Source organism: Lycorma delicatula, chromosome 5 (assembly GCF_047948215.1).
Source record: "Lycorma delicatula isolate Av1 chromosome 5, ASM4794821v1, whole genome shotgun sequence".
Taxonomy (NCBI): Eukaryota; Metazoa; Arthropoda; class Insecta; order Hemiptera; family Fulgoridae; genus Lycorma; species Lycorma delicatula.
Genome location: NC_134459.1, coordinates 179,242,207 through 179,386,385, shown reverse-complemented (window position 1 = coordinate 179,386,385; position 144,179 = coordinate 179,242,207). Strand labels below are relative to the sequence as shown.

The 144,179-nt window shown below is 31.2% G+C and overlaps 2 protein-coding genes across 5 annotated transcripts; both read right to left on the bottom strand.

Moving 5' to 3' along the window:
* Positions 1 to 18,578: 18,578 nt before the first annotated feature.
* spas (spastin) lies at positions 18,579 to 61,410 on the bottom strand. 2 transcript variants are annotated; one of them, XM_075367653.1, is made up of 8 exons: positions 60,715 to 61,410; positions 58,907 to 59,077; positions 57,408 to 57,568; positions 53,845 to 54,009; positions 43,723 to 43,980; positions 41,508 to 41,698; positions 35,030 to 35,223; positions 18,579 to 20,265 (listed from the first exon to the last, which is right to left on the bottom strand). In XM_075367653.1, the coding sequence occupies exons 1-8, from the start codon at positions 61,163 to 61,165 to the stop codon at positions 20,189 to 20,191; spliced, it is 1,668 nt and encodes a 555-aa protein (XP_075223768.1). In that variant the 5' UTR covers positions 61,166 to 61,410; the 3' UTR covers positions 18,579 to 20,188. The 2 variants fall into 2 exon arrangements, with proteins under 2 accessions (XP_075223768.1, XP_075223767.1); XM_075367652.1 differs by lacking the exon at positions 18,579 to 20,265 and adding an exon at positions 21,737 to 26,736.
* Positions 61,411 to 66,059: 4,649 nt separating this feature from the next.
* LOC142324601 (uncharacterized) lies at positions 66,060 to 140,686 on the bottom strand. 3 transcript variants are annotated; one of them, XM_075365445.1, is made up of 13 exons: positions 140,535 to 140,686; positions 132,571 to 132,677; positions 121,237 to 121,375; positions 111,306 to 111,435; positions 105,914 to 106,098; positions 102,161 to 102,268; positions 95,656 to 95,771; positions 92,712 to 92,871; positions 86,496 to 86,726; positions 80,179 to 80,387; positions 76,693 to 76,859; positions 72,000 to 72,144; positions 66,060 to 66,924 (listed from the first exon to the last, which is right to left on the bottom strand). In XM_075365445.1, the coding sequence occupies exons 1-13, from the start codon at positions 140,544 to 140,546 to the stop codon at positions 66,810 to 66,812; spliced, it is 1,824 nt and encodes a 607-aa protein (XP_075221560.1). In that variant the 5' UTR covers positions 140,547 to 140,686; the 3' UTR covers positions 66,060 to 66,809. The 3 variants fall into 3 exon arrangements, with proteins under 3 accessions (XP_075221560.1, XP_075221561.1, XP_075221559.1); XM_075365446.1 differs by lacking the exon at positions 140,535 to 140,686 and adding an exon at positions 139,709 to 139,829 and having other exon boundaries at positions 76,690 to 76,859; XM_075365444.1 differs by having other exon boundaries at positions 66,061 to 66,924; positions 76,690 to 76,859.
* Between the last annotated feature and the right edge of the window lie 3,493 nt (positions 140,687 to 144,179).

The window sequence follows — 144,179 nt, the reverse complement described above, 5'->3', positions numbered from 1 at the left end:
GCCATTTTTGAAATGTCTGTCGACTCGTCCAGTTGTATTGCAAACTTTGAGCTGTCTTTAAGCCTCATAAGAAGCTGTTGAAATTGATCATTGCTAATGTCTGAAATTCTTTTGGACACAGTGTCATTTGATAATGGAATTTTACTAATTTCAGCAGCATACTGTTTTCCATGAACAATTTCAGACATTCTTATAGCTGCAGGTAGTAAAAGTTGCTCTCCAATAGTAAAAGGCTTTTTCGTTTTTGCTATCAAATACGAAACTTCATACGATGCCAATAGATATTTATCATTCAAAGTAACATACTTCTCCAAAGTGTTCTTTTCTTTATTTGATGTTTGCAAAAGACGCTCAAAATATTCTATTGGCTTTTTTGATAACGTTGCATGTTTAGTATTCAAATGTCGTTGCAGTTTTGACGGTTTCATGCTTTCTGCAGCCAAAACTTTGCAAATTAAGCACACTGGTTGTTCTTCATTGTTGTGAGAAGAGCATGTGAAGCCATACTGCAAATATGATTCGTCATATTTTCTTTTTTTTGTTTTGCTAGAAGTCGGATTTGAAGCACTGCAACTTGGTTGTGACGGCGTGGCAGACTTATTAGTTGGAATTTTAATTAGCCATTTATCCATGATGGTTAAATAATAATAAATAATTAAACAAAATGTAGTTGAACTTTAACGTAATAATTAAAAACACCAACTGAAAATTACACAGTAAATACACACATGTCACTACGAAGACAAAGCTGAGTCCAAACTGAAGTACAGACAGAAAAATAACTACACTCGAATCTTTACCAGTGCAATGACAACAAATTACGATCAGATCAACCCCGACGCATGGCGTGTTCAAAGTGTGTAGCGCACAAAGGCACCGTATCACAAAGTCGCCGAAAAAGAAGCTTTCATTTAATTTTTTTTATTATTCTTTTATAAAAATAATATGCCGATTCGCCTAGCCTAGCTTGATTATGCTTCCGTATTGTATGTGTAAGGCGACGCGGCGTCTGGGTACTTATAATCACTAAGTTATCTTGCAAACACTTACGCCGGCGGCCAGACATCAATGTCGAACGTTCAGTTGAAAATCGAGGAGCGCGTTGTATTTATTATTTTAAATGCTACTTCCATATTTTCATTTATAGGCCCTACATAACAGTTTTGCATTGCCACTTTTTTCAAAAAATAGTTATAATAAAACTACAATAGTATTTTGTATGATTTTTATTTGTATTTATATTTGTACGTAGTGTGTATACTAATTTTAAAATTTTATTTATAATGATTGAAAAGTATCAGATCTTTGCGACTCCCTTTCAGTAGTCTCGCGACCCCCCTGGGGGTCGCGACCCACAGTTTAAGAAGCCCTGGCATAGAGAGTGTGCTGCATCATGTAGATTGGCTTGTTCTAGGGTAAATATTTTTTATTGAATAGTACGGTTGGGCTTGTTTATTACTGTAGGTTCTTACTACAGTAGTAAGCGCATCATACAATGACCAGTTAGAATTTTCGCAATTATTTTCTCTGGAATTCTAAATATTTAAAAAGTTTTCACCTTTTTTAGAAAGACTTTTTTATTGGAGTTTTATTTTTTGTTTTCAAAAATACATTAATAGAATTGATTTACTTTTAAGCTTTTTTGCTCTACTTTCTGCTTAAATGGCTTAAAATTATTTGAAAATATATTATCTCTTCCAAAATTCCTTTTCTCTGTTCTGTCAACAGTTGTTTATTTTTTAAATTATTCCCAGATTGTTTTATGAATGACAAATATTTTAAAAATCATCAGTAATTACTAAACTTTATCAATATTTTAAAAGATTTTTTCCCCAAATTATTAATTCTAATTTTCTACTTTTATTTTAGTTATTTCTTTTTGTCAAATTAATAATACTTCTATTAGAAGAAATTTTCCATAAAAAAAACTCTTTGATACTGAGGACAGCATTTGTCTTTCACCCAGAAAATTTTGTGTTTGAATACTAATCGAGCTTGGCTTTTTGCAAATGGAAAAATCAGCTATTATTACAGGAAACTAGGGTTCAATTTCGACCTTAAATGAATAAATAATACAACTATTGCACAAATGCTATCTAAAGTTATCATTCATTTTAACATGTTTTCAGATTAAAAATACATACCATGAAGCCTTAATGCTGTATGTTCTGCACATTACTGAAAATACAGAAGTTTTGATGACCATGTGATCTACATCCAAGCTTGTATGGATATGCAGTTACTGGGCATCCATTCCTCACAAGAATGTTAGGAATATAATAATAATAGATCAGCCAGATCCATATGATTCTTATTTTTAGGGTTATGATCTGCATAAAACTTTTTAAACATTATTTTATTGATTGATGAACAGTATCAATTGAAGAGTTATACGGAGAAAATGAATTAGCACAGTGCAGGTGAGGAAGCCAATTTGTATATTATACAAATTGGTATGTAATATTTACAAAAAAGGAGAAGTTCTGATAGACTCAAAAAGAGGGTTATTGTCAAGATACCAAAGAAAGAAGGGGCAGAAAAATGTGAAGAATACAGAACAATTAGCTTAACTACTCGTGCATCAAAAATCTTAACTAGAATTCTATACAGGAGAATGGAAGAAGCGTTAGGAGACCATTTTGATTTCAGGAAAAGTATAAGGACAAGGGAAGCAATTTTAGCGCTCAGATTAATAGTAGAAGGAAGATTAAAGAAAAACAAACTAGCATACATGACGTTTATAAAATTAGAAAAGGCATTTGATAATTACGTAGATTGGAATAAAATGTTCCGCATTTGAAAGTCTAGGATTCAAGTATAGAGATAGAAGAACAATTGCTAACATTCGCAGGATCCAAACTGCAACAATAGTAGTTTAAGAGCATAGGAAAAAAGCGGTAATAAAAAAAAAACTCCAACAAGGATGTTCCCTATCTCCATTACTTTTTAATCTTTACATAGAACTAGCAGTTAATGATTTTAAAGAACTATTTAGATCCGGAGTAACAGTACAAGGTGAAAAGATAAAGATGCTACAATTTGCTGATAATAAAGTAACTCTAGGCGAGAGTAAAAAAGATTTAGAACCAATGAATGGCATGGATGAACTACCGTGTGAAAATAAACAAGAATAAAACAAAACTAATGAAACATAGTATAAATAAAGTAGATAGACCGCTGAATATAAAGATAGGACGAGAAAAGACTATGGAGGTAGAAGAATTTTGTTATTTGGGAAGTAGGATTACTAAAAATGGACAAAGCAAGGAGCGATATAAAATGCCGAATAGCAAAGGTGAAAAGCTTTCTGTCAAAAATATAATTTGCTTACATAAAAAATTAATTTAACCATCAGGAAAGCATTTTTGAAAGTATATGTTTGGAGCACAGCTTTATGTGGAAGTGAAACTTGGACAATCAGAGTATCTGAGAAGAAAAGATTAGAAGCTTTTGAAATGCGGTGCTACAGGAGAATTTTAAAATTCAGGTGGGTGGATAAAGTGACAAATGAAGAAGTATTGTGACAAATTGATGAAGAAAGAGGAATTTGGAAAAATATAGTTAAATGAAGAGAGATCTATAGGCCACATCTTATGGCATCCTGGAATAGTTGCTTTGATATTGGTGGGCAGGTAGAAGGGAAAAATTGTGAAGGCAGGCAACATTTGGAATATCTAAAACAAACTCATAGGGATGTAGGGGGTATACTGAAATGAAATGTCTGGCACTAGATAGGGAATCTTGGAGAGCTGCATCAAAACAAAAAAGAAAACCAGTATCAATCTAGATCTATGATTGACAAACTATAATGAATAAATAAAAATATTTTTAGTTTCTTATGGTAACAATTTCTAAATTATACATTACAATAAAAAATCCCTGCGAATCACTTTATTATATATCATTCACTTTGATATTAACAATTCTTAATGAATGGACATAAAAAGAAGACATATGCAATAAATAAGAAAACCGAGAAGAAATGGCAACATTATTTTCCAATACAGTACATTCCTTGCTAATTTCTGCTTTGATGAAGAAACTTCTTTTCAAGATTCAAGGATTCTTCTTGAAAAGATTTGTTTGTCTGTTAAAGCTTTCCGTCAAACATAAACATGTTATGGGCTGAGCAGTTGCTTATATCGTACTTCAATCATTAAATAAAATAAAATTTCTTTACATTAAATAACAAAAATTATTTTATTTGATTTAAGTAAAGAGAACATCTACAAAAACTTAACTGTAACAAAAACAGTAATTAATACTTCAAAATACAATAAAAATCTTATTAAAAAAATGACTAGAAAATAACAAAAATAACTTTACTACTATAATTAATATGTTATATTTTTCAATTAAAAATAATTAAGCTAGCATGCAACAACTAAGAATCTATAAAATAGCCTTTTGATAAAAAAAACTGTATTGTTTATCAACTAATATAGGCACAAAGCACGTGTCTGATATCAAAAAAATTACAGGTGTGTCTTACTGAGAACGATGCATTACTAGTGGCATTGTTATTTGGGAGGCAGAATTACTAAAGGTGGACGAAGCAGGAGCGATAGATATAAAATGCCAAATAGCACAGGCATTAATCATCTTCCTAATGGTGATTGCTTGCCATTAGGAAGATGATTAACAATAATAGAAAATGGCTCAGATTGACAATACAACAGCAGTCGCTCTGAGTAAAACACATCTGCAGGAATCCATTTTTATAGAATAACTAATATTTTTTGTTAATGAAAGTATAGAATAAAAATTAAACAAAAAAAATCATCTCGTAAAAGAATTATGGGAAATGAGATTCTGTTTGCAAGTCTTTCAGTAATTAGGCATGGCAATTATTTATAAAAAAACTTAAAAATAACTAATACAATTATTTTCTATAATAAATTTGATAATTGTTTTGTGAAGTCAGCAACTATTTCGAATAAACAATAGAACAATTATACAGAATTACATTTTCACTGAATATTATTGAGTAAAACAAAAAATCCCACCATTTAATCATCATCATAAAACAAATGAAAATTAGGGAAGAAACTTTTTTTTATTTAACATTTTTGAATATTTTATTACAAATACCATAGCTTTTTATATAATATTACTGAAAATGATGAATTCACAATTTTATTTTACATATAATTTTATTGATACAAGTAGTCTTAAACCTTTCAAGAAAGGATGATTCCTCCCAATTAACCAGAATTAGTTACTTTTTGAAAACAATTTTTTCAAGAAAGCAGCAGAAATTGATATTGTCACCATTATATTTACAATCTATTACAAAAATTATGATCAGGCAATGCGGGGAGTTCTTAGATTTACTGAAGCAAGGAGATCAGATTGCAATGTTGTTTATCGATGCCCTTTTAAAGGATGGTAGGTCCTTCCTTTAAATCAAGAATGGCAGCTTACAACTTGGCCCCATATCCAAGTAAACTACATTTAAATCTTTTTGAGTGCTTCAAGTAGCTTATTTGTATACTTGTAGTCGTGCAGTGGTTAACTGGCAAGCATTCCACTCTCATAATCAAGAGGTCTCAGTTTTGAGCCTGTGTTGATGTTTTTTTTTAATGTTTATGGTTTTTATTACTATTTACTAATGCAGATGATTTTTTATAATATAGTATTTATAAGAATCTACAATAAACTATATAAATTTCACGTTTGCTGATTATTGTTATTTGAAGATAACAACTATTAACCTTAAAGATGTTAATAGCATCACACATCGTTACATTTAATTTTATAAATTCCACACATATTGTTTGTTTATTTTATTACTAATACTTCATTTTTTAAATATTTTATGTGGTTATTAGTTTTGTATGCTGGTTTAAATATTTCTTTATTATAAGTAAAGATATTTTTGAAGTTATACTTCTTTTGGCACGTTAGGAGAAACTGTTCAGAGTGTATTTTCAGGAAGTTGTGTGTGCTGATGTAACACACCATAAAGACTTGTGCAGGCCCAAGTGGATCAGTTTGCACCCATGTGCGTGTAGTGTCCAATTTCAGTCATTCACTGCAATTAAGTGATTAGCACGTGTTGTAAACATAACAGATATTGAGTCGTAATAAATATATATTTATATACACGAATTTCTGAAGACGAATATTTTTAACTGTGAATATTGTTCATATTCATAAAACTTTATTTATATTGCAGCGTATATTTATTTTATTTTTTTTTGCGAAAATTATTTTTTATGACAGAAAATAGCACACATCAGATAAATTCTTAATTTTGAATAAATAATTTTAAATTTACCAAAATTTTTGATAAAATACACTATTATAAAATAAAACTATTTGTATCATATTTTTCTTATCATAAGTCGCTGAAAATCCTCGTGTCTATTCAATCATCCGAAGAATTAATGGAACTAAACTAATTGAAATATATTCTATGAACTTTGTTTTATACGACAACAAATACTTTTTTAAACTGTAAAAAATAAATATTATTTAATTTAATTTGTTATTTATTCAAAATTTTATTTGTGATATTTAATGTCGTCTATTGATCGTTTGACTCTGTTCAAATTAGTTTGATAAGTAAAGATATGATACTACTTTAATAATATTTATAAAAAAACAACTATCAAAGCACAATAAGCAAATAACTGTCTTACAAATACATAATAAGATATAAAAGAGTGAAAAGTTTGTGTATAAATATATAAAGTATTTATACACTAATAATAACAACATTACTAAAACTTACAATAAAAAATAATAAACCAGCCCACAAACCTAATAATCACATAATAAAATGTTTCAAAAACAATAAAATTAATAATCTGTGTGGAAATTAGGTTCATCTAACACGGCACAGCATTTAATAAACATTCTATTTCTGATATTGACATAAATTTAGAAATTAATAAAAATGACATAAAATTAAATATATTAGAAAAATGTTATATGTATGTAAATGCAAACAAAATCTCAACTTGATAAACCATCAGACAGCGTGTGAGCGAGATGGTCTCATAAAAACTGCAACAGATAGCAGCACTAGTTTAAATTAATACAAAATTCTCATTATTTTTATTTTTAAACTTTTATTATGCAATAACGGAATTATTTCCATCGTGACTGAGGGTGCAGGATCCTGCAAAAGTACTTTCAAAATTAAGGTAAGATATGTATTTTTTCAATATTTTGTATTATGTGGTTTATTTAATTGAATATATATATATATTAATTTATTTAGATTAAATTTTTTATAATCCATTTTTTCTTTCTTTTTCCTCTGTACGTTAAATAACTATAGATAATATAATATTTTTTCAGCCTCCGCAAAGTACAGAATTAGAAAACACTCTACCTTTACTTTTTCATGTTCAAAACATTTTTGGGCCTAAGCCCATCTTCAGTGATGTTTTTTTTAATAATTATTATTTTATACATTTACACAATAAATTATAGCTTTTTAGTTTATTGATAAAAAAATTTTTAATTCAGAACAAATATTTATTCAGTCAAGAGAATGAAAAAGTATTACGCTAACTCTTAATTTATCAATATCTTATATCTTTATATGCCAACTTAAATAATTTTAATAAGAATGTCACCATCAAATTCTGTTTGCAGATTTATATGGCTGAATGAATTTAGATTTAAATTTTTCTAACATTTCTAATTTTTTATTACTATTTTCACGTTCAATATTTAGAAAAACCAATTTTTTATTTTTAAATGATCTAAAGTGTTAATTAATCATTAAATCTTTCATTAAGGGATCTATTCGTTTTACCAATATATATTTATTTTGCAATTGCTGCAACACCGAAAGATTCATATTTATTTTTTACTTTTTTATCATTATAATTTTAAATGTTTTATTATATGATTATCAGGTTTATATTCTTTATTATATGCGTCAATCAAGTTTTCTATAATTTTAATTGTATTAGCTATAAGAATATTTTATATAAATATTTTCACTATTTTTATTTATGGGTATTAATGTAGTAATGTTTGTGTTATTGAAAAATTCTGGATTATATTTTTTAATATATTATCATTCAATGACATACGATATCCATTTTTTATAGCTATATTTTTTAAATTAGTTTTTTCATTATACAATTCCTGTTTATCGTTTATACATTTTATTGCTGTATTTATCATGATTTTAAAAATATTTAAGTTTTAAATTTTTTTATCAATAAATAATTTTTACAAAATAAAAAAGTAAAAAGCTATAAATGTTTTTATTTATTTATCTGGCAACTGCTTTTAGGCATTAATGTATGCAAACATGCTCTCTGAATGTTGTTCTTTTAATCTGAATCTAACATATTTAACTTTGTGATTAGTACATTAAATTTAGCTTTCACCATTCACAATTTACCTTACTTTATACTATTAATTTCTAGACCCCCTCTATGAATCATGAGACCTTGCCATTGGTGAGGGGGCTTGAGTGCTCAGGGATACAGAGTAGCTGGACCGAAGGTGCAACCATATCGGAGAGGTATCTGTTGAGAGCCAGACTAAGGAATGATTCCTGAAAGAGGGCAGCAGCTCTTTCAGTAGTTAGGGGCGTGAGTCACAATGACTTAAACGGCCATATCAACATCACTCAGTCCTCTGAGTACTGCGCAGCTGAAAGCAATGGAAAACTACAGCTGTTTTTTTTTTCCAAGAAAATGTGGCTCTCTGCATTTTCACACAACAATAATGGCCTCCATTATTGTTGTGTGAAAATGCAGATCTCCGGGTGGGGACTACTAAGGAAGGGGTCACCAGAAAACTAAAAAATAACATTCTACGAGTCGGAGCGTGGAATGTTAGAAGCTTGAAAAAGGTTGGTAGGCTAGAAAATTTAAAAAGGGAAATGGGTAGGATGAAGGTGGATATAGTAGGAATTAGTGAGGTTCGGTGGGAAGAGGAAGGCGACATTTGGACAGGTAATTTTAGAGTAATTAACTCAGCGTCAAATAACGGGCAGGCAGGAGTAGGTTTCATGATGAACAAGAAGATAGGGAGGAGAGTGGAGTATTTCAAGACGCATAGCGATAGAATCATTGTAATAAGGATAAAATCAAAACCTAAACCGACAACAATTGTTAACGTATGCCTACAAGCGCCCATGATGATGATGAGGTAGAGTGTGTATACGAAGATACGAAGAGATTTATAAAGCAATTAAACACGTAAAAGGAGATGAAAATTTAATAATAGTTGGAGATTGAAATGCAAGCATTGGAAAAGGCAAGGAAGGAAATATAGTGGGTGAATACGGGCGGGGCAAAGGGAATGAAAGAGGGGACCGACTTATAGAGTTTTGCACGAAGTATAATTTAGTAATTACCAACACCCAATTTAAAAATCATAATAGAAGAATATACACTTGGAAAAAGCCAGGTGATACTGCAAGGTATCAGATAGATTATATCAAAGATTTAGAAAAGGTTAAGCAAAGATTTAGAAATCAACTCGTTGACTGCAAAACTTACCCTGGAGCAAACATTGATAGCGACCATAATTTGGTGATAATAAAATGTAGATTGGGGTTTAAAAACATAAAGAAAAGGTGTCAGATGAATCGGTGGAATTTAGAGAAGCTTGAGGAAGAGGAGGTAAAGAAGATTTTTGAGGAGGACATCGCAAGAGGTCTGAGTAAAAAAGATAAGTTAGTAAATGTAGAAGAAGAATGGGAGAATGTTAAAAAGGAAATTCTTAAATCAGCAGAAGCAAACTTAGGCGGAATAAAGAGAACTGGTAGAAAACCTTGGGTTTCAGACTATATATTGCAGCTGATGGATGAACGTAGAAAATATAAGAATGCTAGTGATGAAGAAAGTAAAAGGATCTATCGGCAATTAAGAAATGCTATAAACAGGAAGTGCAAACTGGCGAAAGAAGAATGGATTAAAGAAAAGTGTTCAGAAGCGGAAAGAGAAATGAACATTGGTAAAATAGACGGAGCATACAGGAAAGTTAAGGAAAATTTTGGGGTACATAAATTAAAATCTAATAATGTGTTAAACAAAGATGGTACACCAATATATAATAGGAAAGGTAAAGTCGATAGATGGGTGGAATATATTGAAGAGTAATACGGAGGAAATGAATTAGAATATGGTGTTATAGAGGAAGAAGAGGAAGTTGAGGAGGATGAAATGGGAGAAACAATACTGCGATCTGAATTTAAGAGAGCATTAAAAGATTTAACTGGCAGAAAGGCTCCTGGAATAGACGGAATACCTGTAGAATTACTGCGCTGTGCAGGTGAGGAAGCGATTGATAGATTATACAAACTGGTGTGTAATATTTATGAAAAAGGGGAATTTCCGTCAGACTTCAAAAAAAGTGTTATAGTAATAATACCAAAGAAAGCAGGGGCCAATAAATGTGAAGAATACAGAACAATTAGTTTAACTAGTCGTGCATCAAAAATCTTAACTAGAATTCTATACAGAAGAATTGAGAGGAGAGTGGAGGAAGTGTTAGGAGAAGACCAATTTGGTTTCAGGAAAAGTATAGGGACAAGGGAAGCAATATTAGGCCTCAGATTAATAGTAGAAGGAAGATTAAAGAAAAACAAACTGACATACTTGGCGTTTATAGACCTAGAAAAGGCATTCCATAACGTAGACTGGAATAAAATGTTCAGCATTTTAAAAAAATTAGGGTTCAAATGCAGAGATAGAAGAACAATTGCTAACATGTACAGGAACCAAACAGCAACAGTAACAATTGAAGAACATAAGAAAGAAGCCGTAATAAGAAAGGGAGTCCGACAAGGATGTTCCCTATCTCCGTTACTTTTTAATCTTTACATGGATCTAGAAGTTAATGATGTTAAAGAACAATTTAGATTCGGAGTAACAGTACAAGGTGAAAAGATAAAGATGCTACGATTTGCCGATGATATAGTAATTCTAGCCGAGAGTAAAAAGGATTTAGAAGAAACAATGAATGGCATAGATGAAGTCCTACGCAAGAACTATCGCGTGAAAATAAACAAGAACAAAACAAAAGTAATGAAATGTAGTAGAAATAACAAAGATGGACCACTGAATGTGAAAATAGGAGGAGAAAAAATTATGGAGGTAGAAGAATTTTGTTATTTGGGAGGTAGAATTACTAAAGATGGACGAAGCAGGAGCGATATAAAATGCCGAATAGCACAAGCGAAACCAGCTTTCAGTCAGAAATATAATTTGTTTACATCAAAAATTAATTTAAATATCAGGAAAAGATTTTTGAAAGTGTATGTTTGGAGTGTCGCTTTATATGGAAGTGAAACTTGGACAATCGGAGTATCTGAGAAGAAAAGATTAGAAGCTTTTGAAATGCGGTGCTATAGGAGAATGTTAAAAATCAGATGGGTGGATAAAGTGACAAATGAAGAGGTATTGCGGCAAATAGATTAAGAAAGAAGCATTTGGAAAAATATAGTTAAAAGAAGAGACAGACTTATAGGCCACATACTAAGGCATCCTGGAATAGTCGCTTTAATATTGAAAGGACAGGTAGAAGGGAAAAATTGTGTATGCAGGCCACGTTTGGAATATGTAAAACAAATTGTTAGGGATGGATGTAGAGGGTATACTGAAATGAAACTACTAGCACTAGATAGGGAATCTTGTAGAGCTACATCAAACCAGTCAAATGACTGAAGACAAAAAAAAAAAATTTCTAGAATTTCTACTTCCTGATATGTTTATTGGACGCTACCCTCAAATTACCAACTCTTATTAATTCACTTTTATTTCTATAATAATTATTATTTTTCAGTAGTAGTATTATTATTATTACTAATAATATTTATTAATTTCCGAATTATTTTTTATTACTATTTTTAATTAGGAATAATATTTATTTTAACAGTTCTTGTGATGAAGTTCTTATTAAGGTTACAAATGATTTTCCATGATTCTTCTTACAAAAAGTATAAGCAGTTCCTTTTAATATCCATGAAGTAACATGCCTGACCATTCAGATTTAATGCCTAAAATCTATAATTATGGACATATCTGAATAAAATATTTTGTAGATGTATGATGGAAAATAACTCTGATTGTTTACAAAGCAGCTTTCTTTAACCAATTCAACATTTTATGCAATATGAATGTAATTATTATACTATTTGTGCTACCATATATATATAAAACTATTACATTAATAAATCTGCACTAATTCTTTAAAAAATCAATTATTTCTAAAAAAAATAACAATATTCTTATTTATTAAACAAAATTAAAATGTTTTCATATAACTTATACTTTAGCATATAAGAAACGTTCTTATTACATTTCTGTCGTATTTTTTACTTTCTGACCTATTTCTAAGGCCTTCCCACCAATTTTATTAAAATAGAATTAACCAGTTTTCTTTTCTATAACAATATTACTCTGCTAATGAGTTTTGAAATAATACTATGTAAAAGAAAAATAATTTTAAAAACTTGAATTTCTCCACCTTTAATATATATATAAATATGTGTCCAAATAATTTTTAATGTCTTCTAAATTATTTATTTTATATTTATTTAATATCTTCACATGTTTAATTTACTATTATTTTTATATATTAATACATATTTTAACCAGTTGTAGTTATCTTATTTTATAATTATGTATTTTATGATGCTGCTCTAGTTAAGGTTTTACCATGGTTTTTTTTACCGTCTGGTAAATGCCGGTGTAATTCTTTTTTTTATGAAGAGCACACCTTTCCTAATTAATAATATTAATTATATATTGTATTAATTAGAATAACATAATTATTTATTTTATAAATAAATTATAATTACTGCAAGGGGAGCATCGCTTTGATTATTAAATGTAATTCCTTAAAACGACCTTAATCAGTCACTAATAATGAGAAAATCTGAGAGAAGTTGAAAGAAAAACAAATTTTTATATTAATTTCATAATTTCTATAAAAATTAAAGTAAATTTTATTTAATGAAAAAAATATATATACTTATAAAACATGTAACCAGATAGTTATGAGGCTAAAATCTAACTGTTAAAAGAAAACAATTCTCATGGTTTACAAGAGCATTAACTATCAGTAATTGTAAACAATTGAGTAAACAATAGTTAATACATAACAAACAACACAAATAGAAGTTAATAAAATATCCATTAATTATAACAAATTAAAAAGGAAACTTCAACAAGATTTTTTTTTTTTTTAAGAAAATTAGTATAAAATAAATGTTCTTATACAATGATATTTTATAAAAATATTACAAAAACATATCAAATATAAAGAGTATTATATTAAAAAAAATAATAAACCCGCTTTGTAAAAAAATTATTTTGGTCAGTCATTTTATTATTTTAATTAAACGCATCACTAACATAAATGCCAAACTTCTTTAAATTTAACTTCCTTCATTCCAATATACTCTTAAAAGCATTACAAAAATGTTTTACACAGATAAAATAATAATCTAAAATTGAAACTGACAACAATAGCAAAGAAAAAATCAAGTTTAGTCTATTGATAATGCAGAATCATGTATGCAAATGGCATGATGTTGTATTATTTATAAAATAATACTATGACATACACAATAATAAATATAAATAAATAGTACATGACAAAAGCAAACTGTGTTCCAAAATTAAATGAAATTGTGCATATATATATAAATCGCATATTGTAAAAGTACAGAATCTATACAAGCTGGAAACAGACTATCTAACTTTGCCACCAAGAATACACAAGTACTTTATCATTTCCTTTAAAAAAAGATTTTTACAATGGTACCTTCATATCCGTAAAATAATTCATAGATATACATAAAAAAATCTAGGAAAATTAACTTTGTCAGAAGATGGAAGCAGGCTCAACAGTTTGAAATTTGTTTAAAATCTTTTCAAAACATTTGCATGAGCTCTTACACTGTCAGTTGGCATTTTTCATTTTTATTTTTTCACAATTAAAACTTGCATAATAAAAATATTTTATATAAAATATTAGGGACAATTACTTCCCCTTCATGAAAATGATTTAAAAAATTTTGAACGTTGTACCAATATAAGTACTGCACTAATTTAATGATCATATTTTCTACTAAACACATTGTATAGCGGTTTATAAATCAAAATTAATTTTTTTTAATATTTATAAATACATATAATCTGCTGTTTTTACATGTCAAATTCATTCACTAAACATTGGACATCAGTCACTACATTTGCCATTTTCAGTAAAATGAATTTACAGCATCAATGGAAAAATGTCTGTGAAAAGGGAAGCCAGTGGTGGCTAAAATTTTACAACAGCTTTGTTTGATATTCTAATGTAAACCTTTAAACGCATTTGCAATACTCATTTAATTTTGTTTAATATGGATAAACATTCAAGAATTTTCATAAAACTAAACATGAAAAATTTTTTTCTATTATAAATACTTTAATGTTCTTTTCTATGAATTAATGTAACAAATTCGCAATTCAGTTATATTTGTTTTGTTTGAAGTTGTATATTAAGGAAGTTTATTACCCATGAATTTAATGTTAATTCGTTGTTAGCTTTATGTGAACCAAGTAAGGATGACCCACAAGTAACTAATTTAATGAGAACATTTTCATTACACACACACACTCTTTTTCATTAAAATAACTGTTTCTTTAAATATTTTATGATGTGGTTATTAAATTTACATTTATGTTTAAATTTATTTTAGATTTTTTGGGTATTTTCTATATTATTGATAATGTACAGCGTTTCAGTATATTATGTAATTTTTTCCTTTTCATGTTACTATTTAACAAGAAAGTTACAATAAAAATATCCGAAATAAATTTGAAATTAAGAAAGCATTCAAAACTACTTTAAAAAAAAATTACTTACAAACTATACTAGATGGCCATTTTGATTGTTATGCTATCATAATCTGTAGTTGCTGAGGAATTAGAATGTGAAAGATAAATAAATGAAAAAAGAAAATTAACAAATAAACAATTATGAAATGCTACAAAAGAAGTATTTCGGTCAACTGCTGACCAAATAAGTAAAAATAATGTTTTTATTGAGCAACCAAATGAAATTTCTATCCACATTTTTGATTTTAATTTTTTTTGTTAACATTTTATTCCATAAAAACTCTTGGAAATGTTATTTATTTCTTAATTAATTTTTTCATTTATTTGTTTTTATTATTTTACACCTCAGTACCTACTGATGTTTAATAATTGAAATAATCATATAGATTTAGATTTTAAATAAGGATTTTTTAAATCTTGCTTTTTGTTTTCAAAATATTCTTTATTTACTTGATAAAATTTCTGTTGTAACCATCTTCTGTTTAATCAGATTCATTCCTATATTTTTGTTTGTTATAGACTACTCAGTTGTAGAAAAAACAAAACGATGGTATTCATATCTTTTTATGTTATTAATTGCATATTTGTTTTGAATTTTTATGAATTGAATTGAATTTGTTGTTGATGCTCTAGAAACTAAACATTCAATTCCATTTTTATTATTTATGTCGATGCTTATATTGAAAAATTAATTTAAAAAAAACAATCCGTATGTCCAAAATGCATAAACCTTTACATTTTTATTACAAGAATTTATTATTATTAAGTGTTCATTACTAACCCACCTGACCTGGTTAGTCTAATGGTTAAACTCATCACTGCAATACCAGCTGATTTTTGAAGAGTTCTAAGGTTTGAGTCATTGTAGAGGTAGTTCCTTTTACATGGATTTGAATGCTATACCTGTGGATATTGATGTTCTTTGGTGGTCGGGTTTCATTAACCACCTGTCTCAGGAGTAGTCAACCTGAGTATGATCCAGACTGCATGTTTATCGGTACATTTACACTTACACTGAAGCTCAATCAGGCCTGGCAAGCCGATAGTGATAAGTGCATTTACCTATACGCATACACACACACCCAGACCCGGAAGTAGCTGGAAAACTGGTTGGGGAAAACAATTATTTATTATTTATTGATGAAATATACATAAGTGAAAATATTATCCATATAATTTACCCCAAGTAGTATTTAATGTGTGTGGAGATATCATACATTATTTTACTTTAGAAAACTTTTCATTAAATTTTTTGATAAGTTTGCAGATAACGGAAACCTATATCACAATCCAATGTTTGTGTGTAATATTTCTTTTAAATTTTTAAATAATCTGTTAGGATGTGTTCCTTTTAATGACTAGTCTTGCCTATGAAGTCAGATTATTCATAATTTGCTGTTGATTGTTCTTCAATTTACTTTTTTGTTACTTCTTTGGTTTTGTATATAAGAAAAACCAACAGATCACAGAAGTCAGATTTTTAGGACCTTATGGAGGGAAAATTTAAAAATAATACCAACATTCTCAAAAATCACAGACCACCTGAATAAAAACAGTAATGTAATGTAATCTTGAATTATTAGAAATTATGAACAATAATATGAAACTGGAATATTAGAAAAATATTATTATTTTATTATGCATTCTGAAAAACAAGAAAGCAATAATTAAAGCGATTATAATAATTAAACAATAAAAATGGCTATCTAGTTTAAAACTAATTTATTTTCTTGTAAATATTTTTGGGTACTTTTTTAATTTCCAATTTATTTAAATAAATTCTATTTATCATAACCCTTTTTCAGTAAACAAAAACAAGATCGATATGATAGCTGTAAGGTAAAAAGTATTACAGATGTATTACAAAATTTAAATAAAACATCAAATGAAAGGAATAAGATTATAACCCTCAGTGGCTTTGCTTTTCGTAGTTTCAAAGATATCTTTCCGATGATGGATGCTACTGCTCTAAATATATTTTACTTATAATGTTAAATACTATGTTGATGACAAATTAATTTATTACAGTCCCTCTTAAATTTCCTTTTCTGCAGAATCAAAAATTCTATAATTTAATAACAAAGATGACACGCAATGATTAGCGATTAAATTTAACAGTTGTATAAAAGTTAGAAATTATGTTTCAAGTAATGAAAATATACAGAAATACAATAAAAAGAACCAACACAACTTTGCACTTCCAGGTAAGGCCAAAAAATAAATAACTTTCTGTTCAGAAATGTGAAAATATAGAAATTTACGCGCTCACTACATTATTACAAAATATAGGGATTGACACAGTAATCAAACGGAGGAATAACTGCGCACAAAGTATAATTACAACATTCTTCCAATAAATCATAAAAAAGGCTAATAATTTTTTTTTTGTTAATTTTATGTTTACAGTTTATTTACAATCAAGTTTATTTTATTATTTGAGTATTTGTTTTGTTTAAAAGTAAGTTTTAAAATTTTATTTTAAATTTAAAAAAAAATTATTCTAAATCTTGTTAAAAATAATACAGAATACTGTATTCTACTAATATTTTGAGTGAATGGACAATAATTTTATTTATACTTCACTACAACACAGTTTCTAATGTTTTAAAAAAATCTTCATTTCATTTATGTTTTGTTTGCATAATACCCAATAATAATTGTTATTCAGTAAACACACCTGCTCTCTAAATCAAAAGAAAATAATGATTTTAATTCAATTATTTATGCTGTAATAGTAGAAGTAAAGAATACACATTTGATGTTTATCCTCAGAATAAGAAATAAGAATAGTAGAACTGTGAAGAACAAGCTTACTATTTGAGAAAGGGAACTAGCTAATTTTTATTTTATGTTCTTCAAGTTTTTAATTTACAAATGTAAAAATGAAAAATGCCAAATGATGTTCTGCAAGAACATTTATGGAAATATAAGCTGTATGAAATTATCTTGGGACTGAATTCTGTACTCTAGTGAATTAGTAATATAAAATATAAATATCTGAATTAGTACAGAGATGTTAATTATGACTTACAATCAAATTTAATGAAAAAATATAAATACCATATATAAACAATCATGTTACGTTCATTAGTAAATATTTTATTAATTATGACTTAAAAATAATAAATGATGTAAAATGTAACTGCAAAAGTGCTTGTAAAATAATTATATTTCGTGGTTTATACAAACATAAAATATAAAGCGATACAACAAAGTTAAATGTCTGACAAATTAAATATATGCATATTTATCAAAGTATAATTTTATATATATTATAATAATAATAGAAGTATATAAGAATGTATTTTATAAACTAATAGATGACAAAATATGATATACACAAGAATAAATAGCTTACAAATAAATTTATTTTGATTGTACATAGCCACAATAAATCAAGTAAGTGCATATAAAATATTCTTAAAAATATTTATTTAATAAGCTCAGTAATAACGACTTCAAATATTGTTTCCATTGTGATCCCTGTACCGATATTTTAAATCAAAATTAATTATCATCAGCTGACAAAAATCACTTATTTTATATGTTCAAATACAAAATAATGATTGATAATATTCACAATTATTTGACATTTTGTCATTTTCTAATAATAATAATAATTCGAATTTGGGTAGGGCTTTAGTTAGAAAAACAAATACAAATAAATTACTAAACACATAGAAATATGCTTACACCAGACCTTTTCAATGTTTTAATTAGGACTCTCATAAACATTAGTGAAGTGTCTCTCTCTCTCTCTCACTCTCTGTGTGTGCGTGCACGCATGTGTGTTTTATTTAATAATTGTTTTTGACAAATGTAATGAATTTTAAACTTTGTATATGAGTGGATATATCGTTTCTGTAAGGGGATTTGCAAAGGTTGATTCTGATTTTTGTGAAATTCTGGGATATGTTTCTGAATCTTAGGTGAATGCATTTATGTCCAATACGGTAAGTATTCATATTTCTGAAAGCAATATTTATAGGCAATTTCATGTAATTGTTTCTTTTATCACTAAGTGTGATAATATATAAAATTAAGTCAAGATAAGTCACTGGCCTACGTAGTGTGAGTGGTAGCTTCTCAGCCTTTCATCTGGAGGTCCCAGGTTCGATTCCTGGTCAAGCAGGCATTTTTACATGCTACAAAAATTGTCATTCATCTCATCATCATAAATAAAGTCAAAATAAGGTGTCCTGCATTTATATTTGCGGTTAGTCGTACTGATAATGAAATTGGTCGAATGATGTTTCCTGTAGTTTCAATTAGGATTTTACAGCTAATTTTTAAACAAATGTATAAAACAAACTTTATGAAATCAGAAAACATATTAACAAAAATAATACATTAAATAAACAAATACAACAAAAAACGATTGTTATTTAACCATTTAAAAATAGATGTCACGATCAGTAACGTTGTTTATCAGTGCAGCGTTGATGAATAAATTCCTAAAAAAATATTCTGAAAGCATATTTCCACAAAAGTAGAAAACAGGTTGTATTAATTGTACATGTTTTTCTTTTAACCAAACTCCAACACAATTCTAAATGAATTATTTTTAATTCTACTTTAAAATTAACAACTCCTTCATACAGACAAGATTAATATATTTATATTAACAGAAACGTTTTCTAATACATTTTACAATTTCATTAAAAAGAAGTCTGTCCCATTTATTCTTAAATACTGGATTGCAGTCTTTTAATATTGGATGTTTATTCACATCACCAAAATTAATTATATTACCACAGATTACTAACAGATAATGAAACTGGCCAAACAGTAAAATTTTTTTACTGTAAAATAAGACAGAGTCTTATTTTGGTAAAGGCATTTTCTGGTCAGGAGTCTTGTAAAAGAAGTTTAGTATAATGGATAAATTCAAACCCAAAGTCAAAGAGGTTAAGAAAGTTTTTAAATTCACAACAAATTTCTTGGTGACTCAGACAAAATTATATTATACAATTAGTAATTATGAATATTAATATAATTTGCAACCGTACAAATTAATGAACATACTTAATCAAAATCAACAGGTTCTTTAAAAAAGCACCGATCTCTGTGGCAGAGTGGTGACGTCTCAGCCTTTCATCTGGAGGTCCTAGGTTCAAATCCAGGTCAGGCATGGCATTTTTCATATGCTACAAATTTCCATTCTCATAGGACAAAATGACCAAAACAGTTAAACTTCATCATCTCAACAAAAAAAAAGCGGCGTGTCCTAAAAAGAAATGAAGCACATATTTTTTACCAGACTACTTCCCTATGTGTTCACCTAATTTTGTAAGCATTAACAGTAATATTATTTCTAAGTATAAGGTACAAAATAAGATTTACCCGATTAAATGTAAGTTTAAAGGTTACTTGACTCATCCTATGTTTCTAAGTTTCATAAACGACCAGATATAATACAATGAGATTTTACTCCAACCAAACCATAGTTTTGCTAAAAATAACAGACAAAAGTGAATTACATTTGTGACACAAGTAAAAAATAAAAATCCATAATACAGTGGATTTGTTTCAACTAAACTGTTGAGCGATCTCATACTTAAAAACACATATTTTCAAGTTTGAAATAATGCTTTTAGTTTTCTCAAACTAAATTACACTGATATAAGGCAATCAGAGGATGGACCGATTCAATTATGGTACATTGAATTGAAAATTTTACTGTAATTTCTGTTATACTTATTTTCAAACTTTAATAATTTGTTACAGATTTAGCTTTAAAAAAACAATAAATTATACTGATTATTACATTGTAAACGGACCAGCTATTTTAACCGAAACATTTATCGAGTCAATTCTTTAATAGCAGTGATATATTACATTTATAATTCATGAAAGAAAAGTAGGTATTCTGAAGTTCAACGAAATATATAAAAATTTGTGACAATACAAAAGCAAAAATACTTTTTTATTATTATTATTATTATTATATTATAAACTGAAAAAGAAGAGTACAATAACAGCAAATCTGAATACAGCCAACTGTAGTGAGTTGAGACCGTAGAAAGGTCATTTTTATAATCTATTGTCTAAAAAAAATGAAAAAGATGAATTTTACTTTATTTTTATATAAATAGCTGTTTTCTTGAATTATTCATAATTAAAAAGGAAAAATAATTAAGAAAAATTCTCATACAGAATAAGGTGGTTCAATTTTATTTTATTTTTTGTTAATTAAATTTAAAAAGATACAATCTAATTTACTTTTAAAATATAATCAAAAGGAATAACAGAAAATAATAAGATATTTAGAAATATAAAATAAAGAAATAAATTGAAGTAATAAAAACAGCCTAATAAATGCACTGTTTGATGGGACAAACCTATAACACTGCAACCATGAATCGCCTGAATTATTGGCAACAGACAACGATGGGCATCTCCATCCATTGAATCGATTAGGAAACAAATAGGCGATGCTCACCACTGTATTTATCTTGGTAAAATGCATCAATCATCTTGCTGTATGGCAGAACAATTGAATAATGTTGACTTTATTTTTAATATAATAAATGCTTCGGTCAAAACAGCTGTGTATGTCGATGATGTTAAATCCATTATATTATAATATACAAATTTAAACAATTCAATATAATTCAATTCCATATATCGCTAAATAAAATTAAAAATATTTAACACAATTGATAACAACAGCTGTTAAATGTTATGATGTGACAGTATAGGTATTAAATACATGAGCACACGTTAACATTATATAACAGGCAAGGAATTAATTCACAAAACAAATCAACTTCATATAAAAATACATTTACTGTTTAAGCATACAATACTTAATAAAAAAAAAGAATAATAATAATAAACATCAGCATTAAAAATAACACTATTTTAGAAATAGTGTCTGATTAATTAATGATATCTGCAAATTTACATACTGAAAGATAAAAACAAAGCTCTATTAGCAATCACATTTTTGTATTTCATAATAAATTTCAAATAGAATTTTAACGGTGGTAAAACATAAAACAAATGAATGCTCACTCATTAATTTACACCAGTAACATGTTAATAAATGTTAAACTGAAATAACAAATATACTGACATTCCTATGAAAATTTGGTTAACATTAACAAGAGATAATATGATCAGATGTAAACTGATTTTATAATATGAATTAATATTTGTTTAAAACAGTAAAAACAATAAAAAAAATAACAACAACAAAGCTTATTCTAAATAAAGAATTTATAAGACTGAAATTACTGAGAAACTACAATGTGATTTCAGTTAAAGTTAAAATTGTACATAGTCATCCAAATAATCTTGACTTTGTTAAATGAATTTACAAATAAAATATTCCTAGAACAGTAGTATATATTATTATATAGATGCGCAACATTTTAAATAAACACTTTTTATTTTACCATTTCATCAAAGGATGTAATGATAAAGTCAACCGGTTGTTGATGCTATGTTCTTCTACCTCTTTTGACTGAGGTCAGTACAACAAAAATAATTATAAAAATGTATCCTCAATTACAAACAGTCTAATGAAGTATTACCAGAAAACTTTAACGGTCAATTAAACAATAGAATGCTTCATTTCATTAATTAACATAATAAAGTAAATTTATAAAATGTTAAAAAGAGATTGCCAAAATAATGATGTTCATGTAAAAATTTGGTTAACAATAAGAAATATTATAATCAGATGGAAAAATTGAAACTTTGTAATTTTTAATCTCTAGATAATTATTGAAATTTTTTTCATTAAGTGTATCGTGAGAGGGGGTTTACCAAATACTTAACCTATGCTTAGCCATTGGAGAAGAAAGAGCAGTCTGAGTTGATATTCACAGGCAGCCTCCTACCAAATACATAGAAGCATTGATTCTTCAGGTTCTGGGATCATTAGTATGAAGGACCAAGCAGAATCAAATCTTCAGCCACAAAAAAAATAATGAGGAGAAACGGATCAAGGATAAGGAAATAGGATAGAAAGCGAAAAGAGCAATCTATCCATCAGGGTAAGTAATGATGTTAATTATCTGCACGAATAAAAAATTCAAAATTATTATGATTATCAGAAAGTAAAACTATATCATATATATGCAAAATTTAAAATTTATACATTTAGTTGCAGATAATTATTTTTGAAGGTTTCACTTAAGAAAAATTGAAAATGTTGTACTGCAAGTATCTAATATCTGTTGTAAACAAAAGTACTTGTTTGTAAAAACTGTAAGCAAATAGTCTAGGAGAGTACAATGTCTAAAAAGTATAATGAAGTTAATACTGATGATGAAATTGAAAAATGTAAATAAACTATTTAAAAAATAACTAACAATATATAAAAACCCAAGTTCATTGTAACAGTTAGTATCAGAAAAGGTAAAATACATAATTTATAGTCTAATCGGTTATATGACCACAACTTCCAGCTCACACATTTTTCAATCTACTTACTTCACATCATGTTATCTTATAATTTACTTTTAATAGCACTGTAAAAATTGTTATACGTTCTAAGAAATATTGTAGCCATCACTCTGACATCATTGCCCCCAATCCCCTTCCAATATTAATTATGTAGCGTTAAAGCACACAGTACTGCAAACCATTTCAAAACTTAACAGAATTTCATTATGCTACAACATGAAATTAATGGGAAAGTAGATGTAGTGTTTTGTTTTTTTTCAGTACACAATGTACTTTATGCTACATCATAATTAGATGAACATCAGTCACAAAATGGTGAAGACATTAATGACAAGCAAAATCATTGGTGTTAAAGCAGGTAATGTCAGTAGACAAGAGATTATCTAAATTCTACAATAAGAAAGCATCCAAACAAACAGAAACCAGTGGATTCCTATTTGTGCAAATTTTTTGGCAACAGAAGTAAAATGGGCAAGATCTATTTCGGCAAAATTCTGCTGAATATTACTATTTGGCCAACAGAATAACCGATATAATTTCTAACTACACTGGTTTTCCAATAAATAATAAATTAAAATTTTTGTCCACTTTCTTAATAATTTTCATATATTATTTATATTACTCTCCCTCTATGAATCATAAGACCTTGCTGATGGTGAGGGAGCTTGAGTGCTCAGTGATACAGAGTAGCTGGACCGAAGGTGCAACCATATCGGAGAGATATCTGTTGAGAGCAAGACTAAGGAGTGATTCCTGAAAGAGGGCAGCAGCTCTTTTAGTAGTTATTAAGGATGTAGGTCAGGATGACTTAAACGGCCGTATCAACATCACTCAATCATGTGAGTACTGCGCAGCTGAAAGCAATGTAAAATTACAACTGCTTTTTTTCCAAGAAAATGTAACTCTGCATTTTCATATAACAAAGATGGAGGCGCCTTCCTTGGTAAAATACTCTGGAGGTAAACTAGTCCTCCGTTCCGATCTCCAGGTGGAGACTACTAAGGAAGAGGTTACCAGAAAATTAAAAAATAATATTCTACAATTCGGAGCGTGGAATGTTAGAAGTCTGAAAAGGTTGGTAGGTTAGACAATTTAAAGAGGGGAATGGACAGGATAAATGTAGATGTAGTAGGAATTAGCGAGCTTCGGTGGGAAGAGGAATACAACTTTTGGTCAAATGATTTTAGAATAATTAACTCAGCTTCAAATAATGGGCAGGCAGGAGTAGGTTTCATAATGAACAACAAGATAGGGAAGAGAGTAGAGTATTTCAAAATGCATAGCGATAGAATCATTGTAATAAGGATAAAATCAAAACCTAAACCAACAATTGTTAACATCATATGCCTACAAGCACCCATGATGATGATGAGGTAGTGTGTATACAAAGAAATTGACGAAGCAATTAAACACATAAAAGGGGATGAAAATTTAATAATAGTTGGAGATTGGAATGCAAGCATTGGAAAAGGCAAGGAAGGAAATATAGCGGGTGAATAAAGGTTGGGCAAAAGGAATGAAAGAGGGGACTGACTTATAGAATTTAGCATGAAGTTTAATTTAGTAACAGCCAACACCCAGTTTAAAAATCGTAATAGAAGAACATACACGTGGAAAAAGCCAGGTGATACTGCAAGGTATCAGATAGATTATATCATAGTTAAGCAAAGATTTAGAAATCAACTCGTCAACTGCAAAGCTTACCCTGAAGCAGACATTGACAGTGACCATAATTTAGTGATAATGAAATGTAGATATTGGGGTTTAAAATCCTGAAGAAAAGGTGATGAATCGGTGAAATTTAAAGAAGCTTGAGGAAGAGGAGGTAAAGAAGATTTTTTTGAGAACATCGCAAGAGGTTTGAGTAAAAAAGATGGTAGAAAATGTAAAAGAATGGGAAAATGCTAAAAAGGAAATTCTTAAATCAGCAGAAGCAAACTTAGGTGGAACAAAGAGAACTGGTAGAAAACCTTAGATTTCAGACAACATATTGCAGCTGATGGATAAACTTAGAAAATATATGAATGCTAGTGATGAAGAAAGTAAAAGGAACTATTGACAATTAAGAAATACTATAAACAGGAAGTGCAAACTAGCGAAAGAAGAGTGGATTAAAGAAAAGTGTTCAGAAGTGGAAAGAGAAATGAACATTGGTAAAATAGACGGAGCATACAGGAAAGTTAAGGAAAATTTTGGGGTACATAAATTAAAATCTAATAATGTGTTAAACAAAGATGGTACACCAATATATAATACGAAAGGTAAAGTCGATAGATGGGTGGAATATATTGAAGAGTTATACGGAGGAAATGAATTAGAAAATAGTGTTATAGAGGAAGAAGAGAAGTTGAGGAGGATGAAATGGGAGAAACAATACTGAGATTTGAATTTAAGAGAGCATTAAAAGATTTTAATGGCAGAAAGGCTCCTGGAATAGACGGAATACCTGCAGAATTACTGCGCGCTGCAGGTGAGGAAGCGATTGAGAGATTATACAAACTGGTGTGTAATATTTATGAAAAAGGGGAATTTCCATCAGACTTCAAAAAATTAATAAAATTAATAATTTTTAATTAAAATATGTCTTGATATTATATTTAATTCTATCCAATCAAGAGGAAAATAAACTAAAATAAATTACATTTAAGTTAATATATATATATATATATACTGCGGGACATTTCTCAGAATATAAATATAGCAAGTTACAAATTACTAGACAAGACTACCTACTTATGCATTGTAATCCTCCTTCATACATTAACTAATTGCAATTGTGTTGATGTTAACAATCATGAAACAAATTTTAAAATATACAGAATAATATGAACAAGTTTTTTTATGATTTTAAATCGACTGTTTTGTTTTACCATCTTTTTTATCTCTTACAAACATTTCAACATTAATAATTTGCTTAACTAGTAATCTTACTGTAATAAATCAACAGAACACAGAGTAACACAGCAGTATTAATTTTTAGATTACTACAATATTTCATCATCAACTTGCACACACCAATTGATCAGACTGTATACTCACATTTAAATTATTAATATTCAATACATCACCAAAAGATAAACCGATTAAAAATCATTTTGAAACATTAAAAAAGGACTGAATTACATCGATTAAATAAAGAATGTTCTACTCGATAAAGTTTTTAATCTATGTCATAAAAGCAAATTGTTTTAATTAAATTTTTAAATATTTATACCGTAAAAAGTTTTTGTTTAAAATAAAACTAACCAAAAATTATGTAATTATCCAAAACGTAAAAGGAAAAGTTATATAACAATTAAGACACAGAAAGCTTTTAATGCTATAAATTAAACAACAGTGGAATATTACAGACTCATATCACCAAATTCCTTATTCCATTTTTCATAAGCGGCTAAACTGAGTGGCGAAACACTTCTTCTGATCCTTTTTAATGATTCTACAAAATCCTGGAATGTTATATTACGTACACGTAATGGGTCAAGACTTCTCACCTGATCTGTATTTAATTCTGCAATACATACAAAACAAAACAGATAAAAAAATAATTATTCTACTTGCAATGCTGTCAAACGTGATGGTAGTTTAAGATTTTTCCATTATACTGCACAACATTCACATGTTGTGAATTACCAATTGCATGTGGTAATTATATGTCCATTTTAAAGCACAACTTCTTAGATGACCTAAGAAACCCATTCTGTGCCCAAAAGTAATTATTTCAGGTTCAAAGTATATACAAGCAAATTGATAGACACTATTTGACTTCCACTGGCTCCAGATGGAACAGCATTGCATCAAAGGTCAGAATAATTAATTGTTAATCTTGGCTTTTCTACTCTGTCTTTAGGTCTGTAGGTAAAGTTCATGTTAAATCACTGTAGTTAAATTCAGCTCTATATAAATTTATTCAAAAGTGCTCCAGTAATTCATGAGAAAAACTGACAAGACTTGTGCCTCATTAGTTATTGAATGCATATCCATGTTGTTTGACTTTACTACCAAATGACAATGTTTAACATCATTTATCTCAACAAGGGTAATTCCACGACTCAACTTTGACATTTTAAACAAAAACTTTCTATATTCTATTACAATAAGAAGAGAAGTTTTAAGGATCTGTTCTTTTTCAATCTTCAAAAATACAAAAATATGAAGATCAGTCAAATATAAACTGGAATTTGTTTCAAGTAACTTTATTGATGTGATAAAATTACAAATAAATTACCTTATATTTCTACACGGTTTCCTTCAATATAAATACATTTTCTTTTATCAGATAGGTAGCTTCCAAATCCCCTCATCAAAAAAACAAGATGGCTGCCCCAACAACAAATTGTGCACATAATGCTAGACTGCAAGATCATCTTAATCTTTTACCTCCTAGCGCTTCTTTCAGCAAATCAAACACATGGAAATCACATGGTGACAAGTCTGGAATTTATGGTGGATGTTCAAGGTGTCCGATGAATTTTTGGGAGTTTATTGCAACTCTGAGCTGCTGTATGCAGCTGTGGAGAAGGAGGACATTGCAAATCGGTTGCTGGTGTCTGTTGTATAAACAGCCCTGATGTCATCCAACAACTACCGTATACTACCATACTGGTATGCCATATTTACCGTCCTTTGTGAGTCAATCAGCAGCACACCTTTTGAGTCCTAACACGCAATCGCCAGAACTCTTCCAGCTGAGAAGTGTTTCTTGGCCTTGATCAGTGTTACCCACCCGCTTTTCCACCACTCCATACTTGTTCTCTTGCTTTCCAGGATGTGGTGAAGGACCCATTTCACTGCAGATCACAATACAGTCCAAAAATGCCTCTTCTTCTTCTTCTTCTTTCTCAAAGCGATTCAGAAGCTGCTGACAGAAGTCTTTCCAGAAATTTCTCAGTGCTTCAGTAACAGATGCGAAACCCACTTCTTAAACACTTTGGAGTATCCAAGAGTGTGACAACATTGTATGTACACTTCTAACAATTGTGCCAACCTCTAATGTAATTTAAGCGAAGTCACCTTCTACAAGATTACAAATGGCCTGAATGTTGTCATCATTGATGCTGTCTGTGAACGACATTCATGACTTTCATTCTCCACTGCATCATGACCACTTTGGAATTTTTTGGCCTGATTCAATACTTGAGTTTTTGACAGGGTAGCATCTTCAATCTGTGCCTTGAGTCACGTAAAATTTCAGAGGGTTTGACACCTTTACCGGCAAGAAATCAAATTATAATTCATCACACAACAGACAATGGTACCTGCTACTCAGACATTCTGCTATTGACATAGGAACATGACCTACAGGCGTGGCTGGCCGGTTGCTCCCCTCCACACATATCCAACTAACTACTCACAGTATCCCATGACATTCACTGCTCTTCCTCGGTCCACATAGCAAAATTCCATTTTATATTTGAACGGATCATTCAAATGACCCAACAAATATAAAAAAATTAAATATGATTTTATTATTTGATTTTTAATCACTTGGTTCTATACGAGCGTCTCATATGTAACTCAACAGAAATTGCCAGTTCATTATTTTTATAACCTTTTATTTGTTTTAGTTCGTGACTCCCTGAATTTTTAACTATTTTTTTTTGTACTGCATTATATTTTTACCTTCCTGCTTGAACAGAAACTATACAGCTACATAGTATATTATATGAGGGAAAGTAAAAGATTCTAAAAGGATGTATGCACCTATAAATTTTGTTGGCCTGATTTTTGCTTGATACTGCCAGACTGAAAGGATCGATTTCAATGAAATCTGAAACAACGATTTCTGTATATGTTGCACTAAGGTCATTTAATTTTGGTTACTATCGGTCACGGGGGCAGGGAGGTATGACTTTATGGGTCCCATGTCACAAAATTTTACTCAGAAGTTAGGAAAAATATTTTCATATAATTTAATGCCACTTAGGAAGTACAGATAATTTCTGTTGTGTTTGGGTTTATTCAAACTCCTATAGAGGTGGGGCAAAATAATTTTTCTTTTTTAATGTTCCTGGATTTAAAATCACATTCTTATTACTAATTATATGATTCCATTATATTAGTAAATTACTTTGACTATGTATTTGGCCAATTTCATTCGGAGGCGGGTGATAATAAATCTAATGTTTTTGCATTTTTTTCATCATTTATCATTCCAAACTCGTTAACTTCATTTGATATTTACAGTTGCCTACTGGAAGAACGAGCCATACAGTCTTTGTTTGCTCAGGGCACAAAAACCATTGACCTTTGGGCTATCACGAATGTCCTGCAAGTTTAATGAGGGTTTTCACCATCCTATATTTGCCAGTTATGGGTGTTCACTTTGCCACTGATGTGAAACCTAATATTTTTAGACTGGATTAACAAATTATTATGAAATTTTGTATAATGACTTCTGAATATGGGGCACTGATGCCACTTAATATTGGTTACAATAGGTGAAGGGGGTGGAATACGGTAAGCATGGATTCTATACCACAAAATATTAGAATAATTTGTTTTATATAATTCTTTACTCGTCAACTAACATGCTTTGATGTTCCATTAAAATTTTCTTCAAAGCTAGGAAGTTATGCAAGTCTTTACTTAATTTTTAAAATATAAATCAAACAAATATAACTGAATGGTCCCAATCATATAACATTTGGGAAACTGATCGTTATATTCAGGTCATTTTTAAATTGTTTTAAACGGATTCAGATAGACATAAAAAAGAATTATTTTATAGGATTGAAATTATTATTAGAATTACTGTACTAATAACAGATTTTCTATTATATAACAATTACACTATACAGTAAAACAGAGGTACAGCAATTAAATATTAAGGTATCATTTTCCTCAGTGTGGCTGAATTATATACAATAATAAGCCAGTTTTTCTCAACCTTTCAGTATTTGCAACCCAATTTTCAATCATAATTTTCATTGCGCCCCCCTCTCATACAATAACAAGATAAACAATAATAAAGTATTTCAAGTATTTTGATGCTAAAGCTACACTACGACCTTAATTACAAACCTTACAAATTACCAAGAATAAGTAAATTTGTTGACATTTGGCAACACTGATCCATCGCATTGACAAAACCAGAATCTATTGCTCTCTGTCTTGTGTCCACCATATTTGACATTCTTGCGGCTTTGCAAGAAGTTCTGATTTGTCTTGAACATTCTGGAACGTCTTCGCAAAAGTTTATAAATGCTGCACCTTGTTCAATTCCAGCCAGTCTCAGTTGAGTTGCTCCTTCTCACTATCAAATCTATTGTGAATGTGTATGTTGTAATTTGCGTTGTAATTACAATTCACGGTATTAAATATTTATACAAAATCATGGAAAAATTTTAAAGCGGGCATAAGCGAGTATTAAACGATAGTGAATCATCAAGTGCACAGACGAGCGTGGTTCCAAAAATAAAATTAAAAAAATATTTTCAAGAATACTTAAATTTTGGGTTTGCCAGTACTGAAGTGAATGAAGAAGAAAGGCCCCTGTGTGTCATTTGTTCAAAAATTTTGACAGCAGACAGCAGAAACCTAATAAAGTTAAAAGAAATTTGGAAACGCTTCACAGTATGTTAAGAAATCACAAGAATTCTCTGAATTAAAATCATATGTAAAACAAACACCATTTTTAAAAAAAAGAATAATTTTTAATGAGTAGAATAATATTTTTTACAGTCTTTACTTGTCAACTAACATGCTTTAATCTTCCACTAAAATTTTCTTCAAAGCTAGGAAGTTACGTCAAGTCTTTACTAGATTTCTAAAATATAAATGAATGATTTCAGTCATATAACATTTAGGAAACTGATCGATACATTCAGGTCATTTGTGAATGAAAAAGCTTTTACCTGCCTCTTACAAAGTTTCATATAAAATAGCCAGATGTAAAAAGCCTCACACCATTGGTGAAGATTTTTGCCATCTACAATTGAGATTGCAGAAACTATGTTTGGAGATAATTTTACTAAACAATTGCAGTTCATACCTCTTATCAAATGATACTGTTTGCCCATCAAATTGGTTATATAGCTTTTGAGAAGTTGCATGACAGATTGTTTTCAAAGCAGCTTGAACTGAATCTGTTGAGGCAATAGGTAGCAATAAAGATGCTAATTTCACTGCCTATGTTCGATTTTGTGATGCTATGTCAGCAGTAGAAGAACTACTTTTCTGCAAACCAATAGAATTCAAAGCAACAGTACTCGCATTATTTGCTATCTTAAATGATTTTATAAACGAGGTAAATATACAGTGGACAAATTGTGTCGGATTATGCATCAATGGTGCTCGTTCAATGTCTGGAAGATTCCAAAGTATACAAGTACTTGTAAAACAAAAATCTCCACAGTGTGTCTGAAAAGATTGCATGATCCACAGAGAAGCTCTGGCTTCCAAAGAAATGAGTCCTGGGCTGAATACTGTGCTAACGATGCTTGTAACCGTAGTAAATTATATAAAAATAAGATCTCTAAAATCACAAATCCTTTCTGCACTTTGTAAAGACGTGGGTGCAGTACATTCAGTGTTACTATTTTATTGTGAGGCAAGATGTTATCATGCGGGGAATTTTTGCAACGTGTTTATGAATTAAGAGATGAAATCACCATTTTTCTCGAAGAGGAAAACCGGCCGGAAGCAGAGAAGTTTTGAGATGGTTTATTTGTGATGGAATTGAGCTACTTGGTCAACATATTCAAAAAATTAAATACCTTGAATCTTCAACCCCAAGGAGCAAATACACATACGTTGGATAACAGTGATAAAGTAATGCTTTTTGTACAAAACTATAATTGAAGAGCAGAAATTTAAAGCAAAAACCTAGAAATGTTTGCAAATGTGGATGAATAAGTTAAAACTTACAAGCCTGAAGAACATGTGAAAGTTGTTATTGTAATCATTGAAAATCATTTGCATTTGAATTTTCATGATTGAAAATCACGCTGGCAAAGAAATTTAAGAAGTATTCTCTTGATAGTCAACTTAAAGCAAGTTACTATCCAATTCAAAATATTCCTGAAGGGCTCTCGACTGCCGAAGAAGAAATCTTCATAGACTTTTTTTCATGTGGCGATTTCGAAAGACAGTTTTGTAATAAATCACTCTTTGAATTTTGGGCAGGGATGGATATTAAGTTTTCTGCACTGAAAACAAGAGCATTTCGTATACTATTACCATTTTCAACAACCTACTTTTGAGAAACCGGATTTTCTGTGGTGGCTGCTTTGAAGACAAAATACAGATCTCAGCTAAATATAGAGAAAGAACTAAGAATGTCTATTTCTAACATTAAAGCTTCCTTTCAATAAATTAATAAATCTTTTTAATATTTTCTTTTTGATATGCTCACAGCCCCCATTTAGTGTTATCACGCCTCCCTAGGGGGGCGCACCCCACAGGTTGAGAAACAGTGCAATAAGCCATTTGTAATATGACATAGATCCCACCTGACGTCAATTTCATTAAGTCTGTAGCCAGCAAGTCAGGCATTACCTCTACAGCTATGGCATTAATTCTAAGTCTTAGCTCAACAAGATCAGCAGGTAAAGGAGGTACTAGATAAACTCGATCTTTAATGAAAGCCCACAAGAAAAAATTTAATGTGGTCAAATCTTGGGAGTGAGGTGGCCATGAAACTGGACCATCACAACCGATCCACAGACTGGGAATCAAGTATCAAGAAAATCTTGAACTTCTAGGTGGTAGTGAGGCCTCCATCTTGGTCATTGAAGCATGTCCATATAAACAATACAATTTATGGTTACCTCCTGGAAGAAGAACAAGCCATGGTTTTTGTGCTTATGGTACAAAAACCATTCACCTTGGGGCTATCACAAATGTTTTCACAGTTTCATGAGGGTTTTTGCTATCCTATATTTTCCATTTATGGGTGTTCACTTTGCCACTGATGTGAAATGTTGACTCATTACTAAATATTGGTCTAAAATATATTGTTGTCTGCAATTCATCTGTCATTTCCACACAAAACTTCAGTCGAGCAACTTTGTCGTCATCTGTAACATGTTGAACTGTAGTTAGATTTCTAACTTCAAGTGTAATCATTTATGTAAGACACACCAAACAGTCGTTTGTTGAATGCCAGTCTCATGTAGAATTGATTTGTTCAAACTAAGTAAAAGCTTTCTCTGCAGAGAAAGCTGTTGAGTTGTTCTACAGCAGCTTCAGAGATGAATGGGTGTCCTGGTGATTTTATATGTTTAACAGAACAACCTACCAAAATGAAGTTTGGTGCCAAGAGTAAATTATATGCCTACTAGGAGGCTCCCTACTACACACCGGGTTGGTCTAGTGGTGAATACGTCTTCGCAAATCAGCTGATTTCGAAGTCGAGAATTCCAATGTTCAAATCCTAATAACTGCAGTTACTTTTATAAGGATTTGAATACTAGATCGTGGATACCGGTGTTCTTTGGTGGTTGGGTTTCAATTAACCACACATCTCAGAAATGGTCGACCTGAGACTGTGCAAGACTACGCTTCACTTACACTCATATATATCATCCCTATTCATCCTCTGAAGTAATACCTGATGGTGATTCCCGGAGGCTAAACAGGAAAAAAAAGGAGGCTTCCACCATACTCTAAAAAAAGTATGCTGAACTGCATTTACCGACTGCAAATTGTAAAACCTAAATACACAGTGTGTAACCGTTCTAAATTTTGTGGGTTACGAACAATATTATGTCATAAAGAAAAAAGTTTCAATATTTTAAAAAGTAGTTAAATATTCATCGGCTTAGCTGATATTAAAAACAGAAAATAGGCAAGATAGTATTATATTATTTTAATAGTTAAATAAACGTAATTAGTTTGATAAGAAATTGTATTACATAACTTTGTTTTTTGATGTCTGACATGGTCTGGATAGCCAGACGGTGATGTCATCGTGGGCTGGTGAGTGCATATATATTCTCAGAAAAAAGTGTGTATGTGCATAGATACGAACGGGCGTCTGGTGGGGGAAGCCAGACTGACATTTTTTTTGTTTTGGGTGTGGTGTGAATTTAGCAGTCATGGAGAAAGGACGTGTTTAAGTTATATAGCACAGAAGTGGTGATGTGTTCTTTGTTCGATATGACAGGACAGTGAGACTGGGTAAATAGGTGTATTCGATGCGAGGTCATCATTATTTTTATACGTGCAAAAAGTATCCTTATATATATGAAGGGAAAAATTAATATTAAAATAATTTTTTTTTTTTAATAATACGACAAACGAGTAGTGTGGAAATGTGTTTTCTATGATTCCATATATATGATTCAAAATATATGATTCCATATAATTTTGATATGCTTAATATGTCTAATTAATGTAAAAAAAATTATTTTTTGTATTGTTAATGTTAATTATTTTTTTATTTTTAATAATATACTTGTGTGTCAGACTACATAGCCAAAGTACATTATTTCGTTATTCCTGCTTTAATTTGAATTATTTAGTTATTAAGCTTTTATTTTATATTGTATAATTGATTCATTTGAGCTTTTCAAATTTAAATTTTTTTATTTTTTCATTGGTAGTAAGCTCGCAAGTGAGCACGTTCCGCACCAGTAAATGTATCCATTTTTAACAACACTGGTGACAGTGTTGGTTCTCAAATTCAGTACCAGTGAACTACAACATGAGTCAGAACATGATGTGTTTTTCTATGAAATGAGACCTCAACCGAATCAGTAACTTATCTAAATAAATTTTTATATGCTATATATAATTTATATTTATGTATAAAATAATAGAAAATAAATAATACCCAACTAAAATTTTAGTGCGATTCATACCTCGGATGGGCCCTAATGCAGCATCTTTAGCCAAATTCGTAAGATCAGAACCAGAATACCCTTCGGTTAATGTAGACAAAACACACAATTCAGAATAACTCAATGGATTATCATGGCGACTGAGTAATCTCTGCAGTAATATGACACGTGTGTTTGCATCTGGTAATCCTACATAAATACGTTTGGAAAATCTCCTGAAATGCAATAAAAAATTTTAAATAATAATCACAATACTCTGAGTACATTCTACATACATAGAAATATTAATTTAAATCATTAACGATAATTTATTAAAGATTAATCATATATAATTTTTTAATCCTATAAGTCCATTGTTCCTAAATTTAGACGATTAAAAAACGGGTAAAAACAGATAAATATATCTATCTACTCAGCAATAATTTAAATGATAGAAAAGTAACAAAAAGTAATTTAGGTACCGGTATATAAAAACCTTAGATAATAAGAAATAGTACAGTACATTAGAAATGATGGATCAAACCAAAATAAATAAATGCAAAAGATTATGTGAAGGAAAGAAATTGAATGACGAATAAGAAGAAATCAATTTATTAGAATGTGAAAAGTAGCAAAGGACTGAGTGAAGGAGAGACGTAGATGTAACGAGACAGAAAAAAATATTTTGTAAAGGTAGATCTAGCAAACATAAAAATAGATGATAGGAATACGTAGGATTGTGTAGAGGGAAAATTATTTGATAAAATGACAGAGGAGGAAAAAAGCAATGTTTCTGAAATGTGGTATTACAGGAAAAAATTGAAAATAATAGTTTAAAACCCACATTTTAAGATAAATTAAACAAACTGATGTTTGTGGCAAAATCTTGTTAAAAGAATCACAAAATTAATGAACTATACATCTTAAAATTAAGTTTAAAAAATAGAAAAGACAAATATTACAATATATTATACAGATAAGCGAGTATGATAAAATGTGAGAATTACATAACTGAGACTGATATAAAGGAGAAATGAATGAAAGAAGTGAATCAAATTAACCAATCGCTACACTAGAAAGGCCCGCAATTAAAAATAATTGCAATCTTGTTGCTATTTAGAAATTTTGATTAACTCTCCTTTTTTATAGTTTGAAAATTTAATTTTGTAAATCTCATCAGCAAAATGGTATTCTTATACAATGAGCTATCAAATATCGTATTAGATCTACCACCTATCAAAAATGCTACAACTTGCTGTGAATGATGAATAACCAAACCATAAGTTTAATCAGTGCCCAATGTAATGAAGTACAATTTTACAAATGAACTCACACACCCTGCCTAACGTAACCACAAATATCTATTCTTTCTGATAGTCACTCTTGTTTTCTAAAATAATGAACAAAGGTTTTTAATTTTTTTCCCGTTTTTTTTTTTTTTTTTTTTTTTATCCAAAGTTCAAACAATTTGCTTTCCTATTCCTAATTTATCAAAAAGTTTTGTTTACAAATTCGCATTTTTCTATCTAAAACATAGGTTGAAGTTTTTTTCACAGAAATTACCTTACACTTTTGGTTTCAGCTGCCATTTTACAAACTTAATTTATTGAAAAGATCATTAAGCTCAATTATAATCAATGGCATGCTATTCCTTGCAATTGCACAAGACTTTATTAAAAATAGGAAATGACAAAGCATATAGATTTATAAGGTGCTTACACTACTAAAATTTCTTGAAATCAAAGAGTAGCAAGTTGTTCAAAGTGCTTTTAAAGCAATAGCAGGGTGTATTTGTTAATAAACAGATCAAATTGTAATCTATAAAAATATGACAACTCTAAATTAACCCTTTGCAGTCCTTTTATAGTAAATGACCAACTAGCCTAGAGTGAATTTTATTTTCACTGATATCCCAGCCAGGTGCAATTTTTATAGCAAGGGAAATGTGATATTTCTGTCTCGTCTGAAATTTAATTTCTCTGCAATTTCCAACATTTATTTTATTACATTATGACACTTGGAAGTTTATTTTTAAGTTAATAAATTTATTTTCATACTTAAAAATTATTTTAATTATCTGTAGGTAAAATTAAAAAAAATAGTATAATAAAATTGAAAATAAATCATAAAATAATGCAAACTACAGCTACAACTAAATGTTTATAATTACTATTCTTAAATGAATGATTTATTATTATTATTATTATAATTTATAAAAGAAGTATGCAAAATACGAAGAAAAAAAGTTTAGCAATATTTTTTAACACAGTGATACTTCTCAAAACATTCACCAAGATGAAGGGCTGGTTTTTGACTGCGAGTATTGCAGTAAAACACAGTTTCTTTTCTACCGTCCTTAACCTTCCTATCACTACACACTGCAGTGATACTCTTTATGCCTATTTGATGCTCCTTTTTAAACAAAATGAGGTTTATTATTCAAACGCTCTTCAGTATCAGAATTTGAGGGTTGCCCTCTTTTTCTTCTCTCCTCATTATGGATATCACCAACCAGTTGGTAAAGCAAACATTTGCGAAACCTCTTATAAACGAGTGTATTTTCATTTTCTACCCATTTATCCCAGCAATATAAAAAAATAGGCGATTACAATCCCAACCTCAAGCAACCAAAAGAACATCTTTCACCACCAATTTATAGATTTTCTTACAAAAGCATAACTAGCTATATAATGGTCACCTTGATCAACCGCACCCATCTTAGCTGTATAGTCACAAATTAAAGTAAGTTTGTTGAATTCAGTCATATTATTTTTATTTACTCTTTGAACAGTCTGTGTACTTGTGTTATGATATGTTAATAATAAAGAAACTATCTGTTTGTCTTTCCATGCAAGTAACATGAATTTGGTGCCATAATGATATGCAACCTGCTCATGAACTCTAATTTAAAAATTTTTAAGAACTTCAAGGACTTCCTTACGGTTTAATATAATATTTCCAGTGGTAGGCACTCTGTGCTTATAAAGTTCAAGTGCTAAATTAGGATTGGTGTAAAACCGATCAATATATAAATTGTAATCTAAACCCTGACTGTAAGGCACAACTTTGTTGAGAAGATGGAGAACCACTCGACTTGTAAAAGGAAGTTCTGGTTGATCTAGAGCATCTGTTGTTGCCTTCCCAAAATAGAGAATAAATGTAAATATATAACCACTCATGCAATCTGCCATAGACCCTATTTTGTGGGCTTCATAGGTTTGTGCATTTAAATTTAATTCTTCCCTTAAAACCACAGTACTTTCATCGATAACAATATTTTGTGCTGGAATAAAGTTTTCCCTACATTGTTTATCAATATACTCGGACTCATTTTTCTGCAATATACATTTCTTACCTTTCTGCCTCTCGAACAAACTCCTGCATTTGACTGATTTGGAGAACATAAATGAAATTCCCCAAAAATTTGAAGGAAGCAATGATGCACAAATACATCTTTAAAGAATGACATTTTATCCAGCCATTCTTCTGACCAATATTCTTTAATATCAGTTTTAGGGTTTACGCCCATATTAATTATTACCCCCAGAAAAGCTTTAACTTCAACAAGGATGACATTCTTCCAGCCCCACCATATGGAATATTGCCTAAACGACATGGTTTTTTTTATTTTTTCTTTTGCTTTTCGATTAGTTACAGCAACAATTTCAGACAATAATGAATCTATAAAAAATAACTGAAAGTACTGTAATTCAGTTTTCACATAACACTGTTATACACTGGACCACATCGCGGAACTGTAAATGGAAATTTGGGCAAGTCACAATCAATTACATTATAACAAATATCACAGAATCCTGAAGGTAAGTCAATATGATTATCAGAACTATCGGTATTACTCATGGAAATGATCAATATTGTCACAAATCAGCACATCACTAACCTCAAATTCACTATCACTTTCTGATCCTGAAGGCGAATCAAAGAGTATTTTCATTAACTGTTGGATCGCAGTCACTATCACGACTAAAAAGACTTTGGAAATCGTCACTAGAAAACTCATTCATAATATTTTCCAATTCGAAATCACAAATTCAATTACAATGAGAACTTCCAGCCATCTTTCATACCTTAACTTGTTTATTTACAATTCAGACGAGATGTCATAACACAGCCTACTAGATATGTTATTGTATGTGCGTTTGTTTACTGATAACAAATTCAGATTAAACAGCCGATGCTAAACTAAATAGAATATGATGTCGAGCAAGAACTAACTAAATGTTGAGGGATGCTCGTTTCAAGATTTACTGACATCTAAACATTATGTCAAGTGTTACACGTTGGGACTGCTACATAATGTCGAGTGGTTTACGCCACTGGACCTGACGTGAATTTCAGAATATCAAGTATATTATGACAAAGGACTGCAAAGGGTTAAATCAGGTTGGTGTGCTAGCATGAATAAACGAAGGATATTCAATGATTAGAGACAAATTGATGTAGAAAAAAACTGTATTTTTACAAAATTAGACTTTTGCTACTACTCAACATAATCCCAGCAATATTAATACACTTGCTCCAATGATGAACTAGTTTTTTTATACCTGATGCAAAGAAGTTGTTGTTTGAGCCACTTTCCCACAAATTCGTTGACCTCCTCATTGTTACTGAATTTTTTCCACGTAATGCCTCCTTGAGTGGACCAAACAAATGAAAATCCGAGGGAGCCAAATCTGGATTTTAGGGAGGATGTGGTACTATCTCCCAACCCATTTTTTCAACGGTTTCTTGGATCAGCTGGGCGGTTTAAGGGCAAGCATTGTTGTGTAGCAATATCACGCCTTTTCTTTGAGATCCGCGATGTTTTTCTCTCATTGCTGGCATTACTTTTTTTCATCAGCATGTCTGAGCAGTAGGCACTGTCTACTGTACGCTGATTTTCTAAATAATCACAAAAGACAACACCTTAGGTATCCCAAAAGACAGTCAACATGACTTTTCCCGCTGATACTTGCATACTGAATTTCTTTAGGACAGGTGAGCTGGTGTGCTTCCATTCCATGCTTTGTCTTTTGGACTCTGGTTCAAAATGGTTTACCAAGTTTCATCACACGTTAAAATCTTGTTTAGAAAAGGGTCACCTTCCCTTTCATAGCGTTTTTTCAAGTCTGTACACACTTTGAGTCTTGTTTCCTTGTGTTGTTGCGTTAACTCTTTAGGGACCCACCTTGCACTTGTTTTTTGTATTTGAGCTTAACAATATGAATAGTGCCAACACTTACTGCAACTGTTTTTGCTATATGTTCAACTCTAATAAGTTGGTCTTCACAAATAATGTTGTCAATGTGGGTTTCAAGCGAAGGAGTTGACACTTCAACTGGCCGGCCAGGATGTTGTTCGTCAATCACTGAGGTTCGACCGTTTTTTAACTGTTCTACCCGCTTATAAAAATTCCGCAGTTCATACAACTTTCACCATACTGTAAAATCATTTGAGAAAAGATTTTAGCTGGTTTTTCAACTTCAGAAAGCAAAAAACAGATCACTGAACATTGTTCAACTAGTGTGGAAACTTCAAGTGGGCATGCCATCGTTAAAAGCAATATTGAGGTTACAAACAAAACAACTTTTTTATCTGTCAGCTGTTCTCAGCTCATCCCAGTGATGCAAACCTAAAGTCATGAAAGTATAAAACTTCTCCAACAAACTGTTTCATTCTACATCAATTTGTCTCTTTAATTATTGAATGTCCCTAGTATGTCTAAGTATATTATAACATGTAGTAAAATAAACAGGAAATATATTTACAATATCCTGATGTTGAATAGTCAGCTGGAAATCAGGCTGGATTGTCTGAAAATCTGGGCGAACAGGGTCTGGACAGATCCAATTATATTGCCCTCGCATCATTCTTTTTCCATCCATTTCCACCCACATTTCTATTCATATCAGACCAATTTCTCTATCTATTTATATAATTTTATATTAAGTATTTGAAATGAAATTCTGAATAATACTTTTATGGATACTTACAATATCCATTTCAGAGCTATTCCTCATGATCTTACTCAAATATAAGCTGAAAGATATTCATTTTAAAACAAAACTAAAATAATTTTTAATTAATGCACTCTTTATAGTTCAAGGAATAAATCATGAGAAAGGTGAAAGATATTCACCTTTGAATATTTACTTCACCCTACCTTTGAAAGGTGAAAGTATTTTATTATTCTTATTAGTTCCTTATGCTGTTTATTTTATTGCGTTAACTGAAACTAACAATCACTTGCTATGCTTTCAAAGTGACTTAATTAATAATTATCTGATGAATAAATTATTTTTAATCGTGTTGGTAAATGTAATTATGAAATCTTTCCATTAGCCTTTAAGGTTTTACTAAAACAATTAATAATCAACATCTGTTAAAATATTAATGAATTTTATATAATATAAACAAATCTTAATACAAGGAAAATAAAAATAAATAGCCAGTTATAGAACAAGTCGCATGCAACAATCAATTTTAAAGTTAATACAATCGAAGTTAAAATACCATTTACCTTAGAGCAGCTTCATCCAATTCCTGTGGTCTATTGGTAGCAGCCATAACCAAGACACGTTCTTCAGGTGTTGAAGGTAAACCATCAAATTCTACAAGAAATTCAGTTTTCAATCTTCTGCTTGCTTCATGTTCACCTTCACGTCTTTCAGATAAAACCGAATCGACTTCATCAACAAATATTATTGAAGGCTAAAAATCCAACACCAAAATAAAAGAGATCAGTTTCTTTGAACATTATTAAAGATTTTTATAATTTAAAAGCTGCATTAAAAAGTTTTTCAACCGATAATCTGATAATCATAACGTGAAAAAATTTTTATAAAAAAATGCATTACTTCTAGTACCAAGCCATAACCAAAGCCATTTTTTTTTTTTATTTAAAAAAGTATTTTTTTAAACAATTTCATTAGAACTATTTAATACTGATACGATTAATTGCGCCATTCTTTAACTCTTAAGGAATAGGCTCACATAATCTGACAGCAAAGGTGTAATTCCTACATATTTTGTTGACAGCACAATATCATACTGTGAAAGTCAACGTCTAGTTAGGACTGCACAAAAATGGTGTCTCATCAGTCAGTTTTTTCATGGAGCCAATTGCGACAGGACACACATACCTCGACAAGCTTGAGAACTTCCTCAGATTCCTGCATGTTTCAGTTTCCAATAAGGAGGTGCTTCACCATACTTTCACTGTGATGTTACCATGTTTTTGAACAACACTTCCAGATATCACCCCTTTGAACTTTTTTCCTTGGAGATTTATTAAAAGTTATGGATACTGAAGTAAAAACCAAGATTTGGATGATTTAAAACAGAGTATTATTGAAGCTGTTGGTCTAATAAATAACACCACAAATGCTCCTAAACACCTGGCAAGTGTTAGATTAATGTCTAAATATCTGCCGAACTACAAAAGGTGGATAATTGGACTTGACTAACCTACATTACAACTTGGTGAGTTGCTGAGTATATTAAAAAAAAAAAAATCATTAAATTATATTAACTGGATCTCTTAATATAAGCTGTTACATCTTTAGCCCAGACACCTTTATTTATTCAATTACATAAATTTGTACTAACAACATTACTGATTAATCCATAGTGCCTGCTTCTCATATTTATGTGTTTTTTTTTTAATCAATAATCTGATAAGTTATGTATAATAAAAAATACTGAAATATGATGTTGAATATTCTGAATTCTCCTGAAAACATATGATAATTAAAGATAATATTCAGGATTATATTTGTGCTCTAGCTATAAACCATTTATCAAAGTATTGAAAAAATATATAATAAAATGTTAGATAAAAATAAGAAATTACAAAAAAAGTAAAATAAAACAAAACCCTGCTACTATTTATATAAATTAAGTTGATACATTGGTACGAATTTATACAAATGAAGACTATGTTTGAAATCATTCACTAATTGAACCGATCAAAATAAACAAAATAAATTATTATTAGTATTTTAATAAATTAAGCTATATACTTTTTATTATTACACATAGAATCAGAATCAAATTATTATTAGAAAATAAGATATTATTTTACATTGCAATGCAAGACAAATGATTAATATTAATAAATAGTTTATTAAATTCCCCTCTAGCAACAGAATATTATTATTAATCAGTTGTTTAATACTCACTATTTCACTGCTTATTTCATGAAACCAAGAGTATTTCTGTGATAATAACCAGTTTATCAGGTGATAATTTAATACATAGCAGTCAAAATTAAAAGGTTTTGTGGAAATCATACAGTAGTGCATCCACTTTCAGTCTGACATCTAAATAAAAGTGAAAAGATGTACCGACTGAAAAAAGCAACAACAAGTTGCATAACTTACTCAGTTTTATTTCCAAAAAATTACATACTATTTACAGTTAAAACACAATAGACTAAGTGAAAACCATCACAGGTTGAAATTTATGCATTAAAAACTAAAGGACAGAGGGTAAAAAATTTCACATACCATTTAATACATACATCTGAATGTTCATTCTGTATCAGTTTTGAAATACACATTTTTTTTTTATTTTAGAAAAAAAAATAAAGAAGACATTATGGGATAAACAGACACAACTTAACCGGGGACAATGTGCAGTTAACTGTATGTAAGAGTACCATAGTGACAAGTTATCTGATCCTGTTCACAAAGGATTAGTGAGGTTTCATTTTACATATACATGATGACACATACCTGTAATTCACGAGCTACAGCAAATAGTGCTCTAACAAGTTTTTCACCTTCACCAACATACTTTGATGTCAAACTGGCAGCAGAGATACTGAAAAATGTAGCTCTACATGCGGTTGAAACAGCCCTGGCCAATAATGTCTTGCCATTGCCAGGTGGACCAAACAACAGAAGACCACGTGCAGGGGCACGTAACCCAGTAAATAATTCGGGTCTCAATGAAGGTAAAATAGCCATCTCCTGTAATGCCTGTTTTGCTACCTATAAACAAAAATAAGAGAAAATGATAAAAAAGTTTTTTTTAAAATTATTATTAAGAATACAGATTATGCAGTAATAATTATCTCAGTTAAAACAGATTCACCATTACAATGAACAAATTAAAATTAGTCTGTTAAAATGATTTTCAAATTTGAAAATATTAACTGCAAATTTGAATAATGGATATAATGAACTAAATTCTCCTGTAATTACGGGAATCCCACACTTGAATATACAAATTGAGTGAACCACAATACTAATAATTGTGTTCATAAATAATTTTCATATTCAAAAGAAAAATAATATTCTTCATTAACCGAGGTTCATACTAAGATACTTTTGGGCATAGGTTAAGCCTAATGCAGCGATAGAGTTCACTATTATAAATTACACATTACAAAGCCCTACACCAAAGTCACTGTAAAAAGTTTTAAAAAACTCTTCTTTCTGATTTGCCCTTGCATTTTGGGATGGCCTGCATCAGGTCTTTTATAAGTAGATACATCATACATACAATTCTTCTGTACCTGTATGAATTAATTTGGCTCTTTCCAATTAGTCCTCTACTGGCCACTGACTTTATAATTCTGATTAACTCAAATTTACTTTATTGTTAGTAAAGTGCATACTTCCATTTAACTTATGTATCATGTTTTGTAGGCGTCATATCCTAAGGACTACTACAAGTTTATCGTTTTAAGAATGTCAAAATATAATATTTTATCTGTTTCTGAAAAAATTCAAGTGATACATGACTTGGAAAATGGTTCTTCAAATTTATCAGTGACAAAATGAACATGATTTATTACCATTTACTCCACATACAATTTGGAAAATCAGGACTTGACAGTAGCATTAAAAAATAACCAAACTGTAAAAAGCAATAAAAATGTGAAAAACAGTAACAGTGTCGTAGCTCTTCATTTGTAGTTTAGAGTGCAAGCAGTCCCATGTATGAAAATTAATCAAACAGAATTAAAAGTTTATGCTATGTTTTGATCTCCTTGCTGCCAGATTCTACATCTGCATTATAATCAATGGGTACAGAGGATAATTAAAAATTTCAAGACTCTTTTTTGTTGATTGCTAGTTTTAAATTTAATTCAACAAGTAGAAGATTCTGAAAAAATTCTCAATTCTCACATCAAAATTTCCATACTGAATAAAATCTATCTATTTAATGATGATTGGAAAAACACAAATGACAATATGCAACTGATCTAGAAAAACATGATTTGCAAGGATTTTCTCAAGATAAAGTGATGGTCCTGAAGTAAACTTGAAGCTCTAGATGCCTAATTAGGGAAGTTCTGAAACAATACTATTTTCACCTAAACAAATTTATAGGTGTAGACAGCAAAGCAGCGGTTCTAAATAAAAAAAAATACAGCCACCAAGAAAATCTTCACATGGAAAGAGATAGTTAATGCTTTGATCCTTAAATCTAGGTGTGACGCTACTGAAGAACCACTCTGCTAAATTATTCAACAAACAGTTTCAAAAACCAAGTACTTCAGGAAAACACTAACTTTCATCTTCTCAAAAGTTGATTTATTAATCGTTAGTTTTTATCGGTTATTGAATATAAGCTTTTGCAACTTTTTTCAATAGAATCCATTTTGTAGTTTAATTTACATGGTAAATTAAATCCCAAAATTGAGATAAATGTTTATAACTCGACTGACATAAGCATTTTCTTAATCACAGATTTAGACAGTATATAAAATTTTCATCTGTAGAGATTTATAAGAAATAATTTATTTATTAACTACATTAATATATTTAAAAAATATAAGTACAGTGTAGGTTAATGCTGTGAAATATTATGTAAATATCATGTGCTGTGTAAGTATTATGTATTGGTAACTAAATTCTTTTTTTTTTTTCATTTCAGCTGAAAATTAATTTAAACATTTATATTATTAGTATTTACAACTTACAAATTGTTTTTTTATTTTTACAACTGGGTCTTCTGTGGACCATGTTTTTTTTTTTGTTTAACCTCTGGATCACCATTAGGTATTACTTCAGAGGATGAGATGAATGACTTGTAGCATGTGTGAAAATGCCATGCCAGACCAGGATTCAAACCCGGGACGTCCAGATGATCTGTGGACTATTTTAGAACAACTTCACTTTACATTTTGTTTTTTGACTGTTCTTTTGTCAATATTGTTTATTTTTTCTCTTTGAGTTTGTCTCTATTCTTATGTTCTAGCTATGTCTCTTTTTGTTCTTGTTATTTCCTTAAGTCCATAGATTTTGTATTTTGTTTGTAAACATTCTCTATCATCAGTTCCTCTTTCTTTATGTCTATTTTTTAATCCTCTTACATTTCTTTAATAAATCGATTAGGTATGCTCTAAGTTTTGGGAAGTAGTTAATTTATATTTCTTTGGTTAAACTGTTTTCATTCATTTTTTTTAAATGTCCAAAAAAGTATATAATCTCCTTTTTTGTTTGAGTCTGTAATTTTTTTTAATAACTGGTACAGCTCTTCATTTGACCTCGGTATATTTTTATTATCTTTACACCTCATGCATAATATTTTACATAATATCTCCCTTTTTTTTTTAAGGATTTTTTTGCTAGCATCATTGTTCCAACTGAATACAATCATTCAGGTTTTACTGTTATGTTATAGAGCTTAAATTTTGCAGTATAAAATATCGATGTTGTCAACCGATATGTTAATTCCATTTTATTTGCTTTGCTTTCTAGGCTTAGTTTTTCCATAATGCTGCTTTGTAATACTTTTAAATATTTAAGCTATTTGATTACGATAACTTGTTACTAAACTTCTAGGCTTATTTTTTATATTGGTCTAGCAATCAGTTTTTCATAATATATTTGAAGATCTATTCTTTCACAGGAGTAGGGGTGCCCTTTAAGGTTTCTGTTTGTATTTTGGCTACATTCAAATAATTTGCAATTTTGGCAACATCATCAGCAAAAACAAAACAGTCCACTTACAATTTATCTTTTTTCATCCCATTCTAGTTGTTTTTATCTTGTCTTTTAGTATTTTTCTCTGTTCTTTGATAAATTTAAGGAAAGCCTAACCAAAGAGAACTGGAGGTAGACCATCTCTCTATCCTACAATAGTCTTTATTTCAAAAGAATTCATTATTACATTCACTTTATAAGTTACATTTTTTAGGTGTTTACTACTGTTTGTATTTAATTTTGCAGACTCCCATATCTGTTAAAATTAGGAGAGTTAGGAGACCTAACTCTCCTAATCTGCACGATAGTGTACAGGTTGCCACGAAAACAATGCCATGCTTACTTTGTGCAACGTACATGTCTTTAAAACACACAAGTGTTTTCTTGTGTGTATGGTCTATTGTTAAAAATGTCTACAGTTTCACCTGATTTACGAAGTCAAGGAAGAACATTATGTATAATGTTTATTGTTATTTTCAACATTTAAAAATTTTCAGTGATGTTTTTTGTGTTTTTCCAACACTCAACAAACTACAGCAGATGCTTGTTGTGTTTCTCTCAGAACTGTTGAGCAAATTACTGCAGAGGATAATAAGAGCTCTACCAAAAGGAAAGACAATAACAAAACAAGTGTAAATTCATTTTCTTCTCTGAAAAAAAAAACAACCACATAATAAACCTGTGACAGATTTGAATGATTCTGATAAGGACGTGATCCATAGAACTGTCATTGAGTTCTATAACCACGGGGAGTATCCTACCATTCAAAAAGTAAAACACACGTTACAAGAGAAAATTAATTAGTGGAGTTGTCTTTATGAAAAAGTTTTAAGGCTCTTGGATTTTCATGCAAAGACTAACGATGGTAGAAAGTTTTTAATGGAGAGGCAAGATACTTTTTTATTACGGGAAGCATTCCTTAAAAAAATCCTTAATAGTCAAAATGAAGAAAATCCATGCCCTATTATTTATTTAGATGAAGCTTGGGTAAATCAAAACCACTTGAAAAATTATATTTGGAAAAATTTGTAAATTACAGGTGGTGGCTTGAAGTTTCCTGTCAGTAAAGGTTGCAGTTCAATTTTGTCGCAAAAAACACTCCGGCGTTATCATTTGTTTCTGCTGACATCAGGTACCTGTGAGTAGCTTTCGTATGTCCTATCCGCAAATGGCAAAGGACCACTATCTCTTGGCAAAATTTCCTGTGGGAGGAATCCCATGGTAACACAGTATCTTTGACATGTTGAAGTATGTTATCTACCATGACAATCCAGTCATCTTGCCACCTCGCACAAAGTGGATGTTTGACATGGTTAATAAAGTCGGATGTAGTAACACGGGTAGTGAAGGATGGCTGACTACATGCATCTTTTACAGCAGAATCTACATTTCATTACCCGGAATCCCCACATGACTAGGTACCCAGCAGAAACTCACTTGTGTATTGCGATGGCTCAACTGGGTGATTGCATTGTAGATGTTGGTGACAATAGGATGTCTGGAATAAAAAATTTTGAAGAATTGCAGAGCACTGCACGAGTCACTACAAATAAGGATATGACAGTACTTAGGGTTAATGATATTCAAAGCCTTATGTATAGCATATAGTTCAGCAGTAAAGACACTCGTAAGACCAGGTAGAACAAACATGTAGGTTTGGTCATTAATAATAAATGCACACCTAACAGTATTGTATTGTTTCAATCCATCTGTGCACACTACTGCATCTTGGTTTGTTGCTTTGTCTTGGAGAGAATATGGTGAAACATTTGCTGAAAGAAAATAAATGGTGTTGAATCTTTATTGTATATCATGAGGTCAAACGTAAAACTAATAAGGTTGATTCTGCAAAGAGGATACGATAACGGATAAACTGGAAAAATGGAAGGTCTCTCAATGTTTATAAGGTGTAGTAAACACCGGGTGCAAATACCTACAGGCGCAGTACAATGTTGATGGTTCTCATATCTTCAAAAATAAGTATTACCAAGAACTGCATCAAAAGCTGGGTGATTTGGCTGTCCCTTAAGGCAGAAAAAATAAGATGCCAATACCTAGTTCCATCTATCCCAAAGTTATGGCTCACCACAGTCAACAAGGATCCTGATAACAGGGCTTGATCTAAAGGCAACCATAGCAAGCCAAAGGAAAGTGTGATGTAAAGCAATTGGCATTTTAAGCACGTATAACGCGCTGAAGAGTAGGCGACACAACCATCATCCAAACAGGAACGAACCAAGGAGTAGTAGAAACACAACATACATGACTGATCAACACCCCAAATGTAATTGCTAAGGACTCGACGCACATCTAAAAGTTTGAAACACCCTGTTTTCAATTCTTTGATGTGTTTGACCCATGTAGGGCAACTATCAAAAAATAAACCTAAAAGCAGAGATAGAAATTAGCGCTCCACTGAGAAAGACTTGTGGAACAAAGGTGTCCCACGGGCGAGAAAAGACTACACATTTTGTTTTCTCAGGTGAAAATGTGAAGCCAGTAACTTTGGACCAAGCTTCAAGGTGAGATATAGTTCTGTAGTAGTCTCTTGGCTATGGTTGTGAACAAGAATATATACAGCAAAATCAACAACAAATAAGGAACATGAAACAGGCATCTGCGAAAATGTAGTTATACCGTTGATGGCTACAGAAAATAAAGTAGCACTTAATACACTTTCTTGAAGTACTCCACTCTCCAAGTTGGCGCTAACCAAAAGAACATCTCCAACACGTCCAACAGATGTTGTAATGCCGTGTGAGGAAGGTGCAACAGCATACCAATATGAATGTTGTCAGGTCCAGGTCGATTTGTAAGTGTGTGTAATAACTCCTTGAATGTAAATGGAGCATTTAATTCACACACTGAATCACCAATGTTAGCTTAGTAGATGGCTTACCGCCAGCTATGACTACTCCTGCCCGAACAGGTAAAACATTGGTGACAGGGACTTTAGATGGATCTTACGATTGGATTCACTAACTGGAACTAACAACTTTTTGTTCAATTTCATCAGCTCTGAATTAGAGGCTATAAGTGAAGTGACCTGATCAGACATCTGAACAAGTTTTTCAGCTCATTGCAGGATCCGCACTGCTGAATGCCTAAATTTGCAGAAGCTTGTTTTGATGCAGCAGTGGCAAAGAAACATCTGGTTTAATCAGGTTCCATGAATTAAGTGTTTTCCTGTATTCTCTGCATGCAGTCGGAAAAAACAGCTTCTGCTCGGTAAAGATTCTGAGAAATGCCTTTTCTTTTTCTTCTTGAAAAGTTGGGCAATCTTGAGAACGGGCTGCATGTGAGCCATTACAGTTTGCACATTTTTCATCTGCCGGGCAGTCAGTGTTATTGTGGCCTTCCTGAGCACAACGAACACAGATCTCTATCTTCGAGCAAGATGTTGATGTGTGACCATAACCTTGGCATTTGAAACATTGATGTGGGTTGGATATAAATGGTCATACCTGAACAGACAGGTAACCCACTTTAACCTGCTCTGTGGTGCCAGAAGATTAAATTTAAGTATAAGAGATGACATTGGTTCTTCCAACCCGCTCTGCTGTTTCATGATATGACTCACAGCTATTACTTCTTGGGGTCGAAGTTCGTCAGATATTTCTCTTACGTCCAGATCCAGAAGGTCTCTGCAAAAATTACTCCCCAACTTGTATTCAAAGTTTTGTGGCACATCGTACTTACGTGTATACCGCCCATATTAGTAATACTTAAGAGAGATCTACTCTGTTCACTGTTATGGGTTTCAATTAATATAGATCCATCTCTTAATTTTTTATGTTCTTCGATGAGCCTCACAATCCTGTCACAACTTTGTTGATCAGAAAGGATGAGACCTTGAAAAGGGAACCAACTTCCTGAATGCTTCGCACAATAACAAATCTAATGTTTTTAGCCCGTGGATGGTCCGCTTCAAAATTTGCTTTGTTTACTCCACTACTGATATCCTTATCAGACAAAGCTAACCGAGGCCTTTTCAAAAGACTGGATTTGGTGGTTTTTTCAGATGGACCATTAACTACCATAGAAGTTTCTAGTAGGCTTGTAATGTCGGTCCCACAAGTACTGGCAATAAAACAGACCACTCCAACAGAGTGCACGTATACTGGAGCTAAAGCCAAATACAACTGGGTTTGCTCATGTGCCCAGAGGATTCGAGACTCACTACATAGAGCCATTCACGAATCAACACGATAGTTCCCACCTTGGGTTACAGTTGCGCTTCGTAAGGTGTCGCAACATCACTGAGTGTATGTGCAAGAAGAAATAGTGTAGAATGTTGTAATTTAGTTGTGTACGGGTATATGTTGTAAACCGAATAGCATTCTTGGTGTAGAGTATGTGTATAGTGTAAAGTGTTCTACAGCTGTGTATAGCAGGAAGAAAAACTGCAGAGGCTAGGTCCATGGGGATGCCAACTCCCGAATAAAGAATAAGACTCCCCGTCAGGGAATCTTGTGTCATGCTGGATCAGCCAGGTATGATTTTATTAACAACATCAAACTATTGTTTCAATCACAACAGGAAAACTATGCCAAAAGAAAGGTTCTGTGATGATGTAATTGTTCAAGCACAACAGAACGCCTGGATGACAAGTGATCTAATGCAAGAATGGTTAAAATATGTATGGGAAGGTATACACGATGGACTTCTGAAACGAAACGGTATGCTGGATGCTTTTTGTGGTCATTTGTCTGACAACATTAAAAACAAAACTGACAAATGGAAAATGTGATTTAGTTGCAATTCCTGGAGGTATGACAAGTCGTTCACAACCACTGGATGTAGGGTTAATAAATCTTTTAAAGATCATATTCGTGCACAATACAATCAATGATTGACTGAAAATGATCAACCCCTTACACCGAGCAGCAAAATTAAACGAGCAACAGCAGCTATAATTGTACAATGGATTTCAAAAGCTTGGAATGATTTTCCATCAGAAAGAGTTAAAAATTCATTCTTGAAGTGCTGCTTGTTGAATGCATTGGATGGTTCTGAAGACAATGAACGTCAGAACCACAGTGACGCAAATGAATTTGACTCAACATCTGACTAAGATAAAACTGACAACATAGAAAACTAATGAGACATACCGTTTAGTCCAAAAATTACTGTGATTAGTGATAAAATACTGCACTTGTAAAGCTAAATATGTATGTAGCTAACTACGTTACATTTAAGGTGCTGTAATACAAAATATAGTGTTAAATACTTTTGATTTAGGTGTGTTTTACTGCATATTTGGATTATTCAATAAATCGTTGTAAGTAGCTTATTATAATTATTTAACTTTTTATATTCATTTTTCAGAATAGAATGAACTTAATGAAAAATACTGATATATAAAAAAATACTTATAGAACTTACTGTAATTTATAATAAATAAATTATACAGTATTTTAATATTTCTATTGGAAATTTTTTTTCCAGAATTATCTACTAAATTTAGGATGTGTAAATTAACTATAATCTTGTTTGTGAATTTCTGAATTTGGTTTCAGATTCTGAAAAGTTTAGTTTTTTTTACGTTTCTCACATTTTTGAGATCTACAAAATCTTTTGAAAATTTTTCATTACTTAATATTAATCTTCTATCTTTATTTTTAAAGCAGCGACTTGGAAGTCAGTATGATTTTAGTTTGGATTTAAATATTTGATAAGTCTCCGATGCTATTCTTTTTAAAATTTTCCACTATTTGTTTAAGCCTTTCTTTTGCATAATTCCTTCTGATTTATTTTATGAATTTACAAGTTACTTCTTTTGACATTCAAAGTTTCCAGGTTTTGAGGAATTTTATGGGAGAGCCAATTTATTGATTTTTCTTTGCATTTACAATTTTTCTTTTAGTCTCTCCTATTTTTTGTGCTGCTTTATTGATTTGTTATTTAATTTGTAATCAATTTTCACTTTCAAAGGTTAAACTTTTAATGATGAAAACTGTTTGACAGTGAAACTGTATTAATATTTTTTAGTTTAATTTTAGATTTTCTGTGCTGTATTTAACTGTTCTTTGATATTTTCTTTTGATGAGGGATAAAAATTTATACATTATTTACTATTAATCACTTATAAGTTCTATTTTCTATTATTTTGTATATAAACACAGTATTTCATTTACAATATTTCCACATATTTCTTTATTCTAGCAACATCCTTTCACTGTCAAGGCTAATGAGCAATTAAAGCAGTGAACAATGAATTCACTTTGTCTCATGAAATTATAACAATTTCTGACATATTTTTTATGATCACTGATGTTTACAGAGTTCACTGAAGCTTTGGTATTTCATTTTGTTATTCACAAGTGTGTTCAGTTTAAATTTGTCATTTGCTTTATTACAGACATTAATTAATGGAAACTGTCTATCAGCTCAGTGAACAACTAACTGAATGTAATGATTTAAATGCTCAATGATTTCTTAATTTTACTTTTTATTAAAAATGTACTCGATAATTTTATTTCTTGTTTTACTACATACTTTGTCCTCTGTCAATAAAATATACAAATAAATAAATAATATAATTTCATTTTTTAATATGTACATGCTGATGACGATTTTGGTAGTATACTGCAGTTCCCCAATGTGGAAGAAAAAGGATCGCCAGACATAAGAAAGGATCAAAGAAACATTTTCTGATGGTAACCAAAATAAATTTCAGTGATTATGGCAGTGTACTCTAAATAGAATTCAGCTAGCTGTAACTGTAGTAGTCCTAACAAAGAGTATAATCCTGCAAAAAATTAGCAAGAATTTTGACAAAAAATGTAAGATTTTCAGTTGGCTCAACAATTAGGTGAGAATCAAACTGAATTTGATCCAAAATGACCTACACAATAACAACAAACTGAATTATCTTAAACGATTATAACAAGTAAAACAAATAACTGGTATACACACATCTTGTCCAGCAATATCTTCCCACTGAACCGGTGAACCACCTTCTAATACTTCATCCAACACAAGTTGAGCCAATTTAGGATCGACACCTCTCAAAGTTCCTTTAGCAACTGTTGGTTTAGTTCTATTTAACATTGGTTTATGTAATGGTGAGCTGCTTGGACCCTGAATAAAAACAACATAATTATTAGAAAATAAATACATTACAATTTTTTGTCCACATTAATAAAATTTTTGGCACTTCTGGATTGCAGAAGAACAAATGAGCATAATACCTAGTGTAAGCATTACCTGCTGACTGGTTATGTGATAATTACTTATGACTGATTTGATTTTAATATCAAAATCTCTGCAAAACAATACATCAATAATTCAATCCGGTTGAAGAATAAAAAAGGCAAAATCAATGTAGATCTACTGTGTTTTAACAAGGAGAAACCTGATTTTCCACAAGATTCTGTGCAAGATTTTGTAAACATACATCTTTATCATAATTAGAAAGACACATTTTATCATACACCATTCATTAGAAAATTTATTGGACAAAAAAGGATGTAGTCTTCTAGGGATAAATATGAGGGATGTTTTAAGAATATCTGTTTGGTAATTTTTTTTGGAGTCTACACAACACCTGTGAAACTCAAGATTGACTGCACTATTGACATATTTCACTATGCTTTTATTCCTTTCTGCACCTCCCTATGGTCATTTACATCAGAGCTGTAAAGTTTTAAAATGAATAAGGTAGAAGATGATAAAAATACCTCCGAATTTAAAAATTCAGGCGATGATTTTGGATCTTCAAAACATGTTTTCACTGGCAACTCATGGCCATTAAAGAAATGAATATATTAAAATGGTTCAAATATTCTAGAACATTATATCAGACTCATATTAAGCGCTTAACAGGTAAACCTAAATTATCACTAACAACTTAAAGAAGTATGTTGATAGTTATAAAAAAGTTATTTAGGAATTAGATCAGATTTGGAATTCATCTTTCTGGATGTTCACAGAGGATTTCTTGTAAAAATGATCCTTAAATATTTAATTTCATATTTTTATTTTTTAAATTTAATTTATACACTAGAAATAAATCAAAAGAGGTGAAAACCTACAGTAAAATTCATAAAATATCTGTTGTAAAAGAAAATTCTATTTGTAAATTTGATTTTTTACATTTAAATTATTTTATTTATTCATAAAATTAAATTTTTAGTGATAGATTCAATTAAGTTAATAACAATACGGACATTTATCTTATTTGTTTTTAATGTCATTGGTAATGATGTAATAATTACATATTAGTATAAAATGAATATTTGTAACAGTATGCTTAATGAAAAAACAAAGTATAAACAAAACAGAATCATAATAATGGCAAAAAAGACAAGAAAAATAAAAAATAAAAATGGCAAACATTTTCAACTTCTATTAAAATAGTGCTAAATAAGCAATATTTAATTTCTCCTTATAACATTTTTCATACTGTAATGATTAATTTTTAATGAAATACCAGGTGTGTAAATATGAAACCGGAATTTGCCCATAGATGGCCCAAGCTGTCAATGTAGTTACTGCCAAACCGCATCATTGGTGCTATTTTCTTTCTTTGACAGCTGACAAAGATTTCAACTCACAACAATATAAGTTTCATAAAACAGCATAGTTTTAATTAGCAGAACATGTTAAGTTTTGCACCTACAAACTACGATTTGCAGACAGCATTGATTTTCTGTTACAATTTAAAGAAAACTGTTGCAGAATCGCATCGAATGCTTGTCGAAGCTTACGGTGAGCATGCTCTTGGTAAATCACAGTGCTTTGAGTGGTTAAAAAAATTCAAAGCGGCAATTTTGACGTGAGAAACGAACAACATGGAAGACCACCAAAAGGTTTGAAGACAGCAATTGTTGGATGACAATTGCAAGCACTGTTGGATTAGGATGACGCTCAAACGCAACAAAAACTCGCAGATCAATTAAATGTAACACGAGAAGCCATCTCCATACATTTGAAAGCCATAGGAAAGATCCAGAAGAAGAGAAGATGGGTTCCACATGAACTGAATGAAAGATAGCAAAACCAAAAACCACTTGCGAAATGCTGCTCCCCAGGTAGAAAAGAAAGTCATTTCTCCATCAAATTGTGACAGGTGATGAAAAGAGGATGTATTTCGAGAATCCTAAGCATAAAATATCATCGGTAACTCCAGGCAAACCATCAACATCAATTTCAAGGCCAAATCGCTATGGAAAGAAGACAATGCTCTCGAGTTTGGTGGGATCAGAAGGGTGTGATCTATTATGAGCTGCTAAAACCTAGCAAAACCATTAATACCGAATTCCACCAACAAAAAATGATTGATTTGAATCAAGCACTGCGTGGAAAACGATCAGAATATCAAAAAAGGCAATACTAAGTGATTTTGCTTTATGATAATGCACCATCACACACAGCAAAACCGGTCAAGGAAATGATTGAGGCATTCAGTTGGGAAATACTTTCTGGCTTACTCACCAGATTTGGCTCCATCCTACTACTATTTATTTGCATCGATGGGACATGAACTTGCTAAGCAGCGCTTCACTTCTTATGAAAATGTACACAAATGGCTCGATGACTGGTTTGCCTCAAAAGAGCAACAGTTTTTGTGGCATGGCATTCATAAATTGTCAGGGGGATGGGAAAAATGTATACCTAGCGATGGACAATATTTTGAATAAAATATTTTTTATCATTTCATACAATAAATGTGCATTTTCTATACAAAAATTCTGTTTTCATATTTACACACCTGGTAACAATAATTATATATTTAAGAAATGTAAATAGATTGCCAGGTTATTGCTAATGTATTATATAAAGTTTAAGAATTTGGTGAAGTCAGACGATACTGTTTGGAATTCTCACAAGCAAGTCGACCATTAAACCATTAAAGCAACTTCCATCAGCCGTTAAGTTTAATGCTAAGTATAGTGATCAAGAAAAGTGCTTAACAAGCAAAGACTTTAAAGTAAAAATCCAGGGTAAGGATTGCAAGATAAAAGAAACCAACATGTTTCTTCTACTTTCATACTACATTATAATGGTAGTAATTCTGGTCTGGACTTCTAATTTCAATAAATACTTTTTCAAACAGTGTCTGCTAAAAACATGTAAAAATTAGTCAGCTATAATTCCAGAATGATAAAAGATAAAAAAAATCTCTACTGAGCAAATTTTTGAACAAAAAGAACCAGTCAGGAAGATGACATAATAAATTTTCATTTTTCAGGGCAATAATCTTTGATTTATTGCCACATAAAAACAATAATACCAGATAATTCCAAGGAAAATACAATGTTCAAAACAGATTGTAATGTGTTTTCAAAAAACTTACATGTGTACCTGACAATTTAGAAAGTATAAACACATAGATGCATAGTACTATAGTTCTGTCAAGGCTAACGTTCTACAGTAGAGAGCATGAAGCTATTCAACGGTGTAGTGAACCATCCCCACAATGTATGTAAATTGAGTTTTCTGAACTTTGATGCGTAGAGAAGTATATAAATACTCACAGACAGCTGTCTTTTAACAGCAGGTGGTGTGTGTGATAACTTTGCTGGTGATGGTGAAACGTGGTATGTTTTTGATCCCATAGATCTTGGTAAAGTTTTACTTTTTGCCAAAGGATGAGGTCCAGCCCTGGCTGCTCCAGCCACAAATTTCCTACTTGAAGCTGAAATATGTATAAAGTAAATTACTAACTTACAAAAACAATTTTGTGAAATAAAAATACAATCCTTACCGAATAAAATCTTTAATCAAACCGATATCTTGTCGACTTAAATAGATGGATCAGTAATAATTACTAAAGTGAAATTAATATTGTTGACATGTAATCAGATAAATATACCTGCATCAACAGTAGGCAAATGAATTATTTTAACATGAGATGAGATTTAATTTTTAATCAAACTAAACATCACCTTTTATAAAAAAAATTCTCAGTTAAAAACATACACAAGAACACATAAACATAAAGTGTACATAAAAGCACACATAAACATAAAGAGTAGATAGATCAGTTCTACATCAACTAACATCTAACACAACTTCAATAAATCTTCATTAATTATATTTATGTATTGTTCTACAAATTCAATGTTTTCTTTTTCAAAACTATACTAACAACAAAGAGACTGAACGATCATCAAATTAACAATGATTTACAGGACCGATTAATGAAATTTTCCAAATTACTATTAATTTCTATTTTGTGATATTCCATTATTTGTGTACAACAGATCAAGCAATCAGACTCATCTGCTAGGCTAAGATTTTTATATAATAATTATTGATAGAGTGTTCACTGAAAAAAGCATGCCTCCTTTGTAAGACAAAATGTGAAATCAAATTATTTCTTTTCCCCCACCATAACTTTATGCTATATATAGTAATGTATCAAGAAAAATCAAAAGTAAGAGTTGCAACCTGCCAGTGACCTTAGTTTATATGAAACAGACATTTGTTATGGTACTCATTCAACATTATAAGGGTTAAAAAAGATTATCAGGTGTAATACCATCAGTGAAAAAAAAAAGAAGAAATGTGACAATTGTAGAGCACAAAAATGTAATGCCACAATGAAAAGAAAGAAACAGAAACACTAATATTACAGCTACAAAAGTGACTAAAAACATTGACATATGGGGAAAGATATTTTAGGGTAGGAACATTTGCTAGATGTCATCTTTTGTAGTGTTTCACTGTAGAACAATTATTTAAGAAATACTCTATGTTACTTTAGAAATTAGGTGTAGAAAACATTACATGGTAGAATATTTAATTGAAAACATTTAGTTATGAGCTACCAGTTGTGCATGTATAGTGTTATGTACCAATATGAGTTTTTTTTAGATTATTGTTAATTTTAAATAGTACATGCATTCTCATAAAATTAAATCCAGTCATTAGAACCACATGGGATAAGAAGATATGACTAATATGTTAATGTGCTGAAACCAAAATTACAGGAGATTAACGAATATCTTACATAAAAAGAAATCTATCTTACCTAGAAGATTAAGCCTATCTTTTGCCATTATTAAATTTGTTTTCATTTTTTCATGTAATCGTTGTGCTCTTTCCCATACTTCTCCTTTACCACTATGACAGTCTATTGCAATACCTTTTTCAAGCTCTAATATACCTCTCTTATATAATTCTATTGCTTCTTCTTTATGTCCTGAAAAAAAACATTCACAGATTTGCATTTTAAATTAATAATTAAACATAGGCTTACTACTATTAAAAAAAAAAGTTAAATTAGGATAAACCAACTTTTAGGATGATTGTTTCAAAAAATAACAACATACAAGAGTAAACATAGCAATATAACACAAAATTAAACTCAACACGGTGAATATATGATATCAACCACAATGCCAAAGAAATAAACTAGTTTTAATCTTTCCAATCCTCCCTCTCTCTAACTCTGTACCATGAATCTTTCTTGCTTTACATATATTACAAAAACTATAAGATTACATACCATTACTTCTAATTAGAAAGTGTTAATATGCTTTGTCTTTTAACAAAGAAAATAATTTATTTACTTCTTTCTTATAAATGTTCTCTTCCATTTTATGACAACTAACCTACCTTCTATATCTTCTCTATAGTCAGTTATTTTTTTAATGTCTTGCTCTTATCTTCCTTAGGTAATCCTACTTTCTTAGCTGTTCTATTTTCATACTCTTTCCAGTCAAGCTTCTTAAAACCTCATTCAATTTCCTTGATTCATCCACTATAACAGATTTCAGACAATCTTGATACTATTTTCCCAACCACGTCTAAGTCAAACATCTGCTCTAATTCTTTCTACAAGAACATTACAAATGGATAAATCCTAAACAATTTATTTTTAAGCGATGTAGATTTATCACTAAAATGCGGATTAATTAATTTAATAAACCAAAACATGCAACGTAAATAAATATGCTAACTATGCTGTTAGCATAGTTTTTTACTAACATGTAAAATCTAATAAATGCAGACTGTGATATTTGTATCTATTACATTATATGACAAATGGCAATCGTGTAAATTCGTTAACAGGCATACAAAATTATAATTACTTTGATAATTTAAAGTGAAAATAAAACTTTTAAAAACTTTAAGATTTTTATATAATTTTATCTTAGTAGAAAAAAGCCTGCTTATTATAAGATAAAAAATATATGTTTTATTTATGCTGAGTTTAAGTCAAATTTAGCATCCTTATAGTTTTATAATATTCAACTTGTGTACTGAATTGGGGCCGGTATATTTTGTCACTTATTTTTCACGGAACACATATATGTACTTGCAAATTTATATAAATATTTCAGCTGATGAGAAATGGGTTAACCTATTTTTGTTCTAACAGTTATTTTAATTCCAAATGATACAAAAAAAATCTAAGGTACACCTGTGTTTACAATGTAATGGTAATATAAATAGTTATTTTATATATAATTACATTAAACACGATGGAAGTTAATATTAATGGAAAGACCGGAGAAGAATAAAAATTCATAATTCTTAATTAATCTTTTCAAGCACATAATTTTGAATACAAATGAAAAATATCAGTTATAATTACAACCTACAAGTAGAAAAATATTTCAAAATGAAAAACATTTAAGAAGTAAAGATATGAATAAAAATTCCTCACAAATGGTTTAAAATTTTAGTACATAAAACTATAATTTAAATTTCTTGTAATTCCAGGATGTGATGTGATAAATTTTCATCATTTTTTAATCACTCATATGTACATAAAAAGAAATTTTTATTGAATGTCAGCTTGTAGTCAATAGGTAAAAGAAACAATTTACTAACCTTCATTTTCTTCATCAATTTTCAAAGCTTTTGAAATGAACTCAAAAGCTTTACGATGATGATCCTTTTGTTTAGCTAAAAGAGGATCGACATAACCAGAATTCGGATGACTTACTCTACGGTGATGTGACATTTTCTCAAGTTCTTGGTACACGGGCTTTTCTGAAGAAGTAAAAACCTCCGTCGGATCGCAATTGTCACTTTCTTGTTTATAAGCTGTTTTTACTGTGGTTCGAATAATAACAATCTTAGAACTTGACTTTTTCCAAATATACATAAATATTACAAAAAACATGTATAAAACAGAACGAAGAGCATTAAAAACAAAAATTAAAGGCAAAGAAACAAAATATAAATTTCTTTCATGAACGGATGCTGTACTACTAGACGTTCCCGATTCTTTACTACTTTTAGTTTTTTTATGACATTTTGAACCACTCTTACGAATCATTAAGAAAAAGGAACAAAAAGCGATAATAACAGCTTGAGTTTAAACCCTAAAATAAATATTTAAAAAAATTATTTTTGTAATTCTGCATTTTATATAATATACATTTACACTATACAAAACAATAAATTAATATAATCTACTAATGTTAAGAATCTCTTATTTTTTCACTTGGGCCTAATTCTATATCATAAAAAATAATAAACCATACAGCCAACACAGTACTAACACAAGCAATTTCAACTCAATACTGAAGTGAAAGAACCCGTCCAATCTTGTCGATATCGTAAACATCGTCTTTCGTCTAAGTAAGAGTCGATTTTCGACTAACTAAACTACTAGAATGGCGGTAATTTCAAAGCAGCAAGTCGCAAACTTATTTTTTTTAATGATGCTGCGTTTATAGGTAAAATGCTTAATGTGAATAATACTCAAATTTTCTTTTAAATCTGTTTAATAAAATATCTAAAATTTCAACAGAACGATACATCAGTCATTAATCTATTAACCCATAAAAAATATTTTGAAGTCACACAAACACTCACATATTCTGCTTCCTAAGATGAGTGCCACATATTTTTGTAATTTACACTTCCATATGATTGGTCCATCACTGAATTTTAGCAATACATCACTTGTAGAAGGCTTGTAATTTTATCTCCATTTTCTTGAATTCAATCCCATAAATTATAATTGCTTTCAAATATCTGAGTATATTGTTTACTAATTTAAAGTATGCTTGAGCTTGTGCATCTTGAAGCTATAACTAAAGGCTAAATCTGGTCTGGTTCCCAACACTAAATACATTAAACTACCAATTTTTTCACAATAGCCATTTTTATCTTCTGCCAGTGATGAACCACCTGCCATCCATCCATGTTCAATAGGGATTGCTATAAATGGCTTTGCATCAGTCATGGCAAACTTTTTTAATATTTTATTCGAAAAGCAGTCTAAATCAAAAGTTTATCAGTTTTCATTCCCAAGTAACAGTCTACATCTCATGAAGTAATCTCAAAACAATGGGCCAATCTGATTATGAATTCATTGAATGTTTCCTCTTGTCATCTAACCCATCAAGTAGGAAAAACAGCATCAATTTTTCATTATAAAACATATAGATCTGTACAACTTTCCTTGTAAATTCCTAGTTCCAAGGAACTCAATTAGACATTTATACCAACATTTTTTTGTTGGTATAAACACCCAAAAAGCTCTCATGATTTCTAATCTGGCAACTGGAGTAAAAGTATCATTAAAATCATATTATTTTCTTTTGGTTGAAACCCCTAGCCACTAAACAAGGTTTTTTACTAAATAATTTCATCTTTTTATGAAAAAATCCATCTATTATCAATCAGGGTACTTTGAAACTGTAAATTCACTAATTCCCAAGTCTTATTTTTGTATAATGAATTCACTTCACTGTTCATTGCAGCTTCCCAATACTTAACCTCATTTGATTTCATACCTTCATCATAATTTATTGTTACTTCTTTCATCAATATAACTTTTGGATTCTGTTGAAATGATTCACCACGACAGCATGCTGGTTCTTGAATTTGCTGTCTATTCCTTAGATTAAAATGATGCTTTTGATTATTATCAATTTGTATCAAACGATGCAATTATTATCAATACAGGCTTTTACAAAAGCCTGTATTCCAGAGATGATGTTAAAATGACTTTGAAGGAATAGGAGAAGTTGATTTCGACACTGAAGAGAATAGTAATATTTTCAAGGAGCCGTGTATAGTCCAGCATAATACAATTTTTTTCTAAACACAGTATTTAAATTAATAAATTGTATTTTATTTTTTATTCTAACATCTTAAATTTTAATAATTTATAGTTATATACATGCAAATAAAGTATGTTTAAACTCTTTGTTGGGTCTGTTTATATAAATTATATTCTAGTGATCATTGTTTAAAATAAAAGGAACCAAGTATAATTTTGATTCATAATAGGTCTATTTTTAAGGAAAAGATTAAAATTTTCATTCAATAAACTAAATAAAAATGTTTTTTTTTTAGCAATTAACAACAATCTATGAGCATAAACGTAATTAGTTTATTTTATACACTGTTGGACATTGAGAAGTAGTGGGAGAATTCGTAATAAGGTTTGGTTGTAACCGATCATTAATGCAGTCATGTTTAGCACTTGTGAGCAAGATCCTCCACTCTGCAAGTCAGTTGCATTTAGTATTTGTCATGAGCAACATTGGCTTTGCTCTGCCAGCAAGCAGTCGCACTTAGTGTCTGTGTTGTAACATGGCTCCGCTCTGTCAGCGAGTGTATTGTTATTTGTAATTATCATGTCTTATGGCTTGGTGAATCTTGCTATTAAATATAGTTTATCTTACATATATCAAGTACCTTTATTCTCATACTGATCCAAGGGATTGTTCCAGCCCTAGCATTATTCTATACAGTCCACTATCTCAAAATCAACATAAATTTTCTACCTAAATGGTATCATCCTATCAATCATTACATTACATATTACCTCAACTCGATTATATTATTACTTCAGTTCCTAACTCCACATACACCACAAAAACTTTTGATAGCTTTTTTCTCGGTTGACTCAACAAGTTGTTCAAATTTTGCTCTGTGTAATAAATCTGATAATAATCAGTAGAATACAGCAGGTTCTTTACAAATTATAAGATTTTTTTATAATATTAGACTGGAATATTTATATTATTTCAGATCAATGAATAAAACTGTGAGAATTCTATTTTTGGATTTAGTAACCGGCATCTATTTTTTATATGAGAAACTGAATTGCACGTTAGTTCCTCAATTACATTTAGATGTGACAAATTTCCCACCATCTGCACAACAAATGATGAATACACACCTAAGGTACAGAAATCACTAACTTTAAATAAGTGGGTAACAAACATACAGACTAGCAAGTCTTTTAATAAATATAAAACCGTAGAAGATTAAAAAGCAAAAAATGTCTAATCCAACTATACAGACTACTTCTAAAATTAATTTTTTTTAATCGACAATTCAATTTTAGAACGATTACAGACCGGGAAAGTATTCTTTTGCAGTCCAAATTAATACCTTATGTGGTACATTTGGCAAAAAAAAATTTAACTTGCATAAACAAGCAAGTGCTTACTGCAAATGTAATATGCCATCTGTATCCAGGTGGTACATGAGCTTTGTTCTCTAACATAACAAGGATAGAGAAGCTTTGTCACTAGTGCAGAAAGGGTTAACTAATAAGTGCAAACACATATAATATTTGAAACATCAATTGAAAACAGAAAACTTCAAATATTCTGTGCCTGTCTATTATTTAATACTTTCTAACTGAAACACGAGTAGGTTACCCTCTACCGATAACACACAACAATTCTACTAACACAATTGTGGACTGCCTTTCATGTGCTGTCTCTTTGTAGAAAATGTTTACTATAATTAAAAGTACATGAATAAAACAACAGTTAAAGAGACAAATGACTAGAAAAATGATTATTTATTCAATGACACAAACTAATGCTATTTTTTAACATAACCCTTGTGGCTATATTTTAGCGCTTGTCCCGTCTTTCTTACTGCAGTATTAAGAATTGCTCACCTGTGACAGATCTTGAGTTATGTTCTTGGATCCTCATTGCTGCTAAATTCAGTGCTACGTAAAAACTCTTAGGATTAAATAAAAAAAAATATATCTGATGGTGTGAGATCAGTACTGTAAAGGTGGATGTGGCAACATTTCCTGAACCGACTTTGTAGCTTTTAAGTGGTATGGAGGTAGGCGTTATACAGAAGAATTATGCCTTTGAGAGAAGAAATGTATCCTCCTTACTGTTGGTTTCACTTTATTTTCTAGCATTTTACAATAGTACTCACTGTTGATTGTACATTGTTCTTTAAAATAATGTCAAAAAGTTGGACCTTTGTAGTTTAAAAACACTGTTAGCATCACTTTACTGACTGACAAGTAGATTTTGAACTTTTCCCTGGTGGGTGAAACCAGATATTTCTATTCTGTACTCTGACAATTCGATTCTGTAGCAAAATGATGAATTCAAGTTATTATGCGATCTGAAAAAGTATTTCCTTCTACAAAAAGCTGTTGTTTAATTTCCATTCAAATGTGAATTCAGGTATCTTTGTGATTTTGAGTTATATAAATTCTTTTTGAACAGTTTCAGAATTTTTCTCCCCTGATATTTTTTATTTCAGCACTGCTGACTTGAATATCAGCCAGTTTCAGTTTATTCTGTTAAAAACTTCCTTACTGTTGCCATTTGTCTCTCTAATTATCGAACGATCCTCATATATTTTTCTTGAAGGTTATGACATTTTAAAAATATATTTATTTCATTTAAAGAGATTACCTATTATTTATTAGACTGTAAATTCATTTAATCTCATATAAGCATCTTAAAAAGTTTATAGCTATAAGTTAATTTGTATTATCATAATCGTTTAAAACTAGTACATTAATAAAACAAAATTTTTTCAAAATATAAAATCATACGTGAAAACTAATTAGATTATTATATATATTACTTTTTATCTTCTACAAATATGTTTACCATAAATTAAACCCAAATAAATTCTTTGTACACTTTTACAAATGTTGCCTACAAAAAAATTCAATCGGACACAGCTTATATAGTTTAGCTAAATCAAATCATTGTTAACCTGCAACAGTTGTAAAAAGTCGACCTTTCATTCTAATTTTTAGGACATATTAACTCAGATGTTTATAAGGTAAAGGTGTTTCACCAAACTCATCTAGCAATTAACTCAGAGCGTTTGGCCTTTATAACTGACACTGGAGTAATACAGAATAAATAACAAACAGAAACATGAAAAAACAAATTTACGATAAAAATAACAGATTTACTCAAATTACAAAATTATGAAAAATTAATTACAAAATTTACTTTTAAATACAATTTTTTGTTTGTTTTACCAATAATTTATACAGCTCTAGTTACTTTTTATAACAAGATTCTACAGGAAACCTTAGAAGTATCCAAAGAATGCAATTCATTGTAGTAGCTGGTTTAGCATGATAATTAATCATATATTCCATAAAAATCTGTTGAACTAATCCCTTCTTGTGAATAGTCTTAAAATCAACAATTTTCAGAATCTTATATGAAAATTGCTGTAGTTGACAAAAAGCTTTTAGCATTAAACTGTAGTAGCAATGTTAAAAGTGATGAATTAAATTAGCATAAATTATTAAAATGTTCAACTACATACATTTATAGTTAAGTTAGCTTAATTTATACTTCACAAAAAGTATATACACAAACTAATTTTCTTGAAATATTGTTTTAATATAAGGATATTATTTAACAAATTTCACTAAAAATACTTTAAAATGGCCTAAGGGACAAAGTGTTAGCATGTTTAAATATATGAAACATAATTATAGCATTCTTTTTATTAATACGATATATTTATATTTTACAATGTAAAGATGCAAGAGATTTAATTTAAAACACACAGAAATAGTTTTAATGTCAGTAGAATTTAATTATTATGTAATGAGATGGTTTCAGTGCTACATTACAGAAATAATGGAAATAAATAAGTAAATTTAATATAATGTTTGTATCTAAGACTACTGTAATTGTCCCAACATAAAGATGTTGCTTTTATTTAATTTTATTACTAATACTACATTTAAATTGTTCAATATATTCTTTAAAGGAACGGCCACTTGGTAGTTTTTCATCAGAGAGTGCTTTGTTAATAAAAATGTCACTATCCCTAAAACAGAAAAATTGAATTATAATTATGACAATAAATAAACAAAATAAATTATATATAACATGCATAAGTAAAAGTTCTAGTTTTACAGTAAAAAATAAAAAGCTGAAAAAAGCTCTATAAATTTCAGAGGGCTTCACCCTCAATAGACTACTTTTAAAAAGAAAAAAAATTGAAGTATATAAATGTGTAAATAAAGAATTATGTAAAAAATCGATTCTACTCTTTGAGTAAAATTTTGAGGTACAAAAAATATCACGATTTATCTCTCAATCTGTTCACAGATTGAATTGTATTCGCTGTACGAATGATTATGATTCGCTATACTATGATTAGAAGTCGCTGTACGTAATTTTCATAAAAATCAATTAATCCAGTCTGAAGATATCAAGCAAAATGGTAATTGACGAAAAAAGCAAAACAATTTGACTTGAGGCGAAATAAAAAATGAAATTTTTTAATTCTGTGCAGCATTTCTTTTATTTCATATAAGAGGTGATTTATTTTGTTTGGAAATGACTAAAAGTGATTTGGATTAAATTTTGCATTAAAAATGTATTAAATGGTGAAGATGTAAAAGAAGTCTTTTGGAAAGGATGTTATGCCAACACAAAGAGATTCAAGGTCGTGAAAATGACAAAAAAGTGGATGTAACACATCAACTGATGAGAATATCAACAAAAGCATGACATTATGATCAATAATCATTGAATAACTAACAAGAGAAGTTGCTGAAAAAATGTGAATCCCTTATGATGTGTATAACAATCTTCACTAACATTTTGGGTATGAAATGAATAGTAGCAAACTTTGTCTCAAAACTGTTGACAACAAATATAACAATGCAGAATGATTGTCAACTGAAATCATTGAACATTTAAAACTACTCTAACATGTCAAAACAATTGACAAAATTTGGGTGAATGATTATGATATTGAAAGATAAATCCAATGGAAGTTTTCTGAAAAACCAAGATTGAAATAGCATGCAAAGTTTAATCAAATTTTAAGGTTCTCCTTACTGTTTTTTTTTTTAATGCAATGGCACTGTCTCTATTATAAATTCTTAGCACAAAGTTATACTGTTAACAAACAGCACTATTTACCAATTTTATGTTGTTCACTTGAGGCAAACTTAAGAAAATAAACACAAATATAGGAAAACAATTCTTAGATTCGGCATCATGATAAATATCCAGGTCAGATTTCACTATTAATTCATGATTAGTTAGCAAAAAATAACATCATACTGAAGCTGTAGCCTCTGTATTTTCCAGATATGGCACACTGTAACTTTTTCAGGTTCCCATTGATTAAGAGAACGTTAAAAGAACAATTCGTAACAATACATGAAATAAAGAAAAAAATCACAAGATGAACTTAAAGCTACGTCAAAAAATCTGATATGGACACCACATGACTTCCTTGTACAACTTACGGAGAATATTATCAGATAATATCAGAGGAGTAATGAACTAAAAGATAAGAATTTGCAATTTATTACAGATCGGGCATGTATGCCTCAGTGTATATGTTGTTCTTGTGAAGTCTATTTTTCAGTCACTCTGTAGTTACCTTTAATGTAGATAAAATTTCACAGAAATTACAGAATAATTAATTAAAATTAAGCAGCGATTAAACTAGAAAATCCAAAAATAATAAGATTCTAAATTATAATTTTTAATTAATAATAAATAATCAGAATAAGTAATCAGTTGATTTCATCAACTCTATTACATATACACATATGTAATAATGAATGCCTATTAAATTGCATATACACATGTTTAATAGTACATAAAATTTCATTTCACTAATAACTTCTGATTTTTTTCATATTTTTTTTTATTGTTATAATTGAATAATTATTTATTATAAAGATTTTTATTACAATCACGGGTTAATGGTTATTAATAAATCAATATATTTAATTTAAAAAACAAAATGTTAAAAAAAGTTAAAAATAAAGAACAGATGAAGTTTGATTCAAACATGTGCCTTCCCCTTATAGATCCACATATTTCATTAGGCTATAAACTCTGGAACCAATGAAAATAAGTACCACTTACGATATATTGTTGAAAAGGTTACAATGAAGGCTTATTACTGCAGTTAAGAAAAAGTACAAAATCCAATTTTTTTTTGATTTTGGGCTCTTGTGGTTCAGTCAATTGCAAAATCAAAAGGGGGAGGTGCACAACTCGATATTACAACCGTCCTAAATCCAAAATTTCAACATACTATGACTAATCATTTTTGAGTTATGCGAGATACATAGATATATACGTTCATACACATGTCACACCGAAACTAGTCAAAATGGATACTTCCATTGAAATCTGAAAACCGAAATTTTTTCCACAAAGTTTTGAGGACTAAGTGTGTCACATTTCTGTCTGACTACCTAGAAGGTTAGTATCAATATAGAAAAAAAAACATAAATTCTTTTTGATAAAAATTAAAATGAATTATTATTTTGAGCTGGAATGCCAATTGCCAAAGCCATTTATGATCTGTTTCCTATATATAATCAAAGTCAGAATGTTTCTGATATTGGGATTATTTAATAGCTAACAATCATAGCAGTAAATGCCATTTAAAATAAAAAGTAACTCGGCCAGTGCTAGAAAGCCTTGATTTTTCTGAATGGAATGCTGAGGTTCTAAATAAGTACATTTTCAAAGGTTAGATTTTTGATAAACACAAGAAAGAGCATTCTTTATTTAAACTGGGAAAAGATTTACTTATAAAGCTGAGATATGATCATGTAATTCAATATTTCACCGACTGTTTAATGGGAAAATATAAAACACACTGACAAATTAACACAGTAGTAGAATTATTTGATAAGGGTGTAATATGTGACTCTTATTACAACTTATCAGTCTATATAAGTCCTTTGCAATGAAGTGATTCATGTTTCATGTTACATCATAATATGAAACTGAATTATACTACATATTATAAAAATAGATTTATAAAAAAAAATTATACAAAAAATTTATTTTATATATTAAATTAAAAAAAAAAAGAAAGGAATTTATATATAGTATAAATAAAAAAATATCTATTATATTGAAACAGGACCAGTATAATGAATTTCTGGTAATTATGTATTAACGCCACCGCAGCTATAGCTTTATTTAAAAACAAAGTAGTCAATCGGATTTCGGTGGAAAATGGGCCGAAACAGATTCAAAACAGAATATAAATGGTTATTTATATTTATTTATTTTAAAAATATAATTTAATCAAACTTAACCTACGCTCGCTAACCTTGACTAATTAACACCGTAATTTTTTGAGTATTTATTTAATAAATTCAGTAATTATTGCAATTTGATTATTTAAATAATAAATAATTGTAATTACTGAATTTATTAAATAAATATTCAAAAACTTACGGTGTTAATTAGTCAAGGTTAGCGAGCGTAGGTTAAGTTTGGTTAAATTATATTTATAAAAGAAATATTTATTTATTTATGTTAAACTCTATATCGGCCCATTTTCCACCGAAATCCGATTGACTACTTTGTTTTTAAATAAAGCTGTAGCTGCGGTGGCGTTAATACGTAAGTACCGAATTTCTTCTAATTGAGAAGAAAGAGAAAATATTAATGAAAAGAAGTATCTAGAAGAAACTAAAAAGGATTCTATATCAGAGCAACAGGTCCGTTTAACAATCTATTTTTTTAAAATACAGACAAAATTTGGTGACTGCAATATCAGTATGTGGTAAGGGGTGAAGAGTAAGTCATGAGTATTCCATGTGGACAAGGGGGTGAATGCAGGAAGTTATTCGGTGAGTTACTGGTAAATAATAGTGGAAGTGACAGATTCTACTCATTAATAAAGCGGAGGGTAGTTAAATTGTACGAACTTCAGATTGTTATATTGTTAATGCAATATTAGTTTCTATCAGTCATTTTAATGTTTTTAGTAAATTGGACTATATTCTGGTTTTTGTAACTGACATCAAATAAATCTTGTCCTTTTTATTTGAATTACTATTTTGTATGTTATATCTATTTACTGCCATTATTAAGATCAGGTACTGTTCTCAATTCCAATACTAATGAAATATTTCACAGCTTGATGTATTTTTTCGTAATGAAATACACATTATATTAACAATAATAAACAAATTAACTGAAAATTGGTAATATTGTTTTATTAAATTTTACTTCACAATTATTATTCAACATTTTTATAAAGACGAACTTAAATGTGTTTGACAATAATAACATGAATAGTTTGATAAAAATACAAATTATATTAAAAATTAAATTGACATAAAAATCATTTTTTTTAAGAATTGACTTTTTTATTATTAAACTTTTATACATTATTATTATTATTATTTTTATAATGTTAAAGGTGATTTTATACAACATTAGCTGACAGATAAAACAATCTTTGTCAATGAACAATATTACCAAGAAATCAAGTTAGTTTCATGAAACAGTTTTCTGCTGTGTAAAACCTAAAGTGTTATCGACAGTTTTCATAAAATTTTATATCAGGCTGTGTATACAGCATTGGTTACCGTCAATACAAAAAAAAAATTAAACATGAAAATTTGCAGTACATTTGATACTATAATGGAAAGAATCCTTATAATTCCTGTTCAACCAATGCAACCATAACCTTTTCAATATAAGTACAAGTGACAGATAGTACTTTTAATTCTCCTTCTGCAATTAAAAAAATTTGTGATCGATGAAACCTGTGAAACAGTACCGTAAGATGTGAATTGATTAGGCATGTCATATTATTACATGAAATTCTAAATTATTAATCTAATAGAGTAATGAACTCCTCCTAATTTACATAATACATCATATACTAGCAGTATTATATTCTATCAAATGCCAGAAATCTGATACAGACCAAGTCATGAGCACAACTATAATCTCACCGGCTGATTGGTTGTATTCTTAAGATACTATTATTAATTACTGGTTTTTGGAGATCGATTACAGTTAGGTGAAAGTGCTTGAAAACTATGTAGGGTTTATAATAATGCATTAATCACTAAAAAAAAAACAACCAAAAAACTTTTTAAAAAAACTTACCATAATAATAAATAATCACAGCCTATTTCACACGCTTGATTTGCAGAACCTATAATCATTTTAATATTTTCCTTAATATCTGCAAGTTCTTCTTCACATTCATTTTCACATATTTTTTTTGATTTCAGCTTCTTTTCATCACTATCTACAATAAAATGTTATATATTAATAAAAATCACATATTCTATTTCTTAAATAACAGAACAGCAGCAGGAATAAAAAATTCACTCGCTGAAAAATATTGAGGGAGATTACCATTCTGGTGACTTTTAAGACATGTCAGCTTTTATAAAGATTCTACATCTAACCGTGATCGTTTGAAGTTATTTTGGGGCTACTACTAAAAATAAGAATAAATTTTCAGATTACAAAAGCGGGTGATCTGATCTTTGTGTGATAATGGACTGATATATAGAATATTAATTCTGTGATTTTCATGCATCTGTATTTATGAATGTACTACACCTTTGCAAAAAAATTCACCAGTATCAAGCTAAAAAAGATATATTTTTATGTTACACAACTTAAAATTTCAGCCTAGAAGAAGGGAAGTTTTAAGTTCAACATATGCAATTGTTATTTTTAATAAATTACCTTATGATTTTCAAATAATAGTAATTAGATAATAAATCATCATTTTATATTTAATTGTTTAATGCGCATCTAAATGTGTACTCAAAATATTCAACAATTAGAAATATTGAGGACAAGGTGAGACTATTAACAGCAGGTAGCAGCAAAATTTGAGAAAAATGGAATGAATACTATATACTACTCTAATTTTACAAACATTTTATATAGAATACTATATAAAAATTCCAGGTTAAATTAACATGAAAGAAATTCTACAAGATACATCATTGATGAGGCATAAGGATGGATTAGCATAGAAAAAGGATACAGGGGATTATCATCAACGGTTTATAAGATAGGCTACATCCAGCATCGAAGATGTAAGGGACAGATTTAAAATAGAAAGAGTAGTAAGGCAAGGAGTTATACTATCACCAAAATGTTATACAGTTGTCTTAGGTTTGCAATAAAAAATACAAATTGGGAAAGAAAAACAGTGATTATTAACACAACTTAGGTAAATGATTTTCATTACAGTAATTACAGTTCGGCTAAGAGCTAAAGAAAATGTTGAAAGATTTGGATGCGATGAAAAAAGAAAGTAATTACAAAACCCAGCAAAGATTAAGAGGTTTGTAGTTTAACTTTGGGACATGATATTACAGAACATGTAACCAACTGTGTCTGGGAAATTGTAGGTAAATTAAAATGTTTTTAAATATATTGTGACTAGTGCCAATATCTGTTTGAAAAATGCTTCTCTGCTAATAGCCTGGTAAGTTTACATTCAGACATTTTTTCATGCATTTTTTTATTAAACTTTAGAATAGTTTTTCAGAAGTACACAACATTATGTAACTTAAAAATATATAACTTAAAAATGTAACAAATTATGATCTTTTCACAAAATCTGTCTATAACAGAAATATTTTAACCATGTCATATTTTTTACAATTTATTGTGTATATATACATATATATTGTTGCCAAATGGCTTCAACGGCTTGTGGCACTTGCTAACCTTATGGTGGCCCTGAAAAGGGCTGTTGTCGTCGAATGGCTTCGATGATTTCTATTTCATAACCTTGTGGCGGCTGGAAGTTGGTCTCTGGTGAAGTCAGAGAGTTGCGGCTCGTCCGATGAAGTCCAGTGGGCTTTCCCTCCGCGGCAGTTGGGTCCCCACTACAGCGTGGCTGAGGCGGTTCTCCCCGAGTGATTCCATGCTGGGCCGGCTCCTGCGGCTGAGTCCACCGGCCAGAGCGATTGAAGCCCAGCGAGCTGGAACAGGAAGGTAGCATCCGTATCCAGCGACTCCCTTGGCGGTCTGGCCAAGCCTGCTGCTCCGGCGAGGATGTTGGTATCCGCCAGGAGGTTCCATGTTGAGTCGGCCGAGGAACTTCTTCTGTCTTGTTCCATCTTCTTCTTCTTCTCCAGGTGGTGGTCGATGATGAATTGCTATTTCACTCTTGTGCACGCTCTTTTACTGGAGCGCCGCTATCGTGGGAGTGATGCTTGTATCAGTGCATTCATATACTGTCCGCCCGCTCAAATCGTTGCTACCGTTATCGTCCGCTGATATTAAATTAGGCATATATGTGGTAACAATATATATATTAATTTATATTTAATAGATCAACCCTAAATACAGAACAACTGAAATAGGATGACCTACCTTATTTCATTACATAACAGAAGTGCTTTCACAAATTTGATTCTCATCATCAGCTCCATACATTATATATATTACAAAACCATCAAAAACCTGTAATCCATGACAACACACCGCCCATTCAATTATAATTTTATGTTTAAAAATTGTTTAATTAATTAAATTTAAAAAAAATTAAATTACATTTAACAAAAATATAAAAAAAAATTGCTTAAAATTACAAAGTAAAGTAAAATTAATGAAATGGCTAACACATGATTTTGCTTTACTTACATTTTTGTTTCATTTTAAAAGTTTTAATTTTTATTTTTGTTTTAATTACATTTTTACATTTTAATTTTGACTTGGTTAATTTAATTAATTGATCTTTGTAATTTTAAACAATTTTTATATATTTTATGTTTTTATCTCTAGTTGGGATTCTAATTTAACATTTTTAAAAATAATTTAATTAGTGTAAAAATATTTTTAACATAACATTATAATTGAATCGGCGGTGTATTGTCACTGATACAAGTTTTTGGTGGTTTTGTAATATATATATAATGTATGCAGCTGATGATGCGAATCAAATTTGCAAAGTGTTTCTGTTATGTAATGGAATAAGGTAAGTCATCCTATTTCAATTGTTCTGTACTTAGTTAGGGTTATCTATTACATATAAATTAATTTGTGTTGGCACAGAGAAGTATAGTTATTAAAAGAATTGCTTTAAAAAAAAATATATATATATATATATATATATATATATATACACACTTTACTTAAAATTATTTTTGATTTTAATTTTGACTTTTGAGTTTTAATTATAATTTGCTTTTATACCCTGACATATATTTTTACATACGTAAAAATTTTTACCAATTAATTTTTAATATAAATTTAAATTCATTTTTCGTATTTTTAATTTTGTTTTAATTTTTAATTTAACTGAATAAAAGTTTAAATTATAAAAAGATTAACGGTTTTAAATTTTAAATAAAATAAAAAAATGCATGATAATTTATCATATTTTATGAGGTTTGTAATGTAATTTGACATGAATATGTAATGCAGTTGATGATGCGAGTAAATCGCAAAAGTGCTCCTGCATATATAGTGGAATAAGGTAAGTCATCCTACTGTATTTATTTTGTACTTTGATTGATCAAATAAAATATATCTGTGTATAGTACAGAGGAGTGATTCTTAAAAAAAAAAAATATATATATATATATAAATACAAACACATATGAACATCCACATGGTTATATTAATTAATATTATAAAAAAATGAATGGAAAAAATTATAGTTAATTATCATATGCATAACTTGTTGTCATTATTTTAAAATTTATATTACATGGGTTCAAGTGAATAATAGTTTTTATCATAACTTCTAACATGAAATTACTGATCTTCAGTGATGAAAAAATTTTTCGTGCAAGACTGTGAATTGATGCAATGAGGGGGTTTAAAAAGTTTTTTGACAAATAAGGCACACTGGCAATGATAGATTTGTAGGATTTTCGATAAATCCATATTTAATACATTCAGCACTGTACTGCCGTTTCTTCATTTTTGGTTCCGACATGATTCTGACTTCACAAATACATAAAAATAAAAGAAACAATTACTGCCTTTATATAGGTTTGAAATGCAACACACAAGGAAAGGAATCGTTTGAAAGCTTAAGACTTTAGCTTTAATTTCTTTTTTTGTATGACTACGATTTTTCTGAACCAAAATATTCCACTTTAAAGAGAAAAGGCCACGTTTGCCTTTAATGCTGCATACCTCCCGATCTGAGTAACATATTGATACAAATAAATATGGAAATTAAAGGGTTTTATCTACCTTTAATGATAAATAGTGAGATCTTTAATGTAGCGTTGCAGTTTTTTGATTTTGTTCATTTTGCGCTGAGATAATGAAATCTTTAATGACTGAGACTGCAACATAATCTTGGGTTAAGCTGAGAGCGGGCGATACACGAGGAATTGAAATCTTTAAAGATTGAGACTGACACATCAGATTCATCCTTCACATTAATTTAGGTTAATTTTTCAGTTGAAAGCTTTGTTTTAATTATTGTTTTGTTATACTGAATATGTTACTCTATTGCTGTTATGTAACTATATACATACAATTGTAATTTTTCTGAAAGCAATTTTAATAAAAATACTTCCAAATATGATTAAACGTGTGTTTTAATTGGTTTCATTTAAAATGTAAGTTTCAACTATATAGGATATGCCACGTTTAAACATTTTGGAAGGTACTAGAAAATGTTTGATTCTCAATGTGGGCGGTGGGTGAAAAAGTTTGAGAATCAATGCTGTAGAGGTAGAAAGGTGTTAATATTTTCACTCAACATTAATATATGCAATGAGTTATGTAACATACACATTACAATAATTCAAGTTGAGGTGATAAAAGTATTAAGAATAAAAAAAAAAATAATATTTACTACTTTCTAATAATGCAAGAGCTACAGAATTCAAATCCAACACAAGCTGATTTAACACACTGATCCATATTTTGTCATGTAATAAATTATATGGAATTAACAGATGTTTCTTGCTGTTATAATAAACACGAACATCCTTAAAATTGTCATCAGTTTTCTGTAAAGCTTTTCTGTAACAAAAAATGAATATATTACTTAGAGATCAGTATACACAAATTAAGACAAAAATTACAATATTACAACTAATTAGGGTAAATGATACCCGTAAAAGGTTCTTACACACACACATATATATTTGTACACAGAGTGATTCACATAGTGTTACTGGCACTTTTCAAACTCATTCTACTAGTGAGAATATTGAAAAATGTTCAAATAACATGCATCTAGAAAAGCTCTGTTAATAAGTTACATCTAGCGAAATATTTGGTCGTGACTCCTTGGCAGACAATGAAATAAAACCATTCTACAATTCTAGGAACCCAAATTAAGGGATAAACTTGATGGTTTTAGATTTGAAAAAATAAATAAAACAGGTTGATCTAATCAAATAAATATATTTGTAAATAGTACAGAGGAGTACAATTCTTAAAAGAACCGATTCAAAAAATAAAAATATATATATATATATATATATATATATACACTGGGTGGCTGAAAAGAAACTTACACCTCCTCTAAAGTTTTTTTTATAATTGCGGTAACTGGATACAGTTTACAGCACTCTTCCTTATACCGAGGGGCTACTTAATGAACATTATTTCACTATTGGGCAACTCAAAAATTTCAAACAGGACCAATCATTTGATGTATCATTTTAAAGAGCTTGATGAGAGGAAAAAATACAACTAAGACTAAATTCTGATCGCCCAATGCAAAACGGTGGCCAAAAAATGTATTTGTTTCAGATAGCTAGAACTACAGTTGTACGCTTTCCATTTAATTTTTTTGTTATTTGAGGTATCCCGTTTATCTTTAGAAATCTGTAAGAGACTAACTTCTCTTTGATCAGAGAGGCTAACTTAGAAAAGCCTCAATTTAGGGTATTGCCCTTCAGGAGGGACTCAAAAGTTTTAAATGGGATACATGGTCAAAGGAAAGTTTGTTTAGAGGTCTAAACAAGCAAAACGGTATAAAAAAATTTAATTCGACCTATTTAAACCAAAATGGCAATCAAAAGTCATTATGTTAATTAAAAATTGATAAAAATTAATGATTAAAATTTTTCAAATAACTTCTTTTAAATAAACTTAGTCTTTAATTTAAATAATTAATTTTCTCATTTTTTAAAATTAAAATCTTATTTTATAAGAAACTTAAGAAAGTAATTTTTATTTCATAAGCGGTAATGTAAACAGCTGATCAACAATTAAATATAACAACAATAAATATAAATTTTTCAAAATTTATATTTATTGTGATTTTGTGCTAAGTAGCTAACAGATGCTGAAGTGTAACTGCACTGGTTTTATTTTTAAGTTTTGTGTTTTTTTTTTTAGTAAAATTAAAAAAACTTAATTTAAATTTGGATTTTTTTATACTATACTTTCAGTGATATTGAAGAATTGGTTATTTACATTTTTGCAATATTGTATTATCCTGAAAAAATTTTCCTAAATGACCTATTAGTTTTCCTATCAACCCTATTTTTATTTTTGCTAATGATGTTAAAAGCTGCTGAGAGAGTACACATAATTACTGAATGCTGAACATTTCCTGATATATGCACCAGACAGGTGCATCTACAGTTAGTAGATGCTCAGTGAAGAAGTACCTATGAAAATGTTTTTGAGGTTTATTACTGCACTAGCCGTGGCCTGTGACTTCGTCCGCGTTGGATTTATTCACTCGTTACAAATAGTACTTCATTGTGAAAATTGATTCGCAAAAATTAACGACTATATGATACATAGCTGAAACCGGAGACCTCGTCCGCGTCGGAATCACTTAATTTATTGAATATAGCTGCCCGGCCCGGCTTCGCACGGTTGGTTACCCATTTAAAAAAATAAGATATTTGTTGCAGTCGTTCAGGGTTTTGGGCCACTTGTTCAGCCGTTTCTGTGGTAAAATACACCCTTTGGCTGTTTTTTAAGTGGACGGCTAACTGCAAGACTGTAGGATGTCGCTCGTGAATGGGAAATTCTAAAATTCGCCAAACAGCTTCGGATGTACTTATGTAACGGCCATTTACATAGTTTTCCACTTCATCGTTTGGGTTTTTGACGCTAAAAGTAGCTTGGTCAGATCCTTTATAGATATATTTACAAATGTATTTGATGGCTTGAACTGAGTGGCAGTACTCGATATTTATGTGCGCGTTAAACATCCTACACAATAATGGAGAATAAGGGACAATCCACCTATTATCTATATAGAAAGTACTTCCTCTGATATTTAGCGTAGCGCTCTGGCCTCCATTTTCGGCATCAAGATGACGATAAACTGAATATCCGTCCTCTATAACGTCGAGGGTACTTTTTTGTGCAGATACCGTTTTTCATACACGGTGCTGTTAAGTTATGCTCTCCGCATGGACCGTGCACCATATTTTTAGTCACGATATCGTACAATATCGGGTCGTTTTGTTGGTTGGGCAGTTCCGCAACTATGACACTATCAATTTCGTCTGGCTGGATATTTTTTCTAGCCAAAACAGCAAATGACAGTGAGGTAAACCCCGCTTCTGCCACTCCACACTTGCCATGTAACATTTCACTTTGCCGAATATTTCATCTTTTGTGAATAACTTTATGAATTTTTTCATCTTTAAATGAAATACCCTTGAAATTATTTTTATTGCCCTAGCATGAAAACTATTTCTAGAAAGTTGAGATCTTAATCTTTTGGGCATTTTGAAATGATAAAAAAAACTAAATACTACATCAACTAATACTAAATTATTTGCTTACATGTTGAACAGGAATTAGCCTGTATATGAAGTGGTGATTAAAAAATTATAAAAAATTCAAAATATTTTCAAGGAAAAATATTTGATATCGCATACAACCGCTGCGTAGGAAGCCGACCGCGCGGCACTTTATTTTGTGACATTGACTCCCCTCCCGCACCGCTTAGGTCACATGCTGCTGCCTAGCTAGCTGAGCGGGGTGTGGGCGGGGCGAGGGAGCAGAGGCAGGCAGTGGTGGGGACGCGAGCGTCAAGAGAGACACGACGACGACGGACAGTTGCTAGTTACTGAATTACAAAGATAGAAAAATTAAAATATGTTGCTTAAATAACGCAGTAAAAAGCAGCCTATGTTCATCAGGGATAATGTCGGCTTCTAATGGAAAAATAATTTTTCAAATCGGTCCAGTAGTTTCGGAGCCTATTCAATACAAACAAACAAACAAATCTTTCCTCTTTATAATATTAGTGTAGATTAATTAATAACCTGTGAAAGTGTTTTTGAGATTATAAAAAAAAAACTGCATCAATTAATAAAACTTAAAGTAAGTAATAATAATTGAATAATGTATATCGTACTCGAGTGGAATTTCCAAGAAAAGTTCAATTTCATTCTTAATACTATTTTTCAGATGAACAAAAGGATTATCCAGTTCTTCAAATGAATCTATCTGATTAAATTTTTTAATTATTTGAGAAGGCACATTTTTATGAAGATCATTAGCATTATGGTGTAAGTCATTGCATATCAAACCAGCATATTTGGTAATCACTTTTACTGTTTCAGCCTGAAAAAATATCAAAACATAACAATATGAATTCAAGTTTATAAACACAATGAATATGAATAAATAAATATTTATTCTGATTGCAACATAATAATACATTATACTACATACCATATCTATATAAGAAATTGTAAATATAAAAACAAATTATACGGTAAAAAAAAATATATGTTTAAGTTCTGTATTAATTATTCAAATTTAAATGCATGAAATAATATTACAGTAACTAATTAAATTAAAAAAATTACTACAAAATAATTTATAATTCAAAAGCCACTATTGAAAATTATTTTGAGTAAATATTTATGTACTTGTTGAATGGGATGGATATAAATAGTTTTTGTTTTGTTCTTCAAGATTAATTGAAGAAATTACAGAGTAAGAGTTGATTTTTACCTGAAAAATATATAATATTGGGATTTTTTCGGAAACCCAGCTTTGGTTTTTCAAATTTTTGAATGAAATTTGAACAAAGCTTGCAAATTTTTCCCATTTCCAGCTATTGAACGAGATATTCAGTAGACTGGATTTGACTCTTAAGATAAATATTTAAACCAGTTTGGGTTTTTTGAATTTCTGAAATGTTAATGTGACAAGGGAAACAAATTTCTTTTCAATATAACAGATAAAACTTGAGTGCATCATTATGATTCAGAAGAAAAGCAGTAAAGCATCGAATAGCATCACTATGGTTCACTGCAATAAAGAAATCCAAAAAACAATCTTCTGTAAAAAAAAAAATTATTTTGCCGTGCTCTGGGATTCCAAACACATGTACACGATTGATTACCTGGAAGCCAAGTCAGACTGTAAATTTCTATTCGATACATAGACTTTAAATCACCTAAGGAAAGGTGTATCATGTTCGACAATCCACAGAGCCGATAATTTTGCAAATAACAATGCTCATCCAAACAAATTGCATGCAACTGCTGAGGCTCTTATGAAGTTGAAATCTGAATCGATTCTACAATCTAAATACTTGTCAGATTTAGCGATTTTCTTTCTTTTCACGATTTCTTTTTCACAACATGACCATGGAGAAGGATATTAAGAGTATTCATTCATTCCATTATGGATGATGAACTGAAGGGCTCAAAAGTAAAAATGTAACTTTGTTTAATTGCCGATCACCTGTTGACATTGCTAACTTATAAAATAAAAATTAAAAGTTTCTTCTGAAAGAAAATTTTTATGTTAAAAAAGGATAAAGTAATTATTTTTAAATTCAAGTATGCGACTTTAATTAAAAGTATTTGAAAAATTTTAATAATTTTTTAATTAATGTTTAATTTTAATTAAATAGTCAGAATTTAATTTTTTTAGTCTTGCAAAATAAATGGATTTTTTTCTTTAAATTTGTTGAGAGTAATATGAATTTGTAAAAGAAAATCTTTCAATTGTATTTTAAATAAATTGGTGGGAAGATTTTTCAAATGGTTTGGCAATGGATATTATCTAAAGAATAAGTGACCATCCTTTCAACAAAGATTGCACATCTAAATATAAACACCAGGACAAGTTGATATTTAATTTTTTAAATATTGGTCTACCAATTCATATTATGGGTAAAAGACAATGATCTGACAGTCCATTTTTGTATCTGAAAAATTTGTTCTGACTTTTTGAGGGAGCCCTCAAGAGAAAACATAATGCTTTATATGAGAATATATTTTGCATAATAAATATTTAACAATACAAGTTTAGTGATTTATTAAGAGGGCTTCAAAACAAAACAGTACAGCTTGATTTTATCATAAGTGAAATCCTCCTATCTTTCACACACACACACACACACACACACCTAAGGGATATCTCTATAGTAAAGACTGCTGGGAAATTTCTCTACTTAAGGTTGGCGAACCTGTGTCATTCATGGCCATGCTAGTAATGTACACAATGCATTGTTGTCTGTAAGTTGTCATGTTGTATCTTTGATTACGTGCGAGTTATTATGTTAGAAAATGAATAGGAAAATTGATGATGTTACCGGCTGAAATTTGTAGGCAATTGGTTACTGTGTGCAGTGATAAGGTAATGAATGAAAAAACGTCTGAAAATGGTGTGAAAGTTTTAGAAATAACAGAATTAATGTGCATGATGAAGAATGTTTGGGGAGATACTCAATAATCACTAAGGATTTGTTGAAACGCATCATTGATGAAATCAGAAAAGATCGTCGCTAAACAATTTCCGACCTGACCCTTCTTTTTCCTGATGTTTTAAGAGCTGTTATCGGACGCACTGTTCATGACCGTGTAGGCTTCAGAAAGCTTTGTGGATGTTGTTGAAAGCTTTGTTAAGGCATGCAGCAGCATGCCTTAACAGAACATCACAAAAAATTCCGAATGGGATCTGCTTTGGAATTTTTTACGTGCCACACAGAAAAAGGTGATGAGTTCCTTAATTCTATCATTACTGGCGATGAAACATGGATTTAGTATCACACGCCAGGGAGAAAATAGCGCACTCAAGTGAATGGCATCATCTCAATCACGAACCAGACCAACGAAGGTCAAGCCACTGCCATTTGGACGCAAACTGATGGCCACACTCTTTTGGGATCTGTTTGGCATACTGCTGTTTGATTTCATGCAACATGGAATGACTATAACTGCAGAAGCCTACTGCGAAACTCTATGTAAGTTACAGCACGCCATTCAAAATTGATGACGTGGGTGGCTGACTAACAGCATTGTTCTGCTGAACGATAATGCACATCCACATCCACATGTTGCGGGTCTGACACATGATTTACTGAGAACATTTGGATGAGAAATTTACAATCACTCATCATACATGCTGGTCTTAGCTGCTAGATTAACATTGGTTTGGGAAATTGAAAGAATTTTTGAGCAGTAAGCTATTCATGGGTGACGATGAACTAAAAATGCTGTTAATCAGTGGCTAAATGGACTGGCGGCAGAAAAATATGATGAGGGTATGTTGAAGCTGATGTACCGCTTCGATAAATGTCTTAATTCATATGGTGATTGTACAGAGAAGTAGTAAAAGGTATGTAGTTTAAGAAAAATAGAAAATATTTATACAGTTTTCAGAATAGATTTTTTTACAATGAAATGGTCTTTACTTTAGAGATAACCTCTCATATATATATAAATTTGATGTGGACACATGATTTCCTTGTACGCCTATTAAATTACATTACACATTTTTTTTAAAAATGAAAAGTACATAAAATTTTATTTCATTAATAACCTCTGATATTTTTTCATATTTTTTATTTTTTTATTATTACTGAATTATTCATCGTAAAACGTTTTTTTTACAATGGAAGTTAATAATTATTAACAAATCAATATATTTAAATTAAAAAAAAAAAAAAGAAGGAAATGAAGTTGCATTTGAACTGATATGTGCCTTCCCCTTATAAGATCCAAATATTTCAATCATTATTCTTTTATTTGGCTATAATTCTGGAACAAATGAAAATAAGTACCACTAATGATATATTGTTGAAAAACTCTCAATGTGAGCTGATTACTGCAGTTAAGAAAATTCCAATTTTTTTTTAATTTTGGGTTTTTTTGGTCTAGTCGATTGCAATCAAAAGGGGATGTGCAAAACTAAATGTTACAACAGTCCTAAATCCAAAATTTCAACATTCTATAGTTAATTGTTTTTGAGTTATACGAGATACATATGTACATAGTACATACATATAATCTGTTCATTCTAAAAAGAGATATGAAATAAACAAACTGAGTGTGGTAGTGCATGTATATACAGCACACTAATGTATGCGCCGAGCTGTTGTAACTACTGGATTTTTATAAATAAACATTGGTTTATCACCAGCTTCAAAATCGCAGTATAAATTCTCTTATTCCATACCGGATATTTTTAATTTTCTTTTAATTGTAGTTCTGTGTTTCAGTACTTTTTTTGTACGCATGAGCATGTACGTTTATTCGGTTATTGTGTGATTTATTTACTGTGCGATTACTACTGATTATTGTGAGATTTGATTTGAGGCTAATCACACTAGCCTGTATGCGTGTATATTCGAATAGTTTATTGATGTGGCTGATAATTCAGGAACATCTTTTAATAAGAACAGAAAAGGGAAAGATTTACGAAGCGGTGAAAAAAAAAAATGTATTCAATTAACTGCTGGAGAAAAATCTTACGTCGGTTAAAAAGTAAATAGTGAAACTCACTTCTGAATTAACTGGTATGTCGGTTAGTAGTATTAATAGATTACGGACTGAAATAAATAGGAAGGAAAGGTAGAAACTCCTGTTAAAAACAGAAAACATGTAAAAATCTGTGCTACGAAAACGGGATGAATTAGACAAAAATATAATAAGACTGACTGTACATAATTTCTTTTTTTGAAATGAAATATCAATCTTAAAAAAATTGCTGGCTGTGATAAACTGTGACAAGAATTTACCAAAGATTGGATGTACTAGTTTATACAAATTACTGTTGTCGATGGATTTTAAATTTATTAAAAGAAATAAAGTGTAATTGTTGATCGAGAGATCAAATTTGGTGGCATAATTATTTTTAAAAAATAGCAAATTATAGAAAAATTGGTATAAATATATTTTATTTGGATGTGCGTAAATGAAGGCCACACCACTTCAAGAATTTGGTGTGATACGATAGTTACATCGGTAAAAAGCAGCATTTCTTCAGCATAAGTAGAGGCCTGCAAACTCCAAAAAATAAAGGAAAGCGATTAATTGTGGTATATATTGGCAATGAAAATGAATTTTTAGAGGGGATTACTCGTTTTTGAATCCGAAAAAATCTGGAGACTACCATGATGATATGAACGAAGAACTGAAAAATATTCCATACAGTTCATAGAGGAAACAAGAAATTGCTCTACAGCTGCGATCAAAAAAATCCACTTTGGAGAAAACAGTTTAAAAGCAGAACTCCTTGAACATGTAAAACACAATTGTGACAAATATAATAAATTTTTAATCGATGATTTGGCTGAAACGAAAGGTCGCTGTTAAGGTTCCCTGTTATCACTGTAACCTTAATCCAATTGAGTTAATGTGAGCCAAGTAAGCTTATGTTGCCCGAAAAAAATAATACATATAAAATGAAAGAAGTTAAAATCCTGCTTGAAAAATGCATGAACAAGCTATCAACTGATAAGCACAAACAGTGCGTGAAGCATGTTACAGAAGAAGAAAAGAAAATGTGGGACTAATTTTTTGCAATTAAAATGGGATAATTTTCTCGACGCTGTGGTCAATGAACTAATAATTAATGTTAGAGATGATTCATTGTCAACCCCAACTTCTGGGAGTGATGAAGAATTGGAATAATAGAGGGAATCCAGTGTTTGTCACGTTACCTATTAAATTATTTTTAATATGGTATTATTGTTTTCGTAGGTTTTATTATATTAAAAATTTTGTGAGGAATTAAAAAGTTATAAGTTTAGTAGAAAATTAAGTATAAAGTAAATATATCCATTTTGATCTACGACAATGTACAGCCGCAATGTGCCAATGTGATGCAAGACATTCTCAAACAATTCAAGTGAAAAGTTTTTAACCATCCACCATATAGTCCAAACCTAAACACTTAGCGACTTCCACCTCTTTCAAGAATTGAAGACATGGTTGGGTGGACAACACTTTAATATACATTTGCAGGAGAGATCCTGATCCCTCATTCCTACTATTATACTTCCTATAGACAAGAGAGCAATATTGTTCTATTAGATTGTAAATAAAAATTAATCAAATATCTACAGCTGAAATAGCTACCCATTTTTAGAGTGAAGACCTTATAATCACTTTCATACATATTTTTGAAATCTGTGTTTCTAGCACTTTATTTGACACCTCAACTGATGAGTTTTAGTTTAAAAAATTTAAGTTTTTTTTTGCCTAGGAGAAATCTGTTTGTCCAGCCGATTCAATTTCTTTAAAGCATTACATGTTCAATATTAGTTGTGCAACTGAAATCAATTATCTGATATCTATCTTTTAATTATACACAATAAATTTGTACAATTTCTTACAACACATATTTTATTAACTTACTTGTTATTTTGTAATAAGACCAAAAAATATTACACCATACAAAATAAAAATAAAAAATAAATTTACGTACAATTTTGGAATTTAAGTAACTGAGTTTTTCCATTTGATGATAAAAAGTAGTCTTATTAAATTCAAAAGTGTTTGTTTCAGTTTTCAATTCAGTGGTTTTCATTTTTAAATAATTTTTTTTAATTTTGTAACGAGCAAATTCATATTTAGAATTTAATATTCTTTTATAGTATTCTTCTTTATTTCTAAAATGATCATTATCTTGATTAAATTTTACTCCTCCTGCACTTAACTGCAAATAAACAAATAAAAACTGACAATTATATTTTGTTTTTATGCCCATTTTCTAATTTTAAAAATAAACAACAGTTATAGAAATACTGCCTGGGAAAAAGTCAAATTTAAACAATGGCAATCAATGTCATTTATTGGCTAAAACAGAATGAATTCATACAAATTTGAATAAAAAAAATTAATCTACATATATTCCTTGTAAGCAAATAAAATTAAATATAATATTAATAAAAATAAACATATCTTAAAAAAAAATATGGAAAGTAAATCTTTATATTAAAGATCAAATTTATTAAAACAAGCTCCTCAACAGTATAGTATTAGTAAGAACCTTTAAAAAAAATAATAATTTCTGGTTGATAAATGTTTATATTCATTATAATTCAAATGACTAATAAACGCTGAACTTGACACTTCAAAAGAACTTGGTTTAAATGAAAAAAAAAAAACCACAAAAATTGTAAAAGCCACTTTAACTGATACTCAAAGGAGAAATTTATGTGAGAATTGTAAGCCTTTTCTAATTAAAACCGAAGTCGAGTAAAGTAACCTATGTTGTTCTACTGTACGCTTGAAATGGTTGCCAGGAAATGGAACAACTTAACCAAAAATTTTAGAATTTATTACAGACAAAACTCTTTTAGCTAAACAATGGCAGGAGGATGGGACAGAAATCATAAACAAGCAGCTAAAACAGGTCTTTGAAAAAATTAACGTCGTGACTAATTTAATATACTGAAAAAACACATTTTAAACATTTATGAAAATGGATCACTTGAAATATACTGAAAAAACATGCAGCTAAATTCAAAACACAGAACATTGGATTCCAATCAACTAGACTCTTACAATAAAAAGCCACTTACTTGGAACACTATAACTAAACGTTACAACACAGTAGTAAAACCAGAAGCATTAGCAATAAATAATATTCTAGAAAAGAAGGAAAAAATTAGGTACAAAGTTCCAGAAATTTCCAATAAAGATCTGTTGAGTAAAATGGAAAAAATTTCAGATTCAATAAGAAAATGAAGATTAGCTTATACAAATTTCTCCAGAATGAATAACAGATTCACAAAGCAAATCTTTACATTCCTCAGTTTTAAAAATCAAAGAACAAATGGTTTAAATTGATTTAAGAAGATTTAGCACAACAATACGTAAAGAAGAAACCATTAAAGATAGAAACAAAATAAAGCAGAATATCAAAACATGCAAACTAAAAGAATCTAGAAGAGGTCGGAAGTCAGAACATGGTCAAAATACCAAAACAAAATAACAAAGTTCAAAGAATGAAGCTTACTAGGAAAAAATGGAAGAAGCCAGAATCCAAAAGAAGTAATCGATTTAACAGTAGCTTTAAGGTGTGATTTTGCAAAAAAATACTGAACTGTGACTTAATTATTAGCTTTGAATTATCAGTTATCAAACTGTTAGTAGAAAAAAGTCATGATTTATATTGACTATTTTTAATTTGATCTAAATATTTACGTATGTAAAGTACTAAGAAAGATATTTTTAATACTAATCTTACAATTAATGAAAATAAAATTATTATTAATAATTAATTAACTAACTTGAAAAGTTTGATCGATTGTAAGATGACAAGGTTTTACATTACATCCAAAATATCAAATTCCAAAATTTCAGCTTTAAATTAATTTATTGACTATATATTCAAGAAGATTAATGCCATTAATAAATTCAAAATTTGCTTTCCAATTACATTTCAATATTGCGGCTACTTATAAAAAAAGCTATTATTCTGCTTTACTTGTTTTAACTACTTCAAGAACATTATGAACATTTTAAAATAAGTTTCATAACCTTAATTAACAATGAGTTGTACAGACAATGAATGTCTGTACAGCCATTTTGGCTGTACCTTTCCCATCATAACTGAGAGCTAAAATGACAATGTTTTTATATTGCTGCCATAGTAAAATCAACTAATGGAAAAAATACATAAAAAAAAACTTTAATATCAGTAAAGCTATGATATTAAATATATTTAAACTATAATTGATGTACTTATACGAACACAGTACATCTTATTTATAATTTTAAGTAATTTATACAAGTTTTCTTCAAAAAAGAAAATTATAACAATAACAGAAAAAACAAGATCCTTAGTATGTTTTAGACTGAGGAAAAGGTTGCTAATGAAAGCTTATGTACATTCTGGATTCTTACAAGATACGAATTAAAATATTTACAGAAAAATTTCCAAATGCCAGTATCCCAAAGGAAATTGCGTACATATTATGGTTAAAGTATAGCATGAAAGGGGATTGGTTTCAAATGTAAAAATAAAATAGGCAATCTTCTGTTAGGATTCCAGAGGCTGTAGCTGCTATTCAAAGAATTTCTGCTGATGTGAAAAAAATCTACACGAGTTATAATGAAGCGATGTAAAATACACATCTTGTCTTACGATTTTCACGATTCAAATTTAAAATCTTATCATGCAACAACTTAAGAGGATAGACATAACAAAATAACTTATTATTGCAACTGGTTTCTCAAAAATATTGTCCACGAACAGGTAGACTCAATGCTGTATTTCACAACAGGCGAGGCATGGCTTCATTTATCTGGGCATGTTAATAGGATGTTATCAAAATTTGTAAAAAGTTGAAAAATTACAAAAATGTGATACTATAAAACAAGACAATTTCTTTTTAATATAAATTAATATAATATATTCATTCACTTTTTTAACTTATACTATTTATTCTTATAGCTGAACAGATGTGTGGTCTGTAGGGAGGGAGGCTGGGTTGAAGATGAGAAGACATTGTGATAGCTTGGCCAACAAGTTGTGACAAGACAAGGTGTAACATGTTTATTGGCAGCTATCTGCGCCACTCATGCACCATGCAACTTGTACCAATGCTGTTTCAACCATCAGTGTGCGTAAATTAAGTTTTTTCCATCCTCCATGATCAAATGCATTTTTATCAGTGGAAAATATATTTTCAGGCCATAAAACAAACTTTCCATTTTCAAATGGCTTCAAAAATTCTGCAATTCTTTTTATTGTAGTCGTGGTGAGTTAATGGTGGAAAGGCAAAAAAGAGATATAACAAGTTTTGTTTGACAAGTGTTGTACATCACTTATTTTGGAGTGAAAATAGAACATCAAGACAAAATTTGGACACCCCACTACATTTGCTACATCTGTTGAAGGACTTAGACAGTGGTCAAAGGGTGAACAAGAAGCATTCAGATTTAGAGTTCAAATAGTGTGGCGAGAGCCATAAAATCACACCAATGATTGTTACTTTTGTTCGACTGGTGTTCACAATTTCAATGTAATGAATAAAAAAAGAATCATCTATTCAAACACTCCATCCGCTTTACACCTGGCTCCTTGTAGTCCAGACATACCAGTGCTGATTCCACTAGAAAATTTACCTGAAATAGATGGTTCCACAAGTGATTTAAATGAAGATAACATCAAGGAGTATGAACCCAGCGATAGCTGTGCACCAGAGCTTTATTCAGTATGAAATAAACGATTTGGTTCGAGACTTACATATGGCCAAAGAAAAATCAGTTACTTGGTTTAAGGTTTAAAGAGAAGAACCTGCTAGCAGGTGGTACCTCATTTTCCTACTTCTGGTACAGAGAAAAGGATTTTCTTCCATATTTTTCGGAAGGAGAATTAGCCTTTTGCACGTGGACTTGAGTCAATTTAATATTATGTACGAAAGTACTGATCAGAGACTGTTCATAGATTTGTCTAAAAGAAGCCTTAAAATAACCGGGAATATGTATCCATCAATACCCGTCGAACATTCTGTCCATTTAAAAGAAGGTTATAATTTGGAATTTGTTCTCGATAAAATTAAATATGACAATCACAAGTGGATTATGTGTGGCAATCTCAAAACAATATCGATGCTCCTAGGACAGCAAGGAGAATACACAAAGTTTCCTTGTTTTTTGTGTGAATGAGACAGCAGAGACAGAGAAAATCATTGGATAAGGAAAGATTGGATAAAAAGAGCTTCATTAGAATCTGGAACCAAAAATATGCTCTGAAAAGTCTCATAGATCTAAATAAAGTTTTCCTTCCTTCTCTGCACATCAAGTTAGGCTTGATGAAGCAATTTGTCAAAGTCTTACCAAAAGAAGGTAAATGTTTTAAATAAATCTGTGACAAATTTCTAGTCTTAACAAGTGCCAAGCTAAAAGAGAGTAAACTTCTCAAAGGTGGTAATTTTGAGAAACAAATGGAAGTTGCAGAAAAAGAAGCCTGGGGGCCTTTAAAGATATAGTAGCAAAGTTTCTGGTCAATAAGAAGGATCAGAGATTCAAATCAATTGTTGAGAGCATGCTACAGAAGTACAAAAATTTAAGCTGTTCCATGAGCTTTAACATTCACTTCCTAAATTCATGTGGACTATTTTCCTGAAAATGTAGGTGTCATTAGTGAAGAGATAGGTGAGAGATTTCATCAGGACATGAAAGAAATGGAAAGGAGATATCAAGGAAAATAGACTACTATGATGATGGCAGACTACTGCTGGATGCTACACCGAGATGATATGCAATCCATATTTTAAACTGGTGAAATTTGCAAAGTCTGTGTTGTAATTTCTATTTACTATTTTGAATGATTACCTAAGTGAGCCTCAGCCAAAGGCAAGTTCACAGGTTGTTAACAATGACTGGTTCCCCAGATTGGTTATGGAGAATGTACCACTAAATAAGGAATCCTAGAATGAAACAGAAAGATTATAGCGATCATGTAGCAAAGCAAGGTTAATTATGTAGCGAGTTTAATTCCACATGATCCTTTGAAAATGCAGAGAATGTGAGAAATATTGTGTATGGTGAGGTAGTAGTCAATGAAACAGCATTGACACTTCCACAGGAAGTGGAAAATCCTAGGGAGTAAATTCCAACAGGTAAACCTGCTGAATTGCATATGAGATAGCAGCCCAACATCACTTCTCCAGCACACTGACTGCAATAATGTTGAGACTGAGAAACTTTTTATCAACCAGCAAGCATCAAAATTTAGCCTCAAAAGAGGTTAGGAATGCACTAAAAAATTTCAACTACATCTTAAATTAATAAGATCAATTGGATAATAAATAGCAGAAACATGAACTTCTTTCTCACAATTATTTGCAGAATTATAAAAGAAATAAATATTAATTGATGTATTACAACTATTATAAATAAATGAATATTTTGTTTTGATTGATACATAATAATATATTATACAGATCATGTCCGGAATGAGTAATGTGTTATTCAATGGATAAAAAAGGAACTGCTCAGAATTTACCTGGATGGATCAATTTCCCTTGACCCATCTATAAAATATAGATCTGACTCAAGTTCATATTAATTACTAAATATAAACATTTGAAATAATGTTAAGATAAATAACACGTGAAGGTACAAAATACAAAAAATAGCTCTAAAATAATTTACAATTCAGGTGTTAATGAAAATTATCTGAGCACATATTTTTGTACAAGTTGAACAGACCCAAAAAATTCAGTATTTAAAAAAGTTAGCATTGTTTCTGTAAAAGAAAATCTTTAATTGTACTTAAAATAAATTGGGGGGAAAAGTTTTAATGGCATGGTGATTTATAAAAAATAGGGATGGAAGCACGGTAAGGTCCTTTTTCATACGGTTAGGTATTGTGTTGAGTTCTATGATAACAGTTCTGTTGTCTGTAGTTTGGTAGATAATGAGGATATTTTTTTATAAGAATGTGACAATTTTTTTTTTTTTTTAGCAAAAACTGCTAATTCATAGATATAGATGCGCAGGTAAGTTACACTTTTTAATTTTCAAAAATCTGTCTACATGATTCATACAAATGGGCACAAAATTATCAAACAGCTCATTTTTGTATAATTTTTTTTTACAGAATAATACAGTAAATTATGCAGAAGTGGCACTCCACAACAGTTAATAAAATACTAAATACTCATATAGCTCATGAAATACTGACCTTAATAGACAACACTTTAGAACAAATATCATTTTTAACAACATTGATTTCTTCTTCAAGTTCTTTTATATTTTTTAGGATCATATGATTTTGTAAACAAGTTTTAATATTAAGCCCTCGAATATAATTCAATAATGATTTTGGTAATGTTGTATCACTCCTAAAAAAAACTTATAATTACATATTGTACACAAATTCAAAAGGGGAACTTAGTTTCAAATAGCAAGAAATAAAAACAATTCATTTTTGCAACTATTGCAGCTCATAAAAGCCAAAAGGCTGTACAAATAAACAACTTACTTGATACCTGGTACAAAACTAATTCAGGAAACAATAAATTTGGTTTTTATTAAAACATTATTTCTAAATGATTTTTCATTAAATCGAAACACACCTGCACCTTATTTGTGAGATATGTTGGTTTATTAAAAACTTTTGATGGAGGAAGAACACAGTGCAATTGTTGCCGTTACAATATTTGTCATAAATTAATCATATACTAGAACAATAAGTGAGCAAGAGAATGGACTGTGATCTTTACGGCTTCATTTTTCCATATCATAATCATTATTTCAGCCGTTATCGATGCACTGCAGGATAAAGGTCTTTTCAGCACGTTTCCAACTATTACGGTCTTGTGTGATTTTCTGCCAACTAGATCCAATGTACTTGTTAATAATAACTGTACTTGTACTTGTACTTGTACTTGTTAATCAATCCAACGAGCCTTTGGTCTTTTTTGTGGGCATTTAACATCTAGTGGTATCCATTCAAGTGCTAATTTGGCACTTCAGTATTTCCACCTTCAGCAACTTATTGGCCTTCCGTTCTTCTTGCTACATGGCCTGCCCACCACAATTTTAATTCTTTAACTTTCGTGATGATACCGTACACTTTGGTCTATTCTCTATTCCACTTACAGCTCTTCCTATCCAGTACGGTAACTCCAAGCATACAGCATTCCATACTTCTTTGTACTACCTGCAGCTTCTGTAATGACTGAAAGGTTAATGTCCAAGCTTGCTTCCATAGGTAAGGACTGGCAGGATGTGTTGATCAACCCACCGAGTTAGTCTAATGGTGACCACTTCTTTGCAAATCAGCTGATTTGGAAGTCGAGAGTTCCAGCATTCAAGTCCTAGTAAAGGCAGTTATTTTTAAATGGATTTGAATACTAGATCATGGATAGCGGTATTCTTTGGTGGTTGGGTTTCAATTAACCACACATCTCAGAAATGGTTGACCTGAAACTGTACAAGACTTCACTTCACTTACACATCTTCATTCATCCTCTGAAGAAATACCTGACAGTAATTCCCGGAGACTACACAGGAAAAAAGAAGGGAAGGAAAGATGCATTAATCAAAAACTTTATTTTTAAGGCAAAGGGGTATCAACTCTTGAAAAAAAAAAAAAACAGAAGTCTCCAGAATGCCTGCCATCCAAGCTTAACTGTTCATTTAAATTCTTTGATTGTATCACCCTCAGTTGACATATGTTGACCGTGGTATTATCTACTTGTTCGAGTTCTTCTCCAGAGAAAAAAATCTTTCTCTACTTAGCAAACTTGTTGAACATGACTTGGCTCTCTTTAAGGTTCATTCTCAGACCATAGGGTTCACCAGCCACCTCCAGTTCCTGTATGCGTCTTAGTAGTTCTTATTCTTGGGAGAAGAGAACCGTCTCATGTGAAAATTTCAGGTGGTTTAGATTGTGCCATTTATTTCTATGCTCTATTCTTCCCATCCCAGCTTTCTAAATACCTGCTCAAGGCAGGCTGAAAAGAGCATGGGTGATATAGTGTCGCCTTATCAAACACATTTTTGTATATTTATCTCCACTTTATGTATATTTTTCTATACGTATATTATGCGTCATACAAAGAGGCCAATTAATGGCTGTGATGTGTATTGAAGAAGTCCAACGGCTTCCTACTTCTCTAAATTGAAATCTCTAATTTGAAAAATGTTTGCTTTACTTACATTTCCTTTTCTCTTTACTAAAGATCAAATAACTCGATTGACATACTACTAACAAATCTATTGAAATAACCTACTACTAACAAACTTATGAAATTCCACAGTAGTATTATTCTCATAAAAAAGGATGGTGCGTGGGTTTGTTTCAGTTTGTTGTACGTGCTCACATTTTTATTTTAGCTGCTATTAACACAAAGTAGACCGATGGTGATGCGCCGGGAAGCTGTGCATGGTGACTCTCTCCCGCTAGAAGCAGTTCTTTGTCAATTAATTTACAGATTACTTAATTTAATTTCTAAGCAGATTATTTTTATTTATATTTAGTTATTATTTATTAATAAAAGAAAGGAATTGACTATTAGTTAATATTTAACAAGAAAAAAAGATTCTATATTCAGCAGGAGAGTCGATGGCATGCATCTGGTTGGTGCATTATGTGATCTGCTGTGTGCCAATAGCAGCAACTGGACTGGTAACTAACACAACCTAACACAATACTGAATAAAGAAGATGGCGTCCCCAAGCCAATTCCCTGTTATCAATATGGCTAGCATTAAAAATTACATTTCTATTAAAAACTATATCTACTCGCTCCTTAAGCCTATTTTAAATACAAAAACACCAAAATGATCAGAAAAATATCAGTCAGGCAAGCAAAGTGGGCCCTGACCGGCCAGTCAAAAAACTAAAGTTGCAAGATCAGTGCTACAACAGAGACTTTTTATATGACTGAATGATAGTGTCGCTGATAAATCTATACATATATATATATATATATTTTTTTTTGTAACAAAATTTCTATGCATGTATTGCATAACTGTATGCTTACTTAATAGGCAATATTTTAATAAAACAAAAGCCAAAAATGAGTTATAGACTGTTAACTAATTAACATATAAGAAATGATTTTTAATTCTGATATCAGAATTCATATTAATAATAAACAGCAGCAGCAATAATAATACCTTTCTCTAAGACAATTTTCCAGAAAAGAATCCATTTCGGAATTAACTTGTTCCATTTTTTCCAACATGAAAGCTTGCTTAATATTTGCGGGTACAAATAAACAATACTCATATAACTGTAACAGTAAAATATTCCTCTTTAATGTTTACATTTATTAACTGTATTTCTTTAATAAATGAACATTTGCTTAACACAAAAAAATTACACATATGAAGTATACAAAAAAGAAAAAAATAACTTTACAACCAAACAAAAAACAATCTTTTCTAACGCTTCTTTATCAGTGATCATTTACATAAATGAAAAATAGCTGAAAATAACTGACAATATACTTTCATGTACAGGTATTAGAAAGCTTATTGTTAATGGTTTTTTTTTTTTGTAAAAAAAAGATTATTTTTTGGGCAAAAATAAGATTATGCACAAAAATAGTATACAAAATTTTTTACTTAAAATCTAAACCAAGATGCCAATTTCAATTGCTAACATGTTCAGTGCCATGGGGAAATTATCATTTTCTGCAAAAACCCAACTTGTGCATTTTTCTTATTTTGATTCAATTATGAATGTAACCTACACTTATGAATGAAGGGTTACATATTTTACATTTTTAGTGATGATTTTACAAAAACGCCTTTATGGCACTGCCCTTGTTGAGATAATAAAATACATGTGGTTTTTTTATAACATTGGTTTATCTGTATCGATACAAATTTTTTACTAATTTAGTACATTTATTTATATTTATTTTACAATAAAAATATGCCTGAAATTAAGACATCAAAAATGAATGCTTTTCACTTTGGTTTAGTGTAGATAAATCTAAAGATTATGTAACAATAGCATGAAAGTTAATAATAACAATAATCAGTAATATATTGAATTATCAGTAATAACATTGAAAAATTAATATAGTGTGAACTATCTTTATACGTATTTAAAAAACTCAGACTAAAGCAAAAATAAGAGATTATACAAATAAAACATTTAAAAAATTAAAATGTCATGAATGAAATAGGCCCATTATACTTAATACTTTATACTGGAAAACTGACGTATAGAATGTAGAAATATTTTTTTTTAATTTTCATATCTAAAAATAATAAAAACACGAGTTTAGGCCTAACACTTTTACATGAGGTATGGTTCATAACATTGAAAACACAAACCAGGAAGATGAGAACATGTCTTACAATAGTAACTTGTACCTTTCTGCTTGCCAGTTTTAGCACAGACAGCATTTTTTCCAAAGCGTGTGACTTTGCTTTTCACTATCTTCACATTTGCTAATGAAATTATTTCCTTGAACAATAGGACCAGACAGTATATCCTCCCGTGATGAACTTTCAGGTAACAATCCCTCTATTACAGCCAATCAGAAATAATGAAAAGAAATTTTGGTATTTTTGTGCAATAGTTTGAAAGATTTTAATAACATCATCTGAATAATATGAAAACTTACTTTTTTATACCGGCGTACAGTGTTTCAGGCACTGGGATAATATGATAACATCTGATCTCAATGATTTATGTCCGACATATATTTATTGAACATTGCTATAGGCTTCAGTTTCATTTTCTTTTGACCTCTTCTATTTTCAGTCTCTATAAGTTCATTTTCGAATTCAGTGGAAAAGTACATAATGTTTCTTTTGCCTCGCCGCTTACCGATTCCCACCCCTTCTGAATACTGGCATTAGATTCCCCAGTATTATTGGTCTTTTTGAAAAGTACTACTTACTAGTCATGTATGTACCCATTTCTAACAATTTTTTAGACAAATGAGATGAATTATAAAAATTACCTGTGTAAATTGAGCGTCCAGACATTAATTCTTCTTGCATCAGATTTAAGACAACATTAGCAGCATGGCGCTCTCCACCCGTATATCTAAAATGACACTGTAGACGGATAGAACTATTGGCATGTAAGTTGGCACAAAAACTACTAGCATTCAGCAAACATTTGGCACAGTTTTAGGTCAACTGAAAACATTGTCGGTTTAATATAGATGATATTTATAACCAAAAATACGTACGATGCTATTTAATTAAAACTAATTTAGTAACCCGATTAATATTATTATTTTAGTTATTTTTTCTACTCACTTTATTGCTGTAGCTTGCAAACTCCAAAGTCGCTGTCATCAGTAGATTCTAAAGAGCGCATGTCCGATTCTGAATTCATATTTATCACAAAATTTTCGATGTGCACATCATATAAATTTTCATCATCAATGTATTTTTTCTCAACGTTAACAACATGCTCGCAGACATTGCTCCACTCAGCTTCAGACACTTTATGAAATTCCTTTTCAGCTAACTTAAGAACATCCGACATGTTAAAAGTTGTATTTCTTTTAGCTACTTGCCCTTTTGTCTGACTCCAAATCATTTCAATGGTATTTAAGTCAGAGTGGTAAGGTGGCAACCGCAGAACTGTGACCATAATTTTTGAAAATTTCATCTATTAGGAATTTCTTTGTGTAATTTTATATCATATAATTCAATCTTCATCATAGGAGGAGAACAGTTAATTCGTTGTTCAGCTAACCATTTTATCATATCGCTTTTTAAAGAGTTAGAATTTGGCTGCTTTTGTAACAGAACATTGTGAAACGATGCGTAATCTAGTACAATGACCGACCATTTCATATACTTTTCAGAATCCATCGATTTGTGATAATCTCCTTAATTATTTGCCTCATACATAGTAAAGCATTGTTAATGAATTCTTTATAATAGCCAATTATTAATAATGAGCCCTTGGAGACTGGTGTTTTATTTCCTCATGAAGGTTTGTTGTGTCAACCCATGATTTTGGTGTCGCCTGACTACTGTGAATGTAGGTTTCACTGTGTATACAATTGGTCTTCTTCTTTGTGAAACAGGGAAATTTGTCATAGAAATTTCATTCTTTGCAATTTAATGTCATGCTGTTCTATCAGTATTTTCTGGTTGTCTGTGTTTTCTACCTAAATCCCATTTTACATAATATTCTCCTGAAAGATCTTTCACTACCTTTGAATTTAATTTCAAAAATGAGCAATAATTCAGAAATAAATTTCAAAAATGAGTAAAAAAGCTCACAAAAGTAAGCTTTTTGCATAATTATCTTCACAGTAGGAACACATTTTACAGTTACACAAAATTTATTTATTAAAAACCTCAGAGCATCCGTGTCAAACGAATCTAAATTGCTCACAGTACTAGGGCAATTTACATGTTTTCTTGGGGAAATGAACACGAATGGCTTCTCAGTTTCATTTGATTTCTCTTCTGCTATAATTCTTTGAACCATTTGTTTTGATACTCTTATCGCTTGAACAACTGTATTCAGCACTTTTTCTTACTATTACGGTTTCTAACGGCATTGTTTTGTAAAAAGAAACTGTAAACATTTCCTCTCCTGACTACGAACTACAGTGGTACCTTTTCCTCCTAACGTGGGCATTTTAGAAGAAAATAACTGTATTGAAGTATTAAAAATTTTAATGACCGAATTTATGACAAACCCTTAAATGAAAACAACACAACAAATAGTAAAAATAAATCACTAACAGCTATTCACTTGAGTAAGTAAAATACACAGTGCAGTGTTTCTATAATAACCACTTCTAGAACATAATTACAATGAATGTATGACATATGAGGTGAGACTATTAAATAACGAGACTAATGCTGTAATATATTTTATTTTAAATTTATACATATTTAGCTATTATCCTCTTCAATATACACCCTCCTTTATCCCGACAATGCTCCAAGCAAATTTTCCATTGTTTGAAATGAATGCTGGAAATCTTCTTCTTCTGTGAGCTCTTTCATGATGCATGTCGCTTTTTCTTTCATAGCTTCAACAGTCTGAAATCTTGTTTCTTTTAATGATTTGATCTTGGGGAACAGATAAGTGACATGGTGCCAGGTCAGACGAATAAGGCGGATGGTCTAACACTGTGATATTATACTTGGCTAGAAGCGTCTTGACAGACAATGCAGTGTGAGCCAGTGCATTATCCTGATGAAAAACCCATGACTTGTTCTTCCACAATTTGGGTAGTTTTTTTCTTATTTTTCACAGAGTTGCGCAAGGACCTTGAATAAAGACAAGAATAGTTAACCAACAGTCAGATCATATCAGATTACTAATTTTTTCAATATTTTTATCTGTTTTTGACATGGAAGGGGGACCCGGGCGAACATCATCTTCAGCATCTTCTCATTCGTCTTGGAAATGCTTAAACCACTCCAAAGCATACACACATAATAAAAATTCATAGCAATATACTTTTTTTGATAAAAGATAAATTTCAGTAGTGGTTTTCCCAAGTTTGATATGAAATTTCACGACAATTCTTTGCTCTAACACTTTTTTTTCCAAAAAAAGTATGTTATCCAAACGACGGCCATGGCCAGACTAATATGTCAACAGAAACTGAAGTGGCAACCATCGAAAGAGAAGGCTTCACGCTACACAGTTGTCAGTCATACAAATTTGGTGCATGTGTAGTTCTTCCGTAGCAGCATTATTCTCGTTACTTAATAGCCGCACCTCATATGATTCTTCACAGTGCAATGATTAGAGTAGATTAAAAATAAGTAAATGAAATTCTTAGAACTGCATGTTGTGAATTCATAAACAGCACATTAGTCACGTATGATTCTACTATTATTAGTTGCTATTCAACAGGAAGTATACCTAGATCACAGCATCAATATATAATTTAAAATAAAACTCAACAATTACATATGCTACAGCAAGTTTATGAAACCTATTTTTTTATATATTACCATACCACAGAAATATATAGAAAATGACAATGTTTTTAGTTTGCTTGTAACAGAGGCTAATGCATGCAAAATGCTAGTACACAGGCTTTCAATCCCTGTCCCAACATATGTGTAGAAACATTTACTTTGAGAATTGTTTGGTCAATAAATAAAGTTTGATACTATATTTATGCTTTTTGTTTTTTACATATTAACGAAAGATCAAACAACTACGCCATAAAATTAACAATTCATCAACGTACAATTATTTTTTAGAATAATACAGTGCACTCATTTTGTTATTAAATAACTCCAATAAGGGCCTTATTTTATACAAATGGTCAGTTATAACTTCTTCTGTTTTAGAATTCTGACAGAAATGAAGGTACCTCAAAATTGTCTTGTATCTATTTTTCCCCATGTAATTATGGAAACAAGGTATCTAATACAGCCAATGAATAAGCCGATGATTATGTTTTCAAACGTCTCAATCTAATATTTCTCATACGAAGTACAAGACCAAGAAATATTTGCAATTCTTCCTTCTTTAGTTCTTTCCATGAGAATATAGATGAATTTGGGGATTTTGATTTGTTGGACTTCAAAATTTCGTTTTTTAAATTATTAGCATATAAGTTTGTCTCCTTTAAAATAAGATAAAAAATTCAGATTTTTTAAATCTATTTGCAGATGATGTGTTTTTTGATCTTATTTTAAAGGAGACAAACTTATATGCTAATAATTTAAAAAACAAAATTTTGAAGTCCAACAAATCAAAATCCCCAAATTCACCTATATTATCTTGGAAAGAACTAAAGAGGAAAGAATTGCAAATATTTCTTGGTCTTATACTTCGTATGGGAAATATTAGATTGAGACGTTTGAAAACATAATAAATCTATAGGCTTACTTTCCATTCGGTGCGTTTTGAAGTATAGTAGAATTTCCAGTAAAGTCGATTTTCTTAAGTCATGAAGTCCGTTAGTCCATATAATTTTCGGTTTTTCTTTTGACTGCATTTAATTTTAATTTACTTCAGGATAAACTGCATAATTATTATCACTAATAAGTTCTTCAGGATTTATATGCTCAACGTCATCAATAATATTGATTATTATCATTTGTCACATCTTCCATTTCATCATCACTATCCGCCCCCAAGCAATAATCGAAGTCATCATTCCCATCAAAGTCATTGTCACTACTATCACATTCTAAAATCGCTTTTAGTTCGTCATCTGTCATAATTTTTTGTGCTGATAAATGTGTTCTCTTTGGTTGTGAAAGACACAACAATTTAATCATTGCATACAATTTAATCATTAGCCATACTCAAAGAATAAGAAAAATGTCAAACCAAGTAATTCTATAAACACAAATAACAGCCAAAAAAAGTAAAAAGCTTAACTGTATAACCGAAGCTTTGCACAGAGCGCCTCTATGGCACTATCAGGCAGCAAGATGACAGCCTGTCGGCCACTTTGGTGGTGACCTTGGAGCTGAACGTGTTAAACAATCATCATTATAGACACTAAAAAAAATGTTTAGATTAAAAGTGAAGAATAAATGAAAATGAATATTATAAAGTTTAATAGGTAACTACTACCTTTTAAAAATTATATAATTAAAAAATTAAGTAATATATTTAGTTTTACACTACTATAAATATTACAAATACGTCATGCAATAAAAAAAAAAATCCTAAATTATCATTGAATCTTTCACTAAAACATACCTTATTCCATAAAGCAGAATTTTCAGCAGTGAGATCCACTTTGCCTCCACCAAGACGATATGAATGAAAATAAGCGTCTATTTCGGGTAAAAACTTTTTAAGATTATCCTACAAAATGTAAAGAAATAATGAGAAAATAAGCCGAACATGAAATTAATTCAACTTTTCTTACAATTTATTACAGTAGTACTAATTAATTTGAAGATTGATAACAATTCAAATTTTTTCTTCATTCCTTGAATTTCCTAAATAAAGAAACAGCATATGTATTTATAATAAATCACAAAATTGATTGTATAATTTACTTTTTGAAGATAAAATAAAAATGAACTGAATGTTCCAGGAGTTTCCTGGTAATTTTTTCAGGCTATTTCTCACATTATAAGGAATAAGTTTATATAAATTTTGGAAATGCTTTGTTCCTAAGCTATGGCTAATCAAAAAATGTTACTTTTTTGCCCTCAAAGGTAAAACAATACAATTGTATAATGGAAACCATTTAAGGCTAAATTTAGGCTTTTAAGTTGCAATTTTACATTAATATAGTAATTTTAAGAAATCCCTGTGATATATCATAAAAAATGGCCAAAAATATAACTTTTTCACATTTTCTTTTAAATAAAAATGAAAAAAAAGTTATAAGAAAATTTTGTTGCACACTTAATTCTGAATAAGTAAGTCTATTTAAAATAATTAACAGTAAACAAGCCACAAAAATAGATAATTATAGTTTCAATCAAAACAAAGAAATAGTCTTAGTTCAATAAAAATAATACAGTAAACTTTCATTAAATACATTATTTAAACCAAAATCAGTTACTAGTATCTACTTCCAAATAATTTTACAAAAGAAACAACAGTATTATTTTATAGATTAATTTCTTCACAAAATAAATATGTATATAAAATATTCAAATTGTTTGCCAAAATCTAGATTATACATCTGAGCTCAACAGTGAGTTGAAAATGAGATCTTGTTCTCTAACATTTCTTTAGCAGTAAATATAATTCCTTCGTAAAAGTTCATTTAAATTCTATGACTTTAAGACAAACATTAATGCTTTCATATGTCCCTACAAAAAGATCAAGGAGATATAAATGGGGTGATGTGGCCAGCTAACTGTCGGGAAATGTTCTATTCAGATGATAATTAACAAGACAACAAAAATGTTTTGGCCCTCCATCATGTTGGAAATAATACGGTATCTGACTCAATAATGAGGCGCTCTCTAAAAGTAGTGGCAGTTCATTTTGAGGAAAGTTTAGATAAGTCTACTGTTGAAAATAAAGGTCTACTAAGAATATTATGTATTATACTGTCAAAGATTTACACCAGAAAAATTAGTTTCAAGGTTATATGATTTAGGGTAATACAGATGTTTGCTGTGTTCTATTATATGGAATATGCAAATATGTAGACTGTTTCCTGTAGTTGGGTGAGAGTACTAACACTATTAACAACAGACTAGAGTACTTTAATAACTATAACTATAGCCAGAGCAATTTAATAACTAACTGTGAGGAATTTTTTGGTCAGAAATATCTTTTTTCTTTTTCTTTTTCCTGTTTAGCCTCCGGTAACTACAGTTACAATTCTTTAAGAAATAGTTTTCTTTGTAACTACCGTTACAAAAACTATTTCTTTGTAACTACCGTTATGATTCTTCAGAGGATGAATGAGGATGATATGTATGAGTGTAAATGAAGTGTAGTCTTGTACATTCTCAGTTTGACCATTCCTGAGATGTGTGGTTAATTGAAACCCAACCACCAAAGAACACCGGTATCCACGATCTAGTATTCAAATCCATGTAAAAATATCTGGCTTTACTAGGACTTGAACGCTGTAACTCTCGACTTCCAAATCAGCTGATTTGGGAAGACGCGTTAACCACTAGACCAACCCGATGGGTTGGTCAGAAATATCTGCCAATGATATATCTTAAGTTTGTATAACATTACATATCACCATAAATGAAATGAATACCTATGTATTACTAATCTGTGAAATTAGGAATGAAATTGTTCTTTCTAATCTACTATTGCTAATAATTAATAAAAAATTACTATTACACACAAGTGATTTTAGACTTAAGAATCAACTTAATAATAAAAACCAATGGAATACAGAAACTATCATATCATCCACTACTAAAACAATGAATAATTATAATTATCACAATTGATTATAAAATAAAAAAAAGATTTGATAAAAGGTCCATACAAACTAATTAAAATATAGACGACCGTCTGTTAAAAAAATTTTAGAAAGTATTACGATTCCAAATAAAACTATGTTTTAACATTTTCCGGGTTTTTAAACGGTTTCAGTTTGTTAACAGGTACAGATATATTCATTCATAAGTGTAATAATGTAATATGATTTATCAGAACAGATTGATGTTTTTAGCAATATATCGACACCTAATTTACAATTTTTTCTTTTTTTTAACAGTGCAGAAACATATCAAACTCAGTCCCTAAGTCGCACTGGCTATCCAAAAATAAGTGAAACAACATACAAAACACAGCCCTTACTGCGATATAAACATTTTTGAAATTAACTTTTATACTTTTTGGGTTCAAGGAACCCGGAGGAAAAAGTAAAATAATTAAATTTTTACACCCAAAATTTCTGAAACTGCTATGTCACAAGCTTTCATAGTGTGACATATCTAAAAGAAATGTACACTTTCTCGATTAATCTAAAAATAAGCATCCATAATGTTTCTGAAGTAACATACAATTTCAACCGCTCATTAGGCTAATCCGGGGAAGTGGTAAAACAGAAATTTGAAATTTTTACCAACCATATAATATGATCAATCAGAACCTCAATAAATGATGAGTTTTCAAGATGGGCTGTTAGACTATACTTTGTGTCCATAAATGTGAATCTTGTAACACCGATATTTAGAAAATATAAAATATTAATTTATCCTTGTGTTAACAATCTTTGAGAAAAAGAATAACACTTATTCTTAAAAAATAATATCTCTACTAAACTAGACAACACAACTGTTTTCTTATAACTCAACATATGCTTCAGCTTATTAAGAAGGACACCTTATTACGTTTCTGTTACAATTTTTAATAAATTACCAATCTTTTAAAAAGTTCTTTTCACCAATTTATTTAAAATACTATTAAAAAATTTTCCTTTACAGAAACAATATTACTCTAACAATGAATTTTTAAGTAACACTAATTAAAAGTTAAAAAAAAAATTGAATTTTTTTGCATCCCAGTCAACATAATTACAAAAATAATTTTCAAAAACAACTTCTAAATTGTGAATTATTACATAGTAATTTTTATATTTAATATATTTAACTTAACATTATTTCACGTGTTTATATCTTAAATAATTAATATGGGCTTTCATCATATCAATTACTTTCTTGACATCATAGCTCTAGAGCTATGAAGCAAGAAGGAAAGTACGGTAATCAGACGAGATTTATGAGTTGCATCACAAAAATAGCATCCTAATTTATTATAATAATTCCTTCAATTGATACCAGATAAATGTTTATACTAGACTACATTAATGGGATTGATGTAATGCACATCACTAAACATTAAATCCAAGTCTAACATCACGTATGAGGGAATTAATTAGTATTAGGGCAAACAATCCAAGATTTGAAGTATCCCCAGTTTTCACAAGAAAAAAGTAATTATCTTGACCAGAAAATGGTAGGTTTAAAGACATGGTTAGACTGGTTTGTTATTAAAAAAAAATCTTCTTACCTTATATTCATTTTCTTTTTCTTTATTTCCATCTGAATTCATTTCATTCGTTATAAAATCAATAACATTAAGATTTTCAGTTAAATTATTCACAGTTTTTCCAATTTGTTTGCACTTTAAATTTAATAATTCAGTTTTTTGTATAACATCATTTATGTTCTGTTTCAATTTCTCTTTTTCTAAATCTGAAAAAAAAAAAACATTATAAGTAACTGAAGAAATAAAAACACATTTAGGTCATTTCGTGTCAAATCAACACGGTAGATAGGCATTCATAACCCGACCCGATCGACTGGGATTTTCATGAAATTTGGTATGATTTAACTGTCGATAGAGTTAAGAGAAAATACTGAATTTCAATTTCAGATCTTTATCCTTAACCGTCTTGTTTTTACAGCCTTTTAGATTTGCTGGAAAATGGCAAATTTTGACGTGTGGCAACAGCATTAGGTCGACATGACTTTGTTATTTATTAAGAATGAAAAACTTGGGCTTATTTTAATGCTCTTTCATGCGATATACAAGCCTATGTTTACATAAATTTTTTATTTCATCATCAGCCTTTGACGTTTGACCTTTAATTTTAGGAAAAACAGCACTTGTGAAAAATATTTTTCATCGTATTATAAATAGCTGTGCAAATTTGAAACTGAGACTGCACTGGGATCAAGAGAAAAAAAACAAAGCACGTATCAATGTTTTATCAAAAAAAATGTTTTTTTGGGAGGTTTTGAGGTGTTCAATACTCACAATTTTCATTGGCTGAACTTGCAAAATAAAATAAAATGTCTTACAAAAAGAAACTAAAAGCGATGAGATAGATAATATGCTGCTCATTTGATTTGTCTAGTAAGAAATAGTATATCTCAACTAAATCAAATGACTGATGGTGATTTAACGCAATGACTCAGTGCAATTAATACAAATTAAAAGAAAAAATATATTGAAGCTTACTATATCATCGGTTTAGCCATAGTCTGCGTCTATTGTTTCGGCGTAAACAATATTAAATGAACTAAAATATCTGATTTATTTAAATAATTTATTTGTGAAATAATATGATGTACAAAAGCATGAACACTGTATAAATATGTCTGTCCTGAAGTCAAGATATCCAGCGTTCATTTATTGATCACTTACAGTTTTTTTAAAGTTAGGTTTCTTTTGAAGTACGGCAACCTTTTACTGTAATATTATAATGTGTTTCAGGAAGTAGGTTGTAATTATGTTACTAAGAATTTAAGAAAAGTGTTACGATGGAGCACAGAAACAAAATCCAAGTTTAGAAAGCAATTGGAAGGTTTGTGATAAATGTCGGAAAAAACTTGCCTCGATTAGTAATAAAGCTTCAGAAGAAGCAGATGATGGTGAAGAATCGCTTTAAGATGAACAAATTGTGCATTAAACAGGCTCAATGAGTGTCTAGTGAGTATTGGAGAATCACCTGTAAAATCTAAAAGATTGCAAGAGAAAACCTATCCTGCCAAAAAGATTGCAAAAATTTAGTCGTCAATGAGGGAAAAAATATTCAATATAGCCACAAAAACTCTGAAACTTCATCTAAAGTTGAACCCGACAGGAAATTCTTGGTACAGTTGAAAGAAAATTTAATTGTACAACAGATAGTAGTCTTAAAATAACAATTCTTACTCTTCTTCCGTGATGTTGGAGCATCAAAAAAGTGCAAGATGAATTCCCAGGAACTATTGATTACATGATATGACATGCAAAACAACTAGTTAAAGAACAAGGGGTGGTTCTGTCTCCACCGAACCGTAAACCTGGAAAGTGTCTGGATAAAAACATAGTTGGATGAATTCAGGCGTTTTATAAATCAGATGCTGTAAATCATACAATGCTATCAAAAAAGACTCACAATCAAATCACAAAGCGGAAACTTTGTTGAACTTTAATGTTAAAAAAAAATTAGTACTGGCTTATCTGAAAGAGATACATCAACAATTTAAAGAAACTCATACAGGTATTAAAATTGGGTTTTCTACCTTCGTTGCTTTAATTAAAAAAATTGTGTTTTAGCAGGTGGCAGTGGAACTCATAGTGGATGTGTATGATATCCATCATTACATAAAATTAACGTTTGAAGGATGTAAATTAAATTATTTCAAAAAAGAGTGCAGCAATCATTTCACTTCTTACAAACACTGTGTGGCACAAGTTATTTGTGATCCACCTCAAGAAATTTGTAAGAATGTCTAAATTCTGAAACTTTAAAAACATTTTAGATTCAATATTTAACTTTTACGAAATGGATATCAAGTGATCGTTCAAAGTTTGGAAATAGTAGAGAAGAACACATAAGAGTTTATTGAGATGTTTATTAAAACATTATCGATTCTCATTTGTTGCTTGTCAGCAGTCAAACTTCTTCAACAAATTTAAAAATTGTAATTGAACCTGGAATCTTTATCGCATTATTTGACTTTGTTAAAAATTATTCATTTGTGCTACAAGATGAACCCCAAGGGTTTCACTGGAACAATCAACGACTACAATACATGTTTCACTATTTACTTTAAAAGGCCAGAATTTGCTGATACTTTAAATTATAATTTGGTTACATCTGACTGCCTTAAGCATGACACAACATCAGTTCACCTTTTTCAGAAAAAACTAATTCAATTTTTAAAAGTATATGTGAATAAACTAATTAATTAACTTCTCCGATGGCTCAGCAGCACGATATAAAAAACATAAAAATATTGTAAATTTAATGTATCATAAGGATGACTTTGGTGCTGAGGAGAACGGCACTTCTTTGCCACATCACATGGCAATAGTGCAAGTGATAGTCTTGATGGTACTCTTAAAAGATTAGTATCAAAAGCAAGTTACAATGCCCATACCAAAATAACAAGTCATTCAGCTCTATAACCGGGCTCAGTCAAATACTAAAAATATGAATGTCATATTTGTTTCAAATGAATGATATCAGAAAAGTATTTAGTACCTTGTTTAACAAAAGCAGTAATGATCCCAAACACTCAAAATTTGCATACTTTTTACCGGTCAGAAAAGGATATTTTAAAACAAAAATTATTTCTGTAAATGAAGAATTGAAGAATGTTGGTGGTGGTTGGCTTGTGTACTATCTTCAAATGAATCGACAAAAGAAGTGGAAGTAAGTTTTCTTGACTCTTAAGGTTCACCTTTTTATGTGTTTTCTAGCACACAGTGATATTCTAATATCACCTTGACAGGAAGAACTAACAAAAGTTAATCCAAAAACTGCTACTGGACATACATATACATTATCTGAAAAGGAAACTACTCAGGAAAATGAAAAACCGAGTGACATAATCAAGTATTTCAAATAAGCACATAAACACTCCTTTAAAATTTAATTTAATACTAATGTTATCGGTATAATTTTTAAGTAGCAATCACTGAAAGCCAATGAAAAATCAGATTGTATTTATTAAAAGCATTATTATAAAAAATTAATCTGTACATTAGCACTAATCAATACAAAAGTGTTGTGGATATATTTTATCAGACTACTGTTAAAATTAATACAAATTAAAATACTTATTTAAAATAGCTACTGGAATGAAACTATTAATTTAAGAATGTATAAAACTTTAATTTTACATTTTTATTGATTTGCCTTACTTTTTGTATATTGTGTAATATTTTAAGAAGGACAAAATGTCCAAATCATAAATGTCATAACTGTAATTATTTAAAGACATGCATTATAATATTTTAATTACCCATACAATTATTACAGCTACTGTCAATGCAGGAACAATTGTAATCCTAATGGCAGAGGCTCATGTTTAGTAGCCTTGAAAATTGAATATCTGGGCAAGAATTGATCAACTATGCAAATTCTAGATTTTTTCTCATCCCATGTTATAAAATCCTAAAAAAAATATTAATATTGTTGTGTGGTGTGGTTCCATGCGGCTCAATGAGGATATTGAGAGGTTTTTGACAATTTATATAATTATAGTACTGATTTAAAATGTTCAAATTACAACCAGGCAAATTAATAATAATAGCAACAGTTATAAATACAATAATGATAAAAATAATAAAACAATTAATGAACACAAATATTAATACATTAATTACAACCACAATAACAGTCAGGATAATAGTGATAAAGGATTATTGCACAACATGAAACATAACATAATCAACAAAGATATCAAAATTATTACACATCAAATAGCGGTAGTAATATCAATAGTAAGTGATAAATACAGATTACACATAAGAGAGTTCAAAATAAATAATCGTTCGGATTTATTCCAGGTATAAAACAGAAAACTAGTGTACAAACCCATTAACAAAAGAAACACTAGTTTTAATCCTTTTTAACCACTAGTCTTACATTAACAAACAATCTTATAAAATTCACTTGCAAATCCATTTTGTTGTCTATCTTAATAGTTTATGAATGAAGTCTGTTGCATTATTTTTTTTTCAGATATACACTTATAGTTTTACTGTAACTCACCGACAGTACTTTCTTGGTTACTGAATTATTTATGGTGTCACCTTAATCGTATCAAACTGAATACTCTCATCGCTGGACTGACGTCTCGCAGACTCACATCTGTGACTCTCCACGCTGGACCGTTGTCGTACGCCTCGTTAGACTGGTTTGCAGAACTCTCTGCCGAATTTGCACATCTCCACACAACTCGCAGCCTCTCCTCGTTGAACTGCCCTTGCAGGATTGACATCGTAAAGCCTCGCCGACTGGTTCGCAGAACTCCGCTGAACTCACACAACTCGCAGCCTCTCCTCGCTGAACTGATGCCATAATGCCTCAGACTGGTTCAAAGATTTCCGCCAAACTGAACCGTAACTGGTCTTACTGGGCTATTTATACTGTTAGCCTCTTTGCCTGTAGGATTGGACCCAGGTTGAAGCGTCAGAAAAGTCGATTGAGGCTTTGTTTCATGGAAACAAAGCCTCAGTCTCTTTTCACTGTACAACAGGTGATCGCCGTGTGTTAACAAGCACTATAACAAAAGACGATTGTAAAAGGGATCTATTCTTTACAAAAAGGGGTTCTACTTTTTGCCCCTTTCTGGATTCTTACCGTTCATTATATAATTATTATTTCCATAGAAATCGGTAAGAATCCGTTACTCAAGCCCACTATACTGATCTTGTTACAATATCGATTCTTGTGTTTTTTTCTAGAATATATGGCTTTCCTTCCTTTGATGTGAAATACAGAAGAGAAAAAAGATTGTTTTAAAGTGCAATTGAGATATCCAGTTATCCATAACTGAACTTAAATCTTGCACAATTGTTCACATCAGAGATCCTTAAATCTAAATGAAAAATAAACCACTATTTATATTCCATTAAAATAAATTTAAACTTATTAATCAGATAATAAAAAGTGTATCACCTTTATAAATAATGTGGTTGATATTTTCTTTTATGTATTCAGTATTACTGTTCAAATTTTGTTTATCTTCATCTAGTTTCAAAGTTAAAAGCTCACACTGCTTTTGTCTATCCACATGTCTTGTAAATTGCTGCAATAAAACAACAATAATAATAATAATAGATTAAGATTCAGTATTTATATGGTACCTACCTACACATTATTGAAAGCTCTTTGATAATTTTGAACGAAGTAAATTCTGAAAACTTAAGGAATATTCGATTGAAATATTCAGAAATAAGTTACTTCAATCTGAAAAAGGTTCAAGAAATTGAAATTAGAAATTGAGATAAAGGGAATACATATCAAAGTTACAGAATTATTTTATTTAGGTTGTAAAATCATAAAGGATCACTGAGGATTAAAAGCATCAAAACTAGACTGACACATGCCAGCAAAGGTTTCACGCGGGAAAAGATTTAGATCAATAAAATAAAGATCTATAAATTAGAAAAAATCACAATAGGAAATATTTTAGCGATATGTAATATTTAGGGTAGCAAAACATAGACACCCGGAAAACCGGAAAGGAAAAAATTAAAACTTTTAAAATGCATTGTTAGAGGAAGATGTTCAAAAGTTGGTGAACTGATGAAATTTGAAAGACTCACGTTTGAAGTGTTTTAAGATAATTCATTTCAAATGAGAAGAAGAATTTCTGCAGTAGCATCTGGTAGAAGCAAAGTAGGTGGAAAAAGCCACGTATTAAGATATCCAGACCTAGTTGATTTTATAACAGAAAGGTATGAGGAGACAAAAATTGTAAAGGCAAAAGCAGATGTTTTCTATTTGCCCAGTTTAGCAATACTTATACAATGTAACATACAAGTATACAAAACAGAGAATAAGCAATTATGAAAAATAAATAAATACTAGCAAAAGATTACAGTAAAAGCAATGAATGTAATACAATACATAGGTAAAATTAATAAATTACTAATTAAATAAATAATTAATAAAAGTACAATATTATAGACAGAATATGCAGAAGTAACACGTTAATATAAAAGCTGTGTAAAAAGTAACAAATAAATTGTTTATTAAAAATAAACAGGCACATTACACATCTTCCATCAGCGAATCCGCAGGTAATAATCATAGCATAATAAAACCCTGCATTTTTTATAAACATTATCAGACTGAAAAGACTGCTTTCCAGTAAATATTTCAGACAGGTGAAACAATTGATCAATTTTGATTTAACGTAATCTAAGAGAACTAAGATGTGCTATTAGTTTTTTCTTCCTTTAGACGGCTAAAAATGCTTTCATGTTATCATTGTCCGAAATAAAATATTATAACAAAAACTAAATAAGTAAATAAACGCAAACTTACAACTAATAACAAAGGTAAAATATCACTTAAAACACTTAAAATTAATATCACAGTCATAAACATAAAAAATACAAAGAATTTAGCAAAGTCCAAGAGCGGTGTAAAGGATCCCTTCTTAGAAAACAGAATAAAAAAATAACATAAAAATTGAAGGAAGAAAGAAAAACAACTACATAAAAGTAACTCTTCAACATCAGAAGAAAATATGTACACCACAATATTAAATTTTGTGTAAAATATTAATACGTCATAAAAATAGCAACACCCGGTCTAATTTAGATTTACAATGCAAGGCCACAAAACATATTCAATCCACAAAGATGTGGCACACAGTCAAGCGACAGTTGCACCATACGTATAGTGGTGTATTTTCTGCTGACATGAGATACCATGTCCTAACTGCAATCGACAGTGAACCACTTTTTCACAATGAATTTTTCAGCACATCAGGAGTCTCATGACGACATAGAATTTATGAACAGGGATATATATCAGAAAGCATGTGAAAATTTAAAGGTGTCGTAAACACTGGGTACAAATACCCATAGGTGCTGTATAATGTGGCTAAACCTCATACCTAACCCACCGGGTTGGTCTAGTGGTGAACGCGTCTTCCCAAATCAGCTGATTTGGAAGTCGAGAGTTCCAGCGTTCAAGTCCTAGTAAAGCCAGCTATTTTTACACGGATTTGAATACTAGATCGTGGATACCGGTGTTCTTTGGTGGTTGGGTTTCAATTAACCACACATCTCAGGTATGGTCGAACTGAGAATGTACAAGACTACACTTCATTCACACTCATACATATCATCCTCTGAAGTATTATCTAAACGGTAGTTAACAGAGACTAAACAAGAAAAGAAAAGAAAGAAACCTCATACCTATGTAAATGAGGATTCGCAAGTATTGTGTTAAAATTCAGATGTGCTTTAAGATGGACAAGGTAAGATGTTATAAGTAGAGTGGATGAACACGTAGAATTTGGATGTGGGTGTTTCCTTTACTCCGCAATCTTCTCATTTTTGGTGAATATTTTTGTACAGATGATTGGGATTGATTGGTGGAATTTTAATTGAAGTGACTTGTGAATTTTTTGGTTATCGATTAACAGACTTACATTTTATTCTGCTTTTTACAAGATCTGCCTTATTGCCTCTGGCAATAGAGGCTATTTTTGCTTAATTCAGTGTTCTGCGTGAGTATACAGGTCTGGCAGTAGTTTACTGGACTACAACAGGTCGTTGACGTCACTACTAACGCAGTTAGAACTTAGAATATTTTCAAAAATTCTTGGCAAGTCTAATTATTCTAAGTGTCAGAGTGTTACCGGCATTGCTGGGTGGGGACTTTAATGCTTATGTTGCATTATGACTTTAATACTTATGAATTAAAGTCTGGGTGGGGACTTTAATGCTTATGAACGAAATAGACTACTGATAGAAGCCGCAGCACCTTTCTGATAGAAGCCGCAGTTAGGTAATCAGCTCCTAGAGCTTACCTAACTGCGTGAGCGGAATAAGAGAGGTGCGCCACCGCTTATTTATCATATATTACTAAAATGGGTACGCGCACCCTGTCTACATACTAAAATATATGTCTTTGTCAATAAATTAAAATTTATTCTGTCACGGACAGCAATTTGCTGTCACGCCTAGGTTGCTGAATACTAGCAAGTACCTGTCCACCATATTATAGCGCTTGGAGCTATAATATGGTGGACAGGTATATTTGACCGATGGCCAACCAATTCTCGAGGGTAGCTTCCTACGGCAAGCAGTAGGAGTCTTATATCCCTTAAACTACTGATGCCTGTTGAACAAAGCGAAGGCATTAAGGAACTCCCACTTGGCCCGACAATGCGGCTCACGCCACACTGACTCGCCGCTAATGAGTGGCCAATTTTCCCCTTGACCTCTGTTCCAGGGTGGCCTGAGTTCTGGTTCCCCCAAGAGCTGGGCAGTCGAACATCATGTGTTCGTTCGACTGGACCTCCCCGCAGACGCACAACTCATCAGCTGCCAGCTGGAACCAAAACAAATATTGGTTCAAATTCGCGTGGTTAGAGAGCACTTGGACTCCCGTTGCCCTTAAAAACGAACTAGAGGTCTACCATCCCCCGAAGTCCTGTATAAATCTATACAAGGACCTACCCTTACTTGTGGGATTGCCATTCTTGCTGCCATGCTTCCATCGCGAGGCTGTAAAGCCGCCTCCGCAGGCGGGAGATGGTTCGAAATTTAGAACCGGTGCATTGCGATCACCGTTCCGTTCTGGTACAAGCCCAGCTCAAAACCAAATCCCAAATACCTCGGCTTTCCTACCTCTTAATAATTTCCACATGGCCGCCCGAACTTTCAGCACTAAATCGATTGGGAGGAGAGCGTTTCCCAATACGGTGGTAGCCTCGTAGGAGGTTGTTTCAAGCACATCAGTGCATACAATTAAGGGTCTGCGCTGGGCACTCCTTAAATTTTGAATAGATAGATTTCTTTCCAACCTATACGCCCAAACGGACGAAGCATAAGAGGTCATACTTTCGAAGACACCTCGGTACACCATGTACAAATGACGGCCCGGCAGCTCCTAATCCTTCCGAGCAATCCTCCTAAGCTTGTGCATCACAGAGACCGCCGCTACTTGCCTGTGTGGTTGCTAAACAGCAACTACGACTGTACAATAATTTGTCTGAACCCTTGAGAAGCATACACTTCGTCTTGGGCACAGAAATCTTTAAATTTTGTCGGCTGACAAAGCCGCTTGCGGCCGGTTTTCTAGCTGTGGTCGTGAATTACCACGAACTAAAAGGAGACAATCACCGGCGAAAGCCTGAACCGTGACACCTTCTGGGAATGCCAATCCCAGAAATCCGTCGAATACCAGGTTCCAGGCAACGGAACCTGGTGGACTTCCCCTGGTGACTGATTTTTTCACAACTTGGTGCGCATCCTTAAACATAGCAAGATTAGACAAATAGTCACGCACTACGGCCTAAAGGGCTACGGGAACCTTGCGGCGTTCCAACTTATAGGGGAAAATTGGCCACTCATAAGCGGCGAGTCAATGTGGCGTGAGCCGCATTGTTGGACCGTGTGACTGTTCCTTGATGCCGTAGCTTTGTTCAACCGGCATCAGTAATTTATTAAAGAGAAAGACTCTTACCTCGCTGCTGTGGGAAGCTACCCGAGAGTTATGGCCAGCCATCAGCCAACTAAAGCTCCAAGCGCTTTAATATTGGTGGACAGATACTTCCTGGCATTCAGCAACCTAGGCGAGGCAGCGAATTGCTGTCATGACGAGATAAATTTAATTTACTGAATGTCATATACATTTTAGTTGACGGGGTGTGCCTACCCATTTTAGAATATATGATAAGTGAGCGGTGGGACAAAAAGCAAGTGGCGTGTGGCTCCATGCTTAGTTCGCTCACGCAATCAAGTTAGCTCTAGTAGCTAGTTAGGACACTGGTCGCTAAACTGATTCGTGGGCTGAGTAGCCGTTTGTAGCACGTCATTCGGTCTTATGCTTTAGGGCGACCGAATGGGGTGGTGGTGGCGGAAGAAATGCCATGCAAATCAATCACAGAGAATAGAACTCCCAACACAAGAAAGGAAATGCTGCCTCTATGTCAACAAAAATTGCCAAAACATATTTACAGTCGGCGCTTTCCACCTCGGTAAGAGAATTTAAGATGCAATCCTAGGTTCCAATTCCTTTCATGAAGCCGTATTGGCCTCGAATTAGAAAATCGTTCATATCGATGTTTTTCCAGAGCTGCTCCACAACCAGCCTTTCAAGCAGTTTGCCGATTACCGGCAAGAGGCTGATGGATCGATAACTGCTGACCTCACTCGTTTCCTTTCCTAATTTTAAGAGTATCCTCACCAAACCACCTTCCAAAGAGTCGGAAAGCAACCCAGCTAAGGCATCCCGAGAACAGCCTGCCAAGCGGCTCTCTTGACAGGCAGCAGATGATAAAATATGTCCGGGTCAAGCTGGTCAATCCCGAGTGCCTTTCTCAGTATCATTCGAGAAACTACTCGGTCTATATCAACAGGATCTACAGCCCGTACGCCAGGGAATGGTGTCCAACCCGCCCTGACTCACATGTCTGCTTCACCCTCCGGAGCACCTGGAAACAGAATATCCAGGAACGCCTGGTAAATCGCCACAGATGTTAAAAGTGTGGTACCGACCACCAAACCCGCATCAAACACTGGACAGCACGTGCAATGGCTTTGGCCGGTAACATGACTTAGCGAGCTGCCAGGGGCTGCGTTGCAACTCGCGCATAGTCTTTCCAAAATTTGAGTTCGGCTTCCTTGATAGCATGAAAGTACTCATTACGGGCGCGCCGGGAGATCCGCAGACCCTCGACGCGCACGTCGTCAACGATAATCCCCGTTAGATGGTGATGCTGGTATCTCCTAGCGTACCTACCTCTTGCGCGCAGCACGCTAAAGACAAAGGACTACCACTTTTCCCCGGGTTTCCACCTGCGTTTATCAGACGGCTCCAGGCACTTTCCGATCAGCGGACTGGCCACTACCTACGGGTCCGTCCATTGGCCGAGGCCGCCGTAGAACCCTATCGCAGCCAGTCTTGATGGCCCGGCCGAATCGTTCAGCCATCAATTCCACCTCCTCCCTGTGCCATTCCAACCCCTGCAAGACAGCTGGGCACTCGCGCCGCAGCCTGTTCTGATCTAGGCCCCTTAGGTTATAGCGACCTGAATCCTGAGCTCTTAGATCGCCTCCGTAAACGATCTCATAGATTATAAGCCTATGATCGTTCACACTGGCCTCGGGCCAGGCAATCCAACTACTTGTACTTCGTATCAAGTCCCCGTCACCAAAGTGACGTCGATGTAACTTTCCCCCAGTTCGGAAGAGAAAGTTGGCGGTTGTTCTGCATCGTTAATTAAGTAGAGGTTCCTGGCTTCAACGAACTGTTCGAGACCAGCATTTCTGGCGTCAGTGAGTGGAGAACCTCAGGCGTGATACTTGGCGATACTGTACAGAGCAACCAGCACTCTGATGCCCGGGAGACCGTCCAAAATCCTGTCCAACTTCGCCAGCAAGTCATCGATATTCCATCCAAGCTGGAAGTATCCCGATACTAGTCCGACATCGAGCGTACCCCTCGTGATTCGCACGATGGTGAATTGCTCATCAGACCAATGAGGCATCCAAAAGATACCCAATGAATCTGAGCCATCACGACCACGAAGAGCAGCCGTCCCCCAGGAGAATGAATAACATTCATCCCGCGGAAACCGACCACCACCCGCGACCGCGAACGGCTCCTGGACCAGGAGGACCTCGAGGTTGTACTCTTCAAGGAGCCTCACGGCTTCACTGTGGCCGCCCGAGAATGATTCAGGTTAACTGCCCCAGGCGCAAGCGTTCGACATGGTGGAGTCCGTCCTCAAAGGCTTTCCCCAATTCAGGCGTGTTGTCATAAGCTGTATTTTTTAAATCTCTCGCCCAAGTATCTCATACGCCCTACACTGGCTACTCCTAACTCGGTGTCCAGTATCGCTTCCTTTCACCAAGGTACAGCGAACTTGGCAGGCACAGAACAATTGGCTGCGCTGTGCCCCGGAAGAGCACAGTCACCACACATCTCCGACTGGGCTTTGTAGCGGAGACAGGTGTGACCAAAGCCGACACTTGAAGCATCGTGCGACTTTTATATGGTCGACAACCCTACATGAAACATGTAGTCTGTTTCTCGCCCGAGAAACAGACGTCCACCAGCCACAAAGACCTGCCGGATCTTAGGCGAGGTCTCTAAAACCCAGTGACTATAGGGCTTCCTTCCTCCCCAGCTGCCGAACCACTTTGGTTTCCCTAAGGAAATCCTCGACGGCCACATCCAAGATAGGATTTTGACCGTGCACAGCTTTGAGGATTTCGGGCTCCTCTACCCTTGCCGCTCTTGGTATATCATATACCAAAATCTGCGGCCTCCGCTCGGCCAGCAACTGAGCCTTCAGCCCATTCTTCTGCAGAACGTCAGCCTCCAGTAGCTGCTTCGCCTGCCGCTCACTAACGACTTCCAAGATCACGCTATGGTCCCTTATTTTCGTGCTCCAGCGGACTTGGATCCTTTCTCTCCTCGGGTCCAGAACCTTTTTAAGGGTTAGCTCCGTCGCTACCGACGAAGCCCCCGGACTAGATTTAAGCGGGACACCTTGACAGTGGCCCGTTTAATTTTGGCCACCGACGCCGGAACTGGAGGCGGTGGACCAACCCGCTTAGGCGCAGGCGCGGCAGCAACTGAGGCGAAAGAGACAGGTTTCCTAAGCTTCTCTTCCACCCGTTTAATACATTTCTGGAGTTCGCCCAGAGCTTCACCAGTCACCGGTTTGAAATCCTGAACTCCTTTCACAACCTGATCAACCTTCCCGGACAGCCGCGAAACGACTGAGTCCAGGACAAGGTTGGCGCCTTGGAGCCCCTCGCATTTTAATGCCAGACTCGCAACCATCAAACTACACTCATTTAAAAAGGTGTCAAACAACTGCCGAAACTCCAGTGCAATCCGCGACTCTTTCTTTGAGATTTTGGCCGTTCAGACCATCACCTCGATCCGCCCGATACAGTCGGAGGGAACAGAAGGACATATAGGGTTTCCTAATGTTCGAATATATCTATTAGCATTCTCAAGTACTGAGGGCATAAAAGAGTTAAGTTGATCAACGGTGTCTGCACCATTGTCATAATGTGATGAGAAGGCTTTATGGTGACTATTCCAATCTGCCTTTTCAACAATCCATCTCCATGGCATTTTGTTCACCTCATGGTCGACACCAAAACCAGTAATAATCGATCTGTGATCACTGCCATAACAGTCATAATAAAAAAGACAGTCATAAAACTAAATAGACCGATTAAGACGAGGGAGTAAACAAGGTGAGCATAAAAAGAGGTCAACGTTGGATAGTGTACCCAACAATAAGGACATGAATATATATGATCCATCATTCAGCAGAGTCTTATCTCATTCTGTTTATCATATTTGCTCAAGAGCAGCAGAAAGATGAGCCCCATGAATATGGTGGGCATTAAAGTCTCCTACTATTAACGATGGTGATGGAATCTGTGAGGAAATTTGATATGTCTAAAGCATTGAATTCAGAGTTTAGCGAGAGATACAAATTGCATATGCAAGTCAGGGACAGAGATTTTTACAGTAACAGCAGGAATGAGGGTAGCTAGTGATATCATTTGTAACTGATACCTCATTCTACATGAAAATAGCAACTCCACAACTTTCTCAACTGTTTACGAGACAGTAGTATCTCTTACAGAAATAGCCTCAGAGTGTTACTGCATCTTGTTGTAGAAGATGCTATTTGTAAATGACTAGAGAATAAATTATTATATAAGGTCCTCTGATTATCCCCTATTGAACAAAATCTGTAATGTCAATAGAAAAACAAAAAACCACATTTGTTTCTTAAATAAGAAAAAAATCAGAATAAATAAGAAACTCTCAGATTTAACTGAAATAAACAACCGACTTACTTATTTTTTAAAAAAGGTGCAAAACCAATATCTGTCTAGATACATTTTCCAGTTAACATTGTTATGACGTATCTCAATTAATGAGAGTACAGGTGATATACACATAATTAACACAAAAAGAAAAGAAAAACTAAATTTTTATTACATTCAACGACAATCATTTAAGTTACAGATACCTCTTAAAAATTTAAAACCTACTAGATCTATTAAATGTCAGTCAATAAAACAAATTATCTTACCCAAATACAAATTATAAACTTAATACTAAATATTAAAAAGCAAATACTGATAAATTAAGTCAGATTCTTTAATTTATTAATGGTTTACACGGCTCATATTTATAAATGTCAAATAACGACTGGACAGCCTACTTATGTACATTGAAAACTTCTCATTATTTTTAAGAGCCCTAAGGGACAAATTTTAAAAGAAAATAAGCGTAAGAATAATAAATATATTAAGTTATAAAATATTAATGCAGCACTTATTTCACATCATAAAAAAAAAAGAGGGAGTTCAGTTGTAATTAGACATCCGCCCTGTAGTTGCTGAAGAGAGTAAATAATGATGAAAAGCTGAATATTTTTAGATGCTTCAAAGCAAAACAAGTATCGTTTGATTTTGCTGTTAACAAAATAATTTGACCATACCACACGAATTTGTCACCTAACACCCTAAAATTTCACACTTTAGACCAACTTTCAATCCCTGCAGTTCAATATGTATATTATTGTGTTGTTATGTTTTTCTGGGTGATCTCTACTATTTTTGTCTTGTAATATAATATTGCCAAAGTTTTTTAAAACTAGACTTAAAATTATTTCCTGAAATTATTGTTAATTTTATATGAATTTAGTATTTTAGTATTAATATTATTTAATACTATTAAACAAAATAATATTATTGAATAGTATTTTAATTTAGTATTTTCTGTCACCAACTTTATTTTGATTTTGTTTTAAAACGCATTTTTTATTTAATTCTTGTTAAGAGCCATTTAAATTAACAGAAAAAATATTTGTACTTACATTCAGATTAGCAGAGGAAAGGTCCTGTGATCCAATACATTTATTTATTAATAAATTCTTTTTCTCAACAAGAATTTCACCCTTAGGTCTTACATGTTTTACAATATGGATCCATACATCAATTTGCTTCTTTGGTAATCTAAGAAGAAATCATTTTGAATTTTCCAATGATTAAAAATCATTAGTAGTAGTTTAAAATATATCTGAATAAAATGATATATTTTCAATTGTTAAATTCAATATTCTACGATTCAGAAACAATAAATTTCTGTAAAATTTATTTTAACTTAAAAAATTTAAGATAAATATATTTTTTTGTAGGCTGGAGTGGAAGCACAATAAAAAAAATCATCCACAGTATGAATTTCAAAAGGGAGTAATCATTCTGGAACTGAAAAGCATATACAGCAGAAATAATGTTAGGGTCAATCTATTTGAAGTGACCCAAGGGTGGTTGCAAAAAAAAATTGAAACTTACCCGCTTGCTTCCTACATGTTTCAGGACCTTAAAACTATTTTTTTTTTTAATTTTTTATTTAAGCAGTTTATCAGAGGCGGCCATTTTTGTTATGGTGCGTACACCTATTTTTATGCTTGTTAAGGGTTTATAGAAAAAAAATCACGATTAAAAAGCTATTGGTCCTGGAAGGATGAAATAAATAGCAATTTAATCATATTTTTTCAAGGTAAAAGATTGGTCCAATTGTTTATTTATCTATCTCTCTTTTCTTTCTAGGACAAAATTACCAATAAAGTTGAACATGTAAAACTGTGAAATTTCACTTTTGATAATTTTTTTCAAGAGGGAAGGATGGCATACAGTTTGAATTATTTTTTTACACGTAGGTATATGTTAGTAGTTTTACCATAAATAGTATTTATTAATAGTGATATACTTATCTATAAATTTTTATGATTTTTTAAAACTTTTGGCTTCAAATTTCAACTCTGATGGGGCTGGTGATAAAAATCTGAAATCTGCAGTGTTATTGTAGATATTTATGGAAAATAAAAAAGTTTGCACTTTGTGTATTGCACTAATAAAAAAGTTATAACCTCTCAAAAATCATGAAAAACCTATTAAAAGCGATACCATTTTGACTCGCTAAAAAGTGCTTCTTGTCACTTTAATATTTTTATACTTATTACTACAGTTGAAATAGACTTGTTTGAACCATTCAACTGCAGTGTTCATGTTATAACAGGTCCTTGAAGTCGTTTCCAGTAGTCAGGAAAATTCATGTTGCAACATGCTCATATGTGCTTGTTGCATCATTTAGCTTTGCAGTTACCAAATAGTCAGTCTGACATTAGTCAGTGACCTGTTCACTTCTTTACAGCGTCTCAAATTTCATCCTGTGTTTGGAAGTGTTTATTAAATAAATAAGTTTTACTTAATAATAATATTTGCAGATTTCAAAATCAGTTAAAAGTTTTACATTTTCAAGTGATTTCACATAAAAAAATGGAAGAACAATGTTCCATAGGAATTTATGTGAATGAAGCGTGTTATAAAAAGAGTGTGTGGTGCAGTTCCAGAAGAAAGAACTCATTAAAATTTGCAAATTTAGTGATGATAAATAACAACTTATTTTTTTACATGTTAATTCAGATGTCATTAGTGTTTGTAAATATCATGAAGAAACGTTTTTGTCAAAACTCAATCACCTGTATGGACAGTTCTGTTATGACCATTTGAGAACTCATAAAAAAAAAATAGTTAGGAAAAACTTAAGAGACGTAACATTAGAACAAGCTTTTAAAGTACACATTTCCTCAAATTTAAATTTAGTTCCTGGAAAGTCTCTTTGTGTTAACCGTTTCAAAAATAGTTTTTCTCGGCAAAACAAAAAGAACTATATCAATGCGAAGACCAAGCGCAATACATTAGCCCATATCATAATATTGAACAATTGGATGCTGCTTGTAGCATTTTGGGTGTATCACCTCCATCAAAATTAAAACAATTAAGCACAGATCAAAGGCCATCAGCATTGAAATTTAAAATAAATAAGGTTACTGAAAAATTAAAAAAGGATTTTCAATTGTGTTTTGACTCAAAAGTTTATGAAAATGAAAATCCAGCTCAATCTTCTTCACATGGATATGATTATCTTATTTTAAAATTAAAAGAAACATGTGTTTGCTTCTAAAGATAACTTTAAAATTATCAGTTTACTTCCCCAATCTTGAACCAGATCTAAATTAATATTACAGTTCAATGTGTCTGAATGTTTGGTTAAACTTACTAGAGAATTAATTAATGAGCAAGGCATTCTACCAGAATTAGGTAAAAGATATAAAACAGGAAATTAGTAACGACAATTAAAAAAGTTGATATTTTATGAAAATGACAGTAATAGCAGGCTGTGTCCTGATAAAAAGGATTGTGTCGGCTCGTGTGTTGATGGTATCAAAATACATAAACAAAAGCGTCTTTGTTCTAATAAACTTAAATGAACTGTATGTCTCCTTTGAAAGTGAAAACCCTGAGGAAAATATTGGAAGATCAAAGTTCTGCGAACTCCATCCAAATTGGTGTATCTTGGCTGGTGGATCCGGGACTTATACAGTTTGTGTCTGTCCTCTCCACTTCAAACTCATGACTGAAGGTCCCAAACTTAATGTTGATTATAAGGACTTAGTAAACATCTTTGTTTGCGACAAGGATAACTACAGATCTATGATGAATGTGTGCACCGTATCTTCAGGTAAGCTGGCAGTGTTTGACATGCTCAACTTTTCCAAAGAGTATGATGTGTTGCCAGATACAATAATGTACAAACAGCGGGTAACAGCTGATAGAGCAGAGGTGATACTGTTCTTCAGACCAAATATGAGTTTTCAAATCATCGGTGGAAAAATTGGAAAAAGTTGAAAACTAACCGTTTTGTGTCTAAATTTCAGCTCAGTTTTTCAAGAAGAAACAATCAGAATTAGGTGAAAAAGAATGTTTGGTGTTGGCAGACTATGAAGAAAACTTTTCATTTCTTGTTCAAGATGAGATACAAAGCTTCCACTGTGTCAACAGCTAAGCCACAGTTCACCCCTTTGTGCTCTATTTAAAGGAAAATGATGTATTACAACACAAAAGTGTCTGTATTTTAAGTAATCAATTTAAGCACAATACAGCAACATTTAATTGCGTTCAAAAACTTTTAAAAACCCATATTAAGGATACATAAAAAACTCATCTATTTTACTGATGGTGCTTCAAGTCGGTTTAAAAATAAAAAGAATTTTGCTAATTTGTGCAGTTATAAAAAAGTCTTCGACACTGAAACCGAATGGCACTTCTTTGGATCATTCCATGTGAAAAACCCATGTGATGGTGTGGGAAGAACAATAAAACAAGAGGTGGGAAAGGCCATTAAACAGTCAGATACTAAACGTTGACGAAATGTATTCATTTTGTAATCATTCACAAGCTGAAAAACATCAAGCATTTTTTTATTAAAACCGAAGAGACGGCTAAGATTTCAGAAACTTTACAAAAACTGTTTTGACTGCTGTGAAAGAGTTGTTGGGACTAGAAGCTACCACAAGTATGTCCTGTGTCAGAAGGCATTGTAAGATGTTACTTTACTTCAGACTCCAAGGATTATGAAGACCACCCTGTGTCAAGTATTGTACAACTTTCACTTAAGGAAAACACTCTATTGTTTGTGTATCTGACGATCAGTGGTGGAAATAGTTGATATGGTAGATATTAGTCTCGAAAATGATGTGCAGCTTCATACGTACACTATTTCAAAAGTCTCAACAAGACAAAGTGTAGGTACTGATCTGCATAGTCCTGAGAAAGTTTACATCATTTCAACTAACTACAGTGAAGGGTCATTCTCACACAATTTCAAGAGAATTATCAGAAGAAATATCATAGCTGTAGATTAACCACACTAAATAATAAACTGTCATTGCTACAAAAACAGGTTATTTCATTGGAGAATAATTAAAATTTTGCTACAGTTTATTTTTTCTTTGATAGTGTTTACAAAATACACCAATATAAAAATAAAAATAAATTCTTGAAGAAAAATTTAGGCTGCTCATTGAAATCTCAGTTTGGGTATGTTTAACAAGCATTTTTGAATGAAAGTTGTATTAGGTTATTGGTGTTGGTTAAGTTACCATTAAATTTCAACCTCCTATCATTAATAATTAAAAAAACATATTGAAAACTTCAACTTCAACATAGGGACAAAATATAAAAAAATGTAAAATGCAAAGACAAGAAACCTCCTTGGAGCACTTATTTAGCGAGTCAAAATGGTATCGCTTTTAACAGGTTTTTCAAGATTTTTGAGAGGTTAATAACCTTTTTATTAGTACAATACACAACAAATGTTTTTATTCGGCATAAATATCTACAATAACACTGCAGTTGTGCAAATTTGAGATTTTTATCACCAGGCCCGTCAGAGTTATTTGAAACCAAAATATGAATTTTTAAAAAAAATTACATTCAAAAATACATAAAAATTTTGGGGTAAGTAAAAGGTGAGCAATATAAAACCGAACCCATAACGAAACTGCTACCAAACACCATTTATGAAAGATACACAACTAGCACGACTAGTGGATGTATATGTTATTGATTGTGCTTCTGTTTGTCAGGGGGTTGTGTCAGTGCAGTACATGTTTGTGTAAAATGGCTTATTAAATCCAGGAGAGGATAGCTGTGGTTGAGGCCTATATTCGTTCTGGATCGTTTGAAGAATCACATCCTCACGAAGAGTAGCATACACAAATTAGTTAAAAAATGGCGTACAACAGGTTTGGTTTCAAATGTAAAACAAAATAGGCAATCTTCCATTAGGACCCCTCAGGCCATTACCGATACTGAAAGGAGAATTACTCAGTCCAAAAAAATCACTACGCAAGTTATCCCAACAATTCGGTGTAAATACACATCTTGTAAAATTCTTTGTGAATTAAAATTTAAACCATGCTGCATTACAACTGAAGGAGACAGACAAACCAAACGACTTGATTATTGCAACTCGCTTCTCGAAAACATTGTTGGTTGACAGATACACTCGATGTCATATTTCATGTTAGATGAGGCATGGTTTCATTTATCTGGCCATGTTAATTTGCAGAACACCAGGTATTGGATGGCAAGGACTCTTCAAGAGAAAATTGGTGTTTGATGTCCCATTTCCGATAATCGTATAGCAGAACCAATATTTTTTTATCAGACTGTCAATACACAAGTTTACCTCACAATTTTTTAAGAATTCTATGCGCAATTAGCTGATAATAAAAAGAATACAGCATCTTCCAACAAGATGGAAGAAGCTGTCACACATCAAACATTCAAATCATGTTCATGCAGTTGTTACAAGTTAACGAGCTGTCAGCAGAGGACCGTGTCCTCCACATTCTCCGAGTAGTCTACTTGCGATTTTTTTCCTTCGGGGCTACTTAAAGGAGTTTATGCATCTAATCCTCACAACATTGATAAACTGCAGGTGAAGGTTCAACGAGAATTCAATGCAATTGTCAAGAACGTTTTGGGTCAAACGACTCTCAGTATAAGTTGAACACAAAAGTGCATTGATGCCCAAGGTGGTCATTTTGAACATCTTTTCTAACAATAAGGTAAATAAATGTAACATTTAAATTGTTTTATGTTTTTCTTATTTAATTTATCTGTATCATTCATAAAATTACATTCCAACATATCCTACAGATTCTGTAGTGGTGTTACGTTATAGGCTCGGTTTTATGTTGCTCACTCCATATATCACCACTAATATTATTTACGGTAAAACTAATAACATACACCTACATATAAAAAAATAATTCAAACTGTGTATGCCATCCCTGCCTCTTGAAAAAAAATTACCAAAATTGAAATTTCACAGTTTTTCATGTTCAACTTTTTTGGTAATTTTCTGATAGAAATAAAGAGATAAGTAAATAAACCACTGTTTTACCTTGAGAAAATATGATTAAATTGGTTTTTTGTTTCATCCTTCCAGTTCCAATAATTTTTTGTTATGATTTTTTCCATAAACCCTTACAATCACAAAAATAAGTGTGCGCACTGTAACAAAAATGGCCACCACAAGTAAACTGCTTAAGTAAAAATTAAAAAAAAAAATAGATTTAAGGTCCTGAAATACATAGGAAACAAGCGGATAAGTTTCAATTTTTTTTTTTAATTGGTCAAACAAGCAGCTTATGTTTTTTTGGGACATTTCAAATGGATTGACCCGTTTTCTGAATCCATACTGATTAAAATTTCCAGAAATGTTAACAAACTTTTAGTCTTGAGTGGACTGGAACAATGGAAGTCCAATTTTATCATCACGGTTATATGCACTAAGTCCCTTGCACTATACAATCTCTATTCTCCGCTATACTTGGCTGAAGATATTGATAAAATCCTTTTTCTCCTATCTCTTTGTATATATCTCTAATCAATAGTTCTTTTTAGCATGATTGCATCCCTTGTTCCCCGCCTCTTTCTGAAGTGTGAGGTTCTTAGTTCTGTAAGTGTTCCAAATTTTTTTACTCAGAACTTCTGTACAGAATTCACAGAAGAATCTTTGTTAAATGTGTGAAACCTGTAATTTTGACAGTTAACAGTGCACCATGATTTTTGGGGATTAACATTACAGTTGTTTTCATGTAATACGCATGAATATTTGTAAATAATAAATATAATATTTTTCAGCAAAATAAACTTCCTGGGGATAAAAAGTAAAAATTTTTAAAACTTAATAGCAACTGGTAAAATACAAATTGTGCTTTCTGTATTTTATGAAAATAAATATAACCAGTAGTACAAAGTTGCAGGCTGTTATTCTATATTAAAAAAAAAATCTAATCATTAAGTATAAACTATTTTTTTATTTATCTTACCAAGTTTCTTACATTAAAATCGTATGGGTGCACACATTAGTTGTCGTCTTACGAATGGTGTAATAATTGATAAAACGTAATCAATGCCATCACCCGATCGTGGTTACACAACAATTTTTTATTGATTTTTGTATATTCATTCTTTCATATCTCAAGAGTTCAAATCAGATTTGTTTTATCTCTAAAAAACTGTTTGTAAGGATACGTTAAATTTTACATTGCCTTGCTTCTTTATGCAACAATTTCAATTTTTGTGGAAGCATTTCACTGTAAAGGGAAGGAACATCAGTTCTAATATTTATATCCCTTCTTAACATAGTTCAAGAGAGTCTATTTATGAATTTTGAACTCTGATGTACTCTTCCTTTATTTTTATAAAAGATCAAAAGAACAGGATTTTTTAAAATGTATGATTTTTCATGCCTTATATCTCGGATGGGGAAGGTAATAAAAAATGCAGGAAACAGTTTAAGGAAAGTCACACCTTTAGATTTGATGACAGCAACTGGACTAAGAGCATCTACAGATGAAGTTAAAATAAATTTTAACTATTAAATAAAAGAGTGTCTTAGATTAACTTTTTGTAATGCATAAATTAAGTATGTACCATTAAATATATGTCAACATTATTTGGGGTTAGCATTTTCATCTTGCTTATCAGTTAAATATCAACGTCGTAATTTTTACGGCTTCATCCACTCCTTTGGGACTTCAAACCAAACAAGTTCTACATTTTTATTACCTTTCCCATTTCAGAAACAAGGTATTAAAAATCATACATTTTGAAAAATACTGCCTTTTAATCGTTTGTAAAAAATAAAGAGGACATTAGAATTCAAAATTCATAAATATGCTCTCTAGAACTATGTTAAGAAGGGGGTGGTATAAATAATAGATCTGATGTCCTTTCCTTCACTGTGAGATACTTGCAAATTACCATTCTGTTCAAAAGCCCACTACTACGATAAAAAAAGGAAAACTTTCTTTATCAAAAGTCGATTTATTATTGAATGTGAAGCAGAACAGTTCAACTTATTTATGGACAGTCATAAAATTACTTACTTTTCTCCATACCACTACTACATAATTTGATCAAACTATACATAATATGCATAAATAGTAATAATGAAACATACAGAAAGAAACTAAATTCAATTCAAGTTTGACTTGCATACTTTTTTCACTTACAGATTAGGCAATTAGCTTACAATGTTGTTAATTAAGCCCTTTTTCAGACTGGTTGAAGTAGAAGTCCTTACTTTAAATCCGAAATGATAGCAGCCAACTTGGCTTCAATTTGGAGTAAATTCAATTTAAAGATGCAGGTTTAAGATTTTTGAGCAGTTCAAGCAGTTTATCTGTATAACTACAGTCATAGAAGTATCAGTAGTCAAATGGTGAGCATACTCAAAGGTCATAACAGATGTGTCAGGTTTGAGTCCCCATGAATTTATATATATATACACACACACAAAAGTGCAGATGATTTTTTTTAAATATTGAAACAGCCTAGGGAATCACGCCAGGGAACACACCAAATTATTTCTTTTTTTATTCTTTTTTCATATTTCTTCAGGGTGTACCTATTTTACTTCTGTCCATTTTATTATATAGATGAGTTTTTATTATATAATATTTATAAAAATCTAGAAAAATAACTATTAATTTCATGTTTGCTGATTATCACTATTTTTTGAATATAACAATTACTTAACAAACAAATTTTGTTTCAAAAAACTAGAAAAAAATTAAAATAAATTTTCACTTTTCATATAAATCCAAAAACATTTATATACCACATGGTCTATTTAAATTAAGACACATGTATATCTCAAAAACTACACATTTTAGGAAAAAATGTTTCCTATTAAAGTTTTTCCATTTCAAGGTTAACTAATTTTAAATACGAACCTATATTTTTTTTTGCAAATCAAATTCTTTGAAAAAAAATTAAAATTTAATTTCAGACTTTTTTTTCTAAAATTAATACTTTTTTTGTTATCTTCAAAAATACTGTAGGCCTATAAAATTTGTGTGTTTAGTTTCATTAGGACTGGCCCAGCTGACAGATCCAGATGATGTTACATTTTAAATAAAAGAAAATTAAATTTTTAATAAAAAAACAATCAATGTTATCAATAATGAAGCTAACAGTAATGAAGAAGAAAAAGAAGTTAAGTATTTAAATGCCTGCAAACGTTTTAAAATAACCTATAAGTGAAGTTCAAGTTGCAAATGACATTTGTCTTCAAAATTAAAAACGACATTTGTGTTCAAATTAAGTGAACGTATTACCAGTGTTTCAATTAATTTTTTTATTACTTTGTTACTCGCCAACTATTAAATATTAAGTAAATTAGTTTTTATTTATTGGAAACTATGGAACGATTTACAATTAAGAGAAAAACTGAGGTAATTTTGCCTTATGGAAAATGCCACTGAAATGTTAAGCAGACAGTAGCTTTGTATGTTCTACATTTCTCCGGTAAAAATACTCCAAGTCATGCTTTTATGTACAGAATTGTAAAACAATTTGGTGATGCTGGAAGTGTCAGGACAAAAATGGGAACCGTTAAAATTCTGTGACAGAAGAAAACAATGAAATAGTGGTGGCTGCAGCGGTCATTGAAAATCCTCACATTAGTTCAAGAAGAATTTCGCATGACTCCAGGATATCAAAAACCAGTGTTTTGAGAATATTAAAACGCCTGAAATTCCATCCGTACCACATTTCATTGCATCACGAATTGCATGGCAGCGACTCTGAATTACGAGTAGCATTTTATCGATGGGTAAAAAAGTACAGGTAGATCAAAATCTTTTTTTTTTATGTTCTATTTTCCAACGAATCAGGTTTTACTAATCACGGAGCAGTATGCATTATTGGGCAGTGCAAAATCCACGGTGGTTAAGGGAAGTAGAACATAAATGTCCATGGGCATTGCATTTTCACACACACTACAAATCACTTATCCCATCCTCTAAAATACCTAACGGTGGATCCGAAGGTTAAACAAAAAATTGGCCATTAATCCGACCGCATTTTTTCAATGGAAATTTGAACAGAGAGAAATATGCAAATTTTCTAGAAAAATAGTTGCCTTTACACCTTGAACTACCCTTGGAGAAGAGAAAAACGATGTGGTTTCATCATGATGGCTGTCCTGCATATTATTCAGTTATTACCAGAGTAATTTTGGACTGCGAATACAATGAACATTGGATTGGTTGAGCTGGTCCAGTTCATTGGCCTGTTCGTTACCCTGACATTACTCCAGTAGACTTTGTTTATGGGATTACCTTAAAGAAAAGTTTTACCTAGAAGAACCAACTACCCTTCAAAACATGAAAGATTGTATAAACAAACGTGTCTGTAGAGATTCAAGAGAGTAACTCTATTAAATGTTCATAGGTTGTTCTTTAGGTTAATCCTTTAATTGATTATTTTTTATTTAACATCAGCTGGATGTAAGTTGTCAGCTGGGCCAGACCCACTGAAACTAAAAACACCAATTTATATGCCTACAGCAGTTTTGAAGATGAACAACTAAAATACTATCAATTTTAGAAAAAAAGGTCTGAAATGAAATTTTTATATTTTTTTTGCAAAGAATTCAATTGTGCAATAAAAAATACAGGTTGCTATTTAAAAAAAATTAAATTTACCTCAAAATGACCTTTATTTGACCTTATCAAGGACAACATAGGTTTTGAACGTATTTCCCCCTTGAAATGGAAAACTTTAATAGGTAACTTTTTTTCCTGAAATGTATAGTTTTTGTGATGTACATGTGTCTAATTTAAATGGACTACCCAGTGTGTATATATATATATATATATATATATATGTGTGTGTGTGTATTACTGACCTACTGATGGTAAGAGCATACTGAAAATTGATATAAATGTATTTATTTGAATTTTTTAGTTTTAGAAACAAAATCTTTTTTTTTTAATTTTTCATTCTCCATATGACCCCTGTTCCAGATTTCCATAAAGATTTTTAGGTTAGATCGGTTTGGTTAGATAATAATCAACCAAACACATAACCTATGCTTGTTAACAAAATTTAATTAACATTAAATATACAAATTATATGTTATTTTCCAACAGGAGGCGATTAATCAGATTCACTGGTAATTAAGCATAATCACTGGATTAATCATATTAATCTAACCATAAAATATGTGTGCCAGTTAATGTACAAGAACCAAAACTTCTTTTAAATACAACATGAAGGTACAAACAGGGATCTCCTGATTATAAGGCTGGATCACTCGTCACTCTGGCTATTAACAGTACTGTGACTAGATACACAAAATATGGAAATAAGATAATTGAACCATTTAGCTGTCATTTTGGATTTAAAGTAGGAATTCTACATCCTACAAAATGGCATCATCCCAAAAGTTATTGTAGATTACAAAATCGACAATAACTTTTCACGATTCAGATACTGACCTTGAAAACACATTTGGAATTTTATTATAATTAAATCCCATCGCTTGAAACCATGATTCTATTTCATTACAAATGCCAGATCCTTCATAACTTTTAATAAATGGTGCCTGAAACAGAATGCAGATATAAATGTCTATACATACAATAAAAACTAAAATTTAACAAGATACAATAAAAACTAAAATTTAACAACTTACGTATAGTAGAAGTAATGAAGGAAAAACTTCAGAGGGACAACTAGCCAGTTGAAGGGGATAAAAATATTACCTTTTTTTAATGACATTATTCTTTTAGCAGTCATCAAAATGAGTTCAAAAAAATTTCATAAGGCATTGTTGATACTAGAAGAATAGTTCCATTTGAAAAACAAAATTAAACAGAGGAGAAAGAGGAATAATGACAAATTAAATATTAAGTTAGAGGAAGACAATACAACAGAAGTTACCGCATTTTATTTTTTAGTTTCCTAAATAATAAAATGCCAGCCCCCATGTCACAAGTGGTAGCATATTGGCCTTTCATCCAGGGTTCCAGGTTCAAATCTCAGTCAGGCATGACATTTTCACATGCTACAAAAATTATCATTCATCTCATCCTCTGAAACAATACCTTATGGTGACCCCAAGGTAAAAAAAAAGTTACAGAATTTTATTATTTAGTTTCCTAAATAATACAACAGCACAAACAAATTCACATGGGTAGATGATACAATACGTATATAAAAAGCAGACTACCACAAACAAGGAGAGTTTTCATGTAAAATAAACTTATGTAATATAATAAATAAAAATCTAAAAATTATAAAGAAATCCCCAATAACATTTGTGTACGATGTAACTGTTTATGGAAGTAAAATATACAGAGCAAAAAAGCTGAAACCGATTTTAGGCCTTTCAAATGAGGTATTAGAGTAGAAATTGATGCTTTTTTAAATATCTCCAAATTCTCTTTCTAGATGAAGATTCAAAACAGGATTTTATACATTATTTTGCCTCCTCTATGAATCATGAGACCTTGCCGTTGGTGAGGGGGCTTGAGTGCTCAGGGATACAGAGTAGCTGGACCGAAGGTGCAACCATATCGGAGAGGTATCTGTTGAGAGCCAGACTAAGGAATGATTCCTGAAAGAGGGCAGCAGCTCTTTCAGTAGTTGTAGGGGCGTGAGTCACAATGACTTAAACGGTCATATCAACATCACTCAGTCCTCTGAGTACTGCGCAGCTGAAAGCAATGGAAAACTACAGCTGTTTTTTTTTTCCAAGAAAATGTAGCTCTCTGCATTTTCTTTTAACAAAAATGGAGGCGCCTTCCTTGGTAAAATATTCCGGAGGTAAAATAGTCCCCCGTTCAGATCTCCAGGTGGGGACTACTAAGGAAGGGGTCACCAGAAAACTAAAAAATAACATTCTACGAGTCGGAGCGTGGAATGTTAGAAGCTTAAATAAGGTTGGTAGGCTAGAAAATTTAAAAAGGGAAATGGATAGGGTAAAGGTGGATATAGTAGGAATTAGTGAGGTTCGGTGGGAAGAGGAAGGCGACTTTTGGACAGGGGACTTTAGAGTAATTAACTCAGCGTCAAATAATGGGCAGGCAGGAGTAGGTTTCATGATGAACAAGAAGATAGGGAGGAGAGTGGAGTATTTCAAGACGCATAGCAATAGTCATTGTAATAAGGATAAAATCAAAACCTAAACCGACAACGATTGTGAACGTTTATATGCCTACAAGCGCCCATGATGATGATGAGGTAGTGTGTGTATACGAAGAGATTGATGAAGCAATTAAACACGTAAAAGGAGATGAAAATTTAATAATAGTTGGAGATTGGAATGCAAGCATTGGAAAAGGCAAGGAAGGAAATATAGTGGGTGAATACGGGCTGGGCAAAAGGAATGAAAGAGGGGACCGACTTATAGAGTTTTGCACGAAGTATAATTTAGTAATTGCCAACACCCAATTTAAAAATCATAATAGAAGAATATACTCTTGGAAAAAGCCAGGCGATACTGCAAGGTATCACATAGATTATGTCATGGTTAAGCAAAGATTTAGAAATCAACTCGTTGACTGCAAAACTTACCCTGGAGCAGACATTGATAGCGACCATAATTTGGTGATAATGAAATGTAGATTGTGGTTTAAAAACCTGAAGAAAAGGTGTCAGATGAATCGGTGGAATTTAGAGAAGCTTGAGGAAGAGGAGGTAAAGAAGATTTTTGAGGAGGACATCGCAAGAGGTCTGAGTAAAAAAAGATAAGGTAGAAAATGTAGAAGAAGAATGGGAGAATGTTAAAAAGGAAATTCTTAAATCAGCAGAAGCAAACTTAGGGGGAATAAAGAGAACTGGTAGAAAACCTTGGGTTTCAGACGATATATTGCAGCTGATGGATGAACGTAGAAAATATAAGAATGCTAATGATGAAGAAAGTAAAAGGAACTATCGGCAATTAAGAAATGCTATAAACAGGAAGTGCAAACTGGCGAAAGAAGAGTGGATTAAAGAAAAGTGTTCAGAAGTGGAAAGAGAAATGAACATTGGTAAAATAGACGGAGCATACAGGAAAGTTAAGGAAAATTTTGGGGTACATAAATTAAAATATAATAATGTGTTAAACAAAGGTGGTACACCAATATATAATAGGAAAGGTAAAGTCGATAGATGGGTGGAATATATTGAAGAGTTATACGGAGGAAATGAATTAGAAAATGGTGTTATAGAGGAAGTTGAGGAGGATGAAATGGGAGAAACAATACTGAGATCTGAATTTAAGAGAGCATTAAAAGATTTAAATAGCAGAAAGGCTCCTGGAATAGACAGAATACCTGTAGAATTACTGCACAGTGCAGGTGAGGAAGCGATTGATAGATTATACAAACTAGTGTGTAATATTTATGAAAAAGGGGAATTTCCGTCAGACTTCAAAAAAAGTGTTATAGTCATGATGCCAAAGAAAGCAGGGGCAGATAAATGTGAAGAATACAGAACAATTAGTTTAACTAGTCATGTATCAAAAATCTTAACTAGAATTTTATAAAGAAGAATTGAGAGGAGAGTGGAAGAAGTGTTAGGAGAAGATCAATTTGGTTTCAGGAAAAGTATAGGGACAAGTGAAGCAATTTTAGGCCTGAGATTAATAGTAGAAGGAAGATTAAAGAAAAACAAACCGACATACTTGGTGTTTATAGACCTAGAAAAGGCATTCGATAACATAGACTGGAATAAAATGTTCAGTATTTTAAACAAATTAGGGTTCAAATACAGAGATAGAAGAACAATTGCTAACATGTACAGGAACCAAACAGCAACAGTAACAATTGAAGAACATAAGAAAGAAGCCGTAATAAGAAAGGGAGTCCGACAAGGGTGTTCCCTGTCTCCGTTACTTTTTAATCTTTACATGGAACTAGCAGTTAATGATGTTAAAGAACAATTTAGATTCGGAGTAACAGTACAAGGTGAAAAGATAAAGATTCTACGATTTGCCGATGATATAGTAATTCTAGCAGAGAGTAAAAAGGATTTAGAAGAAACAATGAATGGCATAGATGAAGTCCTACGCAGGAACTATCGCATGAAAATAAACAAGAACAAAACATAAGTAATGAAATGTAGTAGAAATAACAAAGATGGACCGCTGAATGTGAAAATAGGAGGAGAAAAGATTATGGAGGTAGAAGAATTTTGTTATTTGGGAAGTAGAATTACTAATGATGGACAAAGCAGGAGCGATATAAAATGCTGAATAGCACAAGCTAAACGAGCCTTCAGTAAGAAATATAATTTGTTTACATCAAAAATTAATTTAAATGTCAGGAAGACATTTTTGAAAGTGTATGTTTGGAGTGCCACTTTATATGGAAGTGAAACTTGGACAATCGGAGTATCTGAGAAGAAAAGGTTAGAAGCTTTTGAAATGCGGTGCTATAGGAGAATGTTAAAAATCAGATGGGTGGATAAAGTGACAAATGAAGAGGTATTGCGGCAAATAGATGAAGAAAGTAGCGCTTGGAAAAATATAGTTAAAAGAAGAGACAGACTTATAGGCCACATACTAAGGCATCCTGGAATAGTCGCTTGATTATTGGAAGGACAGGTAGAAGGGAAAAATTGTGTAGGCAGGCCACGTTTGGAATATGTAAAACAAATTGTTAGGGATATAGGATGTAGAGGGTATAGCGAAATGAAACGACTAGCACTAGATAGGGAATCTTGGAGAGCTGCATCAAACCAGTCAAATGACTGAAGACAAAAAAAAAAATACATTATTTTGAGCATACAATGCAAAAAAAAACATTATCTTTAAAAATATAAACATTAATTTACATAATCTTATACCACACAGTTCTTAAGACCTGAAATACAATAGGCTCAAGTTACAAAAAAAAATTGGTGTCTTAATACCAATATACACCATCAATCAACTATAAAAACTGTTAATTTTTTACATAAAAATTATTACCCAAACACTATGAAAAATATATATATATATATATATATATATATATATATATTTATCTTAGGATTTGCATTATGGAAAATTGCTTTGTAACAAATTCAAGCTCCTTCATTGTGAGATTTTAACTGCTATAGAGAAATTTATTCAACACAAAGCATTCACTGCAAAATTTTAAGGAACAAGAAATTTGTAGAAAATGTTTATTTGACTGTAAATTTTTTGATCAGGGTCTATTGTAAGGAATTTTTCCTACACACTGTGAACACCAGAAGAGTTTATTTAAATTCACTGCTAAAAGAAAAGGTTCTACTTAGAGTATTTTTATGAATTTTAATTTTGTTCAAATGAACAGGTGAGCGTGATTTCAAATGTACATCACAGAAACCATAAGAAGTACAATTTACATACACTTATGAAATACAGTACAATTATTGTCACCAAGATCTAGTGTTAAGTAATAAATAAAAAACTGCATGTTATTATTAAAAGATATTTCTATCTGAGGTTTAATCAAATGTTCCTTAGAGTCAATCCATTTGAAGTGTACCAAAGAAAACATAAGCTGGACGTTTGACCAATTAAAAAAAAATTGAAAATTATCCACTTGCTTCCTACGTGATTCAGGACCTTAAAACTATTTTTTTTTTCATTTTTATTTAAGCAGTTTACTTGTGGCAGCCATTTTTTATACGGTGCGGACACCTATTTTTGTGATTGTAAGGGTTACGGAAAAAATCATAACAAAAAAACGATTGAAACTGGAAGGATGAAAAAAAAGCAATTCAATCATATTTTCTCAAGGTAAAAGAATGGCCCAATGGTTTATGAACCTATCTCATCTCTCTTCTTTCTATCAGAAAATTACCAATAAAGTTGAGCATGAAAAACTGTGAAATTTCAATTTTGGTAATTTTTTTTCAAGAGGCAGGGATGGCATACACAGTTTGAATTATTTTTTTATATGTAGGTATATGTTATTAGTTTTACCGTAAATAATATTAATGGTGATATACAGAGTGAGCAACATAAAACCGAGCCCATGACGTAACACCACTGCAGAATCGTTAGCATATGTTGGAACGAAATTTTATGAATGATACAGATAAATTAAATAAGAAAAACATAAAACATAATTTAAATGTTATATTTATTTACCTTATTGTTAGAAAAGATGTTCAAAATGACCACCTTGGGCATCAATGCACTTTTGTGCTCAACTTATATTGCGAGTCGTCTGACCCAAAACATTGACAATTGCGTTGATTTCTCGTTGAACCTTCACCAAGATGCATAAACTCTCCTTTAAGTAGCCCCAAAGGAAAAAAATCGCAAGTAGACTACCCGGAGCATGTGGAGGACACGGTCCTCTGCTGACAGCTCATTCACTTGTGAAAGCTGCATGAACATGATTTAATTGAATGTTTGATGTGTGACAGCTTCTTCTATCTTGTTGGAAGATGCTGTATTCTTTTTATTATCAGCTAATTGCACATAGAATTCTTCAAAATGTGAGGTAAACTAAACTTGTGTATGACAGTGCGAAAAAAAAATATTGGTCCTGCTATATGATTATCGGAATTGGTGCATCAAACACCAATTTTCTCGTGAAGAGTCCTTGCCATCCAATACCTGGTGTTCTGCAAATTAATATGGCCAAATAAATGAAACCATGCCTCGTCTAGCACGAAATATGACATCGGGTCTATCTGTCAACCAACAATGTTTTCGACAAGCGAGTTGCAATAATCAAGTCGTTTGGTTTGTCTGTCTCCTTCAGTTGTAAGGCGGCATGTTTAAATTTTAATTCACAAAGAATTTTACAAGATGTTTATTTACACCAGATTTTTGGGATAACTTGCGTAGTGATTTTTTTGGACTGACAGTAATTCTCCTTTCAGTATCGGCAATGGCCTGAGGAGTCCTAATGGAAGGTTGCCAATTCTGTTTTGCATTTGAAACCAAACCTGTTGTACGCCATTTTTTTACTAACTTGTGTATTCTATTCTTCGTGGGGTTACAGGCATTCGGAAATTTTTCTACGAATACTTGACGTGATTCTTCAAACGATCCAGAACGAATATAGACTTCAACTACAGCTATCCTCTCCTGGATTGAATAAGGCATTTTACACAAACAATACTGCTCTGCAAGAAAACACGTACTGCACTGACACAATCCCCTGACAAACAGAAGCACAATCAATAACAAATACATCTTCCACTAGTCGCGCTAGTTGTGTATCTTTCATAAATGGTGTTTGGTAGCAGTTTCATTACGGGTTCAGTTTTATGTTGCTCACCCTTTACTTACCCCTAAATTTTTATGAATTTTTGAAAATAAGGTTTTTTTAATTCATATTTTGGCTTCAAATAACTCTGACGGGTGTGGTGATAAAAATCTCAAATTTGCACAACTGCAATGTTATTGTAGATATTTATGGCAAATAAAAACGTTTCTTGTGTATTGTACTAATAAAAAGGTTATTGAATCAAGTATTAAATAAGTGCTCCAAGGGGGTTTCTTGTTTTCTTTGCATTTTACATTTTTTATATTTCGTCCCTATGTTGTTGAAGTTTTCAATATTTTTTTTAATTATTAATGATAGGTTGTAATTTTATGGTAACTTAACCTACACCAGTAATCTAATACAACTTTTATTCAAAGATGATTGTAAAACTTACTCAAACTGAGATTTCAATGGGCAGCCTAAATTTTTCTTCAAGAATTAATTAATTTTTATTTTTAGATTGGTTTATTTTTGTAAACACTATCTAAGAAAAAATAAACTGTAACAAAGTTTTAATTATTCTTCAATGAAATAACATGTTTTTGTAGCAATGACAGTTTATTGTGGTTAAGTTTATAAGTAAAACTTATTTATTTAATAAACACTTCCAAACACAGGATGAAATTTTAAACATTAGGTAAAGATGTGAACAGGTCACTGACTAATGTCAGACTGGCTATTCTGTAACTGCAAGCTAAATGATGCAACAAGCATATATGAGCATGTTACAAAATGAATTTTCCTGACATCAAGAGCCTGTTATAACTGTATTATAAACTGATAACTGTTTTCAACTGTATTCAACAATACAGTTGAATGGTTCAAACAAGTCTATTTCAAATATAGTAATAAGTATAAAAATATTATGTGCCAATATTAAGTGACCCTTGCATCATTTCAAATGGATTGACCCCTTAATCAGTAAATAATTCTATTACAGTTTAAAGTGAGGGAAGAAATTTAAGAGATTTATCTCAATAAAATACTTGATGAATTTCAAATTAAATGGAAACTATTCTTTAGTATGAAAATGGGAGCGCATACTTATCTAAGAAAAATATCTTTTGGAACAAAAATTACCATTTAATTTTAAAGTATGTTGCTAAATAAAACTACATTCAATGATTTTTTTTTACTGTTAGCACGGTTATTAATGCAGTTCAATGTACTTCATAAAATATCTTATTATCTACAATCTTAACTTAAGATGTACAGCTTACCTCTCCAATCATGGCTGGATAAACTAATTACATAAATGAATAATATTATAAATTAACACAATGAAAAGCAATTATCACTATAACAGTGGAAATGCTAAAAGAGCGAGAATAAAACTAAAACAATCCTCCTATTACTTTACTATCGTACAAGGTTATGTTTCAACAAGTTAGCGGGAAATCTATTCTTCTTCTTTTTCTTCTTCTATTGCAGTTAGCTGTTGGAAAATAATTTTCTTTTCCTAACTGAGTTGTATTACCTAACGAATCGAAGTAAAAATTGATGATCCTATTGCCAAGTTTTTCATCTCATCTTATCACAGACTTTATTAAAATATTGTTTAACTATATAGGTTTTATTTGCTTAATTTTTGTCACCTTAAAATTTGCTATTAATTGCTATTTACTGCGTGGAAATCATAATAAACTTCCCCAGGGGATGAAAGAATGAATCTCTATGTGTAATTTCAAAAACATTTGTACGAAAATAGCACACAATTCCTTGAAATTATTCCCAAAAATGCCTCCAGCGAGTGTAAATTAAAACTTTTTTAATTCTTTAAAATTTTGTAAATAAAAAAACTTCAAAAGTGAAGTGGCTGTAATTATTTGTAATCATTCATTTCTTATGATAATTATTTTTTTTAAGTGCACTCTGAGGAGTAAATATTAAAATTATGTTTTTCGTCCACAGAGTAATACGCTAATAAATATTTAAAGTTAAGAAATAGCACACAAGCTACGTCGTAATCGTTTAAATTGCTGCCTAATTATAAAATAAGTTAATTTAAATTTTGTAAAAACTGATATCATTCTTGTCCTTTAAAAAAAAAAATCAGCATAACATTCACGAAACGAGCTAATAAATAAATTGGTATTAATGTAGTAAACGATCTACTTCTGAGGTTAGTTACTTCTTAAATGGCGCCATTGAAACGCTATTTTGAAATTACAATAAAAAAATAATAATAAATGGAAGTATTTTTATTTAATTAATACCAAAATTATAAATATAATCTAAACTGTATATAAAAACTATATATCTAAACTTTATATATTATAAACTACGCTCGAGCGTAGGTTAAGTTTGGTTAGATTATATTTATAATTATACGGATTTGACTGCTAGATCGTGGACGGTGTCCTTTGGTGGTTGGGTTTCAATTAACCACACATCTCAGGATTGTCGAACTGAGACTGTACAAGATTACACTTCATTTACACCCATACATATGCCCATTCATCCTCTGAAGTAATACCTGAAAGGTAATTCCCGGACGCTAAACAGGAAAAAGAAAAAAGAAAGATATTTATAATTATAAGCATGTAATTATAACATGAGTAAGGTTAATTTATTTTTAAATTAGTTAATTATTCATTCTTTATTGTATTTATTTTTTATTTCAATATAGCGTTTCAGTGGCACCATCAAAGAATTAACTAACTTAAAAGAAACTTAAAACAGAGGTAGATCGCTTACTACATTAATACCTAAATCTTTAGTCTTACCTGTATACAGTAATACATTATACAAACTGCGCCATAAAACTATTGGAAAAAAGCTCTTTGCTTTAGTCTCTCATGATGCGCTGAGTTATCGCGGAAGTAAAAGCAGCTTGTCAATTAATTATAACATAAAAATGTTATCATTTGATAACATAAAAATCGCCCCCCAAAAAATAAAAATAATTATACAGACACAACTTTAATGGCATATACACATCGTAGATAGCGATAGCTATAAAATGTTGACAACTGCTTACCCATGAAAATTGTGTACCATAACATTTGGTAATGAGTGAGTAGGTGATATCTCGAAAATATGCACGCGATTTTGATTAATAGAATTCTGTATTTTCCCACAGCTTACCTCAGGAGAACACACAGCTGTTTCTTAAAGATGATTATTTATTCACCAATTTACTACTCAAAAAATGGCACTTAAATTTGATACAACAAGCTTAAGTTTGTGTAATATGCTTAAGTTTCTGTAATATGCTGATGGAAATGTAGATTGGGGTTTAAAAACCTGAAGAAAAGGTGTCAGAAGAATCGGTGGAATTTAGAGAAGCTTGAGGAAGAGGAGGTAAAGAAGATTTTTGAGGAGGACATCGCAAGAGGTCTGAGTAAAAAAGATAAGGTAGAAAATGTAGAAGAAGAATGGAAGAATGTTAAAAAGGAAATTCTTAAATCAGCAGAAGCAAACTTAGGCGGAATAAAGAGAACCGGTAGAAAACCTTGGGTTTCAGACGATATATTGCAGCTGATGGATGAACGTAGAAAATATAAGAATGCTAGTGATGAAGACAGTAAAAGGAACTATCGGAAATTAAGAAATGCTATAAACAGGAAGTGCAAACTGGTGAAAGAAGAGTGGATTAAAGAAAAGTGTTCAGAAGTGGAAAGAGAAATGAACATTGGTAAAATAGACGGAGCATACAGGAAAGTTAAGGAAAATTTTGGGGTACATAAATTAAAATCTAATAATGTGTTAAACAAAGATGGTACACCAATATATAATAGGAAAGGTAAAGTCGATAGATGGGTGGAATATATTGAAGAGTTATACGGAGGAAATGAATTAGAAAATGGTGTTATAGAGGAAGAAGAGGAAGTTGAGGAGGATGAAATGGGAGAAACAATACTGAGATCTGAATTTAAGAGAGCATTAAAAGATTTAAATAGCAGAAAGGCTCCTGGAATAGACGGAATACCTGTAGAATTACTGCGCAGTACAGGTGAGGAAGCGATTGATAGATTATACAAACTGGTGTGTAATATTTATGAAAATGGGGAATTTCCATCAGACTTCAAAAAAAGTGTTATAGTTATGATACCAAAGAAAGCAGGGGCAGATAAATGTGAAGAATACAGAATAATTAGTTTAACTAGTCATGCATCAAAAATCTTAACTAGAATTTTATAAAGAAGAATTGAGAGGAGAGTGGAAGAAGTGTTAGGAGAAGACCAATTAGGTTTCAGGAAAAGTATAGGGACAAGGGAAGCAATTTTAGGCCTCAGATTAATAGTAGAAGGAAGATTAAAGAAAAACAAACCAACATACTTGGCGTTTATAGACCTAGAAAAGGCTTTCGATAACGTAGACTGGAATAAAATGTTCAGCATTTTAAAAAAATTAGGGTTCAAATACAGAGATAGAAGAACAATTGCTAACATGTACAGGAACCAAACAGCAACAATAACAATTGAAGAACATAAGAAAGAAGCCCTAATAAGAAAGGGAGTCCGACAAGGATGTTCCCTATCTCCGTTACTTTTTAATCTTTACATGGAACTAGCAGTTAATGATGTTAAAGAACAATTTCGATTCGGAGTAACAGTACAAGGTGAAAAGATAAAGATGCTACGATTTGCTGATGATATAGTAATTCTAGCCGAGAGTAAAAAGGATTTAGAACAAACAATGAACGGCATAGATGAAGTCCTACGCAAGAACTATCGCATGAAAATAAACAAGAACAAAACATAAGTAATGAAATGTAGTAGAAATAACAAAGATGGACCGCTGAATGTGAAAATAGGAGGAGAAAAGATTATGGAGGTAGAAGAATTTTGTTATTTGGGAAGTAAAATTACTAAAGATGGACGAAGCAGGAGCGATATAAAATGCCGAATAGCACAAGCTAA

What these genes read in the sequence shown, in the direction of transcription:
- spas (XM_075367652.1), bottom strand. Translation starts at nt 61,165, where the DNA reads ATGATTCGTAAGAGTGGTTCAAAATGTCATAAAAAAACTAAAAGTAGT. An exon ending in AAGATATTGCTGGACAAGAT is followed by an intron (nt 43,981 to 53,844) that starts GTGTGTATACCA and finishes TTTTGTTTATAG; the next exon opens with GTAGCAAAACAGGCATTACA. An exon ending in CTGTAGCTCGTGAATTACAG is followed by an intron (nt 41,699 to 43,722) that starts GTATGTGTCATC and finishes TTGGATTTTTAG; the next exon opens with CCTTCAATAATATTTGTTGA.
- LOC142324601 (XM_075365444.1), bottom strand. An exon ending in AAAAAGAAAATGAATATAAG is followed by an intron (nt 102,269 to 105,913) that starts GTAAGAAGATTT and finishes TACATTTTGTAG; the next exon opens with GATAATCTTAAAAAGTTTTT. An exon ending in TGTGATTATTTATTATTATG is followed by an intron (nt 66,925 to 71,999) that starts GTAAGTTTTTTT and finishes TTTCTGTTTTAG; the next exon opens with GGATAGTGACATTTTTATTA.